Raw genomic sequence first — 144,179 nt, forward strand, 5'->3', positions numbered from 1 at the left:
ATAGGATATAAGTATTTAAATGAAAAATAAATACTTCTCAGTAAGAAACTAATCCAGAGTGATCATATCCACACTTCTGTTACAGCCAATTCACAAATATACTAACAATCTGCCTCTGCTCCCTGCTTCACCAGGCAGACATACTACTACTGTCTGTTGTCCAGAAGCTCTGTGACCATTTAAAAGCCAACTGAAAGGATTTTCAAATGATATTTACTGTAAAGTATATATACTAAAGTAGCAAAAGAACCAATATTTTGGAATGACCTGTCAGTTAGTGCTGAAACAAAAGGAGGTGATATGAATTCTAAGAACAGACACGTCAAACAGAGTATACTTATTTCCCAACCTTTGTGTGAATTTAAACTTTAAGGGAGCCAGGTGTGGGACTCAGGTTTGCAGGTGGAGCACTTGGGAGGCTGAAGTAAGAGAACTACCGCATGTTTAAAGCTAAACTGGTCTATGCAGTGGTAACCTACTCAAAAAGCCAACATAAAATAAAAATTCAAATATCAAGGAACAAGTACTTATTATTGTTGGTCTATTACGAAAATACAGAAATACTGCATAAATATCAATGATTTATTAATCATTGTTCTGATGACATAGAAATATATATATATATATATATATATATATATATATATATATATATATATATATTTTCCTCTGCTTTTCTAGAATCAAAAAGAACAATTTGCTATTTCAGTGTTGTCCATTTGGAAGCACCATTTAGGAGGAAGGATGTGATCCAGATACTTACGTGACTGTCTCTGAAACAGAAACCAATTAAACCATACAGTTTTCTTAATAAAGTAAACCTACCTTTCAAGGAATTCTTTTAAATGTTAGTTAAACCTTATACAATAGTAATAATCTATATCAACAAATTCACCAGTGCAGTTTAATCAATACTTCGGGAGAATTTCTGTTTTGTGTAAGTTGTTTTTCTCTACTGGACACATTGTGGTACTGCAGTCAGAAGATACTAAGTTTCTAGGCATGATGGCCCATGTCTGAAATTCCAGCAAGGTCAGAAGTTCGAGGCCATTCTCAATTATATACTGAATTGGAGGCCATGTGAGGATACAGGAGACCCTGTTTCAGAATAAAATAAAGCCAAATAAAACAAAACACCAAAAACCCCTCAAATGGTGTATTTCTATACAGAACCCTTGATAATCTCACTCTCACATATACACACAAAAAAAGAATAGACAATCTAGGTGGTAGAGTACCCCTTTAATCCTAGCACTTGAGAGACAGGTGGTTGGATCTCTGTGAGTTCAAGGCCAGGCTGGCTTATATAGTAAGCTCCAGGCCAGTCAGAGTCACATAGGGAGATGCTATCTTAAAGAAACAAGCAAGAAGAAAACGATTTATCAATAGTTTCACAAATTATATACTGCAAATTCGGAACTTTTTTTTTCCTCCCGGGAAGCTTCACAAATGTAGCAGAATTTAGACTTAAGCAGACAGATGAGCCATCCCACCTATAACTTCGTGTTTTGTGTCTTCTCACTCCCTAATGCTAACAGAGAACTGTCAGTGCTGCAACGTTTCCTCTCTCGAAACTGCTACACAGCATGAGGAAGTTGACTCCACTTCTGGATTTATGTATTTAAGATAGTTGAGGTTTTTCTTTTTGTTTGTTTGCTTGGTTTTTGAGCTGGTCTCGTGTCACTGGCTGGCCTCACTATTGTTGGAGAGCTAAGAGTACAGGTGTGTCCCACCATGCCCACATTTTTATTTCACTTAGCTGTTAGTTTATCTGTTGGTACACTGTGAGGCTGAGTTATTTAGAAAACATGTCTAAACCTCTCTGGTTTTTGTTTTTTTAAGAGAGGTCTCACTATACTCTGTGGGTGTCAAGTAACTTGCTTTGTAGACCAGGCTAGCCTCAAACTCACAGAGATCTGCCTGCCTCCAAGGATTAAGGTGTACAGCGCCAGGGCTTCTGTCTCTTAACCACCTTTGTACCTCAGTTTCTACAAGGTGTCTGGCACTGGGAAAATTCTCAAGAAACACTTTCGGGAGGAAGGAAAAGAAGGAGGGAAAGACAAAGGAGTAAGGGAGCAGGAGGGCAGGCAGGCAGGCAACCAGGTCATAAATTTAAATACTCAAAATTTTCAGGCTAGAAATGCAGCAACCACCAAATCGTCATTCACGTTTAAGTGGGAAAATAAAGCAAGCACTTAACTTACTTTAACAGCCTATAATATGCGAGCCTGAAAAGCTCTTGGATACAGACAGAGAGCAACACTCCGAAGATGAGCAGGTAATTCTGTACTGGTCCATCTCTGTTGTCAGTAATGACTCTCACTAGGAACCAGAAGACGGATGAAAGCAGAAGAGACACTAACCAGAAGAAAGCACTGGAACATAGAAGACAAAAGTCACAAGTTAACAGAAGCACAGGAAACAAATATCTTGATTTTTTTTTTTTTTAAATTACGAAAGAAGCCCTTGAAGTGGTGTTCTGAATCAGCATTTACTTATTAATGGCTCATCTTTCTCCTAGTGACAAAAATAGTTCAAGAGGAACTCAACAGTCAACGATTTTGTGACTCTGTCGTGTGCACACTAGGACACTATCTCCAAAAAGGAAGTTAGTTACTATTTTTCTTAAGTGATGTTTTGCCTCGTTGGTATGCCACAGAAATATACAACCAGTGGCTGTTACAATGTTCACCTCCTCAAAACTCACTAGAAAATACGAATCTAACAGCTTAGATGTCTGCAAAGGTAAGTAAGCAAATATCTAAACCTGTTTTTACTGTGTGCACCATGGAAAATTCAGAACTTGCAAACCCGTGCCTTGGTCTTGTAGTTTTCCAGGCCTGGTTCTTACAACCTCTCTGTGGACTTTAAGGACACAGCAAGCTTTACAAGCTTTCGGTTCAACAGACTCTATTGGTTTTTAATGACAATAGCGAAGGAGCACGACAGTACAGGCAAGAAGGTGCTCAGAAAGGCTGGGGTCCCTGGCCTAGCTAGTGAGCTGCTTGGATGCCAAGTCCCAGAAACTGTCTCAGCAGGTGAAAAGAGACCACATTCACCAGCAGAGTTCAATATCTACCCAGTTCTCAGGGACATGCCTGGTCAGGTAGGTGTTGCAGCGTTTCCCGTGGATTCCACTTTTGGCAACACCCCAGCCATTAATTACCCAAAGGCCTACAAGAAAAATCTGAGCCCAAACCCCTCACAGGCATTCTGAGTCCAAGAATGGGGGCTGAGAGGGTGGACAACTGATCCCCAGGTGACTTTAATGACAGAGAGTGATGCCCCTGAGCACTGGGTGAAATGAGAGATTCCTACGGAAAGACAAAGGCTCCATACACGAATGTATCTACTTGTTCCCATTTTAATCCACAGAAGCCAAGACCCGCAGGGCCCGCCTGCTCAGCCTGAGGTCCCCCACCCCCACTCCCCGCTCCTCTCAGCCCTGGACAGTCCCACAAGCTAGAGACGCTGGGAGATGGGGGATCGCGGGGTCGTGGGAACCCAGGAGAGGGAGGAAACCCGCGGCGTTCGGGACTCCGCTCAACCTCACCCGGCGATGAGGAAGATGACGCGCAGAGGGTCGGTGGCGATGGTGAAGAGGTAGAGAGCGAACGCGGGCCCGAAGGCGATGAAGGCGCAACCGAAGAACACCGGCAGGGTCATGGCACCCCCAGAAGCCAGTCCGGGGAGACCTGAGCGGACCCAGATGCTCCCGGCTCAGACAGAGAAGTGGGAGGAGCAGAGCCCGGGAGGCGGGGCCTCGAGGTACGCGGAGGCCTTTCGGAGCGGAGGGCGGGGCGTACGAGAGGCGGGACCTCGGGGCGTTTTTGACCAATCAGAGCCTGGGGGCGGTGCAGGACACCGCCTTGGTGTGCTGTACCTCTAGTCAGAGCAGAGGGCGGGGCGGAGCTCGTGAGGAAGAACGGAGGGATGCTCTGAGACTTGTCTGTGCAGAGGGCAGGAAGCCGCTCCTAGAGGTGCTCCGCAACACGGCAGGACTGGGTGGGGGCGGAGCTCGAAAAATAGAGCTCGTAGTGCTCAACGGTCCAGGTCCATCGTAGAGGGTATCCAGGCGGAGCTCGGGAGATAGTTCCAGGGGTTGCTCCAGGCACTGAGAGAGTGAATGGCAGTGCACTTCCCAAGTGGTCAGTCTGGCAGGGTTCGGTGTGAGCAGGGTGAGCAGCATCACGGCCTCCTGGGACTTCACGTGCTGTCAGACTGGGGGGCGGGGCTTTGAGGAGCTGGGCACTCCGGGTGCTTGAAGGGTTTCTTCAAGGTTTCTTCTCTAGGTTTCTTGGGGCAGCGAATGTTGAACTGCTGAACTGGGCGGGTGCCTAGACCTCCCGAGAGGCCATGAGCCACACCAAGCCTCAGACTTGCCAGTGCTGTAGATCCTTAATCCAAAGTGTGGCTCACTAAAGACAAAGATGTGCCCCAGCCCTCTTGCCCATGGGTACACATTGTCACTGGGGCTGGCCAACTGTGAGGTAGTCTAAGGGCGATCACCAGCCCACTTTTGTGCTGAAGGTCAACTGAAGTAAACAGCGGGACAGGGGCACGGTTCTTTTTAAAGTATTTTTCCTACGTGCATAGTTGCAGGGCGGGGGTGCTCCCATCCTCTGTAAAAATCCAGACTGGGTTGGTATGACCCAGGTGATGGAGTCATTCCCTGTGGAAAAGGAATAATGAAATACTGATGAATTGTTCTGACAAGCTGCTTTCCTTGCCACTAACCCCTTATCTTCAAAAACGTAAGTTGTTTTTTAAGGCATTCTCTAACCATATCTGAACTTAAATTTCAGAACAAACAGCCACAGCTATGTTAAAGATTCTACAAGGTTGACGTTGACTAATTGCAACTTCATGTTTGTGGAGAGTTGAAATGTAGATACAGAGCCAAATTATCTTGGGCTATCTAGCCTCTTTTATGGATATTCATTGTCTGCATCTGTTCTAATGCCCTTGTGACTATCACATGACAGTTTTTTTTCTTCATATTAACTACTAGCCTCCACCAACCCAAAAGCTAAGGATGTCATCGGGTTGCAGCATCTGAGACCTGTAGCAGAGATTTCCCAGCTCTGCTCTGATTCACTTACCTGAAATTTCCACTAATGCATCTGAAAGGGGCCTTGATTTATTACTTTCTTTTGTTCTGTAACTATAAAAACTTCATGTACCCATTTCCATGTTGGGACACAGTATTTGGAGCTACCCCAAATACTGTGTCCCCGGGCCAAGATCACTCAAATTTGGCTCCTGAATAAACAATTTTGAAATGAGAGCTGTGGTTTTCTTGGACATCCTTATAGCAACAGTAACACTGCTTTGCTATACACCCAATCACAAGTCCATTTCACTGTCTCGTCTGTCTTTCAGTTTAAATGTAAACTTCCAGAGGAAAAAGTCTTTGTTATTTCCCAGTACTCAGAAGAAACTAAACTAAGGTATAGAATGTCAGGAGCCATAATGGGACAAGCTAATAACTAGCAGGTGATCATCCTGAAATAGCTTGCCTTGGATTATTATATAATCTGTGACAGGTGTGCCCTTATTCAACAAGGCTGTAAGGGATTCATTTTAGGAAAGATTCCTACTATTAATATGCTTTTCCTATTATTATTAAACATATATAACAATCGCTAAGCAATAGCACACCCCTTTGGAGCAGATCTCTGCAGATCCACGAAGATGTACTGTCTTGTAGTGATGCTATATAGACAAATAGGTGACTTCTTAAGTCTTAATGATGAACCTATAAGAATTTCTAAAATTATATCAATGATTATTAAGCTCTTTTATAACGAGACTGCTATTAGGTCCTTTTCTGATAGTCAAAACTTCAATGAGAACTCTGCCAGTCTCCCAAGTGTCACCATTTAATTGCTCTTAGATAGTAACCAGACTTTCGCCTACTCAGAACACATTACAAGAGATTGTAAAACAATTACCCAAAGGTCATAAAAAGAGAACTAATGATTTGCTATAGGTGCTAGGGCAGAGGATAAATATTGCCTGGGTTTATTTATACAAAACTTCACTCATTTCTTAGTTATAGTTTTAAACCTTCAGTGAACCTGTGGAGCTAGACAGGTGATGGATGTTTAGCCAGATAATTACTCCCAATGGATATGCATGTAAACGTTCTCTGTTGTAAACTTCTGTTTCAACTTATGATTTGATTTTTGGTGTGAACTTGTGATGAACTTTGTAACATGTGATCATGTATTCTGAAAGATGTATAAGTACTGAGGACAGAGAGAGAGATTTGTCCCTTCCTTTCCTTTTCCTCCACCTAGAAGAATTTTTTTCCCTTACTAGAACTTTTTCCTTTCCCCCACTTAGGATCTTTCTGCTTTTCCCCTTAGCTTTCATAGGAAACTTTTTTACACTTAGTAATACATTCTATGATCACTTCTTTAAGTGTCTTTTCTTCCCGTGACTTCAGGCTAGCAGGCATAAGTTAGAGCCCAGCAGTTCCTGCTGAGATAGTACAAAAACTATTTACTTAATCCTTTGCTGTTTTTAGGATGAGGTGCTAAGTGCTAGAAACTGCAGGTTCTGGTCTCAGAGGATCACAGAAGGCAGGTCAGTTACAGTAGCATAGTGACTTAGATAAGTAAACATTTATTACACAGCAACCATAAAATGTCATAAGACAAAGTCTTATCCTCCACTGATGCTCTTCCCCCTCTGCTGCCTCAAGAAGAACTGACAAGAAAGAAGATCATCCCCTCCCCCCCCAAGCTGGAGCTGGCCCCTGGCAAGAGAATAATTTTGAAGATGAAGTGTAGAAGCATCTAAAATCTATTCATTTTATAATTTCCAAAAGGCTTAAGAATAAAGATTATAAAGTTCTCTGGCCAGTCATATTTAAGATACATCTTTATTCATGTTAAGTGAGACTACCTCATGAGTTATGTTGCTGAACAAGCCTGACACACCTATACATTTTTGAATATCCATTGCTATAGTCTGCATCTGACCTGTCTCCTTCAGGCAAATGTGTGTGAACACTGGTCCCAATTGGTGTCACTGTTCAGGAAGGTTGTTGAATCTTCAGGAGGTAGAGGATAGATGGAAGAAGTGGTTCATTAAGGATGGGCTTGAAGTTTTGTAACTCGGTCTGATTTCCTGTTCATCATTTGCTTCGTGATTGTAGATGCCATGTGATCAGCTGCCTCCCCTTGTCCTGCTATGCCTTTCCCACCCTCATGAAGTATAAGCCCCTCAACTGTAAGCCAAAATAAACCCTTCGTCCCTGAAACTACTTCATGTCAGGTATCTTGTCAACAGCAATGAGAAAAATAACTAATGCATCATCAATCACAAATAGTTCTTGGAAAGCCTCAGTAAGAAGACAGACTAGTAGAAAAAGCTGGGAAGTAGTTTAAGACATTTTGTTTATCATGTCTGAAAATAAGAAATAACTATTTCTTATGGAAGCTGTCATCTTTGCCACCTTAAACAGTCACATGTACAACCTATTTATTCCACTGAATCTCATTACCTAACTCTGAGTGGCCTGGAACTCACTATGTAGACCAGGCTGGCTTTGAACTCATGAAGGACTCTTCCTCCTTAGCACTGGGATGAAAGATCTGTGCCACCATACTTGGCCTTTTTTTTAAAATTATGTGTAGGTGTGGGTGTCTGTGTGTGGGTATCTGTGCACATGAGAGCAAGTGCCCACAAGGCCAAAGGCATCTGATCTCATTGGACTGAAATTACAGACAGTTGTGAGCCACCTGATGTTGGTTCTAGGAACCAAACATAGGTCTCTGGGATGAACAGCAAGTACTCTTAAGAGCTCCAGCTGGGGATACTTCATTTTAAAACTGTCACAATCTGTCAAAACCAATATGCAGACAGTAGTGTAGAGTGACTCACCATTAGGTAAGAATGTTTTGTGTTGAACTGGAACTAAAATTATCAATGCAATTCAGCTACTTCAGCTTCAAGAAGAAATATTTTCACAGAAGCATAGTGTACCTGTGCCTGTAATAGATTTTCTGCATATTTTACTAAACTCTTTTTCTTTGAGACATACCCCTCATTCTATATTCCATGTTGGCTTTGAACTCACTATGTAACCCAGCCCTCCTGCTTGAATGTGTCTAGAGTTAGGATTATAAGCATGAGCCAACCATACCCTGCAATAAAACTTCCATGCGACTTCCTTTGGACAAATTAATGTGTTTGGATTGAAAGCTAATTCAGCATGTTCAGGCTTTACTTTGACTCCTAGGCAGGTGGAGGTGGATTTAATATTTAGTTATAGCAACTGGGTGTGTGTGTGTGTTATAATTTCTTCCTTGGCTTCAAAATAAGATACTTCCCCTCATGTTTTAATGATTTCATTACCACTATTTTAGTCAGTACTTATGCATTTTTATTAAAACTATTTCAAACATTTTAGAAGCATGGTAAAGCCTGGTATGGTGGTACACTGTAGCCATCCAGCAGCTACGGAAGAACTGGGTTTACCTGAAAGGGGGCTGGAAATGAAAAAAAGGTAGGGGGGCAAGAGAAAAATGAAGCCAAGACAAAGTTCTGATCAAGGCTTCAAGTTTAATAATAAGCACAGTGTATATAAAGGGGAAAACCACAAAACCCATCCCCTGCTTCAGCTGGAGTATGTTGCAGAGCAAGGTCAGCACAGGCAGCCCAAACAGCTAAGTTTCCATGGGAACCTGCAACTACAGCCAAGGTGATGTCTCTGTCCAGGTTGATTTGACCCATTGTGGCAAATGTTCAATGTCTGCTTGGCCTGCTCAAGGCTGGGAAGGCCACAGTTCCCCTCATTTTTGTTTTTTAAAGGTGAGCAGTACCAGTTTGCTGGATAGGGGCACAAGATTTACTTGTTTTCCATAATCCCATCTAGGCAACCGTGCCTGTCTTAGGTCTGTGTCTATATTGCTCCTTCTTACCCATCGTAAAAACACTCATAGCACTGATGTATGTCTCTGTCTTAGGTCAACAGAAGCTCAAGAATACTCTTAACCGTCTCTGACTAACCAGTCCTCTATAGCACTCTTTCTCAATCAGACCAAAGCCACAAAGGACATATCAAAGCTGCATATATACACTTAATGCATTTCTTCATAGCTATGAATAATTGCCATTGTGAATAGCTGAGCTTGCTGAAAGCAATCTTGTATGAAGGCAACCAATCTGTTTAAAATATACAGTCCAAAAGTTTAAAGCAACAAAATTATTATTAATGGTCCAAGCAATATAAAAATTCAAGTTGTAAGCCATGGAGAAGCAGAGAACCAGGATTTAAACCATCAGATTCTCTTCTCTTTCTCTTTTCCTTTTGGCCAGTCCTGCTTGAACTTTAGCCATAGAATCCTTTACTACTCCCAACTGATCAATGTAAAAACAATACTTCATGGAGGGCTGCACATAGACCTCCCTGTTGAAGGAATAGAAGATCAAGTCCTCTTCTGTTTTGAAGGACTACCTCAGACAAGGAGGTCAGAGACTCTTGCAAATAAGAAATAGAAGTCTGTATTCTTTCTATATCTGTATCTATTGCTGTTCTAAGAAGCTCATAATTTTTTCCTTGCAAAACTAAGACAGAAGTGTCTGTAGCTGCTCTTCCCACACTGAGGCCCATCAGTACTGAAATAGTTAATGCTGTAGCAAGTTCTCTCTTGGAGAGAGAGAAGTCTCCAACCCAATGATCCAAACACTCATCATAAGAATGACAAATGAGCCTAGGAATAAGTTGAACCAGCACACAAAAATCTTTGGAGCTATCAAACACTTGTGTATGAATGCAGGGGGTAAGACCTGTGGAACAAACCCACCATCCTTTTTTTGGAGGAATAAGATAAGAAAAAGAGGTGGAAACAGTAAGCATTTGACTGTATAAGTTCTGTCTTTTTTCCTTTATAAATTTTCCCTATGCAAGTACCTAGTCCAAAAATTGCTTGTAGAGAAAGACTTATGCCAGATTTCTGACTGCATTGACAATCAGAAGAGCTATTAGAGTAAGAAACACTGCTAGATTATAAAGCAATACCTTCATAATAAGAAGGAGCTACATCATAGCAAAACCAACAAGAGCGAGTAATATTAGGATAAGAATCATTAAGCACATAAAACATGCCCACCATTAATTCTGTAAGGGGAATAGCAAATGTAGAAAAGGCAGTAGTGGCAACTATAGAACTATGAGGAATACCAGACACTGAAGAAGAAAATAAAGAAGCAATGTTATTTATTCCTATTGGCGCTGTTCTTCTTTTTGTCTTTATTATTCCTCTTTTTAGGCTTATTTATGATCATATTAGGTCCCACTGAAAAAAATATAGGCTCAATTTTAAGCTTAATGGTAAAGAGTAATCCATCATCATAACCAGCTTTATATAGTCGAAGTTCCCAAGTCCTTCCTTTAAGCCAGTCTTCTCTAACCTTTTTGCCAAACTCAGTGAATTTCACTACAGTGGGATTACATAAAAAGTTAACACAAGATCCTACTCCTGTCCAGGATCCAGACAGCACAACTTTGGCACAACTAAAGCCATGACAAAAATAATGTTCATTGCCAGAACTAGACAAACCAGGACCTATTGAATTCCTAGCTACTGTAATTAAATCTCCTTGGGGCTTTCAATAAACATTTCCTGTGGACTCACATCTCCAGGCAGCACAAAAAAAAAAAAAAAAAAAAAAATCTTCTGCACCTCCACAATTATGAGCCTGGGATTTAGTCCTGTCATCCCAGAGGCACACATAAAAAGAATAAGTGCAAAGGTTATCTCTAAGCTCTGGATGTCCACATCACAAATTTCCAATTAAACCATTATGTAAGCAAAATTTTCGGGAGCAGGACTCTTTTCCATCCCACTCAGGTAAACTTCCATGGGGTAATTGATTAGGTATATCCCAATTGTCTAGGCCTGCTGTGAGCTGACAGAGCTCAAAATCAAGATCAGGCCACCAGGTGTAAGGAGGGTGTCTCAGGGAGCTGACTGAGTGTACTTGTTTTCCAGTGAGCGTAGAGACAACACTCTAAGTTAATTTAACTGGCTGATGAGGATTCTGAACTGTCTGCATCACTGGTATCATCATTATTAGAAGGCTCAGAATCTGTGTCCACTTGATGAACCAATCTTTCAGGCAGCCATCAAGCTCCCTTTTCTTTCTGTGAAAAAACACAAACAAAACCTTGTCCACATGTTGCGGCCCAAGCTGCCCCAGCCCACGTTTGGGGGCCAAAATGTCTTGGACCATTCTGTCAATGTTGGGACCCGCACTGCCAAAGCCTTGGGGGCTAACTTGTTAGAGCTCACACTGCCCCCAAGCTGCTCCAGTCGGCAGGTTGGGGTTCAGCAAGAGAGGATGGATTCGAGGAATGGAGACCAGACAGAGTGTGATTCAATCCCGTTTATTCTTCAGTCTCTCTTCTTCTCTCCAAGTCCCAAGTCTTGAGTTCCTAGTCCCTAGTTCCTAGTTCCTAGTGCCTCCAAGTTCCAAGTTTCTTCTTCCAAATGCTAAGTGCCTAATGTCTAATTCCAAGTTCTTCCTCCAAGTTGTACTCTTCTGAAGTGTCCGATTCCTCTGATACGCTCTTCTGTCTGCCTCTCGCCTTTTATATGTCTCACTTCTAAGCCACACCTCTAAGTCACACCTTTAATCATGCCCTTAGGTCCTGTCTCTAAATCTGATCTCTAAGTCATGCTCTTAAGTCACATATCTTTAAGTCTCACACACCCAAGGGAAAATCCTGGGTATCTAAAGCAAGATGTTATCAGAGTGTGCTCAGCTGTTGTAGGCTAATGCAATCAAGTCTCTGGTCAGGGTATATGGCTCAAGATGGCTGCAAGAATGATAGCCGCCTTCTTTCAGCTCCCCACATCCACATATTAAAACAGGGTCGGGACCATTCTAGGTATTGGTTAGAAGGTCTCTCCATTTTTTTTTTTGTTTGTTTGTTTTTCGAGACAGGGTTTCTCTGTATAGCCCTGGCTGTCCTGGAACTCACTCTGTAGACCAGGCTGGCCTTGAACTCAGAAATCCGCCTGCCTCTGCCTCCCAAGTGCTGGGATTAAAGGTGTGCGCCACCACTGCCCAGTGAGGTCTCTCCATTTAACCCTGGCATATGAGCTGGAAGTAACTGGATGCCAGTGGTGATCTGCTGCAGACCGACCCTTAGCCTCAATTTGCAAAAACATTTAAAACAAATAAGACAAAAGCAAGATGTGCTTTTGGTGACCTTGAAGAGTATAACTCTCCCTTTCTTGTTTTTAAAAGTCAATTTTTCAGAGTGCATGTGCACATTCAATGATTCCTTGTCCCATGAGATTATAAGGAATTTTAGTTTTGTGTTCAATACCAAATTTCTTACAAAATTGTATAAAGTTTTTTCCGGTATAAGCTGGCCCATTATCCATCTCGATGACTTTAGGCAATCTCATAGCATTGAAAGCTTGTAAGCAATGATCAATTTCATTTCTAGAAGCTTCTCCCATATGTAGAGAGGCAAAAAGGAATCCTAAACAAGTGTCAATACAGACATATATATATTTTAGTTTTCTAAATTCTGTATAATGAGTTATATCCATTTGCCAAATATGATTGGGCATAAGGCTTCGTGGATTAACTCCTAAATAAGGAACTGGAGATAATGTAAGACAGTCAGGACACTGTTTTACAATCATTTTAGCTTGTTCCTTAGTGATCTTATGTTGGAGCCTTAAGGTATGACTAGAGAGATGAAATGTATCATGATCACGTTTAGCCAAAACAACAGGATCTGAAATTAAAACTTCTCCTATTAAAGCTCTGTCAATATGATCATTGCCTGCAGCTAAAGGTCCAGGAAGACCAGAATGAGCTCTTATAGGACCAATATAAAAGGGATTTTTTTTTTTTTTTCGGTAAGAATAATGGCTTGTAATTGTGAAAACAGAGATCCAGCTGATGTATTAAAATGAAATGTATCACAAGTTTCCAACAAAGGAACAGACTGAACCACATGTAGACTATCAATAAAAAGATTAAAAGCATCACTTACAGACTGAAAAACACTTAGTACTGCTGTTAGCTCTGCTAGCTGAGACGAGAGCTCAGGAGTCTCTATGACTACTTCTTTATTATTTACGAGATATCCTGCTCGTTCTTTGGAGGAGCCATCAGTAAAAATTAAAAGAGTATTATGTAGAGGCTGTAAAGATGTCATACTAGCAAATATAACCTTATGTACATTAAAAAATTCTGTCAACTTATCTTGAGGGTAATGATTTTCTATAATGCCTTTAAATCCTATTTGAGCAAGCAACCAATCAGTACTATGCTGCTTTAATCAATTATTTTGGGGCCGGGCGGTGGTGGCGCACGCCTTTAATCCCAGCACTTGGAAGGCAGAGGCAGGAGGATTTCTGAGTTTGAGGCCAGCCTGGTCTATAGAGTGAGTTCCAGGACATCCAGGGCTATACAGAGAAACCCTATCTTGAAAAACAAAAAACAAAAAAAACCCCAAAAACAAAACAAAACAAACAAACAAACAAAAAACCAATTATTTTGATCCACATTAAATGGCTGAATAATGATGTCTGGTTCTTTGCCAAAATAAATCAGTGCCTGTTTTCTTCCAAGTACCATCATATGAGCTACTGCCTCATGATATATATTATGTTTAGGAGATATCCTTGAATGTATCCACATAAGAGGAGCTTTTTGCCATAATAATCCTGTAGGTGTATGAGTTGTATTAAAAATCAACAAATGCAAAGGCAAAGAATAATCTATATAAGTAACAAGTTGGTTTTTAGTAGCTCTTTCTACTTGATGTAAGGCTAATGATCCTTCTGAAGTTAAAGCTTGAGGGGAAGTAGGCTCAGCACTCCCTTTAAGAACATCAAATAAGGGTTTCAAGTCTACTGTATTAAGCTTTAAATAAGGACGAAGCCAATTAATATCACCTAACAGCTTTTGAAAAATCATTTAAAGTTTTTAAATTGTCTCTACGAATAATTATCTTCTGTGGATAAACAGCTTGATCTGTAAGTCTAAAGCCTAAGTAATTATAAGGATCTTGAGTTTGTACCTTTTCAGGAGCTATTTGTAGTCCTTTATCAGCTAATGCCTGTTGTAAATCTCTATGACATAAAAGCAAATTTTGAGGGTCTTTTCTTGTTAACAAGATGTCATCCATATAATGTATAATGTATATTATTGGCCATTGCTGTCTTATAGGCTGAATGGCTTGTGCCACAAATTTTTGACACAATGTAGGACTATTAGCCATGGCCTGAGGAAGAACTATCCATTGATACCTTTTCATTGGCTCTTTAAAATTAATAGAAGGAACACTGAAAGCAAATCTTTCAAAATTCTGAGGATGCAAACAAACAGTAAAGAAACAATCTTTCAAATCCACTACTATTTTATAATATCCTTTAGGAATGGCTACTGGAGATGGAAGCCAGGTTGTAAAGCTCCCATAGGTACCATGGTTTCATTAACCATTCTTAGATCTTGTAACAGTAGACATTTTCCAGATTTTTTTGATAACAATAATTGGAGTGTTCCAAGGTGACTGGGATTCTACTATGTGTCCTGCCTCTAATTGCTTCTGCACAAGCAATGAGGCAGCCTCTATTTTTTCTTTAGATAAAGACCACTGATCAACTGGATCATTATTAAGCCATTGAATTTTATCAGTATGGGATGCAGGCAAGATAGTGGCCCTTACTGAAAATACCCCAAGCCTCTAGTATTACAGTGAGGCTCAGGCCTTTCAAATTTCTCAATACCTTGAGTATCTTTTCCCAGCCCTTGACCAGGTAAAAATCCTTGCCTTAGCATTTGTCTAGTCACTACTTCATTAGGACTGCACATCATAAGACTCACCTGTGACAAGAGATCTCTTCCCCAGTGGGTAATAGGCAAATATGGAATAATATAGGGTTGAATTTGTCTTGAATTACCTTCCTCATCTTTCCAGGTTAGAAGTTTGGAACTTTGCTTTGGGTTATTAGAATAACCAATTCCTTGAAGGTGAGTAAGAGTATCTGATAAAGACCAAGTTGATGGCCAATCTTGTCCTCTAATAATTGTTACATCAGCTCCAGTATCTATTAATACCTCAAAACTTTTTCCTTCAATTAATAATTTAAGATTAGGTCTCTTATTAGTAATATATTGAAATCAGTATGCATCAGATGAACCAAAGCCACATTGTTCTCTTTCACTCTTAACAAATTTGAAGGGTAGCAGATGTAAGGGAACTAAAATAAGTTGAACAATCCTTTTGTTTGCAGGTACAGTTATAATGCCATGGGGAGAAGCAGCCATAATTCTAATTTCTCCTGCATAATCATTATCAATGACACCTGGATAAATTTGTAGCCTTTTATAATAACACAACTTTGGCCTAAAAGTAACCCTTAGGTCCCTGGAGGCAAGGGCCCCAAAACTCCTGTAGGAAGTGTTTGAACTCCCATTTCTGGGGTTAGCACTGTGTAGGTGGTAGAACTGAGGTCTAGTCTTGTACTTCCTGCGGTTGCTCTGATGAGTTCAGAAATGGATTTCCCTGGCTTGGCAACAGCTTCATGGCCCCATAAGCTGCTTGCTGTGGATGCCTGGGGTCCTGAGGCTGACCCCTCTGTCCATTTCCCTACAAAGGATGGCCCTGATTATCTGTTTTAGATCTGCATCCCCTGGCTCAGTGGTTACCCTTCTTGCACTGAGGACAAACTCCTGGGGCACAACCTGGTTGTCCATTTGTACCTCCGTTCTTAGGACAATCATGTTTAAAGTGACCCTGACCTTCACATCTAAAACATCTTTTATTCCCTTATTTCTGCAAAAACATTGCTTGCACAGAGGTCCCTTGTAAAGCAGCAGCCATAGCTAGACCCTGATTATTTGAGGGCCCAATCTCTGCACAAAGACAGATAAGTCTGTCTTTGCTTTGTGTGGTCTGATAGCTGTACAGCAGGCTGCATTAGCATTCTCATAAGCCAATTGTGTAACAAAAGAAACTCTTGCCTGAGGATCTCCAAAAGTTCTACCAGCTGCTTTTAGTAGTCTGTCCTCAAATTCATGAAATGGTTCATTGGGGCCTTGTTTTATGCCAGATAAATTCCCACTGAGATCCCCTTTAGTTGGCAGCCAATTCCAAGCCCAACGAGCAGCCATTGCAGTCTGTGAAAATACTCCTGCAGGTAGCTCAATTTGATTAGCATTGCCTTCATATTGACCTTCTCCTAAAAGCATGTTAATATCCCATTGAGCATTACCTGCCTGAGCATTCATCATGGCGGTTCTCTTACATGTTCCACATCATTCAGAACTTCAAAATAAGTAATCTCCTCCTGACAAAGTAGCCTTATATATAGTTTTCTAATCTTGAGGAGTTAAATTTGCTTTCATCACAGTATCCAATAAAGCTTGTGTAAAGGGAGCTATAGGACCATACTGTGCCACAGCTGTGTTTAACTCTTTTATCACCTTAAACTCTAACATTTGATATTGTCTGACTGCATTGCCCTGCTGATCAGTTGTCTCCATCACAGGAAAAGCCAACACTTCAGATGTATCCTGCCCCTCCTTATGAGCCTGATTCACAGCTCTCTCTATTGGAGATTGGCATATCTTAGAATTATTGCCCTTTCCTGCACTGGAGGCAGTCTTTAATTCTTTTAGCTCATTAGTCGATTTCTGCAGCTTAACTTCTAACTCTAATTTATAGACTTGCATGTCCATCTGGGCAGCATCACTTACAGCCATAGATGGAACAGACGGTACAGAAGAAGGCCAATCCTCATTATGATATTTGACAGCCTCTTTCTCTAAATCATCTTCCTCCTCTGGATCTAATTCATCATCAATGTCTTCAATTTCTGTCTCTCTAGGTCTATAAGACATGCTAGGTCTGTATTTCTCTGACTTAGTGAGACTTTTTCTGAAGATTTCTCTGACAAGCATTCTTCCTGAAATTCTAGAAGCTGTTCCTGGGCAGTAGCCAACACCTGAGAGGTCTCTTTATCTTTATTATTATCAATAGCATTTTTTATAAGTTTTTAGAGACAGAAAGTAGTAAGATCTGCCTGAATGGTTTGCAGAACTTCTCCAACCTTTTCCTAGGTTTCCTTATCCAAAGATTTCCTCTGGAAACCATGGACAATATAAATCTATTTGAGCTAAAATTTTTTCTAATGCTTGTTTTAAAAACCCTGCTCCTCTTGCCTGAAGTAGCTCTTTCAGGCTGCAGACAAAGGCCTGTTTTAAATTCCCCTGCCTCATTGTGCTTCACCCCTAGGTGAAGTCACTGTCAGGCCAACACTTCTTCAGCCTAGCTAGTATCCTTTTTCATTTTTCACTACAACAACAGCCTCCAAAAGATAAGCTTTATAACTACTAGCGCTAGCAGTAATGCTGTTCGTTGCTTACCATGCAGAATACTGTTACCTTTTCTGTTTTCTGTGGAGCTCCACCCAAGACAGCATTTCTCAGCAGGTCCCCCATTTTCTGGCCTCACATTGGGCACCACCTGTAGTCATCCAGCAGCTACGGAAGAACTGGGTTTACCTGAAAGGGGGGCTGGAAATGAAAAAAAGGTAGGGGGTGAAAGAAGAATGAAGCCAAGACAAAGTTCTGATTAAGGCTCCAAGTTTAATAATAAGCACAGTGTATATAAAGGGGAAAACCATAAAACACATCCCCTGCTTCAGCTGGAGATTGTTTCAGAGCAAGGTCAGCACAGGCAGCCCAAACAGCTAAGTTCTCATGGGAACCTGCAACTGCAGCCAAGGCAGATGTCTCTGTCCAGGTTGATTTGACCCATTGTGGCAAATGTTCAATGTCTGCTTGGCCTGCTCAAGGCTGGGAAGGCCACAGTACACACTTGGAATCACAATATTTGGGAAATAGAGACAGTAAGACTTTGTCTGATGACAGAGAGGGGGAGAGAAATGAGAGAACTTTTAAGTAATTTAAATTATCTTTTATTTAGTTTGTGCTCACACATGCACATACTGCATATATAACATACATGTAGGAGCCAGAGGACAACTCTCCAGGGTCAGTTCTCTCCCTCCTCCATCTTGGGCCCAGACTCAAATTTAGATTGCCAGGCTTGGCAGCAATCACCTTTATGTGCTCAGCCAGCTCACTGGCCCAAGAGCAAAAGTTTTAGACTACAACTATCACCTCACTCTCTTCAGTGCCACACTCATTCTGATGACTTTTTCTTCAAAAGATCACTAAGATTTTAAAATTTCTTAAAGACCTACTATGTGCCTACTATGTATCTTACTGAAAACTGAGGATTCAAAATTAAAGATTCGTTCTCTCTATTTCTGTAGGAGCTACAAGATTAGAAGTTGACTAATGGGGGTGCTAGACAGGCTTTCCCTCCTGGGTCTGTGGTTGCTGGTAGAGATACTGAGGAGAAGGAGGATGGAGCTGAGGATTAGAAATGGTGACAATGTACAAGTAGATAGAGGGGCAGAAATCTAAGAGGACACAAGAGGCTGGGGGTAGAGATACATTTCACAGGTGTATCAGGGCCCTGCTACTGCTGCACCAAATTCCCATAGATGTTCTGGTCAGAAAAGTACAAGCATATACTCTGAGAGGTCCTAAGTATGCAAAGGTCTTGGAGGATAAGACTGGAGTGTTGGGGGAGGCTGGCTCCTACAGACAGCTTTGTGATGGAGATTCTCTTCCAGGTCCTAGAGGCAGCTTACATTCCTTGGTTCACAACCCAGCATCACATCACCTTTTCTTGCTTTGCTTCCATGGTCATATAACTTTCTTCTAAGTCCCCGTGTCCCTCTCATAGGAAGGCCCCTTGGAACTCCATTGGACCCTTCTGAATCACCTGGGGTTAGTGGCTCATCTGATGATTCTCACCTTGACTACATCTGCAAAGTCCCTCTTGACAGATAAAGTAACTCAGGTGCCAGGGATTAGGACTTTGACCTGGTGGCTTGCACCATTTGTTGTTATTGCAGGAGTCATTTAAAGAGCTAAAAAAGGAAGATGGAATTATTCAGGAAGAGCAGGAATCAGGATGCTGTCACTGAAGTTAAGAGAAAAAACCATGTCTTTGATAGATGAAACAGGAAAGTTAGGAAGGACAGGGACTAAAAATTGTCACTAGTTTGCCAACTAAGCTGTTGCAAGCACAGCATCAATGAAGTGGTGCGACAGAATCTAGACTACTTAAGGAAGAAATGAAAAATAAGCAAATGAAGGTGATAACTATGGGGTTGGCAAGATGGTTCAGTGAAGAAGGGCATTTGCCACTAAGCTTGGTGACCTGAGTTAGATCCTGAAACCCACATGACAGAAGGATAGAACTAATTCCCATAAGTTATCTCTTGATTTCCACACACAAATAAATAAATGTATAAAAATGAAACAACTTGGCTGGGCAGTGGTGGCACATGCTTTTAAATCTAAGCACTTGAGAGGTAGAAGTGGGTGGACTTCTGTGAGTTCAAGGTTAGACTGGTCTAGAGAGTGAGTTCCAGGCCACCAAAAACCCTGTCTCTGGGAAAGGAAGGAGGGAGGGAGGGAAGGAAGGAAGGAAGGAAGGAAGGAAGGAAGGAAGGAAGGAAGGAAGGAAGGCAGGCAGGCAGGCAGGCAGACTTTAAAAAGTCTAGGCAAATCTCTTGTGTGTTGTACTTCCTTCTGAGACAGGTCTTGTAAGAAAGAACTCAACTGAAGCCATTTTGAATAAAATTTCCACTTTGAATAGTAGTCAAATAAAATTTAAGTTCCCAAGACCTCACTGGGTAACTGACATCCTGGTTGGCAAATTGAGACATGAATGCTAGGCAAGTTGCCCCACCACAGCTGAATAACCCAACCAGTGGGAACAGCATTAAGTGTACCACAAAGACATGTCCCTAAGGAAGTCTCCTATCCCTAAATACTGATTGGTGGGATAACTTGGCACAGATGTTTGTGGTTTTGGAGCTTAAAATCTCTGTAACATTCTGGCTCAGGGTCAGGGGTGGGGGTGGGGATGGGGATGGGGTGTGGATGGGGGATGGTTGAATGTGGGCCCTCATTGATCAGTAGTGGCCTGAACACAATACATTTCTGTCCTTTCCTTAAGTACTTACTAAGTTGAACATTTGAAAACACAGTTTATGCTATCGTCCCTGACTTGTCAGGTTTTGTTGCTTAATTCAAATAAAAATCTTGCTTTTGCTGGACTGCTTTGCCTGCTTGGGTTGTTTTGAAGTTTTGGGCCCTAACAAACCTTACTTACAGAATTGCCTGGCTTCAAACTTGAGACCCCATTTAATCTACATGTTGGGATTACACAGCTATCTGCCACCACACTGACTCCTGGAAAGTCTTTTTAAAAGCTTAATTCTAGTAGGAAGACTAGAAAAGGAGTTCTGTGAAAGCCATGGGACAATGGCAGGAGGAAGATGCTTAGATATAGGGGGTGGGGGTGGGGAAAGGGATGAACAGGATGGATTTGAAGACATGAGCTCTGAGTTCCCTGAAAGCAAGATAGGGTATGAAGATGAATCTGAGGGCAAGGCAAGAATCAGGGTAGGAAAATGCCTCTGTCACCAGAGGACGGCATGAGGGTGAGTAGATCAGAGAGCTAAATGCTTTAGAACTGCTGATATTTTCCCCTGGGAGACCTTAAGGAAATAGGTTGATTAAAGTGTGAAGTAATTTTGAGAAGACTGGGAAAGATGGACACCTGAGACAGGAACAGGTACAGCAAACAGTGGGATAGCAACAAGCCTGGTGTCATCAAAGCATTATTTATCAGCGAGAACACAACAGGAGAAACCAACTTTGCAGGGACTGAGGAAGGCAGGATGAGCAATGGCAAGCTGGAGATTCAACAACAGGAAAACTGCAGTGGAGTCTGACTGTGAACAAGCAGAGGGTCTTGCCATTTTGTCTTTAAACACATCAGGCTGAGGTGTGAAGTTTGCTAAAATTTCACAAACCCACCATGGTTCAAATCACACACTTAGAAAATCTGGAGAAGCATGTTTTAAATGTGGGATGCCAACAAAGGAAACAATCAGTGGGGGAGATGGAGGCTCTTTGGCAGCCATGGTTACAGAAGACAGTATCTAGACTATACAAAGATAAAATTTAGAATACAAAAAATTAAATAGGAACTCAAAACAGCCCAGTCAATAAGTGGGCTAAAGACATTAAGTCTTCTCAAAGTATGAGATACAAACACCCCATGAACATCTGAACAGATAAATATTCAACCTCACTAGGAATCAAGGAAATGCAAATGAGACCTGCACTGAGACTTTCAGGGATCACTTCTGAAATTCCTTGCCAGAAAAGTTCCTCAGACAGTGCAGAGGAACCAAAGTGCAGCAAGGAGGTTGTGGTGCCTGTCCTTGGTGGTCAGCTTGACTATATCTGGAATGAATTACAATCCAGAAATGGTGGGCATACCTGTGAGAGACTAATTTTTTTTTTTTGCTTGGGTAAGTCCACTTCTAGTCTGGCCCTTTGAGGTAGGAAGACACATATGTTTGATTCAGCTCTTGAGTTGGAAAGACCCAATTTTAATGTGAGCCATATTTTCTGCTGGAAGCCTGTATAAGGACATGGAAGAAACCTTTGCTCTTTGCTCACTTGCCTTTGCCTCTCTAGCACACTCCACACCTTCACTGGTATTGGAGCCGGCTTCTTCAGGATTCCAGCACATACTGAAGACCAGCTGAGACATCCAGCCTTGTGGAACCGAGCAACTACTGGATTCTTAGACTTTCCTTCACAGTCAGCCATTGTCAGATTAGCCTATTTCAATAAATCCCATAGACATTTGTATATATGGTATATGCATATGAATGTATGTTTATTCATATACACACACATATACATATAGAGAGAAATTCTATGAACTATTTACTCTAGAGAACCCTAATACAGAGGTGTACATCACTGAGTGGGTGACTTCACTAGACAAGGACTGGCACAGCCTGCCTGAAGATAACCTCTGAGGTGAGAAACTGAAAACACTGACTCTGAGGGCCATGTCACTCATGCAGGCAGGCCCTACTGCAACTATCCCTATTACTCAGGTATGTTCAGGACCAAATTGAGCTTGGTAGAGCTGAAAGCCACACTTGCAAGTGGTCCCAGGTTGTGGAAATCCTATTCCCAATCATATGTTAGGCTCCTAGACACTGGGGGGGCTCTCAGTAGTCTGTCTTGTCCTTAATAACCCTGAATCTTTGGAAGGAAAAATAAACTACGTTGAGGTATTATCTCACCCCAGTCTGAATGGCAGACTTAGTTATGAAAAAAAAAAAAAAAAAAAAAAAAAAAAAAACACCCAAAATCAAGGGTTCATACTTTTTTAATTCCGGCACTTGTATCTTAGAAGTTAAGGGAATCTCTCTAAGTCTGAAGTACTATGCAAGGCTAGCCAGGAGTACATAGTGAGACCATCTTAAAAAAAAAAAAAAAAAAAAAAAAAAAGAAGAAAAGAAACAAATGTACGCTGGCAGGGGACTCTCAGACACCGTTGTTGTGGTGTCAAGTATGGAAGTTACTATGAAGACTCCTCGAGTAGATATTCCACATGACCCAGCTGCCTGAAGGACTCGAAGTCGCCATATCACAGAGACAGCCGTAGACCAGTGTTACTGCAGGACTGTGCACAGTAGCTAAGTCAGCTAAACCAACCTATATGTCCAACTACAGAGGAATGGATAGAGAAAAATCTGGCACATATACACGTTTTTATTCAGCCAGAGAGCATTGTCATTTGCAAGAGACTGAATATAGGGTAGTGGGTTACACTTCTGATTGAGCATTACCAAACTTATAAAGCCTTTGATTAACATTTTTAAAAAGTGTATAAATGCGAAAAGGAAAAGGGGGCATAGGATAGGGGTTTTCTAAGTGGGGGGAATGGGGAAAGGGGATGGCATCTGAAGTGTAAATAAAATAGCCAATAAAAAAGGGAAAAAAAAGAAACTGAATATAACTAAAGGTATTTATATTAAGAGAATTAAATTGGTCTTAGATAAATATCAGGTGTTTCCCCTCATTTATGGGTCCTAGAGTTTATATTGATACATAAAACTGTGTATGTGTTCATATGATGTCTGTCTAAGGGAACAAAGGGGACAAATGGAAGAGGGAAGGAAAAGATGGGAAAGCCAGTGATTACAGGGAAGAAACATGCTTGACATACCTTATACAGTTACATTAAAATGTTCTTATGAAACTCACTAGCATGAAAAATGAACATAGACCAATTAAAATATGGCTTAAAACCCATACATATTCTAATGTACAATCCACTTAAGAGTCATAAGCATTTTTCATCATGTAATTTTTTTTTATTTTAGATGAACATTATTATAAAAAAAAGTTCACCTGGAATAAAATTTATTTTTAAAAAACACAATATCAGTATCAGTACAGTTAATGAACTGGCTTCAACAGATTAGCCATGTGGCAGGTCCATACTATCCACAGGAGCTTTCCACAGTAAGCCACTGAAGCAAAATAAACTATGTTTAAGCACACAAGTAGAAGTCTATGAAGAAACTCCACAGTACCCATGGTGGGGCATGACTTTAGTCAGACAGTTCATTTGCACTAAAGGAACTGCAGCATCAGTTGCAAACAGTCAAGACAAACCCATCCGTAAGGCCACAGGAATGAACAACCATGAGTCCATTTAAAAAAAAAAAAAAAAAAAGGTACAAAGATGAAACATGAAGTTCTGTTAGTTCTTGGCATATGGCACACATTTCAAGATACAAAGTAAAATCTGGAAAATCCTTAAAACAAATGCTTGCTGATCTTCATTTATGTACTTAGTCATTTAGTTTCCTTCCAATGAACGTGACATTCATAACTTTTATTAGTAAATCCTGACCTGCTATGTCCTTCTGAATCACAGGACTTCATTCTCAGACAGTCCTCTCTGCCACTGGATGTGATGAGGAAGATAAAGAAAGGTTTTGTTTAACTGTTCTTAAGTCTAAAAAAAATCGAATTGTAGAAAATTTGAGATCAGTAAACCACCATAATGAAATGTGGTTTTAAAATTCTAGGCTTAGAATCTCATCTTGAAAGATTGAGAACTATATTTATAAAAGAATCTAAGCCATAAGCTTGAAAAGAAAGTCTGCCTAACTTGTCCTTTTACTGCTCACAGGAGAACACTTTATAAGCCATAATAATTCTTGCACTTGGAGCCTAAAAAAATGTAGTTACAATTTTTTTACTCATAAACTGCAGAACAACCTATTATATTGCACAACTAAATTCATTAATAGGTGGACAGGAACGTAATATTTTTGTATGCCACTAAGTATTGACATGCATGCTTTATTTGAAAGTATTTCTCTTTTCCTCCAGTTCAAAACAAAACAAAACAAAACATGCAGCCTAAATTTGTTGGATGCTTAAAAGGCGGGCTCACTGTTTCCTACTGGTTATTAGAATATTAGTTAGCTAAATGAGGTATAATTAAAAAAAATAGTCCTTCAAAGTAAAGAGCATAGTCTTCAGGAAATTTATAACAAAGACTGCATAAAATGTCCACATGAGTAGTAAGAAGGCCTGTGGCAGCAATGGATACACAAGCAGGTTGCTTTGTTATCATCTGCCTGAAGTACAAGAGGCTAGAGTAACAGTTTACAATCAACTGATTCACATGCTACTTAGTTACAGTACATTTTACTGTCTGAGACCCTCAGGCTCTAGTTGAAAATTTCGAGTCCAATCGTCAAAAATTAGCACAATAATAAAGTGCAGCCACTGAACCACTAATACTGCTGCAAAAATCTCTAGGTACCCTATCCAGAAGACCACAGAAATGTACACTCACACACACGCGCGCACGCGCGCGCACACACACACACACACACCTAGATATCTTCAGTCTCAGCAGGGAACAGACAATTATCTGTCACTAAATTCATCTACAAATAGAAAAAATAATGTACTGTCTGTACATTATTAAGCAAAGTAGACTATTTATTGGGTTGTTTCTACCATGCAGAAAGTGAATTTCCTATGGTCTGAGCTCAAATTATATACAATTTAGCAAAGTTAAATGTAAGAAAATAGCAAGGACAATGTATTTCTATATAACAAGGATATACTCCCCGACTGCTGCTGCTTCAAAGAGCACTTTTAGACTCACCTAACATTTATAGGCTCTTTCAAAGGGAAATTCATGGAGACTAGTTATTAACCCACAAAAGACACAAGAAGAGTGAAAATATCAAAAGCAAAGCAAAGAAAAGAAAAAGCTGACCACGGAACATGTCAGTTTTGGTTTGCAGACAACCCCTGAGATAGAAACCTAAGTGTTAAGACACCAAACAGTCAGAGGTAAGTACTAAGAGAATTACATTCGTATGTGGTGTAATTTTTGCACAGGAACCTGTGCTTTTTGCAAAGTACTTTGTGACCAATGAAACCGCCTGAACTTTTTTTTCCAGAAAAGTAGTGATAAGACATTTCTAAGAAAATACTGGTTCTTTTCAAAAGGTATTTAATTTCACGATGTTAGACTTGTAATCAGTTCTCAGTGTCTGAACTGCTTGCATTGGGGGGGGGGGGTGCTAGTAATGTGTGATTTTAAGCAGATAGGTAACTAGGGAAAAAGAAGAAAAGGCTGAAGTTTGTCAACAATAAAGTCAGCATATCCACCAAAAATAACTATGATATACCTGTAGCCACTAGAATACGTCTGAGCTTTCCAACAGATGGGAAGAGCTGCCTGGCTCAAGCACTGAAATCACAGACCTTAATCTGAGGCAGAATTGTCTGTGTAACCAGTTATCCATGTCCACCTTAAGGTAAACAGGAGAGGGAAGTGACTGCCACTGTCACCTGTTTTTATGCCCTCTGTGTTAGGACAGTAGTGACATTATGATATGTAGTTGGCACAAAAGTTAACACTAAATACCCACCCTGTCCCCAGTGTGGTGGTTTCACTCACAGAAGAAACGACAGAACCAGCATTTGGTGAGAAAGGCAGTGAAGCCTTTGGTGAGCTTTGACCTGGATGGCCACATTAGAGCTTCTCTAATGACAAACCTAAACACACAGGGCTGGGTCTTAGACACACAGCAATGGCTATTTGAAAGCTGAGACCTGAATCAGATGTGCTCTAATGAAAAGACAAGATTTCTGGAGGATGTGCTAGGTCTAATTACTTTTATTTTTTTAAACCCCAAATAGAACAAAAAAATCATTTCTTTCAACATTACTAACAGCTGTCTTTCAAAGTTATAGCAACATATTTAATCTCTCTCCGTGTTTGTATGTTTTCAACAAACTAAAATCTAAATCTAGCCTTTGTTAACTCTCACAGATGGGGATTCTGGTTAAGAGTGGGTAAAACTCAGAAAGAATGTACTACATATTCTAACATGACAAGACCACAGATGAATGTGGACAGAAAGCCGTGACGAGCACATCTCCACCTGTGAGATCACTGCTCACAAAGCACACAGGCAGACAGCAGTGCTTGCACAAACTACGGGTTTTAGAGATGTAAATAACGACAGTCAGTCAGTCACACAGGAGAAGGGACAGCAAACAGAACCCTCTGTGAGGCTGTGAGGCTGCAGTGCTTTCCAGAGGCTGTTTCCACAGAGGAGGCAGGGCAGCCAACTTCAAAGGGGACACAGCTTCTCAGGGGTGAGCATGACTGATCGACCCCGGAAAAGATGACAATGCCATGGCCTCTGGATAAATGGGCATTTGTATAAAATTTAAACATTTATCAAAGTTAATGATTTTTAGGATACTACAAATCAAAGCCCTTCAATAAACACTGCCAACAGAAGAACTTTTGGCCACGTGACCCAGGCCAACCATCCTTTACTTGTAGCAGGTCGACCTCCGTTTAATGCTCTGCTGTCTTTAAGCATACCCCAAGTCTACAAGTCTAGAACTTTATGCCACTAAAGTGCTCAGTCAAGAGTCTAAGATTGCGCTGTACCAGGGAAAGGCTGACACGCATGTGCAAAGAAAGACAGCAGCTTCCAGGGCAGGCAGTAAAACAAGGAAAAACCAGTTAGGTCCTATGTGTGTCTCCACATCATTGCTTCCGTTTTTAAAGGAAGGAGCCCACTCTTTTGCTAGGCCACAAGGCTGGAATCCACTTGGTGGTCTGTGTTGAGAGGTTAGAGTTCCGGGGTGCTCTCCGCAGCAGCCAGACGAGGTGACTCTGAGGCAGGGTAGCCTGTGCTTTCAGAGAGGCAGGGAAGGGCCCTCTAGGTATTCTGCAGTCTCTCAGAAACGAGTTCATCAAAGCAGAGAACAGCGGAAGAAACTGGTCTTCTTAGACCGGCTTTCTGTTATTTTCACTGGCCCACCTGCTCCTGATGAATTGCTGTCATTCTGAAAAACAGAGTGTTAATAAGTTGCTAAGGAAACCAAGATTTTATGGTCTGACCCCAATTTCCTATGAAGTAAAAGCAGAGTGGGGACACAAGCTACCACCATCTCACCAGTGCACACTGGAAAGTTCTCTCAGAAGGGAAATTAGTGAAGGCTCAGCACTGTCTTCTCTGTACGTGGTGGATTAAAAAGAGAAAAGCATTCAGAGGCTAGCTAGCACTTCTGTTTTAATCACGGGCTAGGTAGAATGCTCCTGTATCTAGTTCAAAGCAATTTCAGCCATGGCCTGAACAGTGTCAAAGATAGTGATGGAGACAGGGCTAACACAGTAGACGATCCACTCAGAGGAAGAAGGATTGTTAATAGAAGGAAGATCATTTGCATCAGGACCCATGTTAAAACGAACTTCAGGATGTTCTAAAGATTCATCACTGACAGTTTCAAATTGAAGCCGACGTATGAAAAGTGAACTAGATAATCTTATGAAAAAAGCAATTTCTGCCATTATTATTTTTACTATCTGATAAAACTTCAATTAACTACCCCTTAAGAAGCCAGAGGAAAGAGCTGGGACAGATGTGGTACAGAAACAACCGGAAAGCCATAGGAATTAGAACCACAGTGCAATCATATGAAAGTCTAAAACACAATTAAGTTTATAGTGAGCATATTCTAGTCGTGCTGTCCATTCTGCTGAGTGCCAAACTAAAGGCTGTATCATGGAAATAAAACTATAGGTGGTACAAACCATTTTTCTGTTGAGTTTTGTCATTATATCCCGTGCAAGTGTAAAAAATGCCTAAAAGTAAAGCAAAAAATATTGTTAATAGATTTCAAAACAGAAATACAGAATTTTTATTATTTATTTGTCAATATACCATTTCAGGATTTTTAATTGAAAAAAAAAAAGTATAATTAAAATCTTAGCATGTCCCTGCTATTTGCTGTCAGTTATAGGTGGCTTCTTCAATACACCAAGAGCAGGACAGGGGCTCTTCTCTAAACCGGCTTTTTCCTATAGGGAAAGGGCTAAACCTCTAGCCCAGATGTTTGTCTTAGTTAAAGTTACTATTGCTCTTATAAAACACCATGAATGACCAAAGCATCTTGGGGAGGAAAGGGTTTATTCAGCTTATGTTTCCATGTCAGTTCATCATCAAAGGGAAGTCAGGGCAGGAACCTGGAGGCAGGAGCTGATGCAGAGGCCATGGAGGAGGGCTACTTACTGGCTTGGTCAGCCTACTTTCTTATAAAAATCCAGGACCACCAGCCTAGGGATGGCGCCACCCACAGTGGGCTGTGTTAGCATTCCTTCTAGGCTCTGCCTAACAGCTACTTGGCAACAGCCATGTAAGCCTGGCCTGCTATAAAAGGGACTCTTTGGTCTCTCTTCTCTCTCTGCCCTTTTTCTCTCTCTGATGCCTTTTCCCCTCTACCCTTCCCCCCTCCATGTGTTTCTGGCCATCCTCTTCTCCTTCTCTTTCTCCCTTCCTTCTTTTTCTCCTTCTACTCCCTTCCCATATCCCCAAATAAACTCTATCTTATACTACACCCGTCCGTCCTGTGTCTGGTACCTGGGAGGGGGAGGGTAGCATGGGTCCACTGAGTACACACTTCACAGGAATCATGCCACACGCTACAAAACATATCCTTGGTCTTATAAAACACATCCCATCAATCACTAGTTAACAAACTGCTTTACAGACTTGCCTATAACCTGATCTTATAGAGGCATTTATTAATTGAGGTCTCCTCTTCTCAGATGACTTTAGCTTGTGTCAAGATGACATAAAACTATCTAGCATGATGCTAAAATCTACTTAAGAAATGAATGAGCAATTACATATGAAACTATAGCTCTACCAGCTATCTTCACAAAAACCTCTGCCTTTTCTTTCTGACCTCATCTGAGGAACACCTAAGTATGCAGAATCTTCCATGCCTTAACACTTCAAAACTGCTGGTTCTTAGAACTCAGCTAAACCCTATTCCAAACCCTCAACATGTGGAAATTAGTTTAAAGGAGGCCAAGAAAATCCAAATTAGTAACTTAAAAAATATCTGTCAGTTTTACTTTGTTCCCACAGAGGTATAAATTTTGTTTTGTGGCCATGACTGGTGTGTGGAGGGGCTGGCACAAAAACTGTCCCTCTTCTGGTGCAAGGAATTCTTCTATAGCAGAAGGAAACTCGCTTTCCTTTTTTTTTTTTTTTTTTTTTTTTTTTTCTTTTCTTTTTATCCGTGTCTGTGAAAATAAATCAGTGACAGTTTTCTGTTTCTCAGCACTTACTAGCCCACCTAAAACATGAGTGCTGGTTATTTTAAAGAAAAAAAAGCTTCGGCAGTTTCCAGTGACTTCTCAGGCCATTTAGCCTCCGTGAGAGGAAAGAAAGGGTGAAGAGTCTAAGACCCAGAAGCTTAGTCAGAACACCAGAAGGATCATCAGGTGCAGTCCCACCTCCTACTACATGTAAGTTAAGAAAACAGATCACCTAGAGTTCTTTACATCAGGTTTCCTTTACAGAGTAGAAATGCCAATGGTATTCTGTGTATTTTTAAAATTGATCATAAAGTACACTTTTCATCTCTTCTTATAAAATCTTAAGTGAGCTTTAAAAAATTATTACGTCTTATTTCCTTATTATGCTTGTGTGTATGAGTATTGTTGCCGTAGTACAAACATGGCCGCCAGAGGACATGGACCCCAGAGCTCAAACTCAAGGACCCTGCAAGCTCTTTCACCCTCTGAGTTATCTTGCCAGCACCCCAGATAATCTGGCTTCAATGGTTAACATAATGGAAATTTGTTAAGATTAATCTATGAAAACACTGTCTTATATCTACTAAATGCATTACAGTGCCATGCACAATCTACTTCGCATGTGTACACAAAGGGAATGCATTCAAGAGACAGCACCTTACTTCAAGTGACTTAGCTGGTCTGCCACAGACTAGTGCAGGGTGATGACAAATGACAGAGGACATTGGAGCCTACATTCCCAACCTCCCAAACAAAGGGCTACTTTGAACTTAACATGAACTTGTATCTCCTCTCTCCTGAGAACCTCAACTGAACAATCTTGACACAAGCCATGTGGAAGCTGCAAGTCCAGGGAGCAGAGCCCATGTAGAAGCCCAAGGCACGGAAGAACACGGGGGCCTCCAGGTACCCACAGTCCTTACCTCTTCTACATTTGTACTTGATTTTGCACTTGTCTCCAAAAATTTAATCCCATAGTCAATTGCTAACTGAAAGACAAACAGAAAATCAAATTTAGAGAACGTGGTTCGGACTTACGAAGCACTTAGTAGATTTTACATTTTTCAGGAGTCTATGCCAGAACTCCTATGGTTTTCAATTTTTTGTTTTCTTGTACTGTGTTTTACATTTTATAGTTTAACTTGGTCTAAAAATGACACAGCATCAACATAAAATATGTTAGAAATTTGTGCTGTTATACTTGTGGGTCTTGAAAACACACAAGAAAACCACCAGATGGAGTGTCATCCTTAGTTCCCCGCCAGGGATTCATTTACTCCTCTCTCTAGTCTCTGAGAGCAGAGCTTTCCAATGAAACCACCCTCTTCCCTTCTTTGAAAAAGCTGGGTGAAGGACCCCTGACAGGGACTGAGGTGTATATTTTACATATCAAAGCAGACCAGGCCTCCAGGTTCTCCCAGCATCCTGCAGTTCCTACTGGGGTACCCTACCCCCAACCCTGAACTTTCCAGCCCAGAGAGTGAACCACCCTTCCCCCAGACTCTTCCTTATACAATCCAGACATTTGCACACGCTGCTCTTTCTCCCTCCCTTTCCCTCTCCCCACCTCTTTCTTCTTCCCTCTCCCCTCCCCCACCCCTTCCTCTCTCCCATCCTTCTTCTTTCTCTCTTCCACTTCTTTCTATGCACACACCCCTTCTCTATTTTTCTTACTACTCCATCCCACTCCCACCCCTCACCTGGCCTCTTCTTGATGACTCCCCTGGCCTCAAGCCTTGAGGCCAGTGAACTCGCCTGACTGAGAGCAGCTTCCCAGTAAGCTTGCCTTTAAAATAGTCTAATCTGTTTTGAATTGGCTCAATTCACTGGCGGAGAAATAATCTATCAGTAATGACGACAAATGTGAACTCTTTTTATCTTCCCATCCATACTCAGAGTGCACATGCATATAACACTACGCAAATTAAGTGTAGGGTTTTAAGAGAAAGCTGATAGTCTGAAAAGCAAAACACATTTTACACCTAACACTGGAGAAAAGTTCCAGACTTAAAAAGGAAAAGCTTCTTAAGAATTGAGAAAATACCATGAGAGTAAATATGCATAAAAAATAATCTTCTGCTCTACAGACTCAAGGCAGACAGGCGCCTGTAAATATTACCCCTTATATGCAGCAGCTAACCTGTGCTAAACTCTTAGGAAAAACAACAAACTAGAAAGTGATTGTGGTTGAAATTTCACCTACCCTAGTATATTTTTTTTTCAGAAACTGAATTATCTTTACTTCAAAGCTAGGCTTTTCACACAGATCTAAAAGAAAGAGCCTGAACTCAAAGCTGCAGGGATCTTAAGAAAGGCCAATCTGTATCTCCCAGCAGATTCCTTAGGGGTGAGTCATGACCAGATGGTATAAACAGTGTTGATTTGAATACTAATTCCCACTGTTCAAGTATAGACTACTTCTCATGGTTGTTTGGTAGTCAGTTCTTAAAGGATTAAAACAGGTATTTACTAAGAAAACAGGTATTTACTGAAAACGGGAGTAGGTCCCATCCTTTATCCATGGGGTTCAAACTTACCTTCTCCCCTCTTTCTTTTGACACTTGTCTTTTGTCGTTCATATCACATTTGTTACCCAGGATCATTCTTTCAACATCTGAAGAGGCGTGCTGCAGGGTAAAAACAGTGCCTTATTAAAAACAGCCTAAGAAAGACCACAGCAATTCAATGGGAAAATCCTAACCCGTCATGTGCTCAATGACAAGGCCATCCTTCATTCAACACAAGGCACAATCAGAGAAAAGTTTAAAGACAGAAAGGAGAATGACTTCAGCTCAGAGCCTTCACGGGGCCTATACAAACCTTTCCCCCAAAGGCTCACACTCATTCTCAGAACTCATACAATAAATATATCTTATGGTTATCTAACAGTCAAACTTACCAAACAATAATTCTAGTCAAAGACAAAAAAAGAACCCCACAAAAAACCACTGAAGTACTGCGTCATCCAGTAGAGAAAGTAATCTGGGTTCTGGACTATTTAAAAAGATCAACTACGGATGGGCTCATTCAAATGTGTTAGTTCCTAGTCAGTGTTAGAAAGTTAACATTTCTTCTAGGCTTCACCCAACAGTTACCTAGCAACAGCCAGGTAACAGCCTGGCTTGCCATAAAAGGACCATTTGGCTTCTCTCTCTGCCTCCTCTCTCTTTTTCTCTCTGGCCTCTTTTTCTCATTCCCTACCCTTACCCCCTCCCCTTGTTCCAGGCCAGCCTCTTCTCTTCTTTTTCCTCTTTCTCTGTCCCGTCTCTTTCTCTGTCTCTACTCCCTTCTCATGTCCCCAAAATAAACCTCATTTTATACTAGACCTGTCAGGGGGGGATGCCTCAGCATGGGCCCCATAAGGCACCCTCCTGCCATATTATACAGTTTTACAAAACCTACCAGTTGGGGTTTTTCTGAAATACTGTGGAAGTTTAAAACAAACAAACAAACAAAAAAGCAAACAACCCCCCCCCCCCAATACCAACTATCCAAGAACTAACCCAACTTTCAAATATCTAAGGAGGATAAAATGTTAGAAAGGCAAAAAAGTTGTAGAAATATACTTATTTCTTCTGGTGAAACAGCCAGAAATCAGACATCTTAGCTGTGGCTCTGTCTTAAAACCTGTATGGACACTGGCAAGCCTCTTCTTCCTTGCCTGTTTCCTCAGGTACAAAACAGGGACCTGGATTATGTTGTATCTGAGCTCTGACCTGAGTTTAAATATCAAATGCTCCTCTGTCCATAGTCTATAGACGGCCGTCCACCCAGCACCATTGGGATCTAGGTGCTCCCCTTCCCCCCAGTGGACAGAGTGGGCCTCTCCTGCCCATTCTGGTCCTCAGTAACTCAGCCACCTCCTGGAGAAAGCAACAGCAGTCTCCCACGTGCCCTCAGCCTGCCACGTGCCCTCAGCAGGCTTCTGTCCAGCACTGCCCCTTTCCTTCCATACACACCTCTTCAATGTTTCTTATCCAATTTTTAATATTGTCAAAAGATTTTTCATTGGTGATGTCATAGACCAGCATAATTCCCTGTGGGAGGAAAAAAAGGTTTTATGTCATACTTTATATATACTAACAGCTCCCAACGCAGGACATGCCTACCTGCCTCTCTTTTTTGTCTATTTTGGTCTTTAAAGAGAAATTCATAATACGTTTGAAAAACACAGAGGCAAAACCAAATGACTTCTGCTCTCTTGTCACTGTATCTATGAACTGTTAACGTCTTCACGGTTAACTTTAGTGAAGTAGTGATTGTGGGAACTGTGAGTCGCTCTTTCTACCTGGCCTCAGGTGATAATGATCGGCCCCAACTGAAGTTTCAGCCCAAGCTGAGACAGACAGGGACGGTGACTGCTGAGGGGCAGAGGGCCATCTCCAGGGCGCACTTGCTTATTACAGATGGAAATAATTGCTCTTACTCCTCCTACAGAGGCTGAGACCATACTGGTTTAGATTTTTTTTTTCTTTCATTACAGGCTAATCACAATGCTACCATTTGTTTAACATTAATAAACCATGAAAATATAATGCATTTAGTACATGGGTTAATTAAAGGCATTGCATCATGGTTTTACAGATTACCTACCTCTCTGTTAAGTATCCAAACAATACCATGCGAGCCGATCGGGGAAGCCCTTACGGAAAAGAGACTGGAAGAGGTTAAGGATGAAAACAGGGAGACAGCTGAAGACCAACCAGGGCATCAGCTCCAGGAAAGCAAATTGAGGAGACTCAAATAAGCTAGTGCATGAGAAGAAGTCAGGCTCTGAAAATACTGTCATGGCATCGCCATGGTGAGGACCCAGGCTTGATCTCCAGCATTGTAAGAGACAGTAGATAGAAAGAGAGACAGAGACACTGATTCTAGTGCTGGCTGTGTGCACGTTTGAAATCCTAGTGCTCAGGAAGCAGAGAAGAATTTCAGGCTAGCGTGAGCTACATAGTAAAACCTGATTTAAAATAGTTCCACATACACAGACTCCACTTAAAAAAAAAAAAAACAAAACCCTACCAACTCCCAAGAATTTGTTAAGTATCCACTGTGTGCCAGATACTATACTTAACTAGGTATTAGAAGCAGTGAACAGGAAAACCAAGATGTCTTCTTTTCATTAACAGCTAGCAAGGGAAACAGACCAACATACAATTAACTAGACAACTGCTACAAAGACGCATGGGGAGCTTTGAACTAAAACACAGGAGACGTAATCTTATCTGGTGAAGTGGGTCAAGCAGCAGAGGGCAGTTTCTCTGAGAAAATGAGTACTGCCAAGGCATGAAGACCGGGTAGAGTTAATCTGACAAGGGGCTAGAACTGGTGATGAATGAGCCCATGGTACTGCCACATAGCAAGAAAAAGAGGGTGGAGAATGAATAGCTTTCTGTACTGAAAGTCCAGGGTACACTCAATTGACTCAAAGAAAGCTTAGCAAGGTGCACAGATCTATTGGGAAGAGGGACAAGATGGGTTCAAACAGGCCAACAGGACCAGACATCCTTTAGTGAACACTGTCTAGACACCAGCTGTTAGGGATTTCCTAGAGTCACCACACATTCTCAGGAGTAAAACAGAAGAGTGTAAGTCCCTCCCGAGTCTTCTGCTTTTCCTGTACTATCTTGTGGTGAAGGGCAATAAAACCAGGCAGCTGTGTCCACACCTGGATGTTTCTCTCATAGCTATTCCCCGGTCCTGGAGATGTCGTGACTCAGTATTTTCAGAGCCTGACCTCTTTCCATGCACTAGCTTATTAGATTCCCCTTGGTTAGCTTTCTGGAGCTGCTGAACCAGCCTTCCTGCTTCCTGCTTTTACTCTGAACCTCCTAAAGCCTCTTCTTGGTAAGGCACAGTGATCATTCAATGTCCAAACATTTGCAGTACCCACCCCCACCCCCACTGTTCTGAGAGTTAAGTTCTTCAACAAAGTCCTGCACAAGCTGGCTTCCAACTGTCCAAATACATACAAGTCACATAAAACACAGACAAAAAAGCCAGGAAATAAAAAAAAAAAAAAACATTAAGTTATTGCTCAGCTGGGCTGTGGTGGCACACACCTTACCAGCACTTAGAAGGCAGAGGCAGGCAGATTTCTGAGTTTGAGGCCAGCCTGGTCTACAAAGTGAATTCCAGGACAGCCAGGGATACACAGTTTTAGAAACCTGTCTCTAGAGTGCCTGAGGATACCAGTTAAACTTTATGGATCTAGTATAGTCTACAGTGAGAAGTGTTGCCTAAGAATTCAGAAAAGGTTGTTGGTCTATGAGAAATAACAATGATGTAATGATATGGCCCTCTTTCCCTTGCAGCCTAATTGTCCAATCAAGGTTTATTGTAAGGAAAGTAGGAACATGGAAAAGCCTGTAAAGTTGCTGACGTGTTTAAAAAAAAAAAAAGAACCCAAGACATCTACATAGTGGCAGACTCCAGATGAATGTCACATGACTGATCCAACCAACAGGAGCTTGCCATGACCACCACCTGCTGGGACCAGCACTCTCCATGCAAACACAATAGCCCTACAGCTCACAGACACAGACAACCCAACAGATCCAAGACTTCGGCAGAACAGCATTTCCTGGAGAGGCGTCCACCAATTCACACTGTCAGCACGTATTTACTGAGCATCTACTATGCCAGGAACTAACACTGTACACAGCAAGACAAAAGAGAAAAGTAAAGCAAGGTCTCTACCTTCGATTCTATCCTGCATAGCAATGACTGTAACCATATGAAGTCATAGGAAGGAAGATGAGGCGGTAGGAACATGAGAAAGCCAGATCACCCTTGAGACTAAGTTAAGTAACACATCCCACTGGCCTATTTCTTCACACCATGAACTAGATAGAGCTGAACAGCCAAGGGAGACACTGCTGCCCAGGCAGTGTTCCCGCCTGCTCTCAGGGGAGACACTGCTGCCCAGGCAGTGTTCCCGCCTGCTCTCAGTGAAAGTGAGCATGGGAGCCGACCGCCTAGCCCCAGAATAGAAAACACTGGCCAACAGAAACACTAGTGTGTCTAAAATACTTCTAATCAAAGTTACTCCTGGACTATACTAAACTTTGCCTGTTAAAGCATTCCTTTCCATCTTCCCTGAGAGAAGCAAACATCAACAAATGTATCCCTGGAGCCTACAGGAAGTCCTCACCTTCTGATTCCAATCTAAGCAAAATAAGAGTGCAGCAACCACTGTCTTTATGATAATGAAAACTCTTTACAATCTTAAAGTTATCTGTTCTGGCAAGTTTGTTTTAAGTGTTTAGAAAGCCTAACTAAGAGTATCACAAGGCCGAGTATGAAGAACACATTGAGTCGCTGGTGGTATGCTATAGCGTCAAAAGGAATCCTCAATCTTGTGTGGAAGGGAGAAGTTACTGACACTCAAATAATGGTGGACAAGGGGAAGTGGGGGAGGAAGAGTGACAGTATGATAGCAGAAGGACCTGTGGACCTTGGTCTCATCTTCCTGGATGCAAAGGATAGCCATGTGCCCCTTCAACTCTGTTACCCTACTACTTTCATGACTACCCAGGTCACAGGAGATGTACCCTACAACCTCCAAGGGCACCATGAGCTTAATGGTTTAGCTTTCAAACACTGTCAGACCATAACAGGTTTCATCAAAATTCAAGGTTCAAACTTGGACTTGGTTTACACCTACTTAATTTTTTTTTATACCTACTTAATTTATATGGTTTTTTGGTGCTAGAGATTTGACAACAGGAATGTTAAACACACATTCTACCACTAAGCTACATCCCTAGATTCAGACCTAAAAGCTAGCGTTGAAGCTCTAACATGAGCCGGGCAGCCCAGGAATAGCTCACACGTCTCTGATTCTGAGTCGCTTGTCCACCACTATGCTCCCAGTAGCATGTAAGTCCTGCCCAGAGCCCACAGGCACTGCAAATGCATTTGAGAAGCATGTAAGGACAGAAGATAGCTGTGCAATGGAGCTATGACAAGAAGGACATGGCCAGGAGTAGCCAAGGTCCTCTCGAGTCATCAATCACTCAGCCACTCCTAGCCAGTCAAGAAGACCCCAGAGAGATGAGCCACATGCAAGGCCAGGTCGCAGGGCTGGAGAGGATGCAGGTGACATAGCTAGCTATGGTGCTGAGGGACAAAAGGGAACAGGGAACACACACCTAGTCTCAGGGTCGGGGGCCTTCTAAGACTGCTCTCAAGTGCTTATAAAAGGAAAAATGGTGACAAAAACGTAAAAGTACCTGAATGAGAGGAGTTCTAGAATAGCTAAGAGCTAATGGCCTAATTACTTATTATAAAGACCAATAGCAAAATATAACTACTAAGAACCAAATACAGTTTTTAAAAATCTCTTGTTTTTACATTTAAAAAATGTGTTTTCCTTCAGTTTACTATCCAGGGAGGAGAGTTTATAAGGATCAGATTAAGTCCTGGCTGCATGGATATTACTAATAAGGACATCAATGCCTTGGACTCATGGGAATTAGCAAAGCCTACCCTGGATCAGGCTCAGGAGATGGGCAAGCCTTCCCCAGGTCAGGATCAGGACCTGGCAAAGCCTTTCTCTAGTCTGTGTGTGAATGTTGACTGAGTGTCCAGGAAGCAGGGATGGAGACTGCAGCTTCCTCATCCAGATGTTTACTGCCTCAACTGCTCCCCTAAATGAAACCTCCGACCAAGACAAGCCAGCCCCACACTTCTGTCCATAATCAACTCTCTGAATGTTATGTGTAAGTGCTGCTCCATCAAAGTAAGCAAGGGCCACTGCTCCCAGCTTTTCTGTATGTGTGTCTGTATGTCTTGTCTTGTCTTCATTCCCTCATTTGCCCCATCAGGTTTCTAGGACCAAACCGGCCATGCTGAATGCAGTGGTCCTAGGCTCTAGCTTCATAACCATAGACAGGCAATGAATACCCCTGTTTTGTTTTCCCTTGAGGATCAGAAACCCCCAAACACACTCACCATTGCTCCTCTATAGTATGCTGTTGTAATTGTTCGGAATCTTTCCTGGCCCGCCGTGTCCCTAAAATTTGAAACAAAGAAAGGAAAGAATGATTAAGTTACCAGCCACATGGGTGAAGACCCCAAGTCACAGCAGATAAAATTCCGATCTGCCTACAGTGCACTGTGGCAGGGAAAAGGAGAACACACACAAAGACAGCACGCTGTGCCTTGAGAGCTGGAGGCAGCAGCTGCCAAAGGAGCCTGTCAGAACTCACAAGGACTTGGATGGACGTGATGGTAAAAGTGGCAATGAGAAAATACGCAAGTCCCACTAGGAACTGGGATATGGGAGAAGACAGAGATTAGCTCTAAATTTTTGGACTCCCAGAGGCAATGATAACCTGTCTCTAAGTGCTACATGATTGAGGCATTTTGCTTTCTTGACTGCGTGTGTGATTTTTGCACAAGCCACCTGCTGAATGACTCAGTAGAGCAGAACAAAGCGTGCCTCCTCCAGAACACTTTCAGAGCACAGCCTGCAGGTAATTACACAGGAACCTGGGGTCCAACATGGTTCTCCACGTTTCTAAAGACTAAACACAAACATCTCAAAATGACACAACCTTTCAGCTAGTCTTCCTTTTGAGCTAAATCATATCATACTGCTCTCAGCCTTGAATGAGAGTCAAGCAGTACAGGTCTCAGCTGCTGGACACCCGGATGAGACTTACACCAAACCCATATCTTGTTATTCTCTTCCCCATCAGCATGAGAAATGTGAGGAACTTATTTTGTGCTGAGCCACAAGGAGGAGCAGAGAAACCAAGTACCTCTGAGTAGACTCATCATTTTTTTTTTTACCTCTGAGTAGACTCATCATTTTTTTTTTTGACTCAAATACGTTACTGAGTTAGAAACAGCATACACACGCGCATGCACACACACACAAATATAATAAGAAAAAAACTTTAAGGTTGAATATGTTTCTCTGAGTTCTGTGATGGAACAAGGGGGTGTGAATGGCAGTAAAAGGTGACAATTCACTGCTTGCCAGTAGCATAGGCAAGTCTGTGGGATTGTGCCTCAAATGATAGCTGATGCTATCCCTAGGTGGACAGTGGCAGAATTGAGTTAGGTTGTAGAACACCCATGTAGTATCGTTTGGAGAACTGCTTGGGGTAAGCAGAAAAGGGGAACCCCATATACATTTAGTATCAAGTGTTTACATTTTTTTGTTTTTTTAAATTCACAGTACTCCCCCCGCCATTTCTCCATTAAGTAGGCCCTACTTGATAAATTATAAAATATCAGAGCTATGGGGGACCTCCAATCTCATCAATCCAGGTAATTTAAATGTGGAAAAAAAAAAAAAGCAGGGCCTGGAAAGCAGGTGTGATGGTTTGGAGAAGTTTTCCCTGAAGGCCACATCTTAGAAGCTTGGTCTTAGCCGGGCGGTGGTGGCGCACGCCTTTTATCCCAGCACTTGGGAGGCAGAGGCAGGCGGATTTCTGAGTTCGAGGCCAGCCTGGTCTACAGAGTGAGTTCCAGGACATCCAGGGCTACACAGAGAAACCCTGTCTCGAAAAAAACAAAAAAACAAAAAAACAAAAAAAAAAAGCTTGGTCTTTGGGTGGCGATCCTGAGAGGCAGTGAATCTTTGGGGGGGGGGGGGGGGAGGGAGGAAGCATCTCTCTTTGACAGTGATGGACAGAAAGCAAAGTCCTTGATTTAGGATGCTGTGGCTAGAAGCCAGGCCTGACTTTCAGCCCAGGGTCTGTGCCATTTTGTTGTGTCTGAGTCACAGCTGCAACTACAATGAAGAAGTGTATGCTTTTGAGAATCCATTTCTTCTTGTCCAGAGCTTAGAACAGGCAGGCTCTGGCCTCCTTCCCCCTCTGGTTTTCTAAAGGAAAGGTCTGAGTGACTGGATGATGTCGCTAATGTCCTGAGTCACATTTCAACCCACTTCCAATTCCAGGAGGAATTCCATGTGCCTTCATATATATTTTTTTTTAACTTACCATATCTGAAGTTTAATTTTCTTTCCATCGAGTTCTATCGTTCTGATTTTAAAATCAATTCCTGCCAGAAAACAAAAAAGGACATGCTAAGTTCCTTAAGTTAATCCAAGTCTTGTTAGGGAGGGAACAAAGATTTCTATTGAAAAAGGAAAAAAAGCTCTCCAACGCACTGGAAAATGTGAGCGCACAGAGGGTGTGAATGGCATGTTTCCTCTGAATACAGGCTGGAGAAAGGAATGCTAATCGCTCTGCAAAGCATTCCCACACGTGTGAAGTGCAGGCTTACAGGCCTCATTGTCTGGGCACAAATGAACCACATCCTGCAGAGTTACAGAATTCAGAAGGACCGAGAACATAACATATTTTCTCCTTCCTGAAATACATACACACAATATTTTCAGTCCTCATGCCCCAACCCTCCCTACAGAAGACTGTAGAGACTCTTTAAAAACAATTCTCTTTCCCTCCCTTCATTTCTTTTGTCAGATCCTGCACACTTAAGGAAAAAGAAAATGAGATTCTGCCCATTTGAAGTCCAGGGAGGGAAAGTTTACTCTATTTTATACAGTTAGCAGGAGCTTCGTATACATTTAATTCATGCTCCTTGAGAGTTACAGGCCCAAAGGCTGACAGGGAAGGGAAAGTATTTGGACTTCCCTTCGCCTATCTATCTGGCAAGCCATGAGTCCTAAGTTCAAACTTACTTAGGACTCTACCACACGGGAGCACACAGTCCTTGTCTCAACAGCATGCTTCATCGTTAATGGGGGAGCAGGCTTTATTTTTGTTTTTCCTTTTGAGGTTAGTTAAAGCAGGCTTCAGATGCATGTGTAGCTGAAGATGACCCTCAGTTGACCTTTCTGCCTTTCTACCTTCCAAGTGCTGGGAACTGCACACATGGACCACCACTCCACCACCCCAGCTCATGCAGTGCTGGGAACTGAGGACTTTCTACAGGCTAGGTGAGCACTCTACCAACTGAGCTATGGCCCCAAGCCCAGGAATACGGATGGACTTCAGTAGGGATTAGCGATAATTACAGCCGGGCAGCAATGTACTAAATCCCTCTCATCTGACCACTCAGCTGTATTTAGGTTTTTTACCTTCTTTTACCATTTCCACTGAACTCAGTTTCCAATACTTTTCTAGAACATTTATAAACTATGTCCTATAAATGGTCTTGAACAGTAACTGGCATTTGGAGTGTGGAGGGGTATCACGCAGCCATGTATAATACTTCTTCACAGGGAGGTGGAAAGCACCCAAAAAGACTGTTTCCCAGCTCCAACTTTCAGTAATGCATATGCATAAGCCAACTGGATTTCACCCTCTTCCCTGGGTGGTACTTTTCCATGAGGGCACCTTCTTAGCTTTCTGTATTTGGAAACACAAAAATCCTACCCAAGCTGATCTAACAAACTAGCCTCTTAATCATTCTTTTCTCTCACTAATGGCCCTGGACTGTGAGCAAATACAATCTGATACCAGTGCTCCCAAGTTACATGGCTTACGTTTCTCCCTCTACAGTAGTTGGCTTTGCAGGAGCAGTTAGAAATGTAAGCAAAACCTAGTTCTGTAGCGTGACTAGTACTGCTAGCATCCCACAGTACCTACGTCTGCTGTCACTTGTTTCAGGTGCAGACACCAGTTTTTATTGTGACTTGACTTTTTAAAATACCCCCAAATCCAGTATAACAATGACCCCATAGAAATCCTCTTTTGACCAGGCAAAGTGACACAATTGGTATAAAAGCACTTGTTCAATCTGGGGTCCCACAGTGGAAGAACTAATTCCTTAAAGCTGTCGTTTAACTTCCATACATGTGCATGGTGTGTGTGTGTGTGTGTGTGTGTGTGTGTGTGTGTAAAACACATAAAGCTCAAGTGTATAATAAATTAAAACAAAACAAAAAATCCTTCTTCCAGCCTTTATCTCTTTCTGGCCCCCACATAAAGAACAATGCCTAACACTCAGTAGGCATCCAATAAGTGTTTCCCAAAACTAACATTCAAAAATTTTAAATTATTTTTAATTATGTGCATATGTGCATGGGGTATATGTGTGTGCAGAGGCCAGAGGTATTGAATCCCCTTGAGCTGGAGTTACTGCACTTGGGAGGCTGAGGTAGATGAACCTCTCTATGAGTTCAAGGCCAGCCAGGCCTACATAATGAGTTCTAGGAGAGTCAGGGCTGAATGTAGAGAGACCCTGTCTGGGAGGAGGGAGCAAACAAACAAAGAAAAAGAAGAGAGAGAGAGAGAGAGAGAGAGAGAGAGAGAGAGAGAGAGAGAGAGCAAAAGAAAAGAAGGGAAAGAACTGGGTCCTCTGGAAGATTGTGTGCTCTTAACTGGTGAACCACCTCCCAGAGAGCCTTCCACATTCCACATCAGAGGAATAAAACCCACTAGTAGGGGGACTGGAGGGTAAGAAGTGAGACTTTAGATTTGCAAATTCTGCTGAGTACCTCACAAAATCAGGATGACATTACCCACCACTGAGGTGTATGCTTCAAAATGGAAAGACAGTGGACCTGTGAATGTGCCTGGCAATGTTAAGTCCAACCAGATGTGGCTTGAGAAAGCCTCCAGTCTCACATGCTCCAATGGGGAAATGCGACTTGACTCAGTACTATGCTACCTTGATGATTTGCCTTCTAAGGAATAATGGTCTCAGTCAATCCCACCAGCCAAGCTTTAGTCAAACCAGGTTCAAAATAAGGCAAATGCCAAGTTGTAGTTAAACGGGCTTCCCTCTGTCTCACTTCTCTGATCTGTAACTGGCATCCAGCCACGTGGTAGCCCTGGAGTATCACTGAACCTGCCCTGATCTAGGGGCCACCTGATTCATGAGTCATTCTGGGCTCATAAACACCATTAAATTTAATTTGTTTAAAGCTTGCTTTTCTTTCTTTCTTTCCTTACATATGTGTGAGAACAAGCTATCTCCATATCAGAATATAGAGGTCAGAGGCCAACTTCCTTGTGAATGGTGGTACTTGGCATTGCTTTAACTGCAGAATATAGTTTATCAGCTAACATGGAAACACATTTCACTAGAAATGGAGGGAATTAATATTACTGACAAGTGGACACACATGTGTGCACCCCCAAACACACGGACAAGCATACATGTTCTCATAATAGTTATAGTGATGCAAAATCTCTTCCCTAAAAAATGAGATATTTATAGTTAGCTTGACAATAATATCAACAGAAACGCAGTAGATCAATATTCACTTTAACATTTGCTTTTCTGAGACAAAAGAGTAATTACCAATAAAATTGTATTGGTTAGGATACTTTCAACTGCAAGTTCAACTCAAACTAGCTTAACGTGATCTCTTAATTCATACAGTAAGCCCATTGGAGACAGGCTCAGAGACCCCTCAGTCCAGTGGTTCCAGCTCTTTTCTCTGTGTCTCCCTCATCTCTGTCTTTCTGGGAGGATCAAGTCTATCCTCTGACTGATGTCAGCTCCTGACAACAAAAGCAAGGTAAGAAGAAAATAGTCCTGCTTCCTGTCCCCTCTGATGATGCCCTTATCTTCATGACTTCCTCCTTCCTTCCTTCCTTCCTTCTCTCCCTTCTGTGGGCATAATGTTATTGTGTACAGTGTAAAGATTATCCTTGAACTATTCAAATGCTGATTTCTGTGCCCCCATATCTGGTTGCAAGCCTTACTCTGAGAATTTCCTGTCTTGATGTTGTGTTTTTGTTTCCAAGTATTCCCTGATTGGTCAATAAAACTAACTGATCACCCAATGACTGAGCAAGGGAGAGACTAGGACAGGACTTCTTCCCAGATAAGGGATGGACTAGGACAGAGAGGAAGTTGGGATTCAGCTACAAGGAGAGGGTCCAGGAAAAACCATGAGAAAACAGCTGGAGCAGAGAAAGGCATAAAATGCAAGTATCTCAGGGATTCTGGCTGGGAGGTAGTCAGAGTAACTTAGAAGATTAAAATAAAGTAATACTGCTCAGTTATTATGTCCATAAAGCTGTAAATAAATATAATAGAACAGTCTCGATTATTTGGAAGCTAGCTAGGTAAGAGAAAAACTGTAACATTTATAAAAATGCCAGTAACATCTCTCTTTTTATTTTATGTGTATTCTTGTATGGAGCAGGTGCATGTGTGTGTGTGTGTGTGTGTGTGAAAACATCAGAGTTCAGCCTAAAATGCAGATCCTCTGGTATGATTCATCTTTAAAAAAAAAAAATCCCTGTGTTTATTTATTGAAGATTGGGTGTGCTACTGTGGGGATCAGAGGACAACTTGTGGGAATCTGGTCACTCCTTCCATTGTGTGAGCCCCAGAGACTGAACTCAGGTTGACAGGGTTTGCAGTAAACACCTTTATCCATCAAACCATCTTAGTAGCCTCTCTCTCTCTGTTTTGGAGAAAGGGTTTCTTATTGGCCTGGAATTCAAGATGAAAACTAGTCTGGTCGGCCAGGGAGCCCCAAAGTCCCGCCTTCCAAGCATTAGGAATTAAACATTCAGCTTTTTTTTGAAAAACAACCACCACCACCACCACCACAACAACAACAACAAAAAAAACCCATAGGATTAACCTCAGGCCCTTGTCCTTGAAACTTTACAAATAAGTTCTCTCTCCAGTCCCCCATGTCTCATTTCTCAAGGACTTGTCATAGAAACATCATGTTCTGGTGGGCTAAGTCCTATTTCCTGCAGTAATCACTGCCTTGGGACTTACCAAGATTGAACTAATCTAAATTCATTCCAAGATTCAGGTTAAGGCCCATCCTTGAGCTACTAAAGCTGAGTTACTTCCCCAGTACACAGAACTACTAAAAAATAGTTCAAGAGTGGAAAGTCTGTTTTGCATGAATCAAATCTTTTTATAATATCCAAATATATTTCATTAACACAATTTCATATTTGCATCTGTGTGAACTGGGCAAACCATAACCAGAGTCACACTGCTGTCATGCACATCACTCCACTCCACTGACTGACTGCAGCTGTACTTCTCTGATGTTCACTTCACCTACTGCTTAACCAAGAAGCAGAAAATACAAAGGCAAGATATGAGCAATCCAAGAATCTGACACATCCTCTGCTAAACTGTGATGGTTACAGCCAGGACAGTCCTCCAGCCCTCCTGTAATGGGATCAGATACCCTCTTCTGGTGTGTCTAAAGAGAGTGACAGTCTACTTATACATAAAATAATAAATAAATAAATCTAAAAAAAAGAAAGAAATTAAAGAAGGGGTGAGGCAGAGGCAAGCAGGTCTCTGTGAATTTGAGGTCAGCCTTATCTATATAGTGAGTTTGTTTGTTTCAGAAAACAAAAACAAACAAACATGTCTTTTTAAGCAAAAACCATGGTGATGGCTGGGTGATGGCTCAGAGGATAAAGTGCTTATCAAATCAAGTATGAGAAGCTCAAATCCATGTGAAAAAAACAAAACATTGGATGTGGCACTATGTGTTCAAAACCCCAGCACTGTGGGGTCAGGGATGCTCCAGGCTGGGTTGCCTACCTTCTCAAGCCAAGCAGCCTAGCCAAAGCAGTAAGCTCCAGCTTTGTTGAGACATAGGTTTCCAAAAAAAAAAAAGAAAAGAAAAAAGTCAAAAGTGAGAGGAAAACACCTGACACTGACATCTGACTCTCACACACATACAAATAAAAAGTAAATAATACAAATTTAAAGCAAATATTAGTGGTTTGGACAACAAATAGGAAGGGAGATATATCCATTCACAACACTTAGGAAAGCCAAGCCAAGTTTTAGTAATGAAAAGGACTTAAAAAGATTTAGCTGCAGACAAGCATGCCTGCCACCCTTGTTCAATATAGAGGGCCTGTGAGCCTCTATGTGCAGTGGTTCCCAGCCTTCCTAACCCTGTGGGCCTTTAATTTAATTCCTCATGTTGTAGTGACCAAAACCATAAAATTATTTTTGTTGCTTACTTCATAACTGTAAATTTGTCACTGTTACAAATTGTAATGCAAATATCGGTGTTTTCCAATGGTCTTATGTGACCCCTATGAAACCTGTGGGTCATTCAACCCCCAAAGGGGTCAAGACAGGTTAAGAACTGCTGCTATAGTGGGTCACCACGTTGGGAAGGCACTCTGGGTTGGGTAGGGGAACTGGACAAGACAAAGGAGTCCTGATTTTCTGTTCAATGAGAGAAGGAAGAAGACCCTCATGCCTACCCCCAGGGCTGTGCTTACATCTCTGAGGGGAAAGCATTTTCTGGGAATATCTACAGAACACTGGACTTCGAGACACGAGGGAGGTGTGATGTGGAGTGTGTGCTCACTCACAGTACTGCTGAGTACACAGTTCTCAGAAACCAGTGAGGCAGCTGGAGCCAGCTGGAGAAATGGGTTTCACCAGAACTGAGGAGGAGACACGGCCTAGCCCAATCTACAGTTGCTGGACCTCGCAGGGAGAAGGAACTTGGATGAAAAGAATGGGCCACCTCTCATCCTGCAAGTTAGAATAATTTAACACAGAGAAGAGACAGAGTAGTAACCTCTTCTACACTGCAGTCAGACTAGCTGTGATACAAACAACCTTTGAAACAACCCAAGAACCCAAGAGAAGAGGGACCTCCCTGGATGGGTGAGGGTGAGAGGCAGCAGAGTGTGGGAAAGACTGCTTTTAGCCTGGCCTGGGAATGCTCGCTGGGGGGCAGCAGGCCAGCTCTCCTGACCTTCAGCATGAGCTGTGACTTGATGCATTCTGTCCTGGGACACTCGGGGAATCTGCTGCCTGAATCGTGGAAATGAGGAGTGGGGAGAGGTGAGAGGCCTTCAGCCTTATTTTCCCTACCTGGTTCCTACTGAAGTTTAGAGGTTTGGTGTTGTCACTCACATCTTGTTTTGTCTTGTTGTATGATCTGATCTCTCAGCTGCAGGCACTAGAACTGTGGTGGGAAAGTTCATTTTCTGGATCACTCAGCCTTTCAATAAATGACAGCAACGTGGAATTTCAAGACTGGGCTTACTCCAAGTGCTGAACCTACACGGACAGTCTACGCCCTTTGACGCACTTTAAGAGGCAGAAATTTAGCACTGTGCTTTTACAGCTGAAAAAGGAACGATATACTCCAGTGTAAAAAGCACACTTGATAGGGCTGGAGAGATGGCTCAGCAGTTAAGAGCACTGACTGTTCTTCCCTAAGTCCTGAGCTCAATTCCCAGCAACGACATGGTGGCTCACAACCATCTGTAGTGGGATCTGATTCTCTCTTTTGGTGTGACTGAAGAGAGCAACAGTGTACTCACATATATAAATCTTTAAAAACAAACAAACACAACAACAAAAACAACTCCTAGAAGCCCAGGCTAGACTCCTAGAACCCCAGGCTATCTGCATATGGTTGTGTAGTTTGTCTATTTCCATTCCTGAACTATTCCAGAGATGGGGTGGGGAAAAGCTTCTCAAATGTTGAAGTCTACTTTAAAGAAATCTACATATACTCTATTTAAAAGGTTAGTTTTTATTTTTAGTTTACATATATGGGTACCATCAGAAGCTAGAAGAGGATGTCAGATCCCCTAAAATTGTAGTTACAGATGGTTGTGAGCCACCATACAGGTCCTGGGAATCAAACTAGGTTTTCTAGGATACCAGCAGCAAGTGCTTTTGGGAGATGATGAACCATCTCCAGCTCCCCTGGTTTTGGTTTATGAGTCCGGATCTTAATATTTAGCCCAGGCTGGCCTCAAACTCACAATCCTCCAACCTAGCCTCCCAGTGGTGGGACTACAATGATTTGTTTCTAACAATTCAAACCCAGTTCTTGCCAGTTTCTGAACTCTCTGCCAGTCACACTTTGCCTATGCTTATGTGTAGTTCCAAACATGGAGAATAATGTAATTTCAGAGCTAGCTTCAAGGTGGTTAAGATCTCCAACTAGTTAAATAGGAAAAAATAAGTCACAGCTTTAAAGTATTTTTCCAAAGGGGGGGAAAAACTTGGAGAAATATATAAAAAATAGAACTAAAATTTAGAATGTTACTTAGATTTTAAAGGGGGTGGGTTACAGCATTTTTTGTAAATAAACATTCTGTAAATTTTAAATCTATTGTCACCATAAAGTCAGAACTACTTGCTTTTATATACTTATAATGAAATTTACTATTTGTCTTTCAGCATGAAAATTTTAAAGTCTAATATTTAAGAGGAAAACACTACATGTAACTTTAGATAAGACTTCAGAGGACCACTGACAACCATGTATATTTATTTATATTAGTTCAGTCAAGAGTAGATTTAAGGTGAACTAACAAGATGTCAGACAATACACCTTACCCTTTACAAAGATCCCTGACATACTCAGAGATGCACTGGCTACTTCCTATCAGGTTTCCTCTATGAAGAGGAAGCGGTAACCTAAGCTCCATCTGTGGTAGAAATAAACAGTGACACAGACGCCATTTCCTGCTCAAAAAAGCTGCACAGCTTTGCACTATCTCAAAATTTTCTACTTATTTCTAAATTCAATGTAACTTGGCATAAGACAACTTCATAAGACAGCTGTAGCCATTAGATCTGATGGTGCTAACAAGAGATAACAAACTTAGGTGTTAACTCTAGAAACTGGGCAAGAATCCTTACTGCTTCTTGAGGCCACAAACATACACGACAGAATAAAAACCACTGTGCTTAAGCACTGTTTAATTTGTTTGGCAATATTGGGATAGAACCTTAGCTGTGTAAATACTAAGCAAACACTGTACCACTGAACTGTGTCCTGAACTTTTAAAAACCTTCCTTTTATGTGCTTGTGTGTGTGTGTGGGAGAGAGGGGGGGGGACTGTGGAAGACTAGAAAAGCAACTGAACACTCTAAGCAGGGTTAACAGGCCATCCCTGTTGGAGCTTGGAAGACAGTATTGCTGAGAGCCACGTGGAATACAAAGACCTGGCTTCAGAGCGTTCTGAGAGCAATGTTGTAACCATCTAGAGGTCATTCTTGTATTTTGGCAAAGAATGTGGCTGCTTTTTGCCCTTATCCTAAGAATCTGCCTGAGGCTAACCTGAAGAGTTTGGGACTTTGTTGACAGAGGAGATTTCAAGAGAGCCTAATATTGATTCCTGTGGTTATTAGTGATTATTCCTATGCAGATCTACATCAAAAAAGAACATCAGGAGTCAAGTCTTTTTTTTTTTTTTTTTTTTTTTTTTGGCTTCTCCCCAACCCCCAAGACAGGGTTTCTCTGTGTAGCCCTGGCTGTCCTGGAACTCACTCTGTAGACCAGGCTGGCCTTGAACTTAGAAATCTGCCTGCCTCTGCCTCCCAAGTGCTGGGACTAAAGGCGTGCACCACCACTGCCCGGCTAAGAGCCAAGTCTTATGCTCAAAGATACAAGAAGTTTAGAGAAAGGCCTCATGTTAAGTAGAATAAAGGGAGTGCTACACTCAGGGTAAGACCCCATTCCTAGTACCAACTCTGTCTTAGTTACTTTCCTACTGCTGTGTAGAAACTCCATGACCAAAGCAACTTAATAGAAGACAGAGTTTACTGAGGGCTTACAGTTCAGAAGGTGAGTAGACTGTCATCATGGAGGGGAACATAGCAATAGGCAGGCATGACCCTGAAGCAGTAGCTCAGAGCTTACATCCTGGTCCATAAGCACAGCGCACAGAAATGCTGGGAATGGTATGGGCTTTTATAACCTCAGTGCCTGGCCCCAGTGTCACATCTATGCAATGAGGCAGTGCCTTCCAATCCTTCCCTGACAGTTCTATCAACTGGGAACCAGTCACATATTTGTGCCTACTGAGAATGAAAGCTATTCTCATTCATGTCACCAACGCCTGCATGAGTTTATATAGACCACATGTGTGTAGGTGCCCGTGGAGGCCAGAGGGCATCAGAATTAAACATTGCTGTGAGCTGCCTGACACAAGTGCTGGGAACCAACCGAGGGCCCTCTGCAAGCGCAGTTCAGGCTTTTAACAACTTCGCCATATCGCCAGTGCCCAAACTTTCAAATAACATCTGTATTTTAGAATTTCAAAGGTCTTTAACCCATAACATTAAAATATAATGACCTAATGAACCCTTAAAATGTTTGGGGGGAGATGAAGGGAAAGTAAACCAAATGATAACTACCTGTGTCAAGACACAGAAATAGCAAATGAGGCATAAAAATAGCTACAGCACAGGTAACATTTGCAGAAACATTCAGATACCACTGAGTATAATAAATCTGATTAACAAAATAGAATTTACCCAGTACTCAGCTTACCACTTGCGGGTGACTAAGCAATTGCAATCCTTGTGCTATCAAATCGAGATGAAGGGGCTGAAAGGATGGCTTAGTCAATAAGGTGTTTGCCTGCAAACACAAGGTCTAAGTTCAAGCCTCAGAACCCATGCAAAAAGCCGAGTGTGACAGCACACGCTTGTGATTCCGGTGACGAGGAAGCAGAGACAGGCATATCCCGTCGTCCTACCAGCCAGCTCCAGGCCCTAAAGGCTGTCTCAAGAAACAACAAGGACAGCTCCTGAGCAGTGACGCCAGAGTTGGCCTTTGACCTTCAGACACACATGGCACTAAAGCAGTGGCTCAGAGCTTAATCCTGACTCACAAGCACAAGGCAGAGAGTTAACTGGGAATGACATGGGCTTTTGAAACCTTGTACCTGCACATACATACACATACACCTCACACACACACACACACATGAATATACACATATGTGCATAAGCTCACAAGTATGTACACACACACACACAATATATGTCTTAAGTGTTAGTCTAGAAGTTTAATGAGTTTAATGTTATCAAGAGAGATTTTACAGATTCTCTGTCAACAGGTGTTCTGTCTTTAATCTCTGTTCACAAAGGGTCAAATATGAGAACCACTCTTTCTGGGAAACTAAAGTTCAGAAGGCTCTGAGACTTGCATTTTTCTCTCCGTGATTAATTCATGACCATCTCCAGAACTAAACTTCTCCAAAATGAAACCAGCTGCGTGGCCTCTGCTCCATCCACTGCTGCCAAGAAAGCCGCCTCTGCAGCAGGGAAGCCCTGAGGTGGGCGTCACCAGACCCTTTAAACCTGGAGCTGTCCAATCTGTACTTGACAATTCAATCAGGTCTTTTCACTTAGGGGTGAAGGGAAAACTGTAGTTACAAAAAAAAAAAAAAAAAAAAAAAAAAAGCAAATCCCTCATTTTACACATTATTGCTATGAGAAAAAAAAAAAAAAAAAAAAAAAAAAAAAAAAGATTGCCAAATCACTGAAGTTAATTCAGGGAAAAATGAAAACTACATTACACACACACACACACACACACACACTGTGAGACATGGAGTGGATCTCTTGGATGGCCTAAGTACTGGATGTCATACTGTCCATTCACTTAGAAATGAGTAAAAACTAAAAAGAAAGGCTAGAATTAAGTCACAATATGACAGTGTAAGAACCAAAAACAAAAAACAGCTGAGTTCCCTCCCTGACTAAATTCTTTAAACAGAACTATTAAAAAAAAAAAAAAAGTGTTATTCATGCCCTAGGGCTGAAACAACTTTAGCAATAATTTGATTATTTTCTGGGAAAATTCCCAGTCACTTTGTTTAGAAGAATTTCAGGTTATATAGTGCAAAATGTAAAACTTGTAATTCACCTCATCCAATTAATACAAATCAACAAACTGGGGGTGGGAAGCAAGGAAGGCCTGTACTAAATTACTGGAGGCAGAAAGAGGACTCTAAAGACTCACTCCTGCAAGCCCAAGCTGCTTCTTCCCAGCGACCTCCTCTGCAGAGACTAGAGGCTGTGAAATCAACCTAAGGACAGCCCAGCGCTCTGAATCTAGTTAGCAAAGCCTGTGCATCATCCATCAAGCCAAAGCCAGTGCCACAGAGGCTCAGCCAGCTCCAGCAGCTCTACTGCCCACTGCACCTCCGACGACAGGTGGATAACTGGAGCAAGTGACGGAAAACAATCAAGGTTGAAGCAAAAAGATGGCGTATATGACAGTAAATAAGGCAAAATTGGCAGAAATGGCACAAGCAGAACATTATTTTTCTAATAAGAAATGGAAAATTACTACTGATTACATATTCTGACTTGTAAGCGCAAATCCCTGTGATCCAATAATTTAAAGCTCATAACAGTGAGAGTCATGTTTTAAATTGGAACTGTCTCTCACAGGCTAACGCTCTCACCACTCAGGCCTGGGCTTGTAGTCGGTGCCCTGAAGGCTGTGGAGCCTTTAGAAGGTGGACCTGACTAGCAGAGGTGATACACTAGGAAGGTCATATTCACTTGGAGTCTCTGGGTGTCAATTGGGCCACAATCTGAAGTCTAAAAGGCTCAGGAAAGCAGTCATGCCTTTGTTGCCATGGCCGACTGAGACCCTCTGAAACCATGAGCCAAAATAGGTCATTCCTCCTTTAAGCCGTCAAGTTCCTGGTCACAACCATGTAAAAGTAATTAACCCACGTCATAAGCTCCACATGCCCAATGATACTACCCATGCATGGAGTCAACCCCCACCTGAAGGTGACTGACTTTACAAGCACCAAAGGAGTCTGTAAATATTTCTTCCCTGGTTTATTCTTTAAAGAAAAAAGAGGAGGGGGAAAGGGAGGAAGTGGGGAAGGAAGAAACCAAAAGAGTTTATAATAAAGCAGCTAGCTTGATAAAGCTACAATCTTTATTCTAAGTTGCAGACCCAGGGGTGCAGTATGGTGTGACCCAGAGATGGAGATGAGCACTGGAGATGCGCACACAGTTTCTTTCACTTCTTTTGTTCACCCAGCTATTTGCCTGGAGTTTTAAGAACACATAAAATGAGGAACAACTATATTTAAAGTATAAAATGTGGGCGTTGTCGACACATGCTACAGCAGATTTTGCATTTAATCCGTATTTCTGTATTTCTCTGCTGCAAGATTCCAGTATGCAAACAAGGGAAGAGTGGGAAAGGAGGAGAGATCTTGCACCATTCTCATGAGAGATGCTTTATAAAGCAGCCCAATACTAAAATGGTTTAGAATCAGTACCATACTTCATACATTTTCTTAAAAGTGACCAACGAGAGCCAGGCAGTGATGGTCCACACCTTAAATTCTAGTACTTGGGAGACAGAGGCAGGCAGGTCTCTGTGAGTTCAAGGTCAGCATGGCCAACAGAGTGAGCGCTCCAGGTCATCCAGAGCTACACAGAGAAACCCTATCTCAAACAAACAAACAAACAAAGTGACCAAGGATACATTTCAAATTATTTTTCAGCTTTTAAAAAATAAAACCAAATTTAAATTGAGATAAAGGCCCTTCTACCCCTCCAGTAACTAAGAAAAAGCTATGCACAATCCTACCCAGGCATCAATGTTTACTGTGAAACTATTCACAACAGCTAACTATTGTAACTAAGTTAAGTGTCTGTCAGTGGGGCAAAGGGCAAAGAAAGCATGTAATATGCACACAATGGAATTTTTCTTCTGTCATAATGAAGAAGGAAGTTAGTCTGTTTGCAGGAAAATGGATGCAGCTGGAAATAATCACATTAGGTAAATTAAGCCAGCCTTAGAAAGACTATGCTTTCTCTCATTTGAGGTTCCTAGACTTTAGAGCTCCAAAAAACCATGTGTGTATGTGTATTCAACATGAAAGCACAAGTAAAACTATTGAGGGGACCGAGAGGTCTGACAGGAGGGCGAGGGGGAGGAAAAGAGGACAAGGTAATATGCTCATTATATAATATATTCTGTGAAAAATACTTCATATAAATGTTTCTATAATGCACAGGTATTTTCACTGACTCATTTCCAGTCTTGGGTAACAGAATTATCCAATTTCTTTTAAAAGAAATTTCCAAGTCTGCCTTTTCCAACTCTTTTAAAACTGGCAGTTCTTTCTGGATCTTAGAGCTGGAGGTTAACAATCTCCCGGTGTCTGTCAGCACCTGCTTCCCTCCGGCACACACTTCAATTACAAAATATACGATTTTTAGTGCTCTCTTTGTTATTTTGGTTTTTCGAGACAGGGTTTCTCTCTGTAGCCCTGGCTGTCCTGGAACTCACTCTGTAGACCAGGCTGGCCTCGAACTCAGAAATCCGCCTGCCTCTGCCTCCCAAGTGCTGGGATTAAAGGCATGTGCCACCACCGCCCGGCAATATATGCTTTTTAGATGTGGCATCCACAGGCAACTAGCTGCCCCAACTGACAGGCATGAAATACAGAAACACAAGACTCCTTTGGAGATCTCTAACCTGAGATCTTGGGCTCCAGAGGGAGACGGCCTTGATTCTCACAATAGCTGGGGGCAAACAACTTCCTTAAAAATAGCTTTCAGTCTCCATCCCACCCCACCCCTCACTTCTCCTTGCCACAGTAGTCATAAGACCTTGTGCCTTATCCAGTATGGAGGGATGCTTTGAAGCTGTTAAAAGTAATCTTTGAACATTGTCAAGATTATACATTATAAAAGTAGCAAAACGTAAGATTTACTATGTCTACAGCTACGTAGGAAACAAGAGCTCATAAGAAGTGACGTGGAACTGTAGTTTGTTTACACTAGGGTGGTGTCTACATGGGAGAATTTTCAAAATCAGGAAGTTGAAATTGGTACTCACTCTTACATTATTCTTGCCTTAAGTAATCTTGAGGGAAATATTACATACACTGTAACTGAAACATCACTCAATATGAATATTCTTCAAATTCTGGATTAGGGCAGCTCTAGGTGGCTGCCCCTGCAAAGATTTCAACATCAAACATGTTGTTTAAATGGGGAAATAAAGAGCCACGCCACACAACCAGCTCACTCACTCTGTGAAAGGGAGGACTGCTATTTGAGGAATCGGTTCTTTATTTGTTAGCATTTCTGTTGTCATCAAGACTCTTTGGGGAAGTGAGCTGGCCAGAAGCTGATAATCAGAGTGGAAATGGGAAAGAAATAGCATGAATCAGAAGTAAAAGGGTAGTAGCTATTTCCCAGGAACTGCGTCAGCTGGGGCTACAATCTCCATCGATTGCCCAAACTTGTCCCCCACTCCCTAGTCCTATACATCCAGTGTGCCTGCTGCCACCTGCAAGAGAATGTGTGAAGACAAAGGGAAGGCTAAGTACCAGCTTCCCTTCACGGTCTGTGTTTTGTGGCATCTGTATGAGCAGACCCAGGCACGCAGGCATCGTCTGTAGATGCTATTCATCCAGTCTATCCCTATCTGCTCAGATAATTCCAAGTTTGCCATTAATTCATCCAATTAATCTATGAAACATAAGAAGACAACAGTGCAATCTTTGATAAAGTGAATTCATTGGATTTTAAAAGCTGCTTAGCTGAGGGACATACCTAACGTCCACATAAAGGACAAAAGTTACTTTGGTGAATACTCTGGGTTTTTTGGGTTTTGGAGATGGGGGCAAGGAGCTGAGGTTGGACCGTCTCACACTCAAATTCCCGAACTTCGAGCTTCAGCCTCCTAAGTGTTGGGATTCCACTCACTTGCAACCACACCTGGCTTGTTCTAAATATTTTTAGCTCATCTTTCTATTCCTAAGATCCCATACAACAAGGGGGTGTTAAACATAAAACAAACAAAACCAGGCATTTATATTATTTTAAAGTCAATTCATGGGTACAGAGAATGGAGAATTCTAAGTTTTTACTTCTCTGGGAAGACAGCCAGAATGATTTCATATATAAACAGTCAAGAGTGTTTATGTGTTGTTTGTTTGTTTGTTTGTTTGAAAGCAAAAAGAACATCACTTGGAAATGTTACCTCTGCACTTGAAAAGTTGATTTCCAACGTTAAGCTCATTCTCCTAGTTTGTGGCTGATCCAAACTGCTTTGGCAGCACTGTAACCCTAAATTAGTGACACAGAAAACAAACAGAACTGTGTACTCACAGCCGCACTGTCATTTCAAGATGTCCTCAGGCAAGCCTGGGGCAGGATTTCCATATCTAGTGGCCACAATTTTCATGCTCTCAGTTGGCTCAGCACAGTCACTAGGGTGGGAAACGCACATGACCATGATGCAAAGATGTTAAGAAACACAGCACAATGGCATGTGGTTAGAGCTGTAAACGGTCTGCAAGCTGAAAGAGCATGAAGGAAAATGGCGCTGGCAGTGTGGGAAATAGAGGACAGCGTCATCATAGGATGGCAGGAATTCTGATGGTGACAGAAGAAAGTAAAAACCAAAAACCCAACCAACCCAAACCCCATACATTCTGGAAAGCTAATATTTAATCTACTTCAGGTAAGCAATACACATTTACTGGCCTCCAGGCTAAAGGCTGGAGCTGAGAAGCAGTCAGCTTAGCCCTGTTCAGAGTCTGCAGCCTCGGTGGGAAGTGGTCTCAGCACACTGGACAGGAACACATTAAGGCTGCTTCATAGGATGCAGACAGGAGGTTTGGCTGATGCAAATATAAAGTCACACTTTTGTGACTAATGAGAGGGCAAATGTCAAGGTTTCGTTTTACAGAGACTGGGGCACCTCCAGGAGCCTGACACTGCTGGGCACTGAGTACACTGCAGAGGAGAGTGCTGCATGCTGAGTAGCTCCAGGCTAGCAGCAGACTGTCAGTCATCATGTGCAGAGTGCGCTCCACACTTCGGTGTCTTCAGAAGCAGGAACTAACTAACACAGATGATGAACCTAAGGTGCTCTACACAATGCTGTTTCCACAAGCTACTGCATGACCGTTCCCCAACGGTGGGAATAAGCAAGTGTTACCTGCCTATCACAAATGGAAAATATGGCAAGGGAAAACTTTTCTTCTTGTTTATCAACAAATTTGACTTAAAATTGAAGACAACGTAGTATCCATTATACTACCCCCTTCACGTTGCCTCTTAGCAGCCCAATAGATGAACTACATTCTGGGTCAAGTTTGAAATTCTCACTAAATACACCAAGGGTTTTGATGATTATCTAAAATTGAATATTATCAAACATATACAATATTATTAGCCAGATATGATGGGCATGCCTGTAATTCCTAGTGTTCAGGAGGCTGAAGCAAGAAGACAATGTGGTTAGCCTAGACTACACAGTAATTCCCTGCTCTCAAAAAAATCAGAAGAAACAGAAAGAATAGGCCAGCCAGTGGTGGCGCACGCCTTTAGTCCCAGCACTTGGGAGGCAGAGGAAGACGGATTTCTGAGTTTAAAGCCAGCCTGGTCTACAGAGTGAGTTTCAGGACAACCGGGGCTATAGAGAGAAACCCTGTCCTGAAAGAAAAAAAAAAAAAAAAAAAAAAAAAAAGAGTAGTGTTTTAAAACAACCACAGAAACCTATTGGTTTTGATTTATAAAGTTGGCCTATAGACGATATTAAACTCCTGACTCCAAAATCCCTCCTCTGATGAGCATAGTGACATAAAAGATGTGACTGCATTTCTCAATGGTCATCCTCTTCCCTGATTCAGCAATGAAGAACCTAAGGCTCCAACAGGTTAAGTAGCCATAGTAGCTTTTGCCCATGAGGGATTTATTCCAAGTCCAGTGGATGCCTGAAAACTCTGACAGTATCAAACCCCATCTACAGACAGCCCCGACCATCATAGTGTGAGACATATGTACCCAGGAGAAGTGATATTTTGAGGTTTGACCTTTTCCTGCCTTTTTCTTTTTTCTGGAATGCTTCCCATTTTTTGATACCTGGCAGTAGCAGCACCCAGTAACACGGAGCAGCTAGCTGTCAGGCTGCTGTGAGGATGGACAGCCAGTACTCCCAGTACACCGTGTCACTGATGCCTTTAGATACAGGCATACCAGAAACTACAGAAGACAGTCAATCTTTTCTATGATGTAGACACATCTGAAATATGACTGCCCACATTTTAGACAGGCCAGGCCGTGAGCTCTTAAGAGGCCCGTGCTCACTCCCGAGTATGTGCTGTCCTTCCCTAAGCAGCTCTTTCTCTCCTACTGTCTGTTGCTTGGACCTCTGCTAGAATGTTTTCTTCATAAACGCCAACTCTGCTTCATTACACAACAACAAAATGATAGGCTAAGCTAAACCATGATGTTTGTTTGCTGGGTCAGCTGTTGTTAAAAATCACTTTTAACACATAATGGGCTTATCATGATGGAATGCTACCATGAGTCTAGAAGCATCTGATTTTTTCCAATATATAAACATGGCAAAGTTTAACTTATGAATTAAGCATAGCAAAATATTAATAAAAGAGAATAACTGTACTATAATAAAAGTAATTTAAAACTCATAGACTGTTTATTCTATAGTTTTTCACTTAATGGTTTTGTACAATAGTTAATTTCAGTGACAAAAACTGCAGGCAGGTGTGATCAGAGAGAGTAGAGCCATGGGTACTGGGGACTGGCGACTTTCAGGGTGGAGCTGAAATTCCAATTCATACCTGCCACGCTCCACACCTGAGCTCCCTTCCTTGCACCAAGGATGAGAATTCTGCCTCAAGTCACCTACCAGAATTCCTTAATTCCTTCTTAGACTCCATCCTGGTGGGACTAACTCAAATTATAAAGAGTTTGGAAAGAAACAGTTGACCTAGGTCACTTCTAGATCATAAAAGTGAAATGGGTAAACTCATGGTTGACTTGAATACCTTATTATGATCAACTTGATTTCTAGGCCTGGTGACTAAGGTTGGTGAGATGGCTCTGTGGGTTAAGGTATCTGCTATCAACCCCGACAACCTGAGTTCAGTTCTCAGACCCATTCAGTGAAGAAGCCAACTTCTCCTAGTTGTCTTCTGGTCTCTACTTACATGCTGTGGCAATTGCTTGTGCATACACGTATATCCAAACACATAGACACAATCAATAGATGCATTTTGAGACACAGTTTTAGATAAACCAAAAATGACCTGATCATCCTGACTGTTTTTTTTTTATTAGTGGCCATATTGGAGCTCTAGCATAACCTATCCGTCACAGAGCTACATCCCCAGCCAGATTGTGGCCTCCTCTGAACTACATTCTATCAATAAAGATATACTTTAAGTTAGAGTGATTATCTTCCTTACAGCAAGACTCAAATGAAAGGCTGGGATGGACTGAGGAATTTTCTGGTCTTATGACTGAAACATCTCATGCAAGCCTACTGGAATTGTGACATGCTGTTTTCAGGGAAAGCGTCTGGTTTCACAATGAAGCTATGAAGAACCAGAAACTAGGCTATTGTCTGTGGCTGAATTTTGAATTGTTCTTGGCATTTAGAGGTATCTCTTAAATATATATATATATATATATATATATATATATATATATATACACACACATATATATACATATATATACATATGTGTGTATACACACATATATATATATATAACATGTATGTATGTATGTATGTATATATGTATGTATGTATATCTCTTATGGAATGAGATGGGTGCTTGGTATAATTTTGTCTAACTGTTGTATCTTCCGATTCTGAGTTTACAATGAGAAAGACACTGCACTGCCAACAACAAATGTCCATAACAATGTAAAAACAAGCAGCTCATTCTGTGACGTCACTGAGGTCCTCTGCCACCCGACACAGTTTATAAGCTATGAAATAAAATAAACAGAGTTTATAATGCGTTTCTCTGTTTCGACCATCACAGACTCCCTGCAGATGAAGGTAGGGATAACAGTGATTTATTTACACATAGAGACACAGAGGCCAGAGCCATCTTGGATGAGTGATAGGGCTGGGATCCTAACCTGAATCTCGGCACTTAAACCAAGTACTCGCCCAAGTACTTATATCATGCTGCCTCATTAGGATACATTTGTGTGGAATAATAAAAACTGTTTTTATACCTGTTTCTGAGGCTGTACTTTAAGGAAAACAGATGACAAGCAAAGGAAATTTTCTTCTTTAAATAAATATCTCTCAGTCAAGGTCTAACAAATTATTTCATGAATTTAAAATAGAAGGAATCTATTGTATACTAAAAAGGTATCAGCATGTGGACTTTATTTTAAAATAGAGCTGTTATTCTGTGGTGCTAGCAATGGAACCCAGATCTTTGCAAATATTAGACAAGCCCTTTCCCACTGTGCTCCTGTCTTCAGCCCACAGCAGAAAGAATTTAAGAAATGGAATTGGTTATACAAACCATGAAGTTGCTTCGAGCCAAGCTGGGAGACGGTTTAGTGTTAACAGGGAGCATACAGCCCCAAGCTGGGAGACGGTTTAGTGTTAACAGGGAGCATACAGCCCCAAGCTGGGAGACGGTTTAGTGTTAACAGGGAGCACACAGCCCCAAGCCAGAGGACGCAATAATCTGACTGGGGATGAAGGCCTGGGGTCTCTTGAAAGGAATTTCTTAGTGCGATAGATTTGTCCGTGGGAAACAGGGCCACACAGAAACCACCTCTGTGGAAGAAGCCACCAAGTGGGAGGGTGGGGCCACTGGGGATGGGACCCTCGGGTTTCTTCTCCTTTTGAATAATAACCTCTCACCCAGTCTCTAAGCAGCTACGCCCAGTCTGAGGCCGGCCACCAGAACAGCAAAGGAGGGACAGAGAGATCTGAGGTGAAGCCATGGACGACAGTCAGCACTCAGCTGTCAAGTTCTGTGTGAGCCCCTGAGGTTTTGGGTTATTGAGCCCCAGCAGAAGTTGATAGACAGATCTCCACACTACTGAATAGATAAAATAAACATGCAGGGAGAAAAGTGAAATAGAGAATCAAAAGTGAAGAGAGGCAACAATTACCTCCTATACTTCCACTATTCACCCGGGAGCCAAAGGCCAGGAACAAGTCCCCAGACCACGCCTCAGCCACGCCCTGGTACCAAAGGACAGGCGCAGCCAGCGAGTGACTAACAAGTGATGAGACCCCAGCTAGAGGTAAAGAGTCACCCTGATCATGACTACGGAAGCTTCGCAATCAACTGGGCAGTTTGGGGTAGGCTAACCCAATGACCCGACTGTCATATGCTGTCAAGTCAGGAAACAGGCCCTCTGAGAAGGAAGTCTGTCACCGAGTCAGCGATGTGGTCGGGCAGCACTACTCTAGGTCACAGGCAGCCAATGGCACAGCCAGTGCCTCCAAGCTTTTGCTCACACTGTTTCCATGTAAATCCAGCACAGTCTTGTTACTAATTTACATTCTCTCCTCCCTCAGTGAGAAGCACTGCTGGACTGAACGGCCTTTTTCGCTTGTGTAATTACCTTAAAATATGAAGCCTCACCCAACATAGCCAACTCTTTATCACAGTTCCTTAGGACAGCATCTCAGAAATGCCCCCTTTATCTCCAGCGTGTGCTATTCCTGTCTCTAAGGGACAGGGTTCTCTTCTGTTTGAAGTAGTATTCATCCTGCCCGAACCCTGACAGTGGTACCTCAATTCTCAACAATTCCGCCCTCGGGTCCCCACTTGCTGCTCTCTAACCCAAACCCCAGAGGATCTAGGATGACTATCATTGGATGCGTTTGGTTACTTTTGTTGTTGTACACAGTTAAGTTTCACCTTCCTAAATTGACTTGAGCAAGAGGCCGGGCATTGTAAGCAGCTCAGTGAGAAGGTCCTGGTGGCCATTTGAATGAATGGGTGAAAGGGGAGCCCTCCCTTTAAAAGAAGAGTCTGATCTTTTACCTACAGCTCTTCATTTGCAATCCCAGTTCTGTTTGCCAAGTGAATGCCGGGCACTCAGTAAATACTTCTGACATTGATTAATCACTTTGGAACACAGTCAGTTTCACGAAGCTCTATATCGATCCTACTGGGATGCATCTTAATGACGCTCTATACTGAAGTTACATATTTGGACAGCTTTAGTGTATAAACACACAACAGTGAAACAGGCACAGAAGCCATTTGAGTCATTTAAATTATTAGAAAAAGTACAAATCAAAGCACAGTAATTAGTACACATAAAATAGATGACTTCATTCAAGGATGGAGAAGAGACAGCAATGCAGTCATGAGCAAAATAGAAGACAATGAAGAATTCTGCACCACAGTCCCAGTCTAACTCCTGAAATCACAATTTAAACAGACTTTGGGGTTTGAGTAATGTTTTAAATCCATATACAATAAAGCATTCCCACAGTGAGATAACCCAGCTCTGGGGTTCTATCAGTTAGACCAATGCATTACACTGCCACCAGCAAAGTAAGAAGAGTTGACGATTTCCTATTAGCTAAGAAAGGCTTGCTTTCCTCAGAGCCACCTTTTCTAAAAACTTGGGAAAAAGTCTCGGCTGTAGGCTGCAGAAGTCTGTATCCTGTGTGGGAATGTCTGCCATCACTCCAACCACCAGAAGGGCTTCCAGGGTCCACTGAGAAAGCCCAAAGAAAGCAGGAAGCCCCAAACCAAGAGAGACAATAAGCCTATTGCCCAAGAGACCTTAACAAAAAACACAGCCAGTCAAACTGCAGCCAAAGCTTTGTCAATAGAGCCTTGAGAGTGAAAGGGGCCAGTTTCTTTCAAGGAACAGGGATCTGCCTGACCAAAGGCAGCCTCTGTGGAAAGGGCTTGTTTTAAAAATAAGCTGAATCTTACATGGCAAGGTGAAGAGACAGTAATGGCTGTGGAGCTTTTGTGACCCACGGGGTAGAAATAGAATTTGGTAGTTCTCTCTCTCTCTCTCTCTCTCTCTCTCTCTCTCTCTCTCTCTGTCTCTGTCTCTCAAAATTTGATGAAGTTGTACTTGACTTATACTTTCCCCCCCCACCTTTCCCCCCCCCTTTTTTTTTTTAGTTAACATTGTCTAACTAATATACCTTTGGTTGGCTTAAAACTTCTTATGTAGAACAAGCTGGCTTCAAACCTGAAGCATATATCTGTCCCTTGAGTGCTGGACTCAAAGGGTGAGCCATCATGCCTGGCTGACCTTGTACATGAAGTAGACTCTGTACTTTCTATTCTTACATTTTGGGCTATTTTCTTTCCTCCCATTAAAAGCAAAAAGTTGTTATGGACACACTAAATTGACTTCATGACACAATAATGAATTGTAATTCACACTGAAAAAAAAATTTTGTTCTTTAAAATCTATTGCTGGTAAGAAAAGACTACTCTGTGATGAAGGGAGGGGGTTGAAGTAATAACTTTGAGACCTTAAATGTAGTGGAAACTAAAACATGTATTAAATTTAAGAGGACAATAATTTAGCATGTTCTCTGTATTTTGTAGGGAAAGGAACACAGAAAGGACTAGGGAGATCAGACTTACAAGGAGAATCCCAGCAGTAGAGATACTGCCCCAGCCAGGTTCCTAAGTCCTCCTCCACCTGAGATGCTCTCATCCTCCAACTTCATCAGAGAAAAAAGGGACCATCACAAAAAATGCAGAAGAGTTTGATAGATTTGGTAACTGACTTTACTGTAAATGAATGAGATGAACCACATTCTTTAAATGAGGAAGCAATTGCCTGCAAAGCCACAAGCTCCAGCTGAAATCAGTTCAGAATGGCTAGGGCACATATTGTACAAATAAGATGAGCTTCAGATTAGATAACCCTGCATAATGGAATCAAATAATATCTCTCAAGACTGTCCCCGGAGACCTCCCAACTCATCAGATAAAGACATTGCCAGCTATAATTGGATAGGCCATCATTATTAAAAAAAAAAAAAAAAAAACCACCAGCGCTTGCTGGGAGAAAGGTCATCAACCATCTTACCCAGCCATAAACACCAGGAGCTACAATAGTAACTATCTGGCAAAATATACCCAATGGTGCAGCAGTGGCATGGATGTTACAGGGTAACTGGTCCACTTCTGACTGGATTTACTGAACTCCACAGGAGGGAGTTTATGCCTGGACTCGTAAACCTGGCAAAACCCTAGTGGGTATTTACAGCTTATAGGCCTGAAAAGATAAACTTCTATTATTTTGCTAATAATGTAGTTTAATATCCAACTGCTTGCTAAGTATTTATCTTTATACCCACATGTCTTAATTAAGAATTCCTATTGTTCTGATGAAACACCATGACCAAAAACAAGTTGGAGAAGAAAGAGTCTAGTTGGCTTATACTTCTACATTGTAGTCATCATTCAAAAAGGCCAGGCCAGGAGCTCAAACAAGGAAAGACCCTCCTGATGCAGAGGCTATGGAGGGGTGAAGGGTGCTGCTAACTAATTTGCTTTTTTTTTTTTTCTGTCTTTGTTTTTGTTTTTTGAGACAGGGTTCTCTGTGTAGCCTTGGCTGTCCTTTATAGACCAGGCTGAAACTAAAGGGGTGAACCACTTGGTCAGACTGCTTTCTTATAAAACCCAGGACCACTAGACCAAGGTTGTTACCACCCACAATGGGCTGGGCCTTCCCCCATCAAGTACTAATTAAGAAAATGCCCTACAGCAGGATCTTATGAGACAAATTCTCAACTGAGGTTCTCTCTTCTCCAGCTTGTATCAGGCTGACACAAAACTATAGCATATACTAGTGCAACTCACAGCCCTAATCAGAGAAGCTTCCCCCCTCCCCCCAGTGGACAGTGGTTAATGCAGAGACAATGAGTGACTATGCAGTGCTCGGCCCTAAATGGCACATCTGTATCATACCCTCTTTCCCAAAGGCTAAGCAAACGAGTGGGCATAAAAACGTTCAGAGCCAGAGGTTGGGAATGATTGCTGAGAAGTGTCCTCTGACATAACAGGGCCATTGCACTCAAACTCACAACAGCATGGCTGCCTGCAAAGACCACGATACTCAAGAAGCCAGCTTAGATGGGAGAGGGGCTCATGAGGCCCATCCATAGCTGAGAGCTATCCACAGTTGCGGGGCTGGGAGGGGGAGAGTCCGCTTTCTTCAGCAGTGTATCCCCTGGTAGGTTGTTTATGCTCTAATGAACTCATGTACAAACAAGCAGTACTAATTTGACTCTGTAGGTTATGAAAAAAAAAGTAAATAAGAGGTCATTAAGTTGAGAGAACAGTGGAGATGAAGTGGAAGAGAGGGGGCATAGATACAATCAAAATATACTGTATTTGTAAATAAAATTTTCAAAGAATAAATTTAATTTTTTTATTTTAAAAACCCTATTCTCAAAGAATAGGTCTTAATATACTTTTAAAGACCACTAGTACTTTCCAACAGTTCTCAGTGCCAGGCAGTGTACTAAGTACTTAATACACCTGCCCATTTCTCAAAACCAGCCAATCAGCCAACTAAGGAAACCTGCGCCAGGTGTATTATCTCCATTTAAGACAAGAGGAAAGGGGCCCAGATAAGCACCTTGCTTAAACCCATGTACTAACGTGAGAGGGCTGGCATAAGGAGCATGTCTATTTTAGAAGAAGTTATTACTGTGTGAGCTCTGAACTGTCTGTCTAGAGAAAAGAATGTGGCAATTAAGATGAATTTCAAAATGAGTTTGCTTTGACATGAATGTTGGGCACTGATACAAAGTTGTACAAATGCAATAGAACCATCTTTCTTCTGAAAATCCTGTCTTTATCAGATTTTAATTTATATTATTTTTCAACTTAAAAATAAAGTAAAGGGGAACACATTAGTGTCATCAGTGACTTAATTATCCATTGAAGAAAATGGCACTCACACACCAAACACCTTCATGATGAAAGCTTGTAGGGATCACTCAGAAGTCTCCAAAATCACTAGTCCTTCCTTCTCATCCTTGGTTTTGAACAGCCACACGTGACTCTTCAAACCTGGCTAAGGATCTGGAATCCTTATGCCCAGTGCCACACACAATGCACTCAGATGAGGTCTCCTCGGGAAATCTAAAGCTCAGTGCAATACAGAGAGAACTAACAGTTATCTTAAACACCCAAATCTCTATTAGAACAAATACCAGGGAAGATTAGAAAGCCCCAGAGGAAGCTGGATATAGTGGTGAGCACCTATAATCCTAGCACTAGCAAATCACAGGAGGATTGAGAGTACATAGCCTGGGCTATGTACCAGACTCTATGGAAAGAGAGGGAGGGAAGAAGAGAGGAAGGGAAAAGAAATTTCTGATGGAAAACCTCTATATTAAAATGGGTTTTTTTTTTTTTTTTGGTATAAAGAATCTATATTGTCACATCTTTTGCATAACAGGAAAATAATCGTACAGAACTGCCTCCACTCTCGTTATGCTAAGACCTCCAATCAGTGGCTCCAGCCCTACCATCTCTTTGCCAGTCTCTTGCTAGTACATCTGTGTTCCTTTCACCTGACTAATTATATGTACCCTCTTTGATAAGCTGTTTGATTACTCCTTCTTTGTATGAAAGGAACTACCATGAGCACAAATAACAAAATGAAGTGAGAGAGAATCCGATTCAGCAACACTGAGAGAAACACAGGTGTAATCAACACCTCTGTGACCAGAGAGAACGGCGCCTTCCCTGGGGGAGAGTACTCCACTGAGGCAGCAGCCAGGCCAATTGCTCTGACGCCATCTTTTGGCTTAAGAAGGACACATATTTGAGGAGTCAAAACTCTCAGGAAGGACTCAATACTTAAAAACTGCATGGAAATATGTGTATGGTCGTGTAAGATGGGAGAAGCCAGACAGATAACATATACGAGAAATCACAGAGAAGGAAAACATGTCTTGTGGTGCTGCCTTTCGTATGGGCTCTTGGGTAATACAAATCTGTGAAAGTAAGTATAACATGGTTCCTCTGCATCTTCTGCCAATTCTCACTTCAGTTTTCAGTAAAAATACTGGGTTATGAAAACAAAACCTCTGTTGGTCAGAGACCATTTTTAATATCTCTGAAACCCAAGCAGCTTAGTGAGGAACTCCAAGACAAGTTCTAGAACACCTTAATCAAAAGAAATGAACATACAAAAGTGTATTTTAAAATAAAATCTGTGCATCAGTGTATTAGAATTCCCATAAAGCACATCTCACAATGACCTACAATCAGAGTCAGAAGGCAGCAGCTTAACTCTGAGAGTGGGAGAGGGTGGGCACTACCCTAGAGGTACCTGAAGTCATGCCTTCAACACCTACTTTCTCAGGTCACTGTTGGAGAGGTGGGGTCAATGCAGTAACTGGTCTCCTAGCAACAGCAGGTATCTCTTTGTCTGGAATCAGGAAGCTCATCAGAATCACTGTGGATTTTTAGGCCCACTGATAATGCTCTGCATACCCTGTTCAATTGTGAAGACTTAAACAAGAAAAAGAAAACGAAATGTCAAGTGCACAATCCATAGAAAATACTTTTCCTTGTTTCTCTGAGGTCAGAGGAGGATGACATACAGTTTTTAAGTTAGAAGGAAGACGTAAGAAACACAAACTCTCAAAAGCAGAAACTTACATCTCAGGGTGACATAAGAAAAGAGAAATAAAACGTTTGAAACTGAAGGCAGGAGAACCAGCCTGGCCATGCCCATCACCAGAAGCAGAGCCTTTGCTGCCCAGACACTGAGCCCAGACACTGAGCACGACCGTCTTCAAGGGAGCTCCTAGTACTGCTGCCAGATTCTTTCCACAACTGAAATCAAGCTCTCAGATGACTGCACAAGACTGCCTCCCACGCCACTCTATCTGGGAAGGAATGACCAGGCTCAAGTTTATAGCGGGAACCTCTACAATTTACAAGTTGGCTCAAGAACAAGGTCATTTATGTTTTGTTCTTGAGAACAGACATGAGAAATGAGAATAAATGAAAAACACAGAAAATTACTTGAGAGACAGAATTTACTCACTTTAAGTTCCAACACAACATAAACAGCTGGGGGGAATTATATAAGAATTCTCCACTTCCAGAAGAAAGACTATAGTATAGCACTCTCTGTCTCTGTCTGTCTGTCTGTCTGTCTCTCTCTCTCTCTCTCTCTCTCTCTCTCTCTCTCTCTCTCTCTCTCTGTGTGTGTGTGTGTGTGTGTGGTGGGTATGTTTGTGTATCTCTGTGTGTCCCCATACCACAAGTTAAATTTACAACTGACCTTTTATTACTATTTTGCAAACAAAAGCTATCTCATCTATAGCCCCAAACCAGTCTGCTGAATTTTAAAGAGGTCCACATCCCAGTTTGGAGACATGGATTAGATTTAAACAAGAGATCCTCAGGCAGCACAGTGGGTGATCTGAGCATCTGACCCGAGATAGAGGACCATGATTTACTAAGCAGCAGTTACTGACATAAAGTACATCTCTACAGGTCCTTCCCCAGAGCTATCATCCACACAGTCTCCCATCTGTTTGGGATAATGAAAAGGTGCCCAGAAGACATTTTCACTTACAAGAACTTATTTGAAGGTTGAAATTAAAAAAGAATCATGTAGTACAATTTCAAGTACTACCTGAGATGCATATAAATGAAAATGAATCTATGAACAGGCTAAAAATATCCAGTTTTTAAAAAGACTAGGGTTGTGAGGTAGACAAACTGTGTGAGTGTAGGACTGGAGTTTGGGCTCCAGAATCCAAACACAAGCCAGGTATACTTAGTCTGCATCCTACCACACCTCCTCACGATGGAAGGGGACTCGGGAGAGACCCCAGACACCTGTGGGACAGCTAGCCTGGCACACAGCATGAACAGGAGACCCTGCCTCAACAAGGTGGAAGAAAAGGACCCCAGCATGTGCCTATGTTCACATACACAAACACTCATGTACACATGAACATGCATGCATACACATCATATACACACATTAACAAAGAAAGTAAACTGTTGGGACCTAGAGTTCCCTTTTCATTCCAAAGAGAAAGGAGGAAAGAAAGAGGGAACGAGGGAAAGAGAAAAAGAGGGGCAGAGGGAGGACCTAAGACATTAGAACGTGCTTTTGGTTTCTGCCTAAGTCTTGTACAAACCCAACAGAAACCTCATTGTTTACAGATAATCGCATGTGCTTTTAATTATATTCTGGAACTGTGCAAGCAAGACCAGCAAAATCACACCATGGCTCTTTTACATGTTACCATCCTCTCCCCAGGAAATGTATAAGCACAGGCATCTGTGGTTGATGATGTGAAGATGGTCACACACGGTCGGGGTTGGACGTTCCAGTCTTTCTACTCAGACATCAATCAGAAGCCAGTTCGCTGAGGCTGGCTTAGTGAAAAGGGAAACATTTGGGGAAGTCCAGAAGCTACCTGCTACCCTCCCACGACCATGTATGGAAATTCTTATAGAGATTCTCTTCCTCCCCTTTATGTTTTCCTACAGTAAGTCTCAGAGGTGGCGTTTCCTTTCCTTTGTCTACCTATAAAAAACACCTTAAATCCTACAATACTCTATGAGGATTCTGCTATTTTTTCCTTGAGTCAAAAGTAGTATCAGATCAGCACTACTATCTTTTCTGATTCTCAATCAGAATTTCTCCTACTCTAGACGAAAGTGACATTTTTTCTAATATAAAAATAAGATCATTTATTTTAAATCTACCCAAAATTGGATTGAACTAGAAAAAATATGAGTCACAGCTGAACGTGGACCGGAACAGAAAATGTAGTGGTGAAAGCCCTCCCTTGACAACTGTCAACAGGGGACAGCCTGGGAGCCCACTGCCGCCCCCTAGCCAGGGCAGCCTGGGAGCCCACTGCCGCCCCCTAGCCAGGGCAGCCTGGGAGCCCACTGTCACCCCCTAGCCAGGGTGACTGGGAGCCCACCGTGGCCATTTGTTGACTGCTGTGGGTGGTTTAGCAGACAATTCCAGCTACACACCAAGGACACTGCTACAGCAGCCCACTGAGATGAGTGTCAACACACTGAGCAAGAAGGGCACTTCTGAAGGAGGCAGACTGACCAACCAGGAGCTTTTAGCTGGTCAGCTGGTATGGCACTACCAAGGAAAGAAAGATTCACAGAAACTATCTAGGGACTTACTAGGAGGTTCACTTTGAACCGTAGACACACACTCATGCTTTGAGCACTTTTACATTTAAAAGGAAGTATTTGTTAATATAGTACCAAGAAGCTTTGTGAGGGAAGTTTTTTTGGTTTGGGCTTTTGCAGTAAAGACTCATAGCTCACACTAAACATGGAACCCTCTCCTTGCCTCTTTGTCTGCTCTTATCTATTGATATCCAAAGGGACCTTGTGGGGCTCATGTATGGTTCCTGATGACAGAAGAGGTCACCTCAGATGGAGCTGAGCACTGGCTCGTCAAAGCTATTAGAACCTCCCACACATGAGGGCAAGTGTGCTGCGTGAGACACGGGAGATGTGAGGCTAAGCCTCCATCCTCTTCAATCTCTCATCTTTTATTTGCCTACCTGTCACTCAACACAAAACCAGCTCACGGCTTAGTAAAAGAAGGCTGACAACAGGCCCACTGGCCACAGGCGCAGCCAGCAGCTGAGCCATCACTGCTCCACACTTCATAGCCTTTCAGAAGGAAAGACTAGACAGAGGAGGCAGTCACCAATAAGCCCCCTGCTCCTCTCAGCGTCCTATCATCTCCCCTCACATCTAAAATAATCTCTCAGGGCTGACGTCCAAGCTCAATGCTGTTTAGCAATATACACACCCCAGGTACACACCCCAAAATCCACAGACCTACAACCCCAGCATCTGCGGTAGAGACAGGAGGATCAGAAGTTCTAGGACAGCCTGGGCCTTGTCTCACAGCACAAGGGCTGGGACGTGGCTGAGTGTACAGCACTTGCCTATCAGGTATGAGGCTCTGGATTTGATCCCCAGCACTGAGAAAACTAATCTCTGCCTCAGTAGGAAAAAAAAAAACAAACTCGAAAATGTCTCTGCAGAAGGCACTTGGACATCAAATATTGCCTTGCGGGTAGGCCTCCTGGGTCATTACCCACCTCATACCCAGGGTTGTTTTCACACAATTCAAATCAGTAACAAAGGATTTCAGCAAGCCACGCATGATGGTGCACACATACCTCTGCAGCACTGGAAGCTGAGGCAGGAGGACCAAAAGTTCCAGGTTAGTCTACACAACTTAGCAGACCATGTTTGCAAATGTGTGTAAAGGTTCAGGGATGGAGCTCAAGGGCAGAATGTTTGTCTAGCATGTACGAGTCCTGGGGTTCCCCAGCATATTAACAAACATCTTGAGGAGAGAGGATTAAGGAGGGAGAAAAAAGTGAATTCAATAGTGCAAGCAACAGGTCTGTGAATAGCACATACATAGTCCTACAAGCACAGAAAAAGCCCCATCCAGACTAGACCAAAGTTAAGACACTGACAGCTCTACAGAAGGCTGGAGGTAAAGAAATTGTAGCCTATCATTCAAGAAAGGTTTTTCAGGACCTCTTCTGTAAATAAAAATAACAATTTCCTTCAGCAAAGGTTTCACAGAAAGCTGCAAGATGAAATAAGGAATTCCTCAATTAAACCACCCGAACTACAACAACTGTAACTCAGAATCATTAGGAAAGTGTTCTAAGGTAGCCAAGGGTTGTGGCTTGGTGGTAGAGTGCTCACCCAGTATACATGCAACCCTGGTTTGCTTCCCAGCACCACAAACTTCCCCCTATCCACAATGATGAGAATTTCACTTCGTCAACTTATTTTATCAGAATCACTCTGGAATTTCAGTTGAATATCATTTTCAAGCACGAAAGACATAATCAAGTATTGTACTTAACAATGCAAAGAACCTAAAGATAAAACAAATTTCTGCCCCAAAGACATTTCCCATGGAAAGGGAGAGACTGGAGAGAAAAGCAGGTCTGCCTATAACACAGAAAGAACATGGTATGTGCCAGGCAAAAGCCCAAAGTGCTACAGGAAGCAAAGTACCACTGAGGAAGGAGAAAGCATCCTTAGGTTGATGGAGGAGGGTGGAGAGGGTAAAGAAAACTCTGAAACTGTCACAATGAACATGACATATAAGGAAAACCAAGGAAGTAAGATCTTAACCAGAAAAAATGAAGTGTAGTCAGCATGACCAACATAAAAAACTGATGAAATTATGAAAACATTAAAAATAGGGAGTCCTTGTCTAGCATGTTTGGGCTTGGATTCAATACCCAACACCACAAAAATCAATAAATATATAAATGCCTTGTGATCCATCACTCTCAGTGTGTCAGCACTGCTGTGTTACTGTAGTGCTTTTTAAAATGAGATTAAAAAAAAAAAGTTACATTTACTTATTTCCCTTGTACAACATAGTCTGGAGTATATACACTGTACAATGACTGAAGCTAGCTAAGCAAGGCACCTGCTGGCTCCTGTAGTTGTCATTACTGTGGTGAGAGAGGAAATGGACCTAAATGTCCATGAAAGAACAAATGGATAAGGGAAATCTGACATATCTACTCATGCACACATACATATATATGTCCGTGTGTGTGTGTGTGTGTGTGTGAGAGAGAGAGAGAAAGAGAGAGGGAGGGAGAGGGAGAGGGAGAGGGAGAGGGAGAGGGAGAGGGAGAGGGAGAGGGAGAGGGAGAGGGAGAGGGAGAGGGAGAGGGAGAGAGAGAGAGAATGAGAATATTCTACCTTTGGCAGAACACAGATGAACAGGGAAGGCATTAAGTCACATAATAAAGAAAGCCCAGAAAGGACAAACACTGCTCACTCTCACTCATCCCTGGAAGCTAAAGAAAAAAGGCTTGAGTTTATGGACGTGGAGAGTTGGGGGGTGGGGGTGGGAACTAAACAGGGCCCGAGCCATACTGAAGAAAGGATACAAAATTTCAGTTAGATGGCAGGTGTTAAGTCCAAGAAGGGACCTGGTTGCAACATGGTAACTATAGTTAATAATACATTGTAGTCTGAAAAATTCTCTAAGAGAGAGATACAAAGTACTCTTATCACAAGAGTTATAACTTGGGTGGGAATATCCTATGAATTAGCTGGATTTGGTTATTTCACAAATTATATGCTTCAAAATAGCATGTTGTACATGGCAAATACATCTTTTTCTTTTTCTCACTGTACCAGTTAAAAAATAAAAATGAGAATTTTTTCATGGAACTATGCCCTTTTGAGTATAACAGTGGTCTCAAGACTTTTAAATTATTTAGTTAACAAGCCCACCTCCCCTCAAGAAAAGTGGATATGGACAGAATGAAAGAAGTTGAAAGCAGGCCAGCCTGGTCTACCTGTGAGTTCCAGAACAAGCATGGCTAGGTACAGCGACCCTGTCTCCAAAACAAGGAAAAAGAACGAAAGGAAGGGAGGGAAGTAGGGAGGGGGAAGGGAGGGAGGGAGGGAGGGAGGGAGGGAGGGAAAAGAGAGTGAGAGCTAGCAACTCTCTGCTCCATAAAATTTTCATGGAGGAAAATCAGTGATATGGAACTGGTCTCCTCTCTCTCAAAGAAATAAAACAGCAAGAATTTCATTGCACCATTTTTACTTGCTTGTTTAGTTTTCAGATGACAGGCAGATAAATAATGACCATGTATTATCATCATTATTTTATAAGTAAAGAAACATTTTTAATTCTAAAAACTTTTAAATGGCATTGCTTCTCATTTAAGAGCCTGTCTTAGATCATTTTTTATTGCTGTGACAAAATACCACGACCAAGGCAACTTATAAAAGAAATCATTGAATTGGGCTTATGGTTTCAGAGGGTTCATGATGTAGGGGCAAATGCATGGTTGGCACAGTTGAGAGCTCACATCTTAATCAGCAAACAGAAAGCAAGAGAGAGCTAACCAGGAGTTGTGTGAGCTATTAAAACCTCAAAGTCCAGGCCCAGGCCACACCTCCTCTAGCAAGGCCACACCTCCTAAACACACCTCCTTCCCAAACAGTTCCACCAATTGAGGACCAATCATTCAGATATATGAGACTATCGGGGGGTCATTCTCACACAAACTACAACAGGGTTATTAATAATATTACATTTGCTAGGTGAAATGGGGCTAGATCCCACCCAGTAAGCCTCAGGACACTGGGACCTTCTGTTAAGAACAGGAGGTACAGCTAACACCACGTTGTGGGGAGTTCACAACGACAGACCGAGAATGATGTAGAAAATGTGATCTTTAAGGAGAATAAGAACTTAAAGGCCAGTGAGAGCGATGGTCTAAAGTTAACTAACTTAGTGTTAGACAACTAGGCACATGCAGATGCACTCAAGTGAGACTGAAAGTGCTCAGGCCACTTAAGAGGACATTATAGTGTCTAGGTGAGCACTGCTGAAGGCCTAAACCAGGGCAGGTAGAAGATGGGAAGCAGACAACGATGACCATCAGGTTTTGAGCCTGTATACAGGGAAGAATAAGCGGCAGTGTTAATAAATAGGTGAACTGTCATTCATAGAAAGGGAATGGATTCTTTAGGTCAAAGGATAAACAAGGAAGAACTGGGGAGAAGACAGGAATGTAAGATAGAAAGTCAGGGAGTAACATGTAACGAGGCAAAGTTGTCTCACTCACAAGGACTTTTTCAATTAGTTATATTTTATTAATTTATTAATTTGCACATGTATTACACACACACACACACACACACACACACACGCAGACACACACACACCATGGCACATGGGAACTGGTTCTTTCCTTCCACCATGGGTGTCCTAGAGATCAAACTCAGATTGGGAGGCTTAGCAATAAGTGCTTTTACCTGCCCAACTATCTTGCCACCCCCTAAAAAATATTTCTGAACATGTACAACACGACAAGCACTGGACTGACTGCTAGAGAGCCAACAAAGAAAAGCAAAACATCTGCTTCCCATGCTCATGGGGTTGGCAAGCTGGTAGGAGGGACGGACATTAGTGCAAGAATCACACACCGAGCAGGATTATAAATTGCATTAAAGTGTGTCTAATTTCCAAAAGAGAAAAATCACTTGGAAAACAGCTTTAATTACAAGGCAAAATGAAACTACCAATGGCAACAGAAGGCACAGTTAGGTGGGGGAGGCTGGGGAACAGACAATTCTGGAGCTGATGGTGGGTGATAAAGGGTGCCAAGCACTGAAGAGAGGCCTCAGGGCACAGATACTGAGCAAGCCACTGGCTACGACAGGCCATAAGAGTTCTGAAGAAAACAGAGCAGGATTTTGAGGCTTAGTAAATGGAGTGAACTGACAAGAAATCTTTCAAGAGGATAACCAACTAAAGAATGGAGCAGATTTTGAGGGAGTTGAAAGCAGAGCAAAAAGAACCAGCTAAGACAGAAGAAGGAAGGAGAGTGAAAAGGTGGAGTACCAGGAAAATCAACTAAGATAGCAATGGTTCCCGAGAACAAAAGGTGAAGGAGACAGAGAGGGGGTCACAGTGGTGAGGATGCTGAAGATACACTTGGTGTCAACCGGCCAGTCACTCAACATTTACTGGAGGCTTCCTCTACACTAAGAACTGTGCATATCTGCAGGGGAATTGGTGCAGTCAGCAGACACTGACTACATCAACACTCGGAGTGGAAAAACAAAACCAGGTTGATTTTTATCTGACATCTAGAGAATGGTTCTAAGCAACAACATGATAACCATGCAGCCTTTGAAGTATGTGCACGTGTCAAACAAGAGGAATCACTACTGATGTACTCAAGAGCCTTTCCTGGGGAGGCCCTTGTATAAAGTGCTGGTCCTGGACCTGTGTGCCTGAGCATCTGACAAAAGGTTCTGAAGATGCAGGTCATGGTGCCTGCCCTTCTCCTGGGAGCTGCTAGCCTCACCCTTTGAAGCACATTCCATTGTTCAGTACTGAGCAGTAACTGAACCATCATCATAAACCTTCACACTTTGTTCAAAAGCAAACCTCAGACCATCTGAACATTGTTTTTGCACATGAATCTGGATGGTGTCTGCATGTGCAGAGGCCAGAGGTAGACATCTGCTGCCTTTCTCAATTGCTCTCCACTTTACATAAAGAAGCAGTCTTTCACTGAACCCAGCCTATCCAGCTTGTCCTAAAGATCCCTGCCCCTGCCTCCAGAACATGGGTTACAAGCAAGTATCCACATCCTTCAGCTTTTATGTGGGTGCTGGAATCTGAAATCCGGTCCTACAGCAGGCAGTGAGCCATCTCTTCAGCCCAAATACCTTAAAATTTTTAACAAGACACTTTTCTAGATGAATCACAATTTTGGGAAATAAACCAAAACAAAGAGATCCATGGCATGGTTTTTTTGTCTTGCTTGGTGCTTTTGAACTCCAAAATGAACTCTTAAAATCAACCATAGTCTTTAAAATTATAAGCCAAATGTATTACAACATAACCCTTTCAACTACAGTCAGAATAAAACATTATACTCCCCTTAAGCCCCAGATGATCCATCCCTCCACCCATTGTGATTATCTATCCATCCATCCATCCATCAGTCCATCCTCTCATCATCATCCAGCCCAGGCTGGCCTGGAACTCCCTATATAATTCAAGCTGGCCTCCAACTTAAGATCCTCTTGCCTCAGCCTCCCGAGTACTAGGGTTATATTTATAGGCCACTGGGATTAAAGGTGAGTGTACCACCCCAAGCTATCTATCTTTTTTTTTTTTAAAGTCTTTATTAATTCTTTGAGAATTCCATATAATGTATGTCATATCTCAACTCCTCCCAGATCTTCCCCTCCCAGCTAGCTATCTTTAATGTTTAAAAACTCTTTTAAGTTCTCACCTTAGCTTCCTGGTCCAAAACAAGTTTATATAAGAATAAGCACAGTTAGGCTTTTCTGTCTGCCCTGTGCATAGAACCACGATACTATATGCCCTATGCATAGAACCATGATACTATATGCCCTGTGCATAGAACCAGGTCTACTAGATACCCTCAGAGGAGGACATTCAGAGGGAACTGTGCTTTATGCTTACGCTGACACTTCTGCTGCCTTAATTCTCCTAATAAGACAGCTTAATGATTACAAAAAAAATTAATACCATGTATTGATGCTATAAAAGCATAATTAGCAACTTTTCTAAGATTAAAGTGTCATTGCCTTGATTATTAAATAAAGAAAAACCTATTAACTAGCTTTCAAGTTGAGTAATTCACTCCATTAAAATTGGCTACACTATTTCAAGATTGAATGTATTGTTCAAATTCATGTATGCAAACAAATTCATTAAAATTCAAGAGACTTCAATGCAAAACTCACTGTACTTAAAATCCAGAGCCCTACTAGAGAGTATAGAGCTAAGAATATTTAAACTGAAATATCTGTCCCTTCTGGACGGTCCAGTCAATATGGTTGTTTTTGTTTGTGTTTCCAGCCAGATTCACACTCCCTTGAGATTATACAGTAGCAGGAAGATCAAGAAATTTCTGCTTACACTGTCATGTAGAGGTCAGGGGCTGCTCGTGGGTGCCTCCTTATGTCAGGTGAGGTTGGGACCAATCACCTTCATTTGAGAGATGCATCTAGACAATATATTTCTAATAATAGCTTCATAAAAATATATACAGTCCCAAAGTTTCTAGACTAATTTTCTAGAACACTGACACACACCTAATTACAATAAGCCCATACAATTCCTACCCGTAGATTACAGAATCCATCCTAATACGGGTCTCTTAAGTTCCTTGGTAAATCAAAAAGACCTCAGCATTCACTGACCTACTGCTCGTCAGTCCATGTTAAATGCTTTACTAGATGACATTATGATAGGGCCTCTGCTGAGAAGAGGGAGCAGAGATTGAGCAGGCTGAAGAACTTGGGGAGGACACATAGGAGAAAAAAAGCAGTCATCCAGCTTATCTTATGACATGCTGTCTCCTTTAAAGATGGACAATTAAAAAAAAAATCTGCTTGCCAGAAAGACATGTCAAAAATAAAAAAATCAACTGTGCCTCAACTAATGTGCCTTGATTATCTCATTTAGAAAGTGGGGTGATAACAGACCATAATACTGTAATGATTCAATAGATCAGTCCATGAAAAATGTTAATGTCTAAAATAGCACTTGATATACAGTAAGCACTCTGTGAATGTTAGTTCTTATAAAAAGCAAATGCTAGTCAATTAAGTCCCCAAAGATTTCCAGGGTTCATTTAGCTGTCTAGGCTTATCCATGGTGAACTGGAATTGACTTGATTTATACAGTTCTTACATAAAACTCTGTGTGTGCACACAGGCGTGTGTGTCTAGTTTCAAAGCTACGCTACACACGACAATGCATCTTTTTCTCAAAACAAAAGTCCTAATGGGGAGTTGTTTCCTTTATCAATTAAGAAAATGTTAGAATAATTTACCATAGGATCTCAAACAGGAAGTGTTAAAATCAGGAGCTGAACTTGGGGGTTTCCAGGTCAAAAGCCCTAATTCTTTTACATGAACTGTTTGGGGTTTTTCTGTCTACTCTCCCACTTTGTCCACTGATTATAACTTGGATCAGAGCTCTGAAAGAGACCTTAGACTTTTCTAGAGCAAGAGCTCCTTCTGTCCACAAAGAAACACCCAGAAGGTTCACTTCTGACTTACCTGAAGCTATGTGATGAGCATCTTCCCCACGGTCCATACTGCTGCCACTGTGTTCTCTGGGACACCAGTGGCCTGCCTGGAGGAGGCCTTCAGCTCTGTTTCTAGCCTCCCAGAAGCCGAAAGATACAGACATGCACTGTATAAACTGAGCCTCTGGTGGCTGAGCGCCCAGGTGCAAGTTCATACGACAAAGTAAGTGGACTTGTCACATCAAGTTTAGAGGCCCAGACTTCCCTTTGTTCCGGCTCACAGTGGCATGCTGGAGACTCAGACTTAGCAAAAAATCAGGTGCAGGTCTACTCTACAATACCACTAAGGAAAACTTTGCCAAACAGGGTTTTCTAAACAGAGCCAGAGTTAGGTAGAATTTCACTCCCTAAAAAAGGACAGGTTACAGGAAGATTAAACCTGACTTGCGGAAGGAAAGAAGCTTACAATTAAGGTAGCTGTTCCTAGCAAATTATAGTCTATATAAGGCCAAGCACACATAAATAAAACAAACAAATGGCACCATGGAAAGACAATGCAGAGATTTGTGGTATAATTAGTCCCTTTGCCCCAGGGTTCAGAATTAAGTACTGTCCCCTCCTGCTCCCACTCTGCCGTGTACAGATTTGATTGCTTCCTAAGGAACTAGGTGGGTGGCCAAGTCCCCTGACCTCCCAAGCCAACAGATAGCATATGCACACCCACATTAGCTGCTGCCAGGGCCTGTTAAGGAGACTTGTTCATGTTCCCAGACAGCACACTTCTCAAGGGTTTGTGGGATCATTACACATTTATTCCAGACCACTGAAAGGGATTGTATCTAGGCCTAAATGCTCAATACACTGAAATCCGTAGAAAATGCCAGCAGTCACTAACTATTGGGTTCCCTGTGCAACTTCCGAAGCAATAAGATCCAGCTCAATTCTTAACCAATTCCAGCTGCTGCTTTTGCAAATCCAAAAGTAAGCAGAAAGTCAACATGTCCTTGGAGTCCAGATCTCTCTGAGTTCAATCCCTTCCTTTTCTTCCCCAGATGTTAACCGCATCCTGATTGTATGCTTAACTAGTCGTTTCTTTTGAAGCAACAACATTGAAGGCAAATGAGACATGAAAGAAAGGAAAGCCAATGCTAAAGACGGGATTCAAAAGCACCAATCTCTTCAGTGCTACAAACACTGAGCCAGTCTACAGGAGCCTGAATTGCCTAAGGCTTCTTCACTCTGCCTTCATGTCAACCAAACATTATGGCCCACTAGTGAGAAAAAGGCATTGTCATTAGCTGAAAATGATAAGAAAAATCCATTTTTCTTTCTAGGCTGACAAAATGGGGCTGCAGGGGAACCTTGAAGACAAGGAAGCCTTTTTTTTTTTTTTTTCCTTTTCTGCTGAGGAAGCAACCAGCATAAGGTCTTTGAGAGGAGCTTGTGCAATAACGGATGGAGGGCTGAATTTACAAGCAATTAACAAATAACTGTACAGCCAGTCATCACTCTTTCCTAATGGAGTTTCCATGAGTGTGCTTAAGGAGATGAGTGCTATGTGATATCTCTTCCAGATAAACAGAAAAACTAAACTAACATTTCCATTTTTAAGCAGTTGAGGGGATGAAAGAAATGGCTCTGTGGTTAAGAGGGTGTCCTGGCCGGGCAGTGGTGGCGCACGCCTTTAATCCCAGCACTCGGGAGGCAGAGGCAGGCGGATTTCTGAGTTCGAGGCCAGCCTGGTCTACAGAGTGAGTTCCAGGACAGCCAGGGCTACACAAAGAAACCCTGTCTTGAAAAACCAAAAAAAAAAAAAAAAAAAAAAAAAAAAAAAAAAGAAACACAGCCACAAACACATAAAAAAAAAAAAAAATAAAGAAAGAAAGAAAAGGAAAAAAAAGGTGTCCTGCTCTTGCAGAGGACCTAGTTTCAGTTCCAGCACCCACATCAGGCAGCACGCAACTGCTCGCAATTCCAGTTCCAGGGAACCTGACTTCCTCAGGCACCCTCACACAGGTGGTGCATATAAAACTCATGCAGATGCACATAAACAAACAAAATCAATCTTTAAGAACTCCACCCTATGTTTCATAGTAAAATTGGATCATTAGTCTGGAGGACTGCCCCCCTCCCATTTTACATTTCAAGAAAATGTCTTTAACTGGAAGGAAGCTGGAAGCCATTGTGTTGCACAATACTATAGGCTATAGTTACAGTAACTAAGAGAGCATTTAAACAAAAAAACATGGTAAATTAAGGGAGAACACAATCTAAATTTATCATGTAATAGTATTTATCAGGGTTGAAGGCTGAGAGACCAAGACATGGAAACATTTTTAATGGTAATGCAAGTTTTATATTTTAATTTACAGTGGAATTTTATATATAGGAAATTAGCAATTTCAATTTTTACATAAAATTTTTATACTGTAAAACTAGAAAATTTTAAAAAAATGAAAGTAAATAAAATAGGAAATGCACCCACTCAGATCCTCCGTGGCAACAGCCTCATTCACATGCCATTGTTCATTGCTACTGGGACTAAGACAAACATGAATTTTTACCATCCATCTCTAAACAATATGAAAGAGTAGTAGCCAGCAAAAGTCACTATTGATTCTCAGACTGTTGGGCAGGAGATCCTAACTCCCCATTCAGTGGTTTACTTTAGCTGCACCATGAAGTAAGACACTAAAGAAGGAACCGGAGAAAGCAGTGGAAGGGGACGATCTTCTGTCTTTCCCTCCACCAGACCAAGCCTTCTCCCCAAGTCCGGTAGGAGTGAGGTGCTAACATGGTCAGTGAAATGAGAAAGTGAGCTAAGGCATTTCAAACATGGAATAGAGAACTCTCAATAAAGAGTTGTTTTCTGAGTTGTATCAAAGATTTTATCAGAGTCTTTTTAGAAGAAAAAAAGGTAAAGAATTCCTTGTTGAAACCATACACAGCAACTCACCCATCCAGATTTATACATAACAAACAGGGTACTGCTGCCCACTGGTATCTCACAATGCAAGCTTTTCAGCTTTCTAATGGACTTCAAGAATCTGCATGTGCTTATGGAGATAATGAATATTTCATAACACCTATTCCAGATAAACATTGCATCATGTCGTAAAAACTAAACGTATAATTCAACTTTGAATTAGTTCACCCTATATTTCAAAACAGAATTTGATCAAACTCTAAGACTGTCCTTCTACTTTATTTTATTTTATTTTTTATTTTATTTATTTATTTATTTATTTATTTTTGGTTTTTTTTGAGACAGGGTTTCTCTGTGTAGCCCTGGCTATCCTGGAACTCACTCTGTAGACCAGGCATCCTTCTACTTTATACATCAGGAAAAATATCTATGATTTATTAAAATAATTACTGCCTAGTTCTTTAACAAAACAACAAAATTAAATACGATGTGAGAAGCCCTGTCAGTTCAAACTCTGGCAGCCGAAAGCTTTGGAACGCTACACATTGCCTAATCTCGCTGTGGCTGGTTTATCATGATGAAGTGGGATCCCATATCTAGCTCTGCTTCTGCAATCATGCCATGCTGCCTGCCACAAGCTGCCAACTGCCACTGTGGTCTGTTAGTAACTCGGCACCTAACTTTGACGAACATGATGCCATGCAGAGTTAGCCTTTATTCTGGGCACCAAGAAATAAAATTCTGGACTGAAGAAGATAAGAGCTCCCTGGGAAATGCCCAAAGGTTCAAGACAGGTAAACACCAGAGTGCCTAATTAGCTGTGCTAGCTCCTACAGGTAAGGCTGCAAAAGAAGGCAGCATGCAGAGCCGCTGGGGAAACCCTTCTAACATTCCGTGTGGCTTCCTCAAGGAAGCTCTGAGCAACTAAGCATCAAATGCATTAGCATCTGTCTCAAAGAAGCCAATTCCTTTCCAGTTCTTACTCGTTCAGTTCGAAATAAGAAAAATCCCCTCATGTAAAAATTGATCCTAGAAGAAGGAGGGATCAGAAGGAATCAAAAGGATGTGGGGGTGGAAGAATGGGTGGAGAAGAGAGTCACGGGAGAGACAACTGGAACTGGGAGGCATTTGGGGGACAATGTGGAAACTTAGTGTAGTGGAAACTCCCTGGAATCTATGAGGATGACTCTAGAGAAGACTGCTAGTAATGGGGAACAGGGAGCCCAAACCAGCCATCCTCTGTAACCAGACAAGGCTTCCAGCGGTGGGACTGGGACATCAACCTAGCCACACAATCTTCAACCTTCAATTTGTCCTACATGCAAGATGTGCTGTGGTAATGGTGGTGCAGAACTTGTGGGAGTGGCCAACGAATAACTAGTCCAACTTGAGGCCCACGCCATGAAAGGGAGCCCATACCTGACACTGCTTAGATGGCCAGGAACTAGAGGCTGGATAACCCAGAGACCTAGAATAGAACCACACATGACTGGTAAGAGAAAGCCAATGAAATGATTCCAAATGATATTCTGCTATACTCATAGATCCGTGCCTAGCCCAATTGTCACCAGAGAGGCTTCATCCAGCAACAGATGAGAGCAGATGCAGAGACCCACAGCCAAATGTTAAGCAGAGCTCAGGAGCCAGAGGGGTCGAGGACACCATGAGAACACAGCCCACAGACTCAACTAAACCGGGGCTCACAAAGACTGAATTGACAGTGACAGATCACGTGTGAGTCTGAGCTAAGACTTCTACATATATGTTATGGTTGTGTAGGCTGGTATTCTTGTGGACCTCCTAACAGCAGGACCCTTTTCCTCCTAGTGGGTTCAGCCTTGATATTGAGAGCCTGTGCCTAATCTTACTGTAACTTGTTATGGCCTATATTCAGTTGATAGCCCTGGGAGGCCTGCTCTTTTCTGAAGGGAAACAGAAGTGGAGTGGATCTGGGGAAGAGGGGGGTGAACTGGGAGGAGTGGAGGGAGGGGAAACTGCAGTCAGGATGTAATGTGTAAGAAAAGAATTTAAAAGGGGGGTGCTGCAGAGATGGCTTGGAGGTTTAGAGCACTTACAACCACCTGTAACTGAAATTCCAAAGATGTGATGCCCTCTACAAGAACCTGCATCATATGTATATAAACTCAAATAGACACACAAAGAAAAAATAAACCGTTTTTTTAAAGAAAAAGAATACATCATTACATACAATAAATCTAATAATCCTTGTCTAATGTTTGTCAACAGTAATATCTAATGTTTAGTCATAGCATGCTGCACAACCAACAGCTACCTGCTCATGTCAGAAAATAGCCTATGTGTAGGAAGGTGCCACCCCCACTTGCCCATGACAGATGTTAGAAATCCATCAGCATCCTCCATCTTACTGAGCTCGGACAGGGCTTCAGATCTCCACAAAATGCAGCACTCCAGCAGGCCACACCCCAAGTACCTGCACCCCCACACACAGCGTGCAATAATAGTCCTCACTCCGTTCTGAAGTCACTTCAGCCCAGCTAAGCATCCCTCAAGATGCTATGGAGAAGGACTAAGCTGAGTCCTTAAAGAAATTTACCTCATAAGAAATGCCACAAAATTGCAATTTCACTGAAACCATATAATAGTCATTGCTTCCCCTTCGTAATGATAGAAAACATAACTGCACATATTAGTTTTCCTTAGACGTAGGCTATCCCCATGCTACAAAATTGAAATAGAATATATATATATATATATATATATATATATATATATATATATATATATATTAAATGTTTCAAAATAGAATTTAGGTGTATTCAGCCCCAAAGCCCAGGCCATTCCTAATCTACTCACTTCCCTGTGACTCAGACAAGTGCTATGCAGAACACAGACACAAACACAGCTCCATCTGCTAATTAAAAATGGGCATGAAACCGTTAACAGGCATCTGTTGCATTGTTTGAAGCTAATGGGCAGAGACAAAGCTGAGATGCTCTTCTAATGCAAACCCAGTGATTTCACTCATTTTCTGTTTGGTATTTCTGAAAGTGGGGGGTTGGAAGCAGGGTGTTAAAATGGCTTGTTATGCACAGTAAGGGACAAGTGAACTCTCTCAGATTCTAAAACTGATTACAGGAAGGTAAACAGCATGTCACACAAGAGGAGAGCATTTCTATATTAACCAGCCAGATAAAACATTTTATCTTAATTCAGATATAATCTAGTCATGTCTAACTCCATGAAAGAACAACAAATTCACACAATGCTTTCTTTACAGTCCAGAACTCGTCACAATTCATCCATCTACCCGTTCATCCACCGCACCATCCTATAAAGTAGGCCCTGGAGATTTACTAAGTGTCTCTGGCTTGATTTCTGCCTTGGGAAACTCTCAGGCCCTGAAAAACACACACAAATGACCACACTCCACCAAAGATGAATCAACAAAAGGCCTGGAACAACCTACTCACCCAAGGCTACAAATCTAGGAAGAAGATACAAACCCAGACCTGACTCTGGACCTGCTGCACCCCTTAATTCATCATGCCATCTTCCCTACACCACAGCTGAAGCACTCTGTTTCACACACCTAGGAACTGAAAAATGACCAAGGGTTTATTCATGAAAACAGAGTCCTGATGAGGGCTCCATTTTCAAATACTGTAACCACCACACATCCTTGACCACCGTGCCTGGTTTGTAAGTGGACTCATCTAGACACAAGCCTTATCTAGATACAGTAAGTCTATTTTAGATGATCCAGAACACGGCTTAGTTATCTTTTAACTGACCATAAGTTTGTGTTTTTCTAAGAAAAGTACAGCCTATCTTGAGGGCAAGATTCTTCCAGCGTGGTAATGAGAACAACGAAGCAGAGGCACGGTTATTCCCTCCAGCCAGTGGGCCAAGGTCCACACCCCCTCTTCCCCCTCCCACTCAGGGCCCTGATTTGAGGCCCCTACCTGACCCAGAGTTTGCACTCTGACCCAGGCAGGAGCAGTTGATAGTCTGCATTTTTCGATTCATCTTTCCACAGCTACACATATCTCAGACTCCACAATCAGACTCACTTCCTGGTCCCTCATATGGAGTCCTCTTTCATGCTGCTATGAGTATCCTTGTCTGCAAACTGTCCGAGGAGCCAGTTACAGCACACAGACGCGCTGCTCTGTACACGGGCAGGCTGAACTGACTCTGAGGCAGCTCAGACCAAGCGGGCAGCTCCTACTATCCTTCCTGATTCAGTTCTAAGAGTCAGTGACAAAGTCGACTGTTACACTTGTCTTGGTCTTTGAAGACTAAACTTATTTTCCTCTTAAACAATATCCAAGTTGACTGCCCTCCAGGTTCATTTTTCAGTAGATACAGACAATGTTGTTGTTGTTGCCAAGTAAACCCACCCACCCCCAGCTGCCTGTCGAAGGGTGGCTGAGGTTCGTTATTAAAGAACACTTAAGACAAATCCATATTTGTCCCCATGCCTGCATTTCTAGAAAAGCTTTTTTTCATGGACTGGAACACCCATCAGGGAGAGGAGGGTAACCCTTTATCACCCACCACAAACTAACACTGCTATCAACACTAGCACTGACATGTGAAGTCTACTCAAAGCCCTGGAAGAACATGATGACATTAAAATAGGCTTTATGCACAAACTGTTCCATTTGAACTTGCATGCTCTTTGGTATTTTAGTTTGAGAAGTTGAAACCAAGGAAAACAACTATGAAAATAAGAATCAAATTCTTCCATGTATCTGGCTCATGCTCTGCCAGATGTTGACATCATTTTGGATAAAAATGTAAATATGACAGTTGGTTATTTAGCCAGTGAGTCTTGATAAAAGTTTTGACATGAGACCAACCAAAAGCAGCTTTCCATTTTAAGCAAGGGTCACGAAACTTGCTCTATGAAGGACCAGTTAGGTGGGTCACAGATGGTCTTTACTGCATATTCCTTATTGTTCTTATGTTTAATAACTTCTTTTAAAATGTTAAAAACAAAACAAGAAAACATTCTTAGCACAAAGCAGGCTGCAGGCCCAGCCTGGCTCACGGGCTACACTGGATAAACTGACTCAAAGGCAAAAAGAGCCTGGAGACTGCAATGGTGTAGACACAACGGTGTGCCTAAGAGTGCTTGGCTGGCATTTCACATCAACAATTACCAGTGTGGGGCTATGAAATGACTTGATGAGTTATTTCACACGTGGAAGGAATGTTAATGGCAGGGTACACTATGGTCTCCTGACCTGAAACTCCAGGCCTGGAAGAAAGAGCAAAGGCTATATGCTGAGTTATTCCTGTACAGAGTCTCTCAGGCCCATCCCTTAGCAGAGTGCTAACCAAGGTGGAAACACCTTAACTTCCCACACTGACAGACACGTGTGCAAGTCCAACTAGTCTCAGGAAGATGTGGATTCACGGAGAGGATCACACTCATCCAATGATGAAGGAGACAAAGAAGCCCGTTTGGTTGGAGTGTCAGCAGTGGCTCTACTGGAGATGAGGGATTTGCATTTGTAAATGTAGACGTAAAAAGCTGAGGCAGGCATAAAGTAGATAATTTCTATAACTCTCTCCACGTCAAACAATGACTACACTAAATAATGAAACCACTCAGGAAATACCGAACAGGAAGAAGGGGGCAGGGCAGAGGAGAGACAGGGAAGAGAATCAGCTTAGAAGGTCCCACTGCCGGACAGAGCTGAGTCCTTTCTGTTCTACCAGCACCTTGTTCAATACAAGGTCATTTCAGGATGTCAGGGTGCTCTCAAATCCATATTAAAATGCACCCACAACCTTCAGGAAACATAATATAGAGTGACATAGTTTCACCATTTCTATCTTAATATTTAAAAGTATTCACCTGAATGTTAATTATGATTGTATAAGGGGAGGGGTTGGAGCCAATCTAAAGCTTTTTAAATTTTCTAACATTTGAACGAAAAAGCTAGTTAGTTGGCCTGAGGCATTAGGCCTGTAATTTCAAGTGACTAACTCATCTTTACTCAATGGTTTGCAAGGATTATCTGACTAATAGACTAAGAGATTTCCAGAAAGTCACGTGAAAGAAAATCTACCTTTTACCACAGCAAAGAACAGAAAGGACTCCAAGTGGCAAATCTTAGAGAAACGAAAAGAATATCTGAGACAACTGAACCTAAATCAAAATGATTATCTCCTCGCTCATGATGATGGAACCCCATCCACGGTCTAAAGACGAAAGAACTGTTTTTAAACAAACACCAGCAATGCACAATTAAAACAAAAGCATATCCTCATAGTAAAAAGCAGACATGGATATATCTGCCAAATGCATACAAACACAGGCCCTCAGAAGGGATCTTTCCAGGGCGTGGTGCTTATCAAGTTTGTAGCAATACTACAAGAAGACCTTGTCAAGCCCAGTCACAGGAAAGCCCAGGACTTCACACAAATGGGCACTTAAATTGAATTAAATAGGAAAAGAAGGGTCACCAACTGTCACCAAAACAACTTTATATTGGAGGTGTGGTGTGGGGGCTTGGCGGGAGTGACACTGCTGCTAGAAATGAGTGAGCACTTCAAGTTGGTGCCTGTGGTCAGTCGGGAGTCTGTGGAACTTTTCACGAGAGTGGTGCGAACTTCACCTGACTGTTCGAGCGTAATTGCAACTGCAGAGCATTTTGCTGTCAGGTAGGTAAGTTCTCTGGCTGCTACCACTTCCTGTTGGAGTTCTGGGGCTAAGTAAAAGGTATGGGAGTTTCCCTCCTCCCATCAACTGAAGACACAGCTTGACACTATTTTTTACCACATTCACCACACAGAAAGTACAAAGACCAAGAGTTCCCATGAGCTCACCATGTAATACACATCTAATCTGAGCTGTCGAAGGACACCTGCTTTAATGCTTTAAATGTAATGTTTAAAGTGTGAAATATAATACAACACACACACACACACACACACACACACACGTTGGGGAGGGAATAGCTAGGGATTAAGTCCAAGGCCTCATCCACATTAAGCATATACTATATAATTCAGTTCAACCCCTAGCCAAGAAAAGTCATTTTTAAAAGACAGTGTTAAAAAGGTCCTTACAAGAAATGGGGGACAAAGTGGAGGGGGGTGAAGTAGGGAGCCAGTAAATCCTGCAGAGGAATCCAAGGAATTTAACATGCTAGGTTAGTGAGATTTATTCACTTTCTTTTCATTTTTTTTCCTTTTAAAAAAGTTTCTGTGTCCCTGTGTGCACCTGTGTGGGAGATGTGTACATGTGAGTGCAGCTGCCCAGAGAGGCCGGAGGAGACGGCAGGAGTCCTACAGTTGGAGTTATAGGCCTACAGGAATTTGTGAGCCACCTGCTATGGTGCTGGGAACTAAACTTGGGTCCTCTAGAAGAGCGGCAGGTACTTTTAGCTGCTGAGCCATCTCTCTTGCCTCAGACTTACTCAGTTTCAAGGCAGGAGGGAAGTTCTGAGAAGGTCACACATGGAACAGAGGATATCCCCCACCCTTAACTTCTTAGAAACTGTCCTTTACAATCTATACTGAAATACGCATTCGACACTGAAAGAGTTATTTGGGGTTTTGAAATTGGTACCAAAAATGCATGTCCTTTAGTTGCTGTACCAGCTTTCAACAAGCCTCTTACAAATACACTTGCGAGATGAGAGATGACATTTAAAATCTGCTTCCTCAGAAAAGTCCAACTCAAGACTAACTGCCAAGAACTTGCAACTCAAACTTCCTTAAGCCCAGACATCAGAACACCCTGATCTCCATTCAGTCTGTAGGAGAAAAATCAGAATAAACTAAGGAGAGTCTTTACCAATGCTTACACTGGAAAGTGCACTATACCTACTTTTAAAATGTCACTTATTTTAAAATGCCACAAATAGTTAAACATAGATTTTGTTTTGGTTTTAATTCAAGTATTTAAGTGTTTTTTTCCTGCATAAATGTATGTACACCATGTAAAGGTCTAGTCCCCACGGAAGCCAGAAGAGGGTGTTGGATTCCATTAGAATTATAGGCAGTATGAGGTGCCAGGTGAGTGCTATGAACCAAACCTGGTACCTCTGTAAGAGCAGCGAGTACTCTTAACCACCGAGGTGTCTTTCCAGCCCCTTAAACATACTTATTGTCAACACACCAGTTTCCCCATTACTTGGGTAGTATTAGAGGCCAGAAAGATTCCCCAGACAACCAAAAAGCTAATGAGTGGGACACTTAATTGACTGTAGCTATTTAAAAAAGGAAATAATGGTAAGACCGTTCTACTGAAGGTTTAAAATCAGTTTACAACTTAAAGACCCTGTTTACCTGCACACAGTGTCTTTTACTACAGACACAAGAAGGACAGCTCCCAGTGAAGAGTGGAAAAATTTTTTTTCTTGAACCAATTAGAAGTAATTGGGAAATAATACAGTATGTTATGATTCACCTACAAAGTAGAACCAAAGGAAACTACACAGGGAGGCAGGCGGGACTTACAGTCAATCTCTTGGCTTAGACGTTACTAACTACTCAAGCTCAAGAAATTAGAAAGTTCAGAAACTACTGCTGCTTCCCAAGACACGAAGTAAAGCGGTGAACAATAAATTTCTAACCACATCATCCCCCCTAAAGTACCCAGCCCCTCTAATTCCTATAAACACTCAAAAGATTTTAACACCCTGTAGACATTACTCCATCATTAGTCACTTTTTAAATCTTCTTGATTCAAAGATGTCAAGAGAAAATGAAAACCAGTGTTCCCAGTTACTAGGGAAAGTCCTGAGCCCCGCGTTTTCCATTTCCGCTCTGATCTCTCAACCCCTGCACTCCATCCGCTGCTTCCCCTTCTTTCTAGTTAACACTCTCCTTCACTTTCTCCACCAAGTAGCCTCATATCGCCCTCGGGTCCTCCTGAGCCCTTCTCCCACCTACAATTTTCGTCTGCATTTTTCTCTTGGCATCTCTGTTGACACCTTTATAGCCAAGATCGCTTCATGTCTTGCTTCCTGACCATTCATTCATTCATTCCCCTCAATTCCCTGCTGACCGCCTCCTAGTCTCACGCCTCTTCTCCCTGGCGTCCACTGCCCCTTTACTTCATTGGAAGCCCCTCTTTCTTAAGTCCTCGACCCTTCATGTCCCTCTTCACATTCCCTTCCTCTTTCCTGTCTTTCTAATCCATGTTCGTTTCCATTCTCCCCTCCTTCTCTCTTTCCCTACGATTTCCTGTGTTCCCCCGACTCTGTCCCTCTGGGACGCCTCCGCCTCCGCCCCGGAGCCCCCTCGTGTCCCCAACACCCCTGGTTTCCGATTGCTCTGGTTCCCTTTCGTCCGTCCGCAGTTCCGCGTCCCCACCCGTCTCTCTGAGCCTCGCCGGCTCGCACTGCCCTCTCGGCGGCCCCTCGGGGTCCCCTTCTCGGGGCGCCAAGCCCTCGCGTGCCCTCTCCCAGGCCCCCAGGTACCCGCCCCCCGCGTCTCAGCTCCCGTCCCGGGCCGCGGCCGCTCCCTCACCGATGGTGGAGATAAAGGTGGTGTTGAAGGCGTCCTCTGAGAAGCGGAACAGGAGGCAAGTCTTGCCAACGCCGGAGTCGCCGATGAGCAGCAGCTTGAACAGATAATCGTACGTCTTCGCCATCTTCTCGCTCCGGCCCTCTCTGACCGCCTAGAGCAAGGAGGCGGTGGAAAGCGGCGCGGAGGGGGCCTCAGGCGAGGGGGCGTGTCCGCCAAGCCACCCGCGCCCCGCCCCGCCTCTCGCCCCGCCCCCTTGAGGCGACAGGCTCGTCCCTCCCCGCTCCAGCCAATCTGCCCATGCTTTGTCATCACCTTCCGCGCCGCGCGGCTTTATGGGATTTGTAGTACTCTGGGAGAGCCGCGGGTGTGCCTGGCCCGAACTGGCCGAACAACCCCCCTGTAAAACAAATCTGAGCGATGTGGAATGGTGCGTTAGGAGTTTCTGCCCTTAAAGGAAAAAAAAACGTTTCGTTTCAGACTCCTCTTCTTTCGACATGAGAACTTGACTTTGTTGTTTCTTTGTTTGTAGGCATGTTTCAAATCCAAGACCTCGGAATCTAAGTTCCGCAGAATCCTCAGTTCGATCATCTACTCGCCTGAACCCGAAGCAGGCAAGCTTTCTTTGGAGATGCAATGGTTCACGAAGTCTGCATTATTCTCAGAGTATTACCCAGCCTCTCCAGTTCCTGCCCATTTCCTAGGCTCCCTGCCACAGCCCTTCAATTATAGAGCTCAAGGGGTGATATTAGCGGGCTAATTTCATTCCCACTCGTGCCTTCTGAACTGCAGGCCACAGCCAAATGTGATGATCATTTTAGAGTCTCTGCTTAATAGACAGTGCCTGGGTCCTCGCTGGAGAATAGATTAAAAAAAAAAAAAAAAAAAAGAACGAGAAATCGAGAATGTGGGAAGGCTTGTGTTACATACAACTTATAAAATAGTTATAAAATAGACTCACCTGAGACAGGAACTTTTGGCCATAGAGATGTAGAGATTTAGATTTGGATTTAGTCTAGGCTAAGCCACTTCACAGCTGTGTGAAGTCTCACAGGCTTGACACATCTCAGTTTTCTCATACAAATGTAAAACAAACTACTTCATACGGTTGTAGTGAAAATTAAATACTGAGCGGTTGTAGTGAAAATTAAATACTGAGCGTGAAAGCGCTTTGAAACTCTGGTAAGGTGCTGTGAAGTGTAGGTGTTAGTTGTGTTTAAATTTATCACTCCTCAGGAGGCTTTCAATTAATGGGTGGCAAAAGGAAGGGAGGAAATAGCACTTTGATGTATTCAATTCAAGCCTTCATTATTTATTACCCTAGACTAATTCTTTATTGTTCAGTGCTCTTTTATCTGCAAGTGGCAGAAACCCCAGACAGATCAAGCTCCTGGGTTTACTGCCCAGATCATGTGGAAGGAGTGGCTAAGGGGACCAGGAAGTCTCATCTCTGATTCCTTTTCAGTTTTAATTTAAAATATGTTACGTACCAACAGCCCCAACACACTCAGACACACACAGACACACACACACACACACACACACACACACACCAACAAAAGTTCTTTGGACTTCTCAATTTTTAAGAGGATTAAAGGGGCCCTGCCTGACACCAAACTATCTGAGAGCCTCTAGGACAGAACTTACCTTAGAGACAAGGAAATACCTTCTAGTAGAGGTTACTACAGGAAGAAGTGGAGTTAATCATTAGAATAATAAGAAGAAGAAACTGGACAGTTAATTGAACACATTGACAAACTCTTCTGAGATGTTGAAGGCCTGTGGCTCCATGAACAATATCAGTGATGTTGTGTGGCTGGTCCTATTGTAGCAGGAAATTTAGTTGGTCCTAATATTGACCATCACTTTCAATGTGGAAAGAAGATGAAAGGTATCATTAGCTCACACTTATTGATCACACAATCCCCAGAGGGCAACAGGTGCTTCCACTAACTTAATATCTAATGTCTACAGTGTACCTTAGGCCAAAGCTGCCTTCAAAGTCATGGTTCTGAGGAGGGACTGAGCTCCCTTTGGAGAAGGAATGCCTGCCTGCTGGCATAGATCAACCCTCTTTGCCCAAGCCAAAGCATGCCTCTGAACAGGGCTTCACCCAGGGTCTGAACAATCGTCAGTGGCTCAGTTCTATTTCTTGGTCCTGATCCAAGGACTAGAAGGAAGGAAGTCTTCAAAGTCCATTGGAGTTTTCCTAACTTCTCTATTTTTTTTAATTTAAATTATTTTTTTATCTTTATTGTATGTATGTGTGTGATGGGGCGGGGTTTGTGTCATGGCATATGTGTAGAGCAGAGGAAAATATTGTACAGTTGAATACTTTCCTTTCATGTTTACATAGACTTGGGGGAATCAAACCCTGGTCATCAGAATTGCATGTTAAGCCATCTCATTGGCCCTCTTCTCTTGAAGAATTTGTATCTATTGAAGTACTTTGGAGGGAGAAATGCTGGAAAGATGGCTCAGTGCTTAAAGTTTCACTGGCTGCTCTAAGTGGACCTTGGTTGAGTTCCCAACAACCATGTGATAGCTCTCAAGCACCCATAGCTCCAGTCCCAAGAGACCTGATGCCCTCTTCTGGCCCCTTCGGGTACTGCACACATATGGGGTGGTACACAGACAGGTACCACATGTGGGTCACACGTAGCCAAAACACAAAAAGGTTTTAAGGGAATAACTTTTGGTCCTACTATTTCAACTATCGGCAATGTGTGTGTGTGTGTGTGTAAATGGACATACTTATATAGTAAATAACTAAGTTCAGAAGAAAAATGCAAGTTAGGAAATTTAAAGTCCCTAAATTTCCTTAGGGGAATTTTGTTAATTAATGGAATTTTTAAAAAATAATTGTCATATTTTCAGTTCCTCAGGTTTTTTCTACTACCACCTATGTGTAATATTGGGACTTTCTAACCCTGCATTTGTACACCAATGGTGAACTATTTGTATACCAATGGTGAACTATTTAGGCTTTTTTCTAGCCCTGCATTTGTACACCAATGGTGAACTATTTGTATACCAATGGTGAACTAGTTAGGCTTTTTTCTAACCCTGCATTTGTACACCAATGGTGAACTATTTGTACACCAATGGTGAACTAGTTAGGCTTTTTGATATATTGACTTTTTAAAAAAAAATCAGATTTTCCTTTCATAATGCATTATTAATCCTCAGATTTTATACACAGGTATATTAAAGACAAAATTCACAGTGATAGTGGGTAGCACTGGTTCAAGTCATTTGCTCTAAGGTTTTATCGTGAATGTATCTGTAGAGTGAGGGAGCAGGAGGCAACAGATTCCTTGTTGACATCATTTTTCAATTGGATGAGACTCTTCTAAGATGTCACATTACAATGATCCAAGGAAAACAGTTATACACATGCTTTTTGCTGTTTGCTCAAACCCATCACTGTAGAGAGCATGGACCAGCACATTCAACTTGACTAAGAAAATGTTGGCTAAAGCATTCTGTACTGTAAATATTGTAGATGAAAACTGAACACAGACATCTCAGGAGTTGGCCCTGTGTGGAATTCCTGACCTGAACAATCTCTCCTCCTGACTTTATAAAGCCATTCTTCTCCTACTGGTGACTGAATCGTGGTATAATCATAATACTGAAAGGGGGTCTGGTGTTTGAGGATGATTTTGACGAGAGCTCGAGTTTGTTTTCTGTATTCTCTTGTTCCTGGCTGGAAGGCTTTGCTCACAATAATAAGCAAGATTGCCATGTTTTGCATATTTGAGGGCATTTCTATCTCCTATGGTAGTTATCAAGGCCTCCCTACCAAAACAACAATGACATTCTTGAGAGACACTGTATCCTCTATGCAAAATTTCAGCCTAAGTCAAGAATTTGTTTTGAAATGTGTGTGTGTGTACATTGTGTATGTGTGTGCACATGTTTATGTGTATGTTGGGGGCACTGCATGACACAGTATGCATGTGGAGATCAGAAAACAATCTCAGGTATCAGTCCTTGGTCTTCCATCTTGTTTGTGGCAGGGTCTCTTATTGTTCACTTCTGCATATGCCAGACGAGCTGACACATGAGCTTCTAGGGATTTCCATGTCCCTGCTTAGTCATAGGTGCACACTGGGATTACAGATGTACACGCCGGTACCACATCCTGCTTTATGTGGGTTCTAGAGATCCAGACTCTAGCCTTCACACTCACATGCCTTGTGTTTTATCCACTCAGCCATCTCCTCAGCCCAAGAATTTTGATGCGTTGGTCCATGACACTTGACTTTGAGAAATGTTTTCTTAAGAGAAACTAAATGTGGGGTGAGAGCTGTAATTGACATAGTAGAAATTGGCCACTCTGGGGATTTTTTCCTCCCCTTGGTTGTATTCTACAAGAACCCAGGTGCTTACAGAAACCTCAGTATTCAGGGCCAGGAGCCTCTGAGCCATGAGATGGCCCTCCATGTTGATGCTTCCAGCCAGCTACTCTTGGGTGCTGGCCCTCTGCCATTGCTTGAGCACAGCTGTCCCGGTGGGCTACAAAGATGTCCTTCATAGTCACTGTCCTCTTTGATGACTCAGCTGTGATGTAAGTCCTCTCTCTGTGATAGAATAATTTGTATACTTCTTTGTCTTCTCCCTTCGATCTTGGGACTCTTCTAGGAAAGAAACTTCACTAATTTCTTGTATCCCCAGGATACCCTGCTAGACAAAGTACACATGGTAGGAACCTGGGCAAGGTATTGAATGAATGAACAAAACATCAGTCAGTCATGCCAACCATTAACTTAAAACAAAAAGGTTTTAGGGAGAATTGGGGTTTTTATTGGCTTAAATCTTCCATCCTTTGAGCCTCATCAGAATCTTTCTATTTATACCCTACTTTGTATTTGTCACTCGTTCTGTAAGTACACTACTCATTATTGTGTTTAAGAAATCGGTCTGATTATATATTCTTTTTCTAGTCTGTCAAGATCGCACCGAAAGATAAGCCCTTAAAAATACCAATTCCTTTATCACCTGTGTGTCATCTAAAAACACTCCATTTGTTTAGTGATATTCTGCTGGTATAATTCTATAATTATCCTCATCAGAGAGGGACAAGCTGTACTCTTCCACCCACTGATATTTCCTGAGCAGTCACCAGGTTAATAATGTCTACTCAAACAAATATTCATTAAGCTCACATTATAAAGCCAGCTCAGCAAGGCCACCTGGAGGTCACAGAAAAATCTGTCCTGTGGTCCTGGCCTCAGTTTGCTCTCAGCTAGTTGAGGGATGAGGGAACAATGAAAAGCTGAGTGACAAGTGTGAGCAGACATTTTGCTGGCACATCCTGGGTGAGCCAAGGGACCATTCTGATTCTAAAAACCAGTGGGTGGTTTTTAATTTCCATGGAATTCATTCCATCCATTCTCATTGGCTGGGTGTCCGTTTTTAATATCTGAGCATCCACACAGATTGTTCAGTCTTCTATCTTGATTGTCCAAATATTAATACAAAACCACAGTGAGATTTAAACAATGTTACTTGATGCAAATATTAAGTAAAATCAGATACTATTTCAAGAACTGACGCATGAAACTACCATATCTGCTTGCCTAATACGTTTCTACAAAACTAGCCTCCTATAACAAAGCCAGTGTAGAGGGGATGGATACATGTCATGCCTCCCTCATGCTGGGCTTAGTGGTCATAACTGAGGAATGCTCACTATAAAAAAGGCCCCTAGAATATTGACAAGGACCAAGGCCAGTGGCCAGCTAAAGGCAAAACTTTCCTTGGAGGCTAATGGCAGAGCCTTAGTCACCTACAATAGAGAAGGCATCCAAGTTGCAATAATCTAGGTGGCTCTTTCTGGATAGACTCTAGCTCTCAGAAAGGGGAGGTACGGCCTATCATGCTAAAGCATAGGGCTCTCTACTCCAAGAGACTTGAAGAAATCTGTTCTAATTCCTAATAATTGAGTTATCTCTTTTGGTGATAACAAGGTTTCTAACAATAAAATGTAACAAAGTTTCATTCCTTTAATTAACTAACTATTGCTACATTATAGGATTTTGTGTCAAAGAAGGTGGAGGTCAGAGGACAACTTGCAGAAGTCTGTTCTCCACTTTCGCTATACAGTGCAGGGATGGAACTCGGGCTGCCGTGCTTACATGACAGGCACTTTTACCTGCTGAGCCGTCGTGCTGGCCCCTTGTAAATTTTTGTTTTTACTTTTTTTTTTTTTTCTCTCCTTGCAGTGATAGACATTAAATCCAAGGCTTCGTGCATACTGCACAAGTGCTCTGCCACTGAGCCTGTTCTACCCCAGCCTGAGAAAGTCATTTGGGCCAACTTTAAATGGACTTTGATCTAATAGTGAAACAGAGCTGTGTACCCTAACAGGTACTGAGACACTACAGTTGTGAATAAAAGGACATTTTAGGCCTTGAGTCAGATATAGATCTAGTGACAGGAGATGCTTAATCCAACCACCCAGATGGTGAGCCTGGGCCCTAGCCCCTCCCTCTCAGTTTCATAATGCCTCTTCAAAGTAGTACTTATTTCAAACAGGACAGCCATAGATCATGTGGTTACAACGTGTCTGCCTGGAACTTCTGGTCTCCCAGCTTCCATGTTGAAACAGATAAGAAAATAAACAACCCTTTTCCCCAAGAGTTCGAATTCATGCTCTGAAATTGACTTCTTCAGGCACTGATTGCCCTTTCCTAAAACAATCAAGGGCCCAAGAGAAGAGCCTAAGTCGACTGGCTGAAGCTACCAGAACCAGAGAGTGGGGTCAATCTTAACCCTACACACATAATTCTGTGAAACAGAAAGAAGGCCAGAGAGGACACAAGTGAACATTGGCACGTGTATTTAAGTTGGACACGTTGGGACATTTGTGTCTAGTTCTGCCAAGCAGATCGAGCACAAGGCTGAACTCAGAAACATTCCTACTTAAGCAGGACTGAAACTTGAAACTGTGAAGAAGAAAACATGGCCTCCCTGAAGAGAGGTTGGATGTTCCAAAGATGGGATAGACCAAAGCATTGGTCAGCCAAGCCCTATCATACTCTGCTTCAGCAGGCAACTATGATTAAATTAAATACTGCCAGGCCCTGAGACTTAGACATGGGGTAGCCTGGCTTCTGTCCACAACAAGCACAACAGTCTTTATACCTCCATCACCTCATCTGTGAGAGGACATGAGGGGACTGCATTTTCCCTTTCCATTTGCTCAATGCTTTCCGCTCTGAAACTAAGGTTCTTATACCAGGTAACCCTAGGGCTGAAGGCCTGGTCCTACAGACACTGGTCTCCTGGGCCATTCAAACACCCTGATTGAATCGAGTCACTTCAGAGGTCTGCTGGGTCCACTGCAGGCTATAGTGCCAGGAAGGTGGTTCATCAGACCTCATACATCCTGCTTATAAGTAATGCTGTTGGGCTGGAGAGGTGGCTCAGCAGTTAAGAGCACTGACTGCTCTTCCAGAGGTCCTGAGTTCAGTTCCCAGCAACCACACGGTGGCTCACAGCCATCTGTAATGGGACCAGATGCCCTCTTCTGGTGTGTCTGAGGACAGCAACAGTGTACCCATATTCGTAAAATAAATAAGTAGTAAGTAATGCTGTTTACTGTATGACTTGGTTATAAGAACACTTCTCTCTTTCTGCAGAGTCTAGAGTTCCAGTGCTTTCTGAGATGGCAATGGTGTATTAGCTTACTAAAAATCTATTGGATTGCTAAACTATGGGGTTAAAGAGAACAATAAAATTCTGGTGCTGGAGAGATGGCTCGGCTATTAAGAGCTCTTGCTGCTGTTCTCGGGGACCCAAATTCAGTTTCCAACCCATGCCGGGTGACTCACAACTGCCTAAAAGGGGTCCGAGGGGTCCAAGGGGCCCGAGGGGTGCAGTCTCCTTTTCTGGCTGCTGTGGGTAAACTAGACACAAAGACATGGTCTGTCTGTCTGTCTGTCTGTCTGTTCTCTCACTAAAAGTTTGCTTTATATTTTGAGTCAAACCTAATCAAATTCCTGCCTCCAGTTTGACTCAGAATGGATAATGGTTTCCTGAAAAGAAAAAGAAAAAAGAAAAAAAAAAACCACCCTTTTCTCCTACTAATTAAATAACAGCAAGGACTTGTAATAAGAGAACATACTGGATTAGTCCAGAATCTATGATAAAGTGTTCTCTCTTTTTCTGAAATTCCTTGCCCTCCCTGTCCAGAGAGAGCTGAAAAGTTAATGTAAAAATCAAGTGAAAGTCTTTTACAATTAGAAAAATAATGGGCGAGACTGGATAGACTGTAAAAGAAATAAAGGGGAATAGGCCCCATCAGAAACACTCAGGTGTAAAAACACTGCTAATGAAATCCCAGTCACATTGTGAATTCCACCCATTACGCTCTGTAATCCAAGGAGCTATATGACCTAATTAAGGCTGTTTAGGGGATTATCACATCTTATTCTGCAGTGACTCGCTTAATATTCATTGAGGCTTTTATGAAACAGAGAGGTTTCCATATGTCTCTTGAGCAAAACATTTGTGTGTGCCATCTGCTACTCAAGAGCGGTTTTGGAGAAAAAGAATGCAAATGGCCTGCTTTTTTAATTACTTTGAGGGTAGGATACACTATAGCTGGGACTGCAGAGAGAACACTGTTATTTCCTTAGTCACCAACCCCAAGAATTTTTGTTACAAGAAAATATGAGAAGAAACAGAAGTCTAACATTATTTGTGGTGTGTGTGTGTGTGTGTGTGTGTGTGTGTATGTACATGTTCATGTATAGATTATATGTGTGTGTACATGTTCATGTATGGATTATGTGTGTGTATACATGTTCATGTATGGGGTGTGTGTGTGTGTGTACATGTTCATGTATGGGGTGTGTGTGTGTGTGTGTGTGTGTGTGTATGCATGTATAAATGTAGAGGCCAGAGATAGATGTCAGGTGTTACCCTCCACCTTATTTTTTTTTTTTGAGGCAGGGTCCCCCACATGGCTTGGAAGTCATCTATTAGGCTAAGCTAGCTGGTGGTAAGTCCCGGGGAGCTGATCTCTCTTGTGCCTGGTGTTTTACGTGGGTGCTAGGCTTCGAACTCTTATTCTCATAGTTGAGCAGCAAGCACTTCATCAACTGAGCCTTCTCCCCAGCTCCTGTGTCCTTTTACCTTGAGGCAAAGATCACGTGGAATGATGGGCTGGAGTAAAGACGATGCTCTGGGGCTGGAGAGATGCCTCAGAGGCTGGGGTGCCTGCCGCACAAGCGTGAAGAAACGGACCTGGGTTTGGAACCCCAACAGTCATGTAAAAGCTGGGCATAAAAGCCAGGTGCAGACAGCATGGGGACGAGGGCCTGGAGACAGGTGGCTCTCTGGAGCTCATTGGCCAGTCTGTTTAGACCAATCAGAGAATCCCAGGTTCACTGAGAGGCCCTGTCTAAATACATACATACATACATACATACTATACATACATACATACATACATACTATACATACATACATACATACATACTATACATACATACATACATACATACTATACATACATACATACATACATACTATACATACATACATACTATACATACATACATACTATACATACATACATACTATACATACATACATACATACATACTATACATACATACATACATACATACATACTATACATACATACATACATACTATACATACATACATACATACATACTATACATACATACATACTATACATACATACATACATACTATACATACATACATACTATACATACATACATACTATACATACATACATACATACTATACATACATACATACATACATACTATACATACATACATACATACTATACATACATACTATACATACATACATACATACTATACATACATACATACATACTATACATACATACATACATACATACTATACATACATACATACATACATACTATACATACATACATACATACTATACATACATACTATACATACATACATACATACTATACATACATACATACATACATACTATACATACATACATACATACTATACATACATACATACATACATACTATACATACATACATACATACTATACATACATACATACATACATACTATACATACATACATACTATACATACATACATACATACTATACATACATACATACTATACATACATACATACTATACATACATACATACATACTATACATACATACATACATACATACTATACATACATACATACATACTATACATACATACTATACATACATACATACATACTATACATACATACATACATACTATACATACATACATACATACATACTATACATACATACATACATACATACTATACATACATACATACATACTATACATACATACTATACATACATACATACATACTATACATACATACATACATACATACTATACATACATACATACATACTATACATACATACATACATACATACTATACATACATACATACATACTATACATACATACATACATACATACTATACATACATACATACTATACATACATACATACTATACATACATACATACATACATACTATACATACATACATACATACATACTATACATACATACATACATACTATACATACATACATACATACATACTATACATACATACATACTATACATACATACATACATACTATACATACATACATACTATACATACATACATACTATACATACATACATACATACTATACATACATACATACATACATACTATACATACATACATACATACTATACATACATACTATACATACATACATACATACTATACATACATACATACATACTATACATACATACATACATACATACATACTATACATACATACATACATACATACTATACATACATACATACATACATACATACTATACATACATACATACATACATACTATACATACATACATACATACATACATACTATACATACATACATACATACTATACATACATACTATACATACATACATACATACTATACATACATACATACATACTATACATACATACATACATACATACTATACATACATACATACATACATACTATACATACATACATACATACATACTATACATACATACATACTATACATACATACATACTATACATACATACATACTATACATACATACATACATACATACTATACATACATACATACATACATACTATACATACATACATACATACTATACATACATACATACATACATACTATACATACATACATACTATACATACATACATACATACTATACATACATACATACTATACATACATACATACTATACATACATACATACATACTATACATACATACATACATACATACTATACATACATACATACATACTATACATACATACTATACATACATACATACATACTATACATACATACATACATACTATACATACATACATACATACATACTATACATACATACATACATACATACTATACATACATACATACATACTATACATACATACTATACATACATACATACATACTATACATACATACATACATACTATACATACATACTATACATACATACATACATACTATACATACATACATACATACATACATACATACTATAAGGTGAAAAGCAATAGAGGAGGACATCCAATATCAACCTGTGGCTTCCACACACATGTGCACACACATATGTACACATGGATGATGAACATAAGCCAAACACACACACACATACATATACAACTACATGCATGTGATCTGAGATACTGGGCCTGTCCTACTTTGGTTTCTGTTGTTGTAGTAAAACACTAACTAAAAGCAGCTTAGGGAAGAAAGGGTTTATTTGTTCTCACACTTCCGCATCACAGTCCACCATCAGGAGAAGCCCAGGTAATAACTCAAGGCAGAAGAAACCTGGAGGCAGGACCGGAAGCAGAGACCCTGAAGGAACCTGGCTTCCTGGCTCGCTCAGCCTGTTTTCTTGTACCACCCTGGACCACCTGTCCTTCCACATCAATCATTAAGCAAGAGAATGCCCCACGGCCGTTCCCATAGGCAGCTGGGATGTAACGGAGACAGTTCCTCAGTTAAGGTTCTCGCTTCTCATGTGTCATCTAGTTGTGTCAAGTTGACAAAAGTCAACCAACACAGGGCCCTAAAGCCCACAGGCCTGCAACAAAACAATCTCTTGACTAATATTTAATACTTCCACTTAAAAAAAACCAAAGGGTCTTCTGAATTTCCTTATCCACAGAGTGTCAGTAGGAGCCAGTTACCCGGGCTTTGAACCTGGTATGCATGTGGCGGTTAGAGGACAACTTGCAGGAGCTGGTTTTCTCTTTCTGATGTGTGAGTTCTGGGGGATTGAACTTAAGTCATCAGGCTTTTTGGCAAGCTCCTTTATCCATGGAGCCATCTTTCTGGCCCCTCCTTTCTTTCCTCTTATTAACTTCTTGGATTATGGATAGCTGTTCAGTAATACTGCCATCAGTTGAAAACTAGATACCGTTAGAAAACGTATTTCTAGGACTAGAGATGTGGCTCGGTGGTAGAGTACATGCTTAGCACATGTGAAGTCCTGGGTTCGATTCCTCATACTAAGAAAAAGTATATATTTACCATCAGTTTTAATATTTCAACTAATAGTGTTTAATGGTGCCGATTACTATGATAGTCAACGAGGTCTAGAGTCACCTAAGAAATCGAACCTCTGAGCATGTCTGTAAGAGAGTGTTAGACTGGATAAATTGTGGTGAAAGGGTGCATCCTTACTGTGGGCAACACCGCTTCATGAACCTAGAGTCCAGATTTAAGGAGGGGGGGGGAAGAGGAGAGTTGGTGGGGGGAGGGGAAGACGGGGGGGGGGGCAGAGTGAGCTGAGTACTGGTATTCACCTCTCTTTCTTCTTCACTGTGGATACAATGTGACCAGCGGCTTCCTGCTCTTGGGACCATGCCTCCCTAACACGACAGACTGTACCCTCCGTGCAAACCAAACAGTATGCAAACCAAAGGTTGCAATTGCCAGGCGTTTTGTCACTGCAACAAGAAAAATAATGAACACTTAGACAAAAATCAGAAATTCTGAGCTCGTCTTCAGCTCTCAACTCCCTCCCGCTGCCTTTGCTGTTTCCTGACGAGCATTTCCCCCTAGTTGCAGTTGTCACAATACAGAAGGTAAGAAGTCAACAAGTAGAAGTGGCCAGGTGTGGTCACTGACTGAGACTCCTGGCGGGCCACCTGTCCTCAGGGGACTGCTCATCCTGTCCCAGCTGGTCTTCTGCTTCCGATATAATCGCACCAGTTTATTGCAGTGTTTCTTGAAGTGTGTTCCTAAGTCACTAAAAGAATCAGCAGATGTTAGCCTGTGATAAGAGAAGGGGTTTCGTGGCCAGAGCCTTTTGAGAAACGGTGCTATGTATGATGACACTGCTCAGTCAGACCAGACTCTCAGAGCCTTTGCTACACGGAGGTTCCTGGACATTGTCCACAGTAGGGTGTAGCACACTGCCCCTTTTAGATCACTTGGGATCTGTGTTCGACAGACTATAGGTTGGAAAACTGGTTTCCTCTAAACCCTTCATTTGAGATACCAAGATACCAGACGGTGAAGTCTTAATGTCAAAGATAAAAATCACAATGTTTACAGGAAACTATCCAGAAGGTGGGCAGAAGCCCTGACCAAAGACTCAAAACACCCGCTCCCAACTCCTGGGTTCTGCTTAGTCCCAGGGTGGCACCACCTGCTGGCATCTCTACCACCAGCCCATCCATAGAGAGGTCAGCTGACGGCCTGAGATCCCCAGTTTCTAAACTAATGAAAACCAACATATAAAGAAGCATGTTACCCAAAATTTCAACAGTTAAAAAAACAAAACAAACAAAAAACCCAAACCCCTCAACTCTCTTATAGAGGCTGACTGACATTGTCTATCTCCCCAAATCACCCTTCACCTTACATGCCGAAACAGGGTCTCCCACTTGATCACAAGGCTCACTCATGGGCCTGACTAGCGATCAGCTTTCCCTGAAGACCAAGTTTCCACTTTCTGGTCACTGTGTTCTAGGCAAGCCACAGCACCCACTTGACATTTGCATGAGTGTATGTGGGGAAGGGGGAGGCTAAGTTTCAGTCCTCAGGATTAGGGGGAGCCATCTCCAAGCACCTAACCTTGACTCTTCAATGAGCATTCTGTATGCAGTTTTGGAAATAAGACTAATGTCACTCAATTAAGGTATTTCTGCTTTTTTTTTCTCCTTTCCTGTTATTCTGCCTTTTGGATGAGTTATAAGTTATGTCAGAGGGTCACATCATACCCAGGTTAATTTCCTACACTGGCATTTAAAATGTTGTAAAATCACCTCCCTGATGAAATGTTATTAGAGATGAATTATTTAAATCTCTTGAGATTCACATTGTATCTTAAATGATTAAGACAGGGTCTAGCCTATAATAAGCACACAAAAATAAAAAATGTTTGTATTAACTAGGAATTATAATCTTTTGATTGGGTTTTATTAACAAATTTAAATTATGGTACTAATACACAGCAATACCCAATAGTACACTACCTTATCAAAAAAAAAAAAATCTCCTTGATGTGTTTTTGGTGGAGGATCATGAATTCTAATCAATGCCTAAAAACCCAGACATTTGGACACTTCATTTCAGACACTTGTCCTATAATGTAGAGTTTCTATATGTACTAGTACAATAGGTTCACTTTTATATTTGACATTGAAACACACAAATTCACAAAAGTATGAGTCTGTAGATAGGTCCTATCTGTGGGAGGAGCTAAGGTGGGAGGAGTAAGGAGAGGAAGAGTAGGAGTAAAGAGAGGAGAAGGAAGAAGAGGAGCTAGGAGGCAGATGGAGAACAAGAGAGGGGGACATGGAGGCTGATGTTCACTTGTTGGTAGCAGTCAAAGGTAGTTGGTATATCTAGGTTGGGTATTAGGTTACACCTCTGATTGTATGGGCATCTTGTTATTGATCATTACCAAATATATAAGCCTTTGGATAATCTAAGCATTAGAGTCTCATCTGTACCAAGCCCATGTGGTTGGCTGGATAGTCTGTGCAATGCCCTGCTTTGCAGAGATAGCATGAAAGACTGGCAGAGCCATCTCCCATGCTGGCATCTTGTGGGTGGCAGGGCTGGTGTCTCTGGCTGGCCGTTTCTAGCTGCGGAGTGCACGTGGTTGAGCTAGGCAGAGACGTTGCAGCTTAGCCAGTTGGGTTGACTGCAGTTGTTTTTAATTATTTACATCAACACCTATCTTTCCAGCCACTACTGTTGTATTCTTTGTATTTTCTTTTCTGACATTTAAAAATTATATTTTTCTGCTTGTTGTCTATGTATGTGGGTGCACCTGTGCGTGTGTGCGTGCGCGTGTGCACGGAGCTCAGAAGATAAGCTCCTGGGTAGGTCTGCAGGTGCCCTCCACATACTGTTTGAGACAGGGTTTCTCCTTGGCCTGGAACTTTGCCATACAGGCTAGGCTGGCTGGACAATGAGTACCAGAGATCTGCCTGCCTCTGCCTCCCACCGCTCCATGTCTAGGATAAGTGTGCACCACGGTGCTCAGACTTCTATGTGGGTTCTACAGATCAAACTTGGTCCTCACACCTGTGAGACAAGTGCTTTGCTCACTGAGCCATTGAGCTAGCCTGTAGACCTCTGTGTTTGCCCATTTATTAACACATGTCTTAAATGTCTTGGATATGAGAACTTAGTCATTAACTTTTATTTAGTTGTTTATTTATTTACTTATTTATTCATTCATCCATGAAATAGGGCCTCACTTAGTCCAGGCTAACCTCAAACTCCCTATGTAGCTGAGGATAGCCTTGAGCTCCTGACTGCCCTGTCTCCACCTTCCAAATAGTAGGATGACAAACACAATCCCAATTCGCACGGTGCTGGGACTTGAACTAATATATGGCTTTGTACATATCAGCCAAGCACTCAATCAACTGAGCTATGTTCCCGGCAGAGTCTGAGTTTTAGTGTATAGTCATCTTTTGGGGTCTGTGAGGAAATCAGTTCCTGGAACCCTTTCAGCTTCCAAAAACTATGGGTTCTCAAGTCTCTCATATAAAGTGGCACAGAATTTTCCTATCACTGTCTCTTGTATACATTCAGCCATCTCTAGATTATTTATAAGTGTCCTTATATCCTATTTCTAAGGAACTACGGCAAGAAAGAAGACAGACTGCACATGCGATATGGGCACTGCTTTTCCCGATTGTCTTTAAATGCGGCAGTTGGATCTGCAGATGTGAAACCCACAGGCACAGAGAGACAACTAAAAGGATCTAGTAATGACATTAAAGTGTGGGGTAGGTGGCACATCACCTTGTCACTGGGTCCTAACACCCCATTTCTGTTCCAGCAGGAGAAACTTGGAGGATTATGTATTTATAATTCACTGAGAACCACACAAATATGACATGGCTGCTTTCAGGCAGTTCACGGTCCACACTGATGCTCTGAGCTGCCCTGCTGCTGCTACCCCAAGCTCCTCTTCCCAGCTGAGTTCCTTAAGCACTGAGCAGTCTGAAGGCCTCTTCCAGGCAAATAAGAGTGAATGAGATGAGGAATGGGGCCAGGCTTCCTGGACTGAACCCCACTTCACTTCAGCAAATCCCTGAGCCTTTCTCTCTGCTTTGTCAGCTGTGAAATGAGCAGACTAATTCAGCCCTGCTTCTGAGGGTGACGAGTGGCAGGTTTAATTAATGATGATTGGGAGGGGCTTTGTGATGTAAAGTTGTTCATAAATGACAAGGAACATTCGTGTTATTTCACTCCAAGTCAGCTACATTTGGAGTGCGTCCTGCTTATGGCTGCCACAGCTAAGCCTTCAAATCCTGTTCATGGGGGTGTGTTTCCCGGACAGAAAGCAGGCTAGGTAATAGAGAGGCACAAACACAAAACCAGTGCACGTCTCACATGTCTGGTTGGCAGGCAGCACCAAGATCCACTGGGTCCAGCTACTGGCAGGTGATAGCTGTTTTTTCACAACCCAAAAGAACAATGTGCATCCACTTAGACTCCAGGCTATTCTGGAAAGTTCCTGGCGATCTAAAGATCTTTCTGACAGTAGTCTTCTGGCTTGTTCCGGCTGACAGCTCATGTTGATAGTATTTTTGTCAGGGTCAATTGTGTACTGAACACATGCAACAAAGATCAGGGCCCTCTGTGATCTACTCCTGTGTCTTATGGGGATCTCGTTCAGTGGAACACATGAGGACAGAGCTATCTGGTTTACCAGTAGTCACACTGGTCCATTTGAGTCACACTTGGAACTGCTTGTTATTTTGACCGTAATGGGAACGTTACCTCTCACACACAGTATGTCTAACAATACGCATGTGTGGTACTTTGTAACTTCCTCACAATTATTGGATTTTGTGGTTAGAATATTAAACATCTTCAGAGATTCGCATGCTGTGTGTGGGGCCCCAGTTGGAGATGCAACTGAGAGGTGACTGGAACAAGAGAACATGTACTTCATCAATGGAACCACCCATGGACAAGTTCATGGCCGAGTAGGCTGATAGCTGGTGGGGCCATGTTGGAGTAAGTAGGTCACTGACTATGGCGGTTTACATGAGAAATGTCCCATGTAGGTTCCAGCACTTGAACACTTGGTCCCTAGCTGATGGCAAGGCTGGAGGAGCTATGTCACTGGAGGGGAATCCTTGAGAGTTTAAAACCCCACTGTGCTTCCAGTTCACCCCCTGCTTTGTATTTTTATGAAGGTGTGAGCACTCGGCTTCCTGATCCCACTACTATGCCTGACATTTATTCCTCTGAAGCCGGAAGCCAGAAGAAACTCTTTCTTCCATAAGTTTGATTTTGGGTCATGATGTTTTATCCCAGCAAGAGAAAAGCAAATGATAAACTGCGAGTGCCCTCAAAAGTTGTATCTGCTCCACAGCCCCCTTTTGACCTTCTCTGATTCTTGGCTGCAATGAGGAGAGCTGCCTTCTCTGTCATACTCTGCTGCCACCAAGGTGTTCTGTCTCAACACCAGCACAAAAGTGATGGAGCCAGCTGGCCATGGACTGATACCTCTGACGTCAGGAGCCGAAATAAGCCTTTTCTCTTCTAAGGTCATTTCTCATGGGTATTTTGCCAGTGGTAAAAATCTGCCTTGGGCTTTCTAAGACCTTGTCTCAAAATAAAATGTATAATGAGACAGTCCACATGAAGTACTTAGCATAGCATCTAGCACAAAACAACTGCATAGGAAGCATTTCTTCCTGTTTCTCTCCCTCTGCCTCCTTTTCCTCCTCTTCCTCCTCCTCTTCTTCCTCCTCCTCCCTCTCCTCCTCTTCCTCTTCTTCCTTGTCATCATCATTAATTACAGATTACAGAGAACGGAGTCTCAATTGTTTTTTGAGCCTAGAAACAGATTTAAAAACCTGGCCCATGGCTCCTTTAATACTGTCTTATAAACCTGGGGCAGGAATCCATTGGGATCAGGACCTTCAGGTTTTCCTCTTCTCACCCCTAGTTTCAGATTTTATTATTTGGTTCTTCGAAATATGATTAAGCCAATTCTCACTTATACATGACAGCCCTGTGTTAAAAGGCTCTTTGTAAGTGAATTACTTGTGTATTGCGCATATTCGTTTTGTTGGTTGTAAAACATGCTGCTGGGCACGTGTAGATCCTGTCAACTGAGTTCTTAGTGTGCCTGTCATTTAAACACTGTCTTCCTTCCATGCTTCATCTCCAGATTTGATTATTCCACATGACTACAGCCTTTTTTTGTAGACATTTTAAAACATAATATTTGTATTGATTATTTGGAAATTTCACATAATGCTCCCTGAAGTGTGTTCAAACTCCCTGTGGTCAGCCCCTTAAAGAAAAATGAGTCCTTCCTCCACTCAACCCCCAGCAGCAGCCATCAGTTGTGGGGAGCTATACTTCGGCAACCTTATCGCAATGTTTATGAGTTCTCTTTGATGGATTCCTGTCTAGGTTGTTACTTTTTTTAAGGGATAGGGGTTGTCCCAGAAGCCTTCTGTGTCTCCCTTTCTCAGATGTGAGTCTGCAGTCATCGATACCACTGCAGTAGAAGCTTCCTCGTCCCTTACAGTCAACAGGAGCACAGACCATGGACTTCCACATCTGGTGACAGCACAGACCACAAACATCCACTTGGCCTTCGGGGTCACCACATGCCACAGACCTCAGCATGGTCTCTGGTGGCAGTACATGCCACAGACACCAACACAGTCCCCAGAAGCAGCCCAGTCCATGGATGTCTACATGGCTTCCGGTGGTAACACAGGTCACAGATATCAACAGAGCTCCCAGCTGCAGTAGGACCATGGACTCAGATATGGTCCCCTCCCCCCGGCAGCAACACAGACCACAGACATCAACATGACCTCCAGCATCAGCATATTTCATGGACCTCAGCATGGTCTCTGGTAGCAGCACAGACCACAGGCATCAACAAGGCTCTCTGTCACACCATGGGCCAAGACACTATCATAGCCCTCCGTGGCAGTACAGGCTACTGCCATCAACACTGCCTCTGGGGCAGCTTGGATCACCGACACCAACATGGTTCTAGGTGGTAGCACAGACCATGAACATCTACAAGGCGTTCAATGATAACACAGGCCACAGATATCAACACCCCACCCCCGATGCCCGCTGTAACAGAACCACAGATCCAAACATGATTCCCAGCAGGAGCATGGACCACAGACATCAATACGGCCTCAAGTTGTAGATATTTTTTTTTCCTGAGATTATAGAGAAAATGTTTTCTGTAAGAAACTATAATCAGTGGGCATGGTGGCACAGGTCTTTAACCCCAGCCCTCGGAGAAAGAGCTGATGGATCTCTATGAGTTCGAGGCTAGCCTCATCTACATAGTAAGTTTCAAGTTAGCCAAAGCTTCACAGTGAGAGAATGTCTTATAATAAACAAACAAACAAACTATATTCAGTTAACATCCTATGTTTCACGGAGAAGACAGAGCAGCAATGGGCATCCTGGAGAAGACTTCTGTGCCACAGGAAGCAGTAACAATGCTTAGGAAGGGGTGGTACCTTGTGGGGTTCCTTTTGGCCTATGTCTCCTTTCCCCAGGCCCCTCTACAGGAGCTACTATCACCTCAAGTATCTCTGCTGCCCTGTCCACAGATGGTTGGGGCAGACACTCGAGAACCACACTGAGACAATGATTCTCTCTCTACCACATTTGGAATTGGGACAGAGAACTCTGGTCAGTCACAGTTGGCCTCAGAAGTAGAACATCAATAGAAAAGACAGGTGAGGCCTCATTCAGCATGTCCGCAGGAAAGCCAGGGCAAGTGGGCTGGGGAAAGAAGAGACCAAAAAAGTATCCGGGAGAAGAGATGAGAAACTAGGTTGCCCTGGGAGGGAAAAGAGGCAGCCAGAGGATAGCCGTCTCCATTCCCAGTGGCCTCTCAGGATTCTGTTCCTACTGCCCTGGGGCTTGGTCCTGGCCCATGACCAGTGCTCAGCTCAGACAAGTGTGAGAGGTCTCTTTTACTTGAAACTCAACCAGACAGAGCTAAGCCAGTAGGCTGTCAAGGAGAGGAGCCAAGCCGGAGTTTGATGCCTACCCCGATGTCTTCATCACGCTGGCCTGTTAGCGGCAGGCACACAGGTGATTTCTGCTGCTAAGATTAGAGGAAAAAAATTTATGCTTATCCCAGGACTATACTCTCTCTTCAGCTAGTCATTTCCTGGTATATTTTCTTGTGAAGTAGGGAAGCGTGTGGGTTTATGATGCTACACTCAGGGTTTTGTCTAGCCTGGAATTTTTCTATAGGGCAATCTGTACCTCCAGCTGACACCGATCATGTATTTTTCAGAAACAAACAAACACCAGCCAACAGGATTATCCAAGTCCTATCCAGCTTCTCCAACAATTGATCAGGTCCAAGTTCAGGGACTCTTACTCTGACATGTAGGTATGGCCCTGCCCCATATTCGAAGGCAAGTCCTGTGTCTAGCTAAAGGCTCTGAGGAACCCTATTATAGTAGTTTAGGGGGACACAGGCTACCCTGAGAATTGACCTGCTCTAATAAAAATGTGGGTTTTGACTTTTTGGCTTCTGCTTTCATGAAGAGAGTGAGTCCCAGTTCCCAGTCATAGAGCCTGATTCACTGATGCTCAGGCCTTCATTCCCTGCCTGTGCAACCCAACCAGACTCCTGTACCCTTTGAAACCAGTACTCTAGGGCTGGAGGGATGGCCTGAAGGAGTACTTGCTGCTCTTGCAGAGAACCAGAGTTTGGTTCCCAGCACCCCTGTCAGGTGGCTCACAACTATCTGCAATTCCTGCTCCAGGAAATCTGGCGCCCTCTTCTGGCTTTCAGTAGTTCAATATCAGCATGATAGGACAACACGATAGAAAGGAGCAGAACTATGGACCAGCACACATTCACCACAAATTCATTTACCAAATGTCATTGCTTGAGATTATACCTTATACAAAGCCTGCTCAGCTGGCTTCATTCATAACAACAGGCCTCTACTGGATGCTGGAACAAGACATCTTCATAATTTGGCATGTCAAGACCCCATGCTTCATGTAGAGACATTTTTGTGTAGGAGGAATTTGGAATTTAAGCAATTTTAATTCAGTTGACTAGTTTCAAATTAATGCAATATTTAGGAGAAAATACTGAGGGTAAATTAAACTCATAATCAATTGCCTAATACCTTATATACTTTCTTTAGGAAAACTGATGGTAGTCATTGACAGTGTCTGAAGGAAATTGTTTGTAAAGCTATGTGTGGAGCCATTATCACAGGCAGACAGAAGGCTCCAGCAACAAAGATGACCTACCTCTCTCTCTTGGCCAGCACATGTAGGACAAGTAGCTGCTTGCGCCACCTACTGGAACTTGAAAGAACTAATGTCAAGGCATTAGATTTTAAAGTTCTTATGAGTTCTTCATCAACAATATAAGATGTAGAGACCTAAGTCACTTCTTCCTTCTTTGGCACTGGGATTGTGCTTCAGGCACACTAGACAAACTCTGCCACAAGGTATAATCCCAATCCTGAAATAGAACAAAAATTTAGTTATGAGTTAGGGTCTCTGATCACTCACGCTGGCCTTGAATTCACTCTGTATCTCATGCAACCTTGAATTTACAATTCTTATGCTCTAACCTCCCAAGTAGCTGAAAGTATAGACCTGTACCACTGGGAGGCCCAGCTCAAGCTGATATCTTAATTTTAAGCTTATTTTTATTTGTTATTATTGTTGCTGTATGTATGTATGTATGTATGTTTTGTGTATGTGTCTGTGTGTGCGTGCACCAATGCATGCTTATCATAGCATGCAGGTGGAGAAGACAACTTTGTGGAGTTGTTCCTCTCCTTCTACCTTCCAGGCAATAAACCCATGTCGTTAGGTGTCCATCATGAGTGCTTCACCTGCTGAGCCATCTCACCAGTTCCCCCACTAGTTTTTTTTTTTTTTTTTTTTTTTTTTTTTTTTAATTGTTGAGAAGCATTTGGGGTGGTAGCACACGACTTTTAGCCCAGCTCTCAGGCGGCAGAAGCAGATGGATCTCTGTGAGTTCCAGACCAGCCTCGTCTACATAGTGAGTTTTAGGACTGCCAGGGTTATGTAGAGACTCTGTCTCAAAAAACAAAAAAGTCAACAAGCACAACCAATTGTAGTTGGCATTATTAAGCGCTTATCCCATGCACTGTTTCTTTTGATGAAACACTTTATGAAATGATTTTCATTTTAGGGGATCAGGTGCTAGTGGGTAAAGTTCTTGTCTCTTAAGCATGAGGACCTATGATCCCCAGCACCCACATCAAAAGCTAGGCATGGTGTGCAGGCTTGTACCCCCAGAACTGGGGAGGCAGGAGGATCCCCAGAGCTCTGCAGCCAGGCAGACCAACTTACCCACTACCCACTGTCTCAACTAATTAGATGGACAGCTCCTGAGGAACGTTGATCTCTGGCTTGTACACACATGCACATGTATGTGCATATACATATGTGCACCCACACATATACGCATACCTGTATGAACACACACACACACACACACACACACACACACACTCTTCATTTTATAGTCAAGAAAACAGCTTGAGAGGTAAATAGCTTTCAGTTAAGTGTCCATGCTCCCAGGAGGGAGGTTTACATTGTCTGTCGTCTGTAAGTTACAGACATTCCATTAATAGTGGAGGTTTTCACTGTAAATAATGAAAGCACCGTTCATTCCTCTTAACACTCTGAGCCCTTTAGCCTCTTGATCGGCTAAGGGAAAACCAGAAAGAATTCCATTGTGTAACATCCTCCTGAATATTTCAAGCAAAGACAAGAAGAGCCTCAGGCCTGTCGCACTCTGGGGTTCCAGGGACAGGGTTGACATTGTTAACTGACTAGATTAAGACAGGGCAAGGACTGAGGAAGTGCACTGTGGAGGGAGTGGGGATGCTGGGGGGGGGGGGGACTGCCCATAGAGGACTGCCAGGTGTGATGCTGACTGGGTTGGGTTGCACCTTCCAGCAGGCTCCAGCCTGGATAAAAAGAGAAGCGAGAGCAAGGCTGTGGCCACAAGCCACTTTCCTTCTGAATGGGCATGGCCATGCTGCCGTCATTGTCTGACAGACTCTGGACTGGCAGCCTTTTAAGTTAGACCTAATACCTGGGACTCTCCAGGGAACTTCCAGACTTTTGTTTTCCAGATTGTGACTGTTAAGACAGTGAGCTTCCTGAACTGGGAAGCCACTGGATTCTCAGCTTCTCTAGTGTGAAAGCAGCCATTGTTGGACTACCCAGCCACTCCTCATCCACCCTCTGTCCCTCCCTTCCCCATCCCTATTTTCCTCCTCTTCCCTCCCCTTCCCTTCTCGCCTTTTCTCCTCCTCTTCTCCTTCTTCCCCTACCCCCCCTCTCTCTCTTAACTCTATCTTTTTAGAGAACCCTAATGTTTAAAAATTTTTTGAGGGGGGTTTTCAAGATAGGGTTTCTTTGTGTAGCTCTGACTATGCTGGAACTTGCTCTGTAGACCAAGCTAGCCTTGAACTCAAGATCCACCTACCTCTGCCTTCTGAATTCTGGGATTAAAGAAAGGTGCCACCACTGTTGAGATTCAGTCCTGAGACAAACAGCTGAGGTACATATTTAACACACCAAAATGGATCTGGCATTCAGGTTCTCCCAGCATCCCTCGGTCCCTACCTGGCATACCCTGCTCTGTACCCTGAATTTTCCAGTTCAGGCTCTTTCTTACATAATCCAGACATTTTGGCCTCCCCCTTCTTTCTTATCTCCCTTCCTGTGCTGTTCTATCTATCTATCTATCTATCTATCTATCTATCTATCTATCTATCTATCTATCTAGTTTTCAAAGTCACTAGCAATATCTGGTGTGGTGTTGGCACACATTGGCTGCTAAGGCAATGGGGACAGGATTGTGAGGCTATCTGAGGAGATAGAGCAAGACCTTATCTCCAAAAATCAAAATCAAAACAACTAATGCCAACCACCCCCGCCAACCCATCCCCTTTCTCCCTCCACCCCCCAAGCCATTGCATTAGTTACTTTTCTACCATTGTGAAGAAACTTCATGACCAAGGCAACTTCTAGATGGAAAGGTTTATTTAGGTTTATGGCTCCAGAACAGTAAGAGTCCGTCACCACCATAATGTGGATGACGGCACCAGGCAGGTATGGCAACTGGAGCAGCAAGCTGAGAGCCACATCTTAAACTGCAAGCTCGCGGCAGAGAGCAAACTGGGAATGTAACTCTTTTAGCACCTCGAAGCTGGTTTCCAGCGACGTATTTTCTTCAACCAGGTTACACCTCCTAAACCTACCCAAATAGCACTAACTAGGTATCAAGTGTTCAAATGTCAAGAGACTAAAGGAGGGAATTTCATTCAGACTGAAGCCTTAACTATACTTGTCAAGTCATCACAGACCATGCACATTAAGACATTGGAACTTTTAGGGCCATTATTTTGCCCATACACTCATAATATTTTACATAATTACCTATATCACCATAGTTAGTATTTAGAGTTTATTCATTTATCTTTATTTTGTGGTGTTCCAGAGATGGTCTCATGTGGCTGAGAATGATCCCTACACCCTAAATGCTGGATTATAAGTGTGTTCTATCACCCTTAGTTTTATCTAGGGCTGGAAATCAGCGCAGGGTTTCTTACTTACTAGGCAAGTATTCCTCCATGAGGGCGTTCGGTATTTTAATTTTCTTCTACTTTATGCAAATTGAGTATTATACATGAATTTTTTTCCAAAGAGAAATAAAAGAAATAAAAATTAGAGGTGTTGGTAGGACAGTCTTAGGATGAATCTTATAAATGGTGTGTGTGTGTGTGTGTGTGTGTGTGTGTGTAAGCCAGGGGTCAACATCAGGTTTCTTTCTTAGGTGCCATCTACCACGTTTTTTTTTGAGACAGAGACTCTTGGCGTATCGAATACAACAGCAAACGGGGTTTGTTTAAAAACTATTTCAGAGCAAAGCAAACCAGAGGTAAAGCCTATCCTGTACAGAACTTCAAGCCTCACTCCTTAGAAGGCACAGGCACAAGACCAAGGAATCTGTTTCACAATCCTTCAGTGGGATCTTTCTAGTTAAAAATAATTTATTTAGTGGTGTTAGGGATTTAACCTAAGGCTTCATGAACGCAAGGCAAGCACGCTATTAACTGAGCTACACCTCCAACCCCAATATCGGATTTTTAAACTTAAATTTTTAATTATGAGTGTATCTCTCTGTGTGCGCGCATATGGTAGAGCAGTGCCATAGAGATCAGAAATGACCTGCAGCTTTCCCTGGAGTTGAGTTTGAGGCAGTTCCGAACAGCCCGGCTCAGTTCTGAAAACCAAAGCCGGATCCTCTGGGGGAGCAGGACACACTCCTCCCTTCCACGCCCGCCCATCAAGCCCGGCCTGGGCCCAGGGCGGAGTCGGAGCTTAACGCAGAAGCCGTTTATAGACGTTCCTCAGTGGACTTGGACCGGCTTCAGGGCCGGAGCCGTACCACCGAGACGGGAGCCCAGAGCGGTCGCCCCGGCCCGCATTCCCCTCCACTCCGCCCCGCCGCCTCTATCCCGGAAGTCGCTGCCGGGCGCTGGAAAGCGAACCTCGTCTCGGAGATCCGGAGCGGCCGCGCTTGCGGAGCTGTCACCATGCCTGTGAGTTTTTGACTTTAGGGTTCGGGCTTGCTTTCCTTCAGGCTTTCTGTTAGTCTGGCGCCTCGGTAGGCGGCTAAGCCCGCGGCGTCTTTTGCCTCTCACCGCAGATCGCGGCGCGGGTCGGGGCGTGGCGAGCTTGTTGAGACTTGCCGGGGCAGCGCGGCGCTGCGTGGCGGGCCCCGCCTGGGCTCGCGTGAGCGGTTAGCCCGTGGGGTGCAGCTCCCAGCCCACTGGGGGCCTCAGGTTTTTGCTCGCTAACGGCCCTCGCAGCTGCTGACACGTTCATTCACCCCGGGCGAGCATGCGGCAGCCCTGTGCCGGCCATTCGATGGCTGAGGTCATCCCGGCCTTGTTCTGATCTGCTGCGGTGCTTCTTCGGGGAGGCCTGAGCCAGACTCTAGTTCTTACTTAGCTTTGATGGCTATCCAGCGGAACGAAAAAGGGGGTTGTCTTTCCCATATGCTGCCCGAGCGCCGTAAAGTCCCAGGACAAGGACTGGCAAAGTATTGGGTGAAGTTCCCCCTCTGCAGAATATGCCTGTTGCTCCTGCTTTGCGTTCATCCTGTGGTTCGATCTGCCACCCATGTACTTTGACTCCAGCAATAACAATATGCTTCTTTACTCAGCTGGCCAGAGATCTATTACACCCTTCCTTGGAAGAGGAAAAGAAAAAACATAAGAAGAAACGGCTTGTTCAGAGCCCAAATTCTTACTTCATGGATGTTAAATGTCCAGGTAAAATTTCAAATTTCCTCTTCCTAAAGGACGTTTCTGAAAAGATCCAAACTTTAATAAGTCAGGACCCACTGTTGAATAGGAATGACATCACACAATTGTCACAAGGGTTATTTTAAAGAAACAAACCGTAGTAGAAACATATGGGAGCCAGGTTGGCTTAAGTCTTTACGCTGATCATTAAGATGATGATTTTTCTTTTTCACAATGCAATAAAAGCACGTTGATTCTTCGGTCTCAAACTGCTGTCTGATGTGTTTGCTATTAACCATATGTGGCTGTTTAGTACTTAAAATGTGGAATGGAAACAGTTTAAGAGTAAGACACTAACCTCCGAAGATGTGACATGAAAAAGATGACATGTCTGTTGTTACATGCTGAAATGTTAATGTTTTACCTTAAAAAAAAAAAAACTTAAGTGGCTTCTAGAATAATTGTTTACAGAGTTTACAGGAAATGTGTTAAAATGTCACTTATTATATAAGCAACATGTACTTTACATGTTAACAAGAAAAATGATGAGCTGGTACTGTGTTTTCATTTGCTTTTGAAGTTTTTAATGTATGGTTCCCCTCCCCTTTATAGGTTGCTACAAGATTACTACAGTTTTCAGCCATGCTCAGACAGTGGTTCTTTGTGTGGGTTGTTCAACCGTGTTGTGCCAGCCCACAGGAGGAAAAGCCAGGCTCACAGAAGGTATGGCATTTTTTAACCCAGTACTGAGAATTTGGGAGGTCGAGGGGCTCTTTAAAGAGTCCCCAGTTCGGGCCAGGGAAATGGCTCCAAGGTTAAGAGCACTGGCTCCTCTTTGAAAGGACTTGCATTCCCTGTGCCCACATGGCAGCTCACAGCTGTCTCTAATTCTGGTTCCAGGGGATTCAACACCCTCACATAGACATACATGCAATATACATGACAAAGAAATTTAAAAACAATAAATTTATAAAAAATATTTTAATAATAAAAAGAATCTTCAGTTCAAATGCCTAAGTTTATTTTTATTTTATTTTATTTATTTATTTTTTATTTTTTATTTTTTTTGAGACAGGGTTTCTCTGTGTAGTCCTGGCTGTCCTGGAACTCACTCTGTAGACCAGGCTGGCCTCGAACTCAGAAATCCGCCTGCCTCTGCCTCTGCCTCCCAAGTGCAGGGATTAAAGGCATGCGCCACCACTGCCCGGCAATGCCTAAGTTTATACTTGTGATACTGCCGTTATTTTTTCTAACTTTAGAATACTTAAAATCGCGGTGGTGGCGCACGCCTTTAATCCCAGCACTTGGGAGGCAGGCAGATTTCTGAGTTCGAGGCCAGCCAGGACTACACAGAGAAACCCTGTCTCAAAAAAAAAAAAAAAAAGAATACTTAAAAATCTTATTATTCACCTGCATGCTTAACTTGGAGTAGAGTTAAAAACAAGTCAGAATGGAAGCAATTACAGCTGCCTACACAACAACACAGGTTTTTGGGTTTTTTTTTAACCCCCCCCCCCAATTTTTTTTTTTAATATTTTGTTTTTAATGTATTTGGTGCATAAAAAGTTTTTTACATCATTGCCAGTTAAGGAGCAAAGACCTCAGTTGTATCAATTAGAATGCTCCACATTTTATGGGTAACTATAAAAATAATTAATGCTTCATTTAAAAATCAAATTAACATTCTTAATTTTAAAATATAATTAACATTATAACTTCAAAATAATTGTGAGTATAGCTTTTCATAATACATTCATATTTATAACCCCATAATCCTGGAAATGTGTTTATGTTTTGGAGAGTTGTGAATTCCATGTTTTCACTGGAAGAGTTACAAGTGAATTAGCAATAAATCCAAGATCAATTTGGTGTGACTAGGTAAGATCAGAGTCCAAAGTCAACAAAAGATGTGTAAGAGTTGAGGGTGTGGTGGCACAGGCCTTTAATCCCAATATTCAAGGTAGAGGCAGGTGGATCTCTGAGTTCAAAGCCAGCCTGGTCTATGTAGTGAATTTCGGGACAGCCAGGGCTACACAGAGAACTTAGTTTCATGCCACGCCATTGGAAGCCTGTATGTGTGTGCTAGCAGATGGTTCTAACATCCGAGAACTCTAGCCAAAGTTACTTTTTTGGGAGACTGAAGAGGAAAGGGACTGAGGAGTTGAGGAATAAGAATCTTCAAAACAGTTTGAACTATTGAGTTTAATTTGTGGTCTTAAATAGATTCCATGGTATAATTTGAAAACAGGTGACTATTTTGTTTATATCAGAATAAGCCCATATGACAGTTATTATAGCAAATTTATATTAGTCATAATACTCAGAAACTTGTTTTCTATTTAAAACCTAACATTCCTACATCTAATGTAAGATTTCTAAAACTTTTTTATTTAAAAAGTACTTTTTGCCACTAAAATCACACCAAAGAGTAAGATGTTTAATAGACTCTTCTGATTCCTTTGCAGGCTGTTCATTTAGAAGAAAGCAACACTAATCATCTATACAAGTTCCTGAATTTGTGTTTTTCACAGAAAGCCTTATCAACTTCAGTTACTCTACCAAGACAATGTAATTACTGTTTGATTTTATAAAGTCTACAACAATGATCTCCTATTTTGGTGTCAGTTTTTCAATAAAGTTTTAATTATGGACAAGTTTGCCCCTCTGCTTATATTTCTCTCTCTCTCTCTCTCTCTCTCTCTCTCTCTCTCTCTCTATCTATCTCTGAAGAACCAAGACATCCTTGACACCAGCTAGCACCAGCTGTGAGGCATGACTAAAACCAGGCTGCACCCAGCTGAGCCTCACCTCTGGTTAAAGCTGCATAAGGGAAACTTGAGACCAGCAGAGTAAGGAGCCAACTTACATAATCATGAGAAAACATAAACCATCACTATCTATTTGTTTATTATTTATTTTGTATATATGAGTACACTGCGGCTGTCTTTAGACACACCAGAAGAGGGCATCAGACCCCATTACAATGGTTGTGAGACACCATGGGGTTGCTGGGAATTGAACTCAGGCCCTCACTGAGCCATCTCTCCAGCCCCTCTTTTTAAAAGTACGTGTGGGTAGCTGGGTGGGTGGCGCACGCCTTTAATCCCAGCACTTGGGAGGCAGAGGCAGAGGCAGGCGGATTTCTGAGTTCAAGGCCAGCTTGGTCTACAGAGTGAGTTCCAGGACAGCCAGGGCTACACAGAGAAACCCTGTCTTGAAAAACAAAAAACAGTATGTGTGGGTATGCTGTACATTTAGCTGTACTGTGTATGTGACCTAAGTTAAAACATTTAAAAGTTTATTTTGACTAGTTTGTGCCTCATTTCAACAGTGTACACACCCTAAATATTTGACTTCAAGACCATTCTAATTGCATTGAGTGTACTTAACTGTATCTCAGGATACTACAGCTCCATTTTCACGTGCATAGGCAGAGCTCTGTCCAGCCATGATGTTGCTGTTTTGAGCCCTGCTTGTGTTCTTTGATTTTTGCTTCAGAATGGCAAATGCTCTCTGGCTCATTTTCTGTATCAGACCCTGTTTGCTTGTGTACAAAACTCTATTAGAAAGAAAAGCATTAGGGCTGGGGCTGTTTCTTAGTGGTAGAGCACTTAGTGGTAGAGTACCAGAGGCCCTAGTACTTCAAGTGCCACAGTACTTCAAGAAAGTACTTGTTTTACTAAACTGAACTAATAAAGTTGTATCCTACAAAGTATTATTTTTTTGGAGACTGGCAAATTTTTAGAATATATATGTATACATACTGTGTGAGGATATGTACATATAGTGTAAGAAGACAGGACAATGGTCCAAATAGCTAGGATTGAATCAAGCTGTAGCAATTTTGGTTTGTAACATAAGGAAGATAAGGGAAATTGTACCTTAGCATTTTGGAGATGAGATGACAAAGTACTTAGCATGCTGTCTTTACAAAAGCAGTGCTCTCCTTTTCCTTTCGGCCGCGGCAGCCATCTTCCAGTTAACTCTCCAAAATGATGAACACAAAGGGAAAGAGGAGAGGCACCCGGTATATGTTCTCTAGGCCTTTTAGGAAACATGGAGTTGTTCCTTTGGCCACATACATGCGAATCTACAAGAAGGGTGACATTGTAGACATCAAGGGAATGGGTACTGTTCAAAAAGGGATGCCCCACAAGTGTTACCACGGCAAAACCGGAAGAGTCTACAATGTCACCCAGCATGCCGTGGGCATCATTGTAAACAAGCAAGTTAAGGGCGAGATTCTGGCCAAGAGGATCAACGTGCGGATTGAGCACATCAAGCACTCGAAGAGCAGAGATGGCTTCCTGAAGTGGGTGAAGGAGAACGACCAGAAGAAGAAGGAGGCCAAGGAGAAGGGCACCTGGGTTCAGCTGAAGCGCCAGCCTGCACCACCCAGAGAAGCACACTTTGTGAGGACAAACGGGAAAGAGCCCGAGCTGCTGGAGCCCATTCCATACGAGTTCATGGCCTAGTGTGCAAAAGAGAGAAATAAAGGACCCGACTGCAGAGCTTTTCCTTAGGTTCAAAAAAAAAAAAAAAAAAAAAACAAAAAACAAAAAAAAAAAAAAAGCAGTGCTCTGCTAATAGTTGTGGGCTTTTCGTTTTTAACTAAAAAAAAAGGGGGGGGGGATTGTTCAAAATAAAAGTTTTAAAAGTATATTTTCCTCCGACTGTTCTTATTGGCAAACAAAGGCACAATTGTGTTGACCGCTTGCTGTAAAACAAGCAGCCCCCAAGTTTTAGCAGCTTAAGATAGTGATGATTTATGTTTTCTCATGATTATGTAAGTTGGCTCCTTACTCTGCTGGTCTCAAGTTTCCCTTACACAGCTTTAACCAGAGGTGAAGCTCAGCTGGGCGCAGCCTGGTTTTAGTCATGCCTCACAACTGACGCTAGCTGGTGTCGAGGATGTCTTGGTTCTTCAGAAAGCTTGCAGTGTCCTCAGTGAGTGATGGCAAGGAGGAAGGTCCCTTAAAAGCTTAAGAGCAGGACTTCATACAGTATTTCTGCCACATTCACACCAGAAGGTCAAAATCAACCCAGCTTATGGAGGGTCGGGAAACTGCTCTCCCTGTGATGAAGAGGGCAGGAAATCACACCAGAAGTTACTGTGTGACAGAACAGGAGGAAATTGCACCTATTAAACAATGTTCCAAAAGACTTCTAGAATCCATCAATTACTTATTCCTATACTGTGAGCAAGTCCATAATTTAGGGTGTTTTGGGGGGAGGTTGTTTTTTGAGAGAGGGTCTCTATGTAGTCCTGGCTGTCCTGGGACTCACTAAGTAGACCAGGCAGAACTCAAACTCAGAGATCTGCCTGGATTTGCCTCCCTTAAAGGCGTGTGCCTCCATGCATGGCCATTCTTACTTTTCTTTTTCCTGGTCTGAGTAATCAGATTATGTGGGAAATTTAGAGGAAATTCAAAAGATCAAAGGACATTTAAAAACATGTCTAATTTCATAAGTATTAGGTAAAAACAAAAACAATCGCACCATTTTCCATCTAATGTGTAGTCAAGAACTCAGATGCCAAAAAATTAAGTTGCCATATAAGGCTTGTGTAAAACTGTCTATATTCTTTTTGTTTGGCTTTTTATTTGTTTGGTTTTATTTATTTATTTATTTATTTATTTATTTATTTTTTGTTTTTCGAGACAGGGTTTCTCTATGTAGCCCTGGCTGTCCTGGAACTGACTCTGTAGACCAGGCTGGCCTTGAACTCACAAATCTGCCTGCCTCTGCCTCCCAAGTGCTGGGATTAAAGGTATGCGCCACCACCGCCCGGCAAAACTGTCTATATTCAAATGATTTCTTTTTGATATAAATACGAATGCCATATGTTCAACCTACAAAACACTGAGGTGGTAGTGCACGCATTTAATCCTAGCAGAGGCAAAGGCAGATAGATCTCTGATTTTGAGGACAGCCTGGTCTACACAGAGAAACCCAGTCTTAAAATAAATGAAAAAAAAAAAAAAAAGTACAAAACATATAGTGGATAGTGCAAAATAATGTGTAATATAATTTGATAGTTGACAGCAGCAGTTACAATTTGTATAAGCTTGACCATATTATAATAACTCATAATGTACAACTGAGTTCTGAGGAAGGTAGAAAAAGTATCTGTTTAAATGTGACAGAAGGCAATAGTAAGCATCATACAGGTGGAAGTGTCAAGCAAGGAGATGAGAGGCTACACTCCAATCCTGATAGTCCCTGCAAGGCAAGAGCAGTGGGGCTTTGGGTGTTAGTCACAGGTCTTCAGTTTTCTCTGCGTTATTATGCTTAGGTGAAGAAAATTTGACACGTTAATATTTAAAATTTTTGGCATTGGAAATATGGGTATTTGTTGTAAATCTTTTGTGCCTTTTTTTTTTTTTTACGTTCACAAAGGATTAATACAAAGCCATTTAACTAATTCATTTATAACCAGTTTAAGTAAAAAGAACAAAAATAAGACAAGAGTATATCTTTTCCTGAATAAGGGTCAGTCACTGGAGACAGGCCCCTTCTTAAGATATGAAACTTTTTCAATCCTGTTTCTAAATGAATTGGATAAGAAGTGAGTGTGCTATGGAGGCCAGAGGTCAGTTCAGTGTCTTCTGCTTCTATTTTCCACCTTATTTTTTCAGACAAGATCACCCACTGACCCCAGTACTGAGTGGTGAGATTAGCAGGCCAGCAGTCTTCAGGGACCTGCCTGTCTCCTTTTCCTTAGCATGGGGGTTACAGCAGAGGACTACACCTACCTTTTATATGCCAGAAAGAGATGGACATGTTTAGCCGGGCGGTGGTGGTGCACGCCTTTAATCCCAGCACTTGAGAGGCAGAGGCAGGTGGATTTCTGAGTTCGAGGCCAGCCTGGTCTACAGAGTGAGTTCCAGGACAGCCAGGGCTACACAGAGAAACCCTGTCTTCTATCAAAAGGTTAGGTTAGATATTGGGTAACAACTCTAATTGTATGGGCATCTTGTTAATTGAGCATTTCTAAATATATAAATCCTTTAGATAATCATTAAACTTTTTAGATAATCATTGTGGTACCTACCGGATACTGCAAGGCTAGCGGGTATCATCAGGGGCTCAGCCAAGCTTTGCGGGGGCAGTAGTGAATTGACAGAGCCAGCTGCTCCGCTAGCATCTCGTGGGTGCCAGGGCTAGTGTTTCTAGCTAGCCGAAGCTACAGTCCAGAGCCAGAACAGCAGGAAAATGGGGGCTACCCGGGAACAAACCAGACGGAGCATCAAATTCTAAATATCTCCCACTTCACTTTGCTGTCTATAATTCATACAACCCAGACACTGATTTACTGTTATAAAGAAGAAAGTGAAGAGATAGACTTAGGGTTGAGAAGTACAAAAAAAAATTCTTGCATAAAGTACATAAAAACTTTGACATCTCTCTGTTTTCCTGTCTCCACTGCACACAGGTAATCTCCAGCATATAACATTTGTGATTGTTACAACAAAGTATCCCAAAGTCAACACTTCAGTAAGCCATCTGTGGTGGTTACCTTCACAATGGCCCTAAAGATTCTCAGTATCCACCCCTGTGTGTAGTCCACTCTCCTGTGTATAGTCCACTCCTACAGTGGATCAGGGGTGACCTGTAGTTAACAGACCAATAGAATTCACCACATGTGATGGTACAAGACCACTTCTGTACTATCTGTTCCTGTTACCATACCTTTCTTGCCACAATGGATGACAACTCTGAGGCTGCAAACTTTCATTTTCCTGTTGTTTCTGATGGGTATCTAGTCACAGTGGTGCACTAACACATACAGCGGATTCTGGCTAGCTTGTAACGTACAATGATACATTGTACCTGCTACGTTGTACTCCCACTCACTCCCTTCACCCCTTCCTCCTGTAACTTGCTCTTAAGCCCACAAAATCATGACATAGGTAGCCCTACAGGGAGGCCCCTGGGTGACAGGACTGGCTGCAAGCCATCCTGGAAGCTTTTCCTCCAATCCAGATGTTATTATATAATATACATATACTAGTCTCTTAACTACACTACTCTTCTGTAGCACAATACTTATTCTGCTACATTGTATTCGCAGTGGAGCTTGGTGATTAGGCAGTAGAAGAGGAGGTGGAGCTGGGAGAAGAGAGGAGGAGGAGGTGATAAACACAGGAAGGGGAGGAGAAGGAAGAAGCTATCAGCTTTGGAGAACCACAGATGGGTTGAAAGCTGTCCTGGATAGCAACTTCTATCAAAAGTTTAAATATTGGGTAACAACTCTAATTGTGTGGGCATCTTGTTGATTGAGCATTTCTAAATATATAAATCCCTTAGATAATCATTAAGCTTTAAGAGTCTCATTTCTACCGGGTACTGCGAGGATGGCAGATATTGTCAGGGGTTCAGCTGAGCTTTGTGGATGTAGCGTGGTGGATTGACAGAGCCATCCCCCACACTGGCGTCTTGTGGGTTCCAGGGCCTGTGCATCTAGCTAGCCAGAGCCTTGGTCAGAGCTGAGGAGCAGCGAGAACATGGTGGCTTCCGGGAACAAGCTGGACAGGTCGCTGTTTTCAAAATATCACCCCTACCTCTTCAATTCCAGAGCCTTCTTTTAAGCTACAATATACATATTTATATTCATACATATGTGATTCTCATGAGTGTGTTTTATCTGTTTAAATATTATCAGTATTTACAGCCTTCTGTTGCATGAGACATCCTCTATTACATATTTTAGAAGTACATATTTTAGCCACGTTTGGTTCTAAACCTAGAATAAATAATAATAAAATAATAATAATAAAAACCTAGAAACCAAACAGTGCCTTCTTTTATCAGAATATTTTATTTCAAGAGTTAACACTTTTTTAAAGTAGAAACAATTGTTATTTCCCTGAGTGTAAAGAACTAATTGTCCAATAAAAAGGCAGTTACAAAATTAAGCAATTAGAGGTACATAATTCTCCACATTTAACTGTACTCTATTACAAATGTATTCTTAAGTGTTTATGTATTTTGGAACGTCAACATTTCAAGGAACGAAAGGCTCACTGTGGACCTGTGCACCGTTTAGGATTGGTCGGTTCTGTCTTTATCGAATTCCAGAGCGATCTTCAAAGCAGTGCTATTGAGGCCCACAGACTGCATGTTGCATATGATAGAGACGATTATTCCTCGTGGGGGAACCTTGTTGTTTATAGCCTCTGGGTCCAGTTCTTCAGGAAGGACCAGCAGGACACTACTGGCACCCACGGCACCTCCAGTATGTGAGGCGTAGTGCCGCTGCTTCCTGCAGGATCCGTACGTTTGCTTCTTCTCTACAACACCCCAGGCCATGGCATATTTGCCCTCCTTATCCCAGGACATCTCTGTGTTAGGGACTGGCGTCCACATCATCACCATCGTTTCTGGCTTGAGATATCCAGGCAAGAGATTTTCATTTGAGTTCTTAAACTGCCCAACTTGGTAGCTGTAGAGCATTGCGTTCCCAAACTTCAGGAGGTCACCCACTGTGGACAGAAATCCACCACCAGCCCATTTATAGGAGTTATCCACGTAAGGTGTGTTGACAAGACGCTTCTTTTTATTGTACACATAAAATCTAAAATGAAGTAAGAATAGTCATTAAGAATTTAATAGTCTACTTGTCATTGACTTTTCATGTGACAATGAATAGGAATGTATACAAATGAGGCGGGGTGTGGGGGCTATACACAACGACAAACTATCTATAAACCTTCAATATAATTCAACTCATAGTGATAACTCGTTAGGTAATCTACTTAATGAACTAAAACATAGAAAGAATCTTTTCCTATGGTATGGCTTTTCCATACCAAGCATATCTACCTCTTTTTTTTTTTTTGCATATCTAACTTTTAATACTTGCAACAGTGCATTGATTAATATTACATATTTGTCCCATATATTAATATTTATATTGGGTAGATATTCCTAGTCCTTGGGCTTAGTGTTGAATCGGGTGCTACAAATGAACTTTGTAACAAAATGTGTATACATGAGGGTCTGTAGAAATAAGGCTGATACTTAGAAGACTAGATTTCTTGGACAAAAAGAGCATACAAATGCCACATGTGACGATGCAACTTGGTACTTCCTAGGGATTATAGGAAAGGTTCAGTTCAGCGAAGTTAAGTTTGAATCCCAAGTCTTACCTTACCTTTACTGCTGTGATTTCACTCATAAACAATATTTATATAGTAATTTCTGCACGTCAGGTCATTTTAATAAGCATTAATATATGAGCCCATTTGTTCTGACTGAACCATCGGAGGTCAGTGTTGTCATAAATGCTTACTTCCCACCTCTCCAGCACTGAACACCTCTGCCCTCCCTGTGTCCTCCACTGACCTACCGCCCTCTCCTGAGCTCTCAGACCTGAGATTCTTCCTGAGTGTGGCTGCCTTTTCTGCTCTAACTTTGGCATTAGTTAGTCAGCGGCTCTGGCTATGGTCTCACTAGAACACTGTCTCATTCTTTTAACCACACCAGTACACCAGTCTTCATCCCCTTCTCCCTTGGTTGACAGGCAAAGCAGGAATCTATACAGCAAAGCCAGACCATATACTCTGGCTGCAGGACGGCAGTACTGACTGGTTGGGTCAGTGCTAGGGTTAGACCCCAAAGCCTTGCACTTACTAGCTGGTGCTGAACCACGGAGCCACAGCCCCACTCCTCAGTGGTGTCACACCTTCCTCTCTGCTCATTCCCTGGTACATCCGTAACCGGTATCCTCAGTTTCTTCCGCTCTCAACATTCTATCCAAGTTGGCTCCAAGAAGAATATCACCACACAGTTTGCTTTACTGACAAGATCAAGGCCATCTAAAGTGAGCCTGAATTTATCTAAAAATGATATTCCCACCACCACCACCACCACCACCATCTATTATTCTGTAGTTACTTAAGACATTCCTTCCAGTTTTAAAAAGATTAGTTCTACTGTCAACATCCTTTTGTGTTTGGGGGTTTCTGCTATTTGTCTGCTTATGAGGCAAAGTCCTACTGTGTGACCCAGGTTGGTCTCCAACTCAGAATCCTCCTGCCTCAGTCTGCCAAGTGCTACTACACCTGGCTCTACGCCTGCATGTGTGACTGCCTTGTTTTGTCCCTAAAACTTGACTCTACTGGCTACACTTCTCACGTTATTTTCTCTCCTGGAAATCCACGGTTCAGTTAAAAGCTACAGATTATGTCTCTGCCTTTCACCCAGCCCAACCCGTCCAGTGTTTACCACAGCAATGGGAATAAACCCACACTTCCTTCCATGACCTGTAACACAGCCAGCAGTCTTCCACAGAGAGTGAGTACCACACTCCTAAATGTACCATGACCTATGGAAGAGCCCCACCTGTGATAAATTCTTCCGTATCCTGCCAGACCACCAACTAGCCCATCAGTACTTGCTAAACAATGCATTTACAACAAGCTGAGGCCACAGCCCTTGGGAATGTCTATTATAATGAGGCTTGGAGGAGATCCAAATTCCTCATTTCTAACAAGCCTCCAGATGATGCCAATCCTGCTGGCTCTGCATCACCTTTTGAGAAACAGGTTACAGCCTGACCAGAAAGATGGATGTGAGAAACCCAAACAGTGCTGTACAAGCATGACTGAGGCCACGCAGAGGAGCAAGCCATTCAGTTTGGCTGCAGGAAGGGGACAAGAGGGAAGCAGCCAGAGGAAATGCCGGAGAAGTAGGTGGGACAGGGGGCAGATCAGGAAGAGCTATTTGTGTTGTGTTAGAAACTCTGGCTCCCTTACCCTAGCTCGCTCGCTCGCTGTCTCTCTGTCTCTCTGTCTCTGTCTCTCTCTGTCTCTCTCTCTCTCTGTGTCTCTCTCTCTCTGTGTCTCTCTCTCTCTCTCTCTCTCTCTCTCTCTCTCTCTCTCTCTCTCTCTCTCTCTCTCTCTCTCTCACACACACACACACACACACACACTAAAATTCTTCCAAAGGGAAAATCTCCAACAACCAGTCTCCTGTCTGTCTGTATGTCTCTGTCTTTTTCTTTTCTTTTCTTTTCTTTTCTTTTCTTTTCTTTTCTTTTCCCTTCCCTTCCCTTCCCTTCCCTTCTCTTCTTCCCTTCCCTTCCTCCTCCTCCTCCTCCTTCTTCCTCTCTCTCTCTCTCTCTCTCTCTCTCTCTCTCTCTTTCCTGCTGAACTGCATGAGGGAGCTCACATCTGCTCTCCTGCTCACCTCCCCATTTACGCTACAGCCCTTACTATAGACTGCAGTCTCCATCAGTCTGTAACTGTTAAAGGCAGGTATCTGTTCTCCACCTTCCTCAACTGCTGTCTCCATGCTCTTCTAACTCCTGCCTTCGGTCCTCATCGGCTTTGTCCGTTATCACTGCTGACCAGAGCTTCCTGGCACTCCTCCTGGGCCCTTCTGCTCTCTGAGCTCTCTTTTCCAGTCCACCTCCCCAGGATCCTCTAAAGCCACGTCTACATCTTTTTCCTAACTGCTCATCCTACTTCATCCAAATAAGTACTGGGTTTTTAGAGGATATAGTGAAATTTTGGAAGAAGAAATCAGAGTTAAAGAGAGATGGCTCGGTGCTTAAGAGTTACAGATAACTGTGAGCCACCATGTGGGTGCTGAGGCTCAAAGCCAGGTCCCATGTAAGAGCAGCAGGTACTCTTAACTGCTGAGCCACCTCTCCAGCCCCCAAACCTGGATTTCTGCTAACACTAATAATTCTCTAATGTGCTTCTGAAGGAAGGCTGAAATATGTGGGCCTTTCTCCCTCCCAGACTTATATCTTCTTTCAAAGTTCATAACTTTAGAGGGATATGAGAATATATAGTTTGAAAAATGACTCCAATTTCTTTCTTTCATGATTCTACAATGTTAGCATTTCTTCCAGGCTTTCTCTCTCTCTCTCTCTCTCTCTCTCTCTTACACACACACACACACACACACACACACACACACACACACACGGGACACAGATTCATTCAATAACCCTAAAAAGCATTGGTCAGGATATTATAACAAATATTATAGCAAGTATGATTATGCCAACAGATCAGTAGACTAATAAGATGTGAGCATCTCATTTTGTACAAAATAGTACAGAAAACTAATAGAAAGAAAATGTGGTTACTAAATTTTACTTAAAGTTTCTCTGGGTACATATTTCTGTGGGGGTTTTGTTGTTGTTGTTAGTTTCTTTATTTGCAAACAGGGTCTTACTATATAGCTCTGGCTGTCCTGAAGCTCACTATGTAGTCCAGGCTGGCCTAAATGTCACAGAGATCCATCTGCCTCTGCCACCTTAGTGTTTGGATTAAAGGCATAGGCCACTACTCCTGGCACAGGTGCATATTTTTTAAAAGATTACCTCTTCTCCCAGAACAGCCCTAAAAAGCCTAGTGTCTTTAATCTTTAAAAAAAAAAAAAAAAAAAAAAAAACTACAAAGAAGGCTGGGTGAGGTACTCGCCTTTAATGCTAACACTTGAGGGGCAGAGTGGACTATCTCTGAGTTCAAGGCCAGCCTGGTCTACACATCGAGTTCTAGGACATCGAGGGCTACATAGAGAGACTCTGTCTTAAAACAAACAAACAGCAAAAACCACCACCACCACCAAAGAAACTCAAAATACAAAAAAAGAATCACACCTGAATTTAGAGGCCCACATAGATACTCCATCAAATCAAATAAAAGCAAAGTAGAGACTATACTTTTTTTGTGGCCTATTTTCTGTTTGTTGGAAACGAAGAGCCAAGGTATGCTGGGCTTAAAGGCTGTACTGCCATATCTGGCTTTATGAAAGAACTGAGGCAGAGACACGAAGAGCTTGATGCATGCTGGGCAAGCACTCTAGTAACTAGGCACATCTGACCCGAGTGCCTTGTTTTATATCAGCAGTACTTTTTTTGTTTGTTTGTTTTGGTTTTTCGAGACAGGGTTTCTCTGTGTAGCCCTGGCTGTCCTGGAACTCACTCTGTAGACCAGGCTGGCCTCGAACTCAGAAATCCACCTGCCTCTGCCTCCCAAGTGCTGGGATTAAAGTCGTGCCACCACTGCCCGGCAGCAGTACTTTTAAATAAAATGAACCAACTACCCCTTTGTATGGGATCACTAGGTCCTATCAAAATCCAAGCAAATGAGGGCTGGAGAGCCGGCTCGGCAGTGAAGAGCACACCCTGCTTTTGCAGAGGACCAGAGTTCAGTTACTAGCACCCATGTCTAGAGGCTCACAGCCAACTGTGCCTCCAGCTCCAGGGATCTGCTGCCCTTTGAGCCTCATTAGTACCCATCTCACATGATCAAAACCATATCCAGACAATCACATATACACATAATTTTTATATAAATAAATATTTCTCAAAAAATCCAAACAAATAAACAAAACCTTTTACCTCTGAACTGATAGGACCCTTCCAGTAAAGTGAAAATTCCTTGTAGCTATGCAAGGGATAAGAGCCAACATGAAACTAACTTAGCATCACACACAGTATTTTGATTGTTTTGCAAGTTATGAAATAGCTCATGTACACACAATCACAGAGCCTGAGTGTTCAGATTAGAAACAGGCTTGGGCTAGGGATGGGTCAGTGGGTACAGTCGGGGCATAGGTCTGTGCAAGCATGAGGCCCTGAGTTAGAATCAGTATACATGTAAACACTGAGTATGCCCACATGTGCCTTCAACTCCAGTGTGTACTGGAGCCTTGGAGTCAGATCCCAGGATCTTGTTAGCAGTCTAGCCAAGGTTCAGTAAGATATCCCATCTCAAGGAAGTAAGGAAGAGAGGGGTGTGGGAGGGAAGATACCTGACTCCCTGGCTTCTGTATACACTCATGGGTTTACATGCATTCGTGTGCGCTCGCGCACACACGCACACACGCGCGCGCACACACACACACACAGGGTCTGCTGTTGGCACTAGATAATCTTTCTTTAGATTCAACAGACAAACACTGGCATTTAATGTGTCCTTTTTCTTGTTTTTCAGTAGAGTATGATGCTAGAACCACAGATAATACTTGTGATATTATCTTAAACACCGAGAATCTCAAGTGCTCAAGAACCATAGGCCTTTTTTAAAAACTAAAATTCATTGTTTGATGCTAACCTAATTTCTTCTGTCTTTTAGGCCACGGACTGATTCACAATGCATGCTTAGTCCTTTAAAATAAAATGTCAATTTAAAATGATAATTTGCTGGGTGGTGGCGGCGCACGCCTTTAATCCCAGCACTTGGGAGGCAGAGGCAGAGGCAGGCAGATTTCTGAGTTCGAGGGCAGCCTGGTCTACAGAGTGAGTTCCAGGACAGCCAGGACTACACAGAAAAACCCTGTCTCGAAAAACAAACAAACAAACAAACAAACAAACAAACAAACAAACAAGATAATTTGGCCAAAACAATGTAAGATTAAACAAAAACTAGATGGGAAAATAAAGCTTAAAAAACCCCAAATAGTACCATTTCATCTTCTTCCTTTGAAAGTACCAATAAATACCCTTCTAAGTATGCATTACTGGAGAGATGCAAGGAAAATGAACAAATGATATGTTCAATATACTACCCTTCTATTACATCACATATTACTTAATAAAACAGAAACAAGAACTGGAAAACTCAGATTACTTGCTGGCCTCAAAATTCTCTGCCAAAATCCCCTTTATGAGTTTACTAGCAAAAATTATGATTAAAAATTTTAGTTGATCATACTTTACTAAGTATCTTTCAATTTCTAAAAACAGAACCCTTAGGAAGGAGCACATTTCTCATTGTAAGCCAATGATTATTTTAATGTTCACCATTAACATATAGAATATCAATCCTAAAACCCTGATTAAAAATAAGCACTGGGCACAGTACCGAGAGCTCTGATCCCAGCTCTCTGGAGGTTGAGATAGGGGAATTTCAAGTTCATGGCCAGTCTGAACTACATAATGAAAGTTGTCTCAAAAATTCAAAAATAAAAATATACACATACTGGGGACTAGAGAGATGGCTTAGCAGTTAGGAGCCCTTACTGCTCTTGCAGAAGACATGAGTTCAGTTTCCAGTACCCAAATTAGGAGGCTCACAACCACATGAAACTCCAGTTCCAGGTGCTCTGACACCGCCCTATAGCCTGCATGAGCACACACATACTTCACATAAATGCATACAGGCACGCACACATAATACATAACTAGTAATCCTTTATACATATTTTATGTACACACACACACACACACACACACACAAAACCCAACAACCATTTACCCATATAATGGCAGATTATGGCTCATTGATCAAAGTAACCTACAATGCATACTAGTATGAATAAGCATACAGATAATAAGAGGAAAATAGCTTTCTTCTAATAGAATCCCAACTAACAAATGTAAAAGGCATAGAAGGTCTGGAAAGACAGTGCAGCAGTTAAAGCATTGGATGTTCTTCCAGAGAATCTGGGTTCAGTTGCAAGTACCCATTTGCAGCTCAAAACTCCAGGGATCCAGTGTAGGGATTTGGGCATCCTAGGTCAACTGCATACTCATACACAAATCTACACAGACACACATGAATAAAATAAAAATGAATCTTAAAAAAAGAAGAAGAAAGAGAAACCTGGTACCACTCTAACAAAGCACTAAAATACTGTTACCAATAGTTGAACGAGTTTACAGCATGCAACTTCTGAGACCCAGAACATGAAATGAGATGTTGGCTACTGGGCCAGCCCTTGGACCAGACACTATGCACATGTTCATATGTGCACGTGTGAGTGTATGCTACAAAGGACATTATTAGAACAGCTGGCAAAATTGGAATAAAGTCTGAAGATTTGATTGAATCACTGCAGAATGTCCTCACTTTTAGAAGATGCACACGTGAGCTTTTATGAGTTCTGAGTACCATGTCTACAGCTTATCCCCAAATGGCTCAGGAAACACCAACAGACAGATAATATAAATACGGCATAACACTTGGGGAATTTGTTAACAGGTCTATGTGAATTTCTTACACTATTGTAACTTTTTCTAAGTAAGAATTACTTCAAAATAAACTTTAAGTACGGAAAAAAAAGAAGTAAATAATAACATTAAAAATAAGAGAAGATGCCGGGCGGTGGTGGCACACACCTTTAATCCTAGCACTTGGGAGGCAGAGGCAGGTGGATTTCTGAGTTCGAGGCCGCCTGGTCTACAGAGTGAGTTCCAGGACATCCAGGGCTACACAGAGAAACCCTGTCTCAAAAAACCAAAATTAAGTAAGTAAGTAAGTAAATAAATAAAACTTTAATAAGAGACAATGTTTAAAAACCAAATTGTCTATGCACACGGTAAGCAGAATTGTGGCTTAATTACTCAAGAGCTTGAACCATGACTGTTTCTTATTCTTGGGCCCCACTTCCCCTCTGTGATTGCATTCTAGCTTGGCACTCAGTGTGTAGCCTAGGTTGGTCTTGAACTCACAGTAATCCCTGTGCCTCATCCTCCTGGTGCTGGGATTATAGGTGTGAGACACCACAAACATATTTCTTTCTTTCATTTTACTCATAAAAAGCAGACCTGTAGAAAAGCTCCAAAACCCATGGCGAGCTGATGCTGGAACGGAAACAAGGACAGTCTGACTTTTAAGCGACAGCACAGCGTTAAGACGTCACACAGCCGGACACAGTGGGTGTCTGTTTACCTTGCTCTGTTGTAAATCACTGGCTCATTTTCTTCCTGGACAGTTGTCAGCATGTCCAAATCATGGAAAATTTTCTGCATATAGTCCAAATATTTATATCCTGAAGCTCTTTCTACTATGGCTGCCAGCAGAGTATAGCCAAACGTTGAATACAAAAACTGACTACCTTGAGACATCATCACATGGGGAAAAGGGGAGAAATTGCTCAATTATTATTCAAACATATGCAAAATATATTTCCACTGAAAACAGTCATATTTAAAGCTGTAATATTTTATTTTAACATCTAAATATAGGTTACGGGTGATGTGCCAACACCTTGGTTAGCTTTGTAATGCCCATGTGTAGTTCAGGCCTAAATATCAGGCCAGCTCCAGAACAAAGGAAAAAACACAATGATCAACACAGGGACTCCAATCCTTGTCTGAATCTGCTCATTTATCTGAACATGAAATAAGCAAATATATATTACCTCAAAACAAAAACAAACCCTTCAAATTGGCAATCAAATAGAAAGGCAGAAGCAAAGCGAATCTGACTTCTCCATCACTTGTCTTTTTTTGGGGGTTGGGTGGGGGTGGGAGTGGGAAGTGCTGGGAGTGAACCCAAGACAGGCTGTGGTAAGCACAGCAGAAGTTACAACTTGGCCGAGAAGTACAATGACATGTGCAGAGAGAGGCACAGGCTCTGGGGTTCTTTTTATGGATAAAACACAGAACAATATTATTTCACAGTCCGGTATATTCAAAGGGCAGAGCAGAGTTGCTGGGTCACCGGGGTGTCAGGCTTTATTTAGAGATCATTAAGGCTCAAAGATACTTCTCCAAAAAGTGCACCTAAAGGCATCTTCCTTCTGGCTACTGATTGCCCAGAAGTTGTGAATGCCAAGAGGAGGGTGGAGTAAGTCACAGGCTGCCCCTGAATTCAGGTTTGCCCTGATGACAGCTTTATGACCACCTACGTAGCAGCACACAGCAAGCCCTTAATCAAATGTCTTGTTCTCCGCAATACATCCCACTGTTTAAGATATAACTAGTCACATGAGTGTTCTCTCTCTCTCTCTCTCTCTCTCTCTCTCTCTCTCTCTCTCTCTCTCTCTCTCTCTCTCTGTTTCTCTGTGTAGCCCTGGCTTGAACTCAGTCTGTAGACCAGGCTGGCCTTGACTCAGTGATCTGACTGCCACTGCCTCCTGAGTGCTGGGATCAAAAGTGTGGCCATCACTACCCAGCTATGCTGCCAGCTATTAGTTATTTTAATAAAATGTATGTAGGCATAAAATTTTGTTCAAATATGTGCACACACACACACAATTTGGCTCACTTAGGAGTCTGAATTCTTAAGATTTTATGATCTATACTAAAAATGGGTAGAAACCTTATTTTTAAACCTTATTATTTTAATTTTAAACAAAATCCATAATTATATCTTCATTGGTCTTTTTAGTTGTTTCTATATAATAATGCTGATTCACAGTAAAATCTTTAATTTATTTAGTTTAAAAAATTATGTATATGGGGGAAGGGAGTGCATACTGAGGTCAGTTGACCAACCAGGTCTGAAGAAAGCATGAGCTTCTCAGGAGGAGCTAGAGTGTTGGACAGCTATGAGCCACCAGATGTGGGAGCTGGGAACTGAGGTCAGGTTCTCTGCAAGAGCAATGCATGCTTGCTCTTAACTGCTGTGCCATCTCTCCAGTCCCATAGATGGCTTTCAAATGAAAATAATATACCAATTTAAGGTAAATTTAAGAAAAAAAAAAACCACATAAAGATGAACACAAGGCTAAAGCCAAGCATGGTGCTACACACCTGTGATCTCAGCACTTCCGAGACTGAGGCAGGAGGATCACAGGTGAGCCAGCCTGGGTTACACAGTGAGCTGCTGTCCCAAAGAAAAAGCAATGTTTTATGGATTAGCATTTGGGGGAAGGTAAGTTGACTAACAGTAGCGTCTTAAGGGACAAAGGGACAAACAGGCTGCAGAGCCCTTGCCGTGCTAGTGCTAACCACACACAAGTGCAACAGCAGCGCCTTCGCCTCTCCACTTGTGTCCAAGTTCTGTCTGGAGAACTATTATGCCAACACTCTCCTGTTCCCATGGATATCTCAGTGCTGAGACTCTCTATGATGGGGTAGCCTTCCATGACACTAAAGCTATCTGCCTAGCTGTTAGGGGAGATAGCTCAGTTGGGAAAGTGGTTGTAGAGCAAGCAGGAGGACCAGGGTTCAATCCCCAGAGCCCTCATAAAGAAGTCAGGGTGATGACACTTGCAATCCTAGCTCTAGGGAGCCAAAATGGCTCAACAGGTAAAGGTACTTGCTGCCAAGCCCTGAATTCAGTTCCTGGGACCCACACGGTGGGAGGAGAATTGACTGTGGGAAGTTGACCTCTGACCTCTGCACATATCACAACAAATAAATAAAATGTAAAACAAACAAAACCAATGAGAACTCTTCCTGGGGAATGATATCTAAGGTTGTTATCTCTGGCCTCCACAGGCACATGCATATACACATGTGTAATATACATGCATGTACACATGCACACACAAGTATAAATGCACATACACAAGCATACATGTAAACATGCAGACACTCATGCGTGCACACACACAAGCACACATGTAAACATGTAAACACAGGCACTCGTGCACACACACACACGCACACATGATGCAGGCACTATACTGACCCATTACAATAATTAACCTTACTGAAAGCCATCAGGATGGCAAGCAATGTCTCGACCTTTCTGAAAAAAGAAACTTGAACAACAACTTTGTTAGGAGAGGGAGTCAGGACTCACCAGGTTTAAAGAATAAAGGGTCATTTTTAAATAATCTTAGTGATTCGATTGAATTTTCAAACTTTTCTTTCAAATATAATTCGCCTTGTTCAAAATCATTCCTTCTCTTGCCTGGCTTTGCGCCGCGGCATCTGGCCTCACTGTCCTGCTCGGCTTTGGTTTTCTGCGAGTCACTCTTTTCGTGACGGTCACCTCCCTTTTCTTTCAGTTCTTCCTCTTGGTCAGACGGTGGTGTCCCTTTCACCATCTTCAGGGCTTTATAAGCTTTCTCTTCTTTCACTTTCTTCATGTCCTTTTCATAATGGCGAATGCCACTTAAGTGCGAAATTAGTAATCTTGTTGTGACAACAACCTAGCAACAAAAAACAGAAAAACAAAACAAAACCATAAAACTTCACTGACAGTGGTTACACTGTAGCAAACAAGCCAACAACAGCTTTGGAACAGAAGGCTCACAGAAAAGTAGCCAACAGATTATCATCTAGATTGAAAAAGAAATCTATGAAACAAAACCAAGCCAAAGAATTCTATTAAATACTTAGAATAGGATTCCGGTATACACAGTGTAACATACCAGTGGGAAAAGGAGCTGTGAGTGTCACTACCTTTTCACCCTCATACTCTTTCTCGGGGAACTCGGGAACATACTGCTGCACAGGGGCGTCCAGATCCAGCTTCCCCGCTTCCCACAGCTTAGCCAGAGCCACCATGGTCAGACTCTTGCTGATGCTTGCTATTCTCATGACAGTTTCTGGTTTGCAGGGCACTCGGTTCTCCACGTCTGCGTAGCCTAAACCTTCAAAGGAAACAAAAGCACAGAGTCTGACACTGAAACTGTATCAAATCTAAAGACACTCACTGCTGCTTTTAGAAGACACTGGTCTAGTACGGATGAGAGTCTTATCAATACTGACAATAGTAAGCGTGAACTAGAGTTTACCTGGCACCTAACAAATTTTCATCCAATGTTTTCAGATACCATTAGTTTTTCTTAGCCTAACAATATAATGATGATGCTTCTTTTTACATAGCCCAGGTTGGTCTTGAACTCAAGATACTACTTCCATTTGGGATTCTGAGTATTGTGATGGCTATTCTTGCTTGTTAATTTGCCTACATCTGGAATTAAAATGCAAAATAGAGGGCGTACTTGTTAGGGATTTCTGCTTAATTTGAAGTAAAGTGGAAAGATCTATTTTTAATCCAGATCTTTAATTCAGGTCTAATCTGGGCCATGCCTTCTGCAGGAAGCCTATACAGGGACATGGAAGGAGGAGGCTTTTGCTTTCTGCCTGCTTGCTCTTACCTTCCTAGCAAGTTCGTTCCTTCACTCCCATTAGAGCCTATTCCGTTGGGATTCTAGCATTTAATGAAGACCAGCTAAGACATCTAGCTTTGTTGACTGAACACATTCTGGAATCTTAGACTTTTTATTCATAGTCAGCCATTGTTGGAGTAGCTAACCACACCCTGTAAGTCATTCTAATAAATCCACTTTTTACATAAATAGAGATTCATTTTATAAGTTCTGTCAAAAGTTCTGAGAGAACCCTAATATAAACTTTGGTATCAAAGGTGGGGTGACAGATACTGTAGCCAGATCTGTATAACCAGGCTTGCTAGTCTACACTTTAAATAATTTATATTCTTTAAAGTAAACATCACCATTCTTCATAATTCCTCATATTGCAGTTTTCTGTTTTTATGCACCCTCACTGATTTCTTTAAAATAGCCAGCAAAATAAAACAAATACAAATATGTCAAATTCCCTATCCACTTGCTTAATGCAGCTGCAACCAGAGGAAAAACAATATACTAATTTTTAAAAGCTTCTTCTAGAAAAAAGTTTAGTTTTTATATTCTGCAGTGTAAAAGTGTGCAATTAGATGAAAGAAATATCAAGACCTGAAGTAGGAAAAGAATAAAATGGTAAATGTAAAAATATTTGTATAGCCGGGCGGTGGTGGCGCACACCTTTAATCCCAGCGCTTGGGAGGCAGAGGCAGGCGGATTTCTGAGTTCGAGGCCAGCCTGGTCTACCGAGTGAGTTCCAGGACAGCCAAGGCTACACAGAGAAACCCTGCCTCGAAAAACAAAACAAAACAAAACAAAAATATTTGTATAAAGCTCCTACTTAGAAAGCTGGCATTTATTAAATTCTTTTTTATTATTTTTATTCTCTCTTTTTCCTTCCTTCCCTCTTCCCAATCTTTCTCTCTCCCTCTCCCCAACCTCTCTCTCTCTCTCTCTCTCTCTCTCTCTCTCTCTCTCTCTCTCTCTCTCTGTGTGTGTGTGTGTGTGTGTGTGTATGTATTACATGTACCTATAGAAGTCAGAGGACAACTTGCAAAAGGCAATTTTCTCCTTCCACCATACTGGTCCCTGGGATTGAACTTAGGTTGTAAAGTTTGGCCTCTGTGGGCACCAAGTATGCACATAGTACACAGGCATACATGCAGGCAAAACACTCCTACAAAGAATATGCATGCCCATAGAGGCTAGAAGTGAGTAGCAGCTCCTCTGGAACTGGAGTTACAGATAGTTGTGACCCACCTGTAGGAAACAAACTGGGACACTCTGCAAGAGCAGCAAAAGTTTTTAACCACTGAGTTATCTCCCTAGTCCTGCTCGTTATGCTTTTTGGATCAGGATCTTCCAATATGACCCTCAGGTTGGCCTCAAAGTCAAGGTGATCTTCGTACCTCAGCTCTTCAGTGCTATAGTGTGGGGAGCTGACAGAAGGCGGCTATGATCCTTGTAGCCATCTTGAGCCATATACCCTGACAAGAGACTTGATTACAACGGCCTACAACAGCTGAGCACACTCTGATAACATCTTGTTTTACATACCCAGGATCTTCCCTTGGCTGTGTGAGACTTAAAGGTGTGATTAAGAGATAAGACCTAAGGGCGTGACTTAAGGGCGTGACTTAGAGGCGTGGCTTAGAAGTGAGACATATAAAAGGCGAGAGGCAGACAGAAGAAATTATTAAGTATTAGACACTCGAGACTTGGAAAGAGGGTTAGACAGTAGGCATTTGAGACTCGAGACAGGCAACTAGGATTAGACACTAGCACTTGGTAGTAGACACTTAAGACTCACAGGCAACTAGGATTAGACACTTGTACTTGGATGAGACTAGACTAGACTAGAACTTGGAACTTGGAACTAGGGACTAGGGACTAGGGACTAGGGACTAGGGACTAGGGACTAGGAACTAGGGACTAGGAACTCAAGACTTGGGACTTGGAGAGGAGAGACTGAAGAATAAACAGGATTGAATCACACTCTGTCTGGTCTCCATTCCTCGCCCTGACCCGTGGACTGGAGCAGCTTGGGGCAGTACGGGCTCTAACAACTTAGCTCCCAAGGATTTTGGCAGTGCGGGTTCCAACATTGATAGAGCAGTCCCCAACATTTTGGTCCCCAAATGTGGGGCAGCTCAGACTGCAACACTACAGTTATAGGCATGTGCTACCATGTCCAGCTTATTACATTTTTTCATAAACTAACTATATTAATTAAAATACACATATACTCAAGTGAAGTATAATTTTCCAAAACCCTACCACTTCCAGCAACATCTTCTGAAACTACTGCTTTCTTTAAATAATGCCTAAAATACCATTTACAAAAAACCTAGGTGATGAGCTGGGTGTGGTGGCTCAAGACTTGAATCCCAGTACTCAGGAGGCAGATCTCTTATGAGTTTGAGGCCAGTCTGGTCTACAAAGTAAGTTCCAGGACAACCAGGTCTGTTACACAGAGAAACCCAGTCTTGAAAAACAAAATGAAGAAAGAAAGAAAGAAAGAAAGAGAAAGAAAGGAAGGAAGGAAAACCAGGTGATGAACTGGAACAATTTGCTCATAATGAAGAAGTTATATTATGAAATAGTACTTTGATAAACTTACTGTAAAAGGAACAGAAATGGCTCTCTCAAAGCCTCTAACTTTAGGGGAGGGTGGATACCAGGGTCTCTACATGCTCAGGCTGGCCTCAAACACATTATGTGACCTTGAACTTCTGATCCTCCAGCTTCTACCTCCTGAGGAATAGGATCACAAGCCCATACCACTTTGATTTCTGTGGTGCAAAAGATCATATCCAGAACTGGTACCCAAGAGCAAGCACCAACTAGCTACATCTCAAACCACTTCAAGCTTTTTGTTTTTACAAACAAAACAGTGAACACGTCTGCCTACTAAATATAATAATAGATTGTAACTCATTAAGGACCAGGGATGTCATGTATTCCTAATACTTGGTATAGTGCCTTTTACAGAAGTGGGGAATAAAAAAACTACTGAATTAAAAAAAAAATAAAACTATGCAGAAACTTATGTTTTAGTTACTAATAAGGGTTATCTAATATGTGATAGTAGTAATTTAATGGATTGTTCTACATTCCATTTTCAACTCTTAAGAGTAAACCGGGAGAAGAAACAAAGCATTTTGACCACATCCATGTACTTGAGTCACACAATTTAATTATTTACTTTCTTTTGCCCTCACACATGGAGGTTAAGGAAGTGAGCTTCCACTGAGCTATACTCCCAGCCCAGTTAGTTACATTTTAAACTTTTCAGTGATAAATAAAACAGCCTGATTATCCTAGTGATACACTGTCTCTACAAATGTGCCACTTTTTGCAACGCCAACCTGTAAAATATCAGTATTTTATTTCACCAGTAACAAAATGGACCACTTGCTGAACTCACCTTCTGACCATACTTCTTTTCCATCTACAGAAACTCCAACCACTATGCCGGGGGCACCAACCTCATCCTAAGAGAAGAGAAGGAAGACTATGGTGGTTCAAAAGTGGGACTGACTCCGCCCACTCTGCGGCCCCGCCCACCAGGAAGGCGAGGATTGTGCTCCGAGCGCGGCGACCGTCGAGGTGCGCCGGACTCGCTCTCTAAAGGGGAAGGGGCGGGCCCCTCCGCGGCCGGTGACCTCAGCTGCTACTTGAGCAACCCCGAGAGCCTCAGCCCGCGGCTAGGCAGTCGGAAAACGGAAAGTCTTTCTCGGAAGCCGCCGCCCTGACGCCCACTGGGCCCGAACCTTAATCCGGTGCAGCAGATCGCGGCTGCTCTCGATGGCTCTGGAGAAGCCCCTGGCAGCGGGCGGCGCAGGCGTGGTCGGGCTCCCCGGGCCCGGGGCCTGCTCGTGCGGCAGCTCGGTAGCGCTGGATGCCGCGGGGTCCGCGGGGGACTGAACGGGGGCGGCGCCCCGAAGCCCGACCACCAGCTTTGCCCCGAGCGCCAGCCCCAGCCCGAGCCCCAGGCCGCCGGTCCAACCAAAGCCCAGCACAGGCAGACCCGGTCGCCTGTGCGCCCCGCGCCGTCCTCCGGCCCAGACTGGGCCTGTGGTGGCCGCAGCCCGAGCTGTCACGCTTGACAGGAGCCGGTACATGTCGCCTCCGCAGAGCCAGCTGCCTCCTAGTTTGCGCTGGCTTGGCCGCGGTGGGCGGGATGAGGGGCGGGGCTGGGGCGGGGCTTTACAGTTCCGCTCAGTCAAGGCCCAACGGGTGAGCGACGAGTGCATCGAGCGCCTGGTCCTCGCCTCCTTTCTAGCTTTCTGGCTACTAGTCCTCATTGGTTCCGCCCCTCCTTTTCTTGCTTTGTTTTCTCTCCCTCTTTTTCGTAACGTTCTCCCTTCTTTTATCTTCTCCCTTTCCTCTCTCTTCT

The 144,179-nt window shown here is 42.3% G+C and overlaps 4 protein-coding genes and 1 pseudogene across 5 annotated transcripts in view; 2 read left to right on the forward strand and 3 right to left on the reverse strand.

Annotated features, from left to right (window-relative positions):
• Positions 1-3,751, reverse strand: part of Aph1b (aph-1B gamma-secretase subunit) — a 12,786-nt gene extending 9,035 nt beyond the window's left edge. Inside the window, exons 1-2 of the mRNA XM_076925380.1 lie at positions 3,554-3,751; positions 2,205-2,375 (exon numbers count right to left, since the gene is read on the reverse strand). Of these exons, the coding sequence (XP_076781495.1) occupies positions 2,205-2,375; positions 3,554-3,666 (284 nt within the window). The 5' untranslated portion in view covers positions 3,667-3,751. The remainder of the gene's footprint in view (positions 1-2,204; positions 2,376-3,553) is intronic.
• Positions 3,752-23,356: 19,605 nt separating this feature from the next.
• On the reverse strand, positions 23,357-91,343 carry Rab8b (RAB8B, member RAS oncogene family). Its single transcript, XM_076925381.1, has 8 exons — positions 91,084-91,343; positions 40,573-40,633; positions 38,570-38,630; positions 33,577-33,654; positions 32,155-32,244; positions 30,541-30,606; positions 28,106-28,156; positions 23,357-27,357 (listed from the first exon to the last, which is right to left on the reverse strand). The coding sequence occupies exons 1-8, from the start codon at positions 91,205-91,207 to the stop codon at positions 27,265-27,267; spliced, it is 624 nt and encodes a 207-aa protein (XP_076781496.1). The 5' UTR covers positions 91,208-91,343; the 3' UTR covers positions 23,357-27,264.
• Positions 91,344-117,173: 25,830 nt separating this feature from the next.
• On the forward strand, positions 117,174-120,699 carry Rps27l (ribosomal protein S27 like). Its single transcript, XM_076925382.1, has 4 exons — positions 117,174-117,337; positions 117,964-118,072; positions 118,658-118,768; positions 120,511-120,699. Exons 1-4 carry the CDS (start codon positions 117,332-117,334, stop codon positions 120,537-120,539), a joined length of 255 nt encoding a protein of 84 aa, XP_076781497.1. The 5' UTR covers positions 117,174-117,331; the 3' UTR covers positions 120,540-120,699.
• Positions 120,700-121,966: 1,267 nt separating this feature from the next.
• On the forward strand, positions 121,967-122,550 carry LOC143439277 (large ribosomal subunit protein eL21 pseudogene; annotated as a pseudogene).
• A 4,297-nt stretch (positions 122,551-126,847) lies between these two features.
• Lactb (lactamase beta) lies at positions 126,848-143,959 on the reverse strand. Of its 2 annotated transcripts, XM_076925383.1 has the most exons (6): positions 143,554-143,958; positions 143,208-143,274; positions 139,092-139,282; positions 138,487-138,838; positions 135,682-135,847; positions 126,848-127,622 (listed from the first exon to the last, which is right to left on the reverse strand). In XM_076925383.1, the coding sequence occupies exons 1-6, from the start codon at positions 143,902-143,904 to the stop codon at positions 127,091-127,093; spliced, it is 1,659 nt and encodes a 552-aa protein (XP_076781498.1). In that variant the 5' UTR covers positions 143,905-143,958; the 3' UTR covers positions 126,848-127,090. The 2 variants fall into 2 exon arrangements, with proteins under 2 accessions (XP_076781498.1, XP_076781499.1); XM_076925384.1 differs by lacking the exon at positions 135,682-135,847 and having other exon boundaries at positions 127,375-127,622; positions 143,554-143,959.
• Between the last annotated feature and the right edge of the window lie 220 nt (positions 143,960-144,179).

The sequence above is a fragment of the Arvicanthis niloticus genome, chromosome 26, assembly GCF_011762505.2.
Source record: "Arvicanthis niloticus isolate mArvNil1 chromosome 26, mArvNil1.pat.X, whole genome shotgun sequence".
Taxonomy (NCBI): domain Eukaryota; kingdom Metazoa; phylum Chordata; class Mammalia; order Rodentia; family Muridae; genus Arvicanthis; species Arvicanthis niloticus.

Coding starts and splice junctions, on each gene's coding strand:
- Rab8b (XM_076925381.1), bottom strand. CDS start 91,207: ATGGCGAAGACGTACGATTATCTGTTCAAGCTGCTGCTCATCGGCGAC. Junction 38,631..40,572: donor AAAATTAAACTTCAGATATG/GTAAGTTAAAAA, acceptor TTCAAATTTTAG/GGACACGGCGGGCCAGGAAA. Junction 33,655..38,569: donor CATACTATAGAGGAGCAATG/GTGAGTGTGTTT, acceptor TTCCTCCCACAG/GGAATTATGCTGGTCTATGA.
- Rps27l (XM_076925382.1), top strand. Junction 118,073..118,657: donor CATGGATGTTAAATGTCCAG/GTAAAATTTCAA, acceptor TCCCCTTTATAG/GTTGCTACAAGATTACTACA. Junction 118,769..120,510: donor AAAAGCCAGGCTCACAGAAG/GTATGGCATTTT, acceptor ATTCCTTTGCAG/GCTGTTCATTTAGAAGAAAG.
- Lactb (XM_076925383.1), bottom strand. CDS start 143,904: ATGTACCGGCTCCTGTCAAGCGTGACAGCTCGGGCTGCGGCCACCACA. Junction 143,275..143,553: donor ATCTGCTGCACCGGATTAAG/GTTCGGGCCCAG, acceptor CTCTTCTCTTAG/GATGAGGTTGGTGCCCCCGG. Junction 135,848..138,486: donor CCCTTTATTCTTTAAACCTG/GTGAGTCCTGAC, acceptor TGATGTCTCAAG/GTAGTCAGTTTTTGTATTCA.